The sequence below is a fragment of the Chroicocephalus ridibundus genome, chromosome 2, assembly GCF_963924245.1.
Source record: "Chroicocephalus ridibundus chromosome 2, bChrRid1.1, whole genome shotgun sequence".
NCBI classification, from domain to species: Eukaryota; Metazoa; Chordata; class Aves; order Charadriiformes; family Laridae; genus Chroicocephalus; species Chroicocephalus ridibundus.
The window spans coordinates 109,853,535-109,997,713 of record NC_086285.1 but is presented as its reverse complement, the minus strand read 5'-3'; the positions used below and the strand labels follow the sequence as shown (position 1 = coordinate 109,997,713).

Genomic DNA, 144,179 nt, shown 5'->3' with positions numbered 1-144,179 from the left:
CCCACTATAGGCATTGGAAGTCTTCTATAAGGTCTCCCCAGAGGGTTCTCCTCTCCAGGCTGAACAACCCCAACTCTCTCAGCCTGTCTTCATAGGGGAGGTGCTCCAGCCCTCTCATCATCTTCATGGCCCTCCTCTGAACCCACTCCAACAGGTCCATGTCCTTCTTGTGCTGAGGATGCCAAAGATGGACTCAGTACTCCATCTATATGTTCAGAGAAAAACTAAAAGTGTGCTGTAAGTAGTGTAACCTGCACACAGAAAACCTGAATGGTTTTGTGGCAGGTAAAGATTCGCAATTAGAATGTGATTCAAGCTCTGTTAGTTTAAAGACTTTTGGACCTAACTATACTGCTTTTTTCTCCAAAGGGAGCTCTTAAATTCTTAACTTCTTTTCAACAGTGGAGACAAGCTTTGATCTTCTATTGAAAATTCTGTAGAATTATATGGACAATATTTTCTGCTAAAGATCTGAAAAGCTCAAGAAGTGCCATAGAAAGGATGTAATTTTTCAGTACATTTTTATCATAATTGTCTACCACATTTTTTCCCTCTTTATTAACTTTTCCTAGACTTTTATAATGGAGGATAAAGTCCTTTCCCTCATGTGATTCTCTTAAGGAAAAAAAATCCCCAAATATAATTTAAATAATATACAACAATAGTAATAATATTGCTTTTATTGCTCTTCTGGGATGCTCCAAATGCTTCTCATCCCGTCAAATGAAGATCTAAACTTCCTCCATTTCTTTAGTAGAAATCTGTAACTAAATATGTATAAGGGAATATCTTAATACCCTATACTATTATAAATCTAGAATGATACTTGCCTTTCCACAGTTCTATTAATTACTAGTATTACATTTGGAATTATAAGACAAAAACACTTAAATGCATATAAATTAACTTGAGGGGTTAATATTGTTCATGGGTGAAGTCCTCAGGTTTATAAGTGCAAAAGAGAAAATTATTTTAGAAGGATTATGAAGATTAAGTCTTCGATAAAAAAAAAAATTACAAAAATCACTTTGAAAGCATAAAATGTGATCTTCACTTGGAAATCTTAATTCCTTGGACATTTCACTGGTTTTCCACATTTGAAAAATACCTCTGTAATATCTTCAAAATTCATGTTCCATTCCTAAACTCATTGCTGAATTTCCATCCTGGTGATATTCTTACTAACATCAGTCTTTTGAGTGACTCAAGAAAGCCTTTGCCTGTTCACAGTTGAACTAGACTCTACCAGCAGCATAAAGAAGCATGTGCCCTTGTGTGTCCTGAATGATGGAATGAACTTACTTCACAGACAAAAGAAAGGTGTATCACAAATGGATAAAATACCCTGGATTAGAAAGGTCAGTGATCTCCTGTGAATTCCTAATACCTAAAACCTGTTTGCTATCCATTTTCTCGTAACACGTATAGTATAAACACAGTCTTGAAAGAGTAAATCAAACTACCTGTGTCCAAGGAGTGTAGAGGAGGACTGGTTCAGCTGGTTTTGTAATTTTTTTTCAGTTAGATCCTTTTGAGCAGTGACTATTAAGGTTTTCTCTTTGTAAGATATGTCTTTAAGTAAGTAAATGGCTAAGTTAAACAAGTGTTGAGGACTCAGACTTTTCTCAGGTGTCCTCTCAGAGTGATCCTAAGCAGTATTTCCCTTTGCAAACTGAAAGAAAATTCTGAGGGGAAAAAATATCTATAATAATTTCATAATCAGATAGTATGCAAAACAACATAAGCAAGAAAAAAAGATTAAGCCTCTCTTGGAATTCCGTTTATTTTGCAAACCCTGCTGAGTTTCATGCTGGGTAGAAAGAGATGGGTAAAATAACCTAAAAGAGTCAGATGACACAATGTGGCTTAGTATTTAATGAAGATAAAAATAAAACAAATAAATATGAAAATAAAATTGGAAGATCAGTTTTCTGTGAGCAATAAATTGCAATGGTTTTCTGAAGTAGAGACTCAGAACAGAAAGAATAATAAATAACAATAGCATCTAGATTAATAAGAACAGTGATAAGCCGAGATGATTATAGTATTTTGAAAATTGGTTTCCGGCACTTTCTTCCCTTTATATGTTAGAATAAGAACCTATAATTTTTTGCCAATAGAGTAGAAAACAACAATTTTCAGGCATTTGACACTAGACTGCTTGATAAAAAGAACAAAACCATTCTAAATGAGGATGAGAAGTTACATGGCTGCTTTTTATCATTTTGGGGTCATTCAGTGAACATACGTATGTACCATATATAGTTGGGTGAAAAAAAACTCCTATGCAGACAGAGAATACAGTTAACATCTTCTTGTTATTACTGCTATTATTATTGTCCAAAGGAACTGACAAAAAGGTAGTAAATTATACAAAATGCTTTGAATAAATCTGCTGAATGTTGACTTATGCTGGATCTTTTTTTTTAATACTAGGCAATCAGACATTCCAGATACCAATGGACCTTGTTAATGAGCATCTTTCTTCTAATCTTTGTGGTAATCAGGGGCTATGGCCCTCACTTCATGAAAACTGCGAGCTTGTAATTAAATTTGTTAAAGTGGAAACTCATGGTGAAATTAAGTAAATGAATGTGAGTTCTATTAAATCATAAAAGACTGCTGAACCTCTTGTGCTAGGCTTTATCTGCACTGCCAACTATGACTGTTTTGAAGTTACCAAATCTGACTTCAACAACATCATGACTCCATATCAGCTGAGGGGATAAGTACGTATCATTCCTACATCTCTTCGCTGTTAAGTCCATTCCCACACAAATAAAACATAGTTTGGACAAGTTGTGATGATCTATCAGCTTTCTGATGAGTAAATGAAGAATTTTGGCTTTCTTGAGGTATGTGCCAAATAAAGTAGTATAGTTACAGCTGTAGAAATTCAAACAGGCAAATCATATGGAAAGAACAATCTGCCTGATCTTTCTGGGAGTAATGAACTGTTGCAAACATAATTTAATTTGAACTCGTTTGTTTCCTGTCTGGTGTTTCAGAAAGACACTAATGTGGACAATAATTCATCTTGTAGTTTTTTTATTACCCCTGTTCAGGTTGCTTTGCTCTGTGCTTTGTTACCCTATGATTATTACATATTGGCTACCTTAATCACATAGGTTAGAATTAATCTTCCTTAAATTTAGTTGCCCCAGCTTTTATTGTGATGAAGACCATAGTGAGTTGCTGAGTTGAATAAATACATTACTCTGTATTTGCATCATTCAGGATGAAAGAGACTTCTATAAAAATCTTCGAAGTTAGACCAGTTGAAGGCATAGGGTACTTTAAAAGAAATCAAACAAAATACTAAGTTTAGAGTTTTTCCAGTGTTTGAAGTGTGAAATTTGACAAAAACAAACAGTTTATTTGCTCAATTGACATACTTTTTATGAACACCTAATGATCCTGACAAATTCACAGAGTATTTGGTGAGAGGGACAGACTGCTGAGGTGACTCCTACGTTTCACACATAGGGTCCCAGGGTCTCAGATGTCTGCAGGATAGTGCAGAGGGTTCTTAAACACCTTGTACCATAGGAGAAAGACACCTGCAGCTACTGTATAAAAAGTCACTTTATAAGTTTAGAGAAAGTCTGGTTAACTTGTAAATTTTCATAGGGCGTACCCTTTACTTCATCCAGCCTTGGGGATATCACATATGACAGAATTTCCTTTTGTCAGAGCTATGACGCTCTGGGGTATTTCCCAGGTGCTAGGGTGCGGAAAAATCCCTACATTTTTATGCAGTAATGAAAGGAGTGTCATATGAAGTGGTAGGCATATTCGTAGACTGATTTTTTTTCAGGTTCAGCTGGAGAGCCAATAACTTCAAATTAGCAAACATTGTCTAAAATTTTTAGATGACAATGTCTTCTAGTTACTTCTAGGTATTGCTTCAGGACATGTGAATGGAATGGAAGATGTATCCAAGAGCCTTTGATTAGTCAAAAAATTACATGTTACTATCTTGAATTTTCGCTATCACAATGTAGATTTTAATGAAGGCGTGCAATGCACCTAAGAGGTTACTTTACAAACATCAGTATAGCATAAAAATGCAAGAACTTCAGCAAAAGCACTTTAAATAATTTTTCAGAGGTCATCTAACAAACCAGAAAGATCTAGAACCAAGAATCAAATCTGCTTACAAACCTGTGTTTCCTTCTCTAGGGGAAGGATTTTCTTCTGATGTCCTTCCCTAGGAAAGTAATATACTCCTCATTAATTTTAAATAAAAGATAAAAGATCTATGTCCCTTCACACTGTGGTACAAAAGAAAACATTAATAAAATACAATCTAGAAAGTGAACATAACATTGGAAATAATGCTTCAGCCACAGGGCCTTTCTTGAGCTGTAGCAAAATATTGAACAACATTAGATTCGTGTTCCTCCTAATCTTTTAATTTCCTTTTATATTTTCCCTGGACTTTTTTAAATTCCAAATTCAAAGGGGATGGGGACTTGGTCTCTTGAGTCCAACAAAGAGTTACAATTCCGTTAATAATACTATGCCTCCAGCCTTCTACTCAAAAACAGTTTTAGTTTACATTTAAGTGTTCCTACCAATAAATCGCATACATCTGATTTTCTCAGTTTTTATTTATTCACCTCCTAAAAAAAGAGCATGAGCATATGCTGAACTTTGAAATAACTTCAGTGTTTGTTTGCTTGTTTGGTTGTCTTTTTGCTTGCTTTTGTTTCCAGTGAAACTGATACGAAGGTGCTGTGTTGGAATACCGTCGTAGATGAACTGCTACAATCAACACAAGATTGCAGCTTCTATTAAAAAAAATGTTAAAATTTAGTTGGTTTAGGCCTAACTCTATTTGGAAAAAAAAGTCAATGAAAATTAAAACAATGGAAAACCAGAAGAGATTGCATAACTAACCTATTCAGCTGTATTTACTTACCCTATGGTGTTTTTCTTCTATAGATTTTTGAAATATTCCCATACGGATCAATATTTTGTTTCTGAAGGCCAAATCTCTGTTACCTGCAAGACTGTGTTTGAGGCCGAATTTACATTTACCCACAATGGCTGGACAGAAATAAGGCTTAAGAGGCAAATTTAGGGAAAACTTCCAGGCACAGTGTACAGAACACAGAATGATATTTTCATATAAAACCAAACACAACTTATTTTTCAGCCTGGCTAAATGAGTCATACCTCATTACCATTGTTCAGTCATTATGCACCCATTATGTCTTGTAACCTATGTTACATGGCCAGCTTCAGGCAGGAGGATCCTGTGAAATTCCAGTGTTTATGCCTCAAGACACTATAGATCATACATATGTGCAAGATATTACAGGTTATGTTCACAGGCAGCTACAGGCACCTTGATGCAGACACACAAATTGCAAGTCCCAGTGCAAGTTTTGTCCTCACTTCTTCTCTAACTCTACTCAGGCTTGGAACCTACATGCTAAAAGGCCTAGTTCCCAAATCTTATATAATTTTTGGAGACATGTGAACAGGATTTTTGTCTTAACTAACAACTGATGACAAATCACCTTTTTCCCTAAAATCTGTGTAGACAAGGTTTGATGCTTTGCCATTTTTTTATGACTTGAAGACTCTAAACAGCACAGCATTTTTATCACAACTTAAAGAATGACAAGGCGGCAAAGTAGCATCTCTACAAAGAGATGGAGTCTCTAAAATATCAAACAAAATCATGGGAGTGTTGATGCGTGATCTGATTCACAGATTAGCCTCTATCAAAGAGGCTAGATCATTTTGCCTGGCTCAAACTTTTTTTTTTCCTTGGAGACTGGAAATTGGACTAAGAAAAAAATAGGTATTAATTGTACACCATTTATTTCTCTATTGGGTTGAAAGCCTAAGTTCTCATGTCTACTAGTCATGCTGAAGGTAAAATTTTCCAAAGATTTTTTGCAAACACGGCTCATTTTCATAGAGAAATATGCACATGCTCCTCTTGGTCTCTAACAGTGCACTACTATATAAAAAAGCCAGGAAGCAAGCCCGTACTGTGAAATCATTAGCTCTCTCCTTGCCCCTGTTTTGCACCATTTCAGTTGTCCTCAAAGTAAAATCTAGGCCTGAAAGGACAAGACCACTCCTAGCAGGAAATTTCACACAAAAGATTCAAAAGATATATCCAACATTTTGTCTCCTTGTTTCCCTGAAGGCCTTGTATGTACATAGTCGATGTTTTTGGTCTTTTTTAATGCTGTTCACATATGAAATCATTAAAGTAGACACTGTCGTTTGGATCACAATTTCTTTACTAGTAAGTACATCAGGAACTCAGCCATGACTGGCCTTCTAGGTGCTACAATAATAATGAATTTAAAAGTATGTTTATAAAATGGAAATTTATGTCTGCAAATGTATCACACAAAAGCTGCTGCTGCCGAGAACACAATTGCACATGAATTGAGAGCAGAATGTTGTAAGTAATGCCAAATGCAGATTTAAACCCACAGCTCTGCAAATGCAACATATCCTTTTTTTCTTGAAAATAAAAAAGTTACTATGTGATCAAGTTTAATATAATGGTGCCCATTGATTGAGTCTGGAAATAAGAAGGTAAACAGGTTTTTTTTTTCTTCTTTTTAATGACAAATATCAGATCATCAGAATAAACACAATTTTAATAATAATAGAGAATAGAAAGGTAGAAATAGACTACCTGGGACAGGCATATAAAAAAAAAAGAGAAGCTGCTTAAGCTGTGAGTTATGGTAATATTTCTCATTCTATCATCTAGTCTTGCAAATAATATGTTTGAGGTAAATATGAACAACCAGAGAATCACAACATGAGGACTGAAAAAAAAGCGAAGTTGGAAATCGGGTTAGGGCAGCTAAAGCCCAGACAGAATTAAATCTCACCAGGGACACCAAGGGTAACAAAAAAAGCTTCTGTAGGTATGTCAGTGACAAAAGGAAGACTAGGGAAGATGTGGGCCCTGTCTGGAAGGAAACAGGAGACCTGGACACCTGGATTATGGAAAAGGCTGAGGTACTCAATGACTTTTTTGCCTCAGTCTTCACCAGCAAGTGCTCTAGCCACACCACCGAAGTTGCAGAGGCAAAGGCAGGGACTGAGAGAATGAAGAACCGCCCATTGTAGGAGAAGACCAGGTTTGAGACCATCAAAGGAACATAAAGGTGCACAAGCCCATGGGACCTGATGAGATACATACACAGGTCCTGAGGGAACAGAATGATGAAGTTGCCAAGCCACTTTCCGTCATATTTGAGCAGTTGTTGCAGTCTGGTGGAATTACCTCTGACTGGAAAAGGGTAAACATAAACCCCCATTATTAAAAAGGGGAAAAAGGAAGACTCGAGGAACTACAGACTGGTCAGTATCACTTCTGTGCTCAGCAAGATCATGGAATGGATCCTCCTGGAAGTTATGCTAAGGCACAAAGAAAATAAGGAGGTGATGGGTGACAGCCAACAGGCTTCATTAAGTGCAAATCATGCCTGACAAATTTACTGGCCTTCTACGATGGTGTTACAGCATTGGTGGATAAGGGAAGAGTGACTGGAATCATCTACCTGGACTTACCCAAGGCATTTGATACTGTCCCGCAAACAATATCCTTGTCTCTAAATTGGAGAGACATAGATTTGACAAGTGGACCATTTGGTGGATAAGGAACGGGCTGAATGGCCATGCTCAAAGAGTTGTGATCAACAGCTTGATGTCCGAGTACTAATCAGTGTTCAAGTGGAAGTCCTCAGGGGTCGGTACTGGGACTGGTGATGTTTAGCATCTTTGTCAGTGACGTGGACAGTGGGATTGAGTGCACCCTCAGCAGGTTTGCTGACAACACCAAGCTGTGTGGTGCGGTTGACACACTGGAGGGAAGGGATGCCGTCCAGAGGGACCTTGACAGGCTTGAGAGGTGGCCCTGTGCAAACCTTATGCAGTTCAACCAGGCCAAGTGCAAGGTCCTGCACATGGGTAAGGGGAATCCCAAGCACAAATACAGGTTGAGAGGAGAGTGGTTTGAGAGCAACCCTGGAGAGAAGAACTTGAGAGTGTTCATGAATGAGAAGCTCAACATGAGCCGTCAATGTAAGCTCACAGCCCAGAAGACCAACCACATCCTGGGCTGCATCAAAACAAGCATGGCCAGCAAGTCAAGGGTGGTGATTCTGCCCCTCTACTCTGCTCTCATGAGACCTCACCTGGAATACTGAGTCCAGCTCTGAGGACCTCCACATAAGAAGGAAACGGATCTGTTGGAACAAATCCAGAGGAGGGCCACAAAGATGATCAGAGGGCTGGAGCACCTCTGCTATGAGGACAGGCTGAGGGAGTGGGGGTTGTTCAGCCTGGAGAAGAGAAGGCTGCAGGGAGACCTTATAGCAGACTTCCAGTGCCTATAGTGGGCCTACAGGAAACCTGGGGAGGGACTCTTTATGAAGGAGCGTAGTGATAGGAAGAAATTCTTTACTGTGAGGTTGGTGAAACCCTGGAACAGGTTTCCCAGAGAAGTTGTGAATGCCCCATTCCTGAAAGTGTTCAAGGCCAGGCTGGATGGGGTTTTGAGCAACCTGGTCTAGTGGGAGGTGTCTCTGCCCATGGCAGGGTGTTTGTAACCAGATGATCTGTAAGATTCTTTCCAAATCTAACCATTCTATGATTCTATGAAGGAAGAAAATGTTCTTTCAATTACACTGTATTATAAAAACACGGCAAGTTGTGGAGTCCCCTTTTCTGAAGACTTTCAAGACCCGCCTGGATGCAGTCCTGAGTAATGTGCTCTAGGCAATCCTGCTTTAGCAGGGGAGTTGTACTAGATGATCTCTAGAAGTCCCTTCCAACTCTGAAAATTCCATGATTCTGTGAAAGAGCTAAATATGCTACTGAAAATGTACTAATGAGAGGAAACAAGTAGGCTTTTCACATTTTCTATAATTAGTTCTTGTATAGCTACAGTGATGGTATAGAGAGCAAATTTTGGGTGACACAGCATCTGTTGATATTAGAAGCCATTTCAGACATTCATAAAGATCTGAGTGATAAGAACACTAAACACTGACAACAAAGTTGGCATTGTTGAGTTCCACATTTATCTGTGATTTCTGTATTAGATTTCATCAGTCTCCCAGTCAGATTTTTTTTTACTGTTTTTGCCCCCTCTAACCACCAGATACATATATGCCACCAGGCATATGAAATTCAAGCTGTGTATTTTCTAACTTTTAAAAAAATTCCAAAGAACATGCAGTAAACACATAGCTGACAGTTTTGCCAACTATTATTCAAGCAGAATACAACCGTTTTTAATAGCTATGTTACTTTTTAGGTTGATGCATTAAAAAAAGCCTTTTTTGATGTAGAAAATAATGTATATACCTAAAAACTGCTTAAACTGACAAAAAATGGAGGGAAGGAGAGGAAATAATACAACAGTTTATTCCTCAAATAGTTATATTATTAGCATTACATGGTAATTTTAGAGGTGCCAATGAAGATATCTTTAGAGCAATAGCTACTACTGTTTACAAGTGTCAGATGTTATTTATTGAAAGCCAGGAGAGAAAAAAAAAAACACAAAAAACCACCCACAACCCACCCACGCCTCTAAAAAAACCTTTTTTTGCACTCATTATTTGTGATGGTGGATAGGCGAAAAAAGAAGCGCTCCAAAATAGATAATGTTAATAGAAGCCAGTATTTGATATGAAAAGTGAACACTGACAAGCCTTCCATCAAGTTAATTATAAATTGTAAATAAATTACTGGAAATTGCCCAGCTTCTCTCTATATTAGTGATGTCACTACTTGGTTCTCATGTTTAGAATTTGGTGCTAATGATTTATTGCCAACATGAATTTGGAAGCTAGTCTATGAAATCAATGCCTTTATAAATGACTTGAAAAGCATTTCAATGAATGCCAAGTTTTCTTGCCAATTATTTTCTTTCTTTGAAATCCCAGATAATTTTACAGAATTCTGTTTAAGCTTGGAATATGACACTTCTACAATCTAGCACCTACAGAAAAGTCTATTCTAAATGTACAAAATCTTTTGTATTATGCACTATTTTAAGATATTCTTGGATCAAATTAATTGTTGTAAGACTGGTAAAGCTGTTCCACTTGCCTAGATGTGACAGAAAAAAAGAAAAAAAAAGGATTTTACAGAATACTTTAAATTCAAAAACTAATTAAAAATAAACTTATTCTCTTCCATGTGAAGCAGTTCAATATTATTTAGCCTGTTTTACAGAGAGGAAAATCAATCAAGACTCTCTCAAAGTCACTAATACTCCGCTAGTGGTTTGAAAGTTGACTTGTATGAGATGTTATTGTGACACTGTCATTTAAATACAGTAGAACATAGAGCATAAATAAAAAGTAAAAACCTGGAACAACTAATCCTGTAACTCATTTCCAGGCACATGAAACCAAGAAGGTGATGGGGAGTAATCAGCAAGGATTCACAAAGCGGAAGTCAAGCTTGACCAACCTGCAAGCCTTCTACAAAGAAATGACTGGCTGGGTAGATGAGGAGAGAGCAGTGGATATTGCATACCTTGTCTTCAGGAAGACTTTTGACTCTGTCTCCTGTAAGATCCTCATAGAGAATCTGATGAAGTATGGCTGGATGAGCAGACAGTGACATGGACTGAAAACTGGCTGAGCATCTGAGCCCAGAGTGTGGTGATCAGTGACACAAAGTCTAGTTGGAGGCCAGTAACTAGTGGTGTATCCCAGGGGCCAATATTGGGTCCAGTCCTCTTCAACATCTTCATTCATAATCCATATGATGGGGCAGAGTTTACCCTCAGCAAGTTTGTGTCTGATACAAAGCTGGGAGGAGTGGCTGATATGGTAAAGGGTTGTGCTGCCATCCAGAGGGCCCTCAACATTCTGGAGAAAAGAGCTGACAGGAATCTCATGGAGTTCAACACAGGGAAGTACAAAGTTCTGCACCTGAGCAGGAACAACCTCCCCAGTACATGCTGGGGAGTGGTGCTGGCAGCACCAGTATATTCTGAAGGTCGACCAGCTGGAATGCAACTTTGCAGAAAAGAACCTGGGGCTTCTGGTGGTCACCCAGTTGAAGATGAGGCAGCAATGTGCCCTGGTGGCAAAAAAAGCCTGGGCTGCGTTAGGCGAAGTACTGCCAGCAGGTGAAGGGAGGTGATTCTTCTCCTCTGCACAGCACCGGTGAGGCCACACCTGCTGTGCTGTGTGCAGTTCTGTTCTCCCCAGTACAAAAGAGACACGGACATACTGGAAAGAGTTCAACATAGCGATGCAAAGACGATGAAGGGACTAGGGCATTTCTTCTGTTCTTCTATGAGGAAAGGCTGAGAGAGCTGTGACTAGTTAGTCTTGAAAAGAGAAGGCTCAGAGCGAGGATCTCTACCAATGGGAGGGTGTAGAGAAGGCAGAGCCAGGCCTTTTTCAGGTGCCCAGTGACAGGACTAGAAGCAATGAGCACATGTGGAAACACAGGAGGTTCCCTTTGAACATCAGGAAACACTTTTTTTCCAGTGAGGTGACTGAACACTGGCACATATTGCCCAGAGAAATTGTGGAAAATTTAAAAGCCATCTGGACATGATCCTGGGCAACCAGCTCCAGTTGTCTCTGCTTGAGCAGGGAGATTGGACCAGATAACCTCCAGAGGTCCCTTCTGACTGTGACCATTCTGTAATTCTGTGACTATTTGACAATCAATTTCAAATGTCTGTTTTGTGAAACAGAATGAGAGTGTTTTCAGCATTTCATGCAGATCTTTAAAGATGGCTTGTGGAGAGCTGGGGGGGGAGGGGGAACCTAGAAGCTTTATCTCCTACCAACACTAGATAAGGCCGTGCAGGTCAATGGCTAAATAATAGGAATCTCATAAGGAATGCTATACATAGTAATAATTCTTCTGAAAAGAATTCTTTCAAAGAAATAGTAGAAAAGTAAAAAATTCGAAGTGAAATGTAAAAACAAATGTTGCAAAATCTCAAAGTCAGAGAAACTATTACTGAACTGAAAAAAAAGTTTCAGAGGGAAAAGAATAAAGTATAAATATATGTTAGGACTTAACATGTAACCAGAAAAAAAATATGTTTTTTTCTTTTAAACTAGTATTTTCCTAGAGGATTTTTTAAATTCTAGTGATCTTTTTCCTGTTTTTATTATCAAAACGTTTTAATAAACCCAATGGAAACACAAAAAAATATTCAGTTGTGTAGTTTAAAATTTTGAAATATTTGAGCTTTCAATCATTTGTCCTTAAAAAAAAACTTTTATTTTTAAAATCTAAGTATTTAATCTATTTTTAAAAAGAAAATGAAAATACTACTTTGACAGCTGCTTCCTATGGATGGATGTTAATACATAACAGAAAAAAAAAGTATTAGCATCTTTTAAAAGCAGTATTGATTGAAATGATAAAACAGCAATCAAGGAGGGAGTTAATATTGAAGCCAACACTTGAAAGCTTAGAATGAGTGGAAGAGAAACACATCAAAACAGCCATTAACATAGGCTAAGACTCTTCTCTGGGCTCATGCTGTAATCCCATCATACCTGACAGACTCAAATGAATGTCATGTCATTGTCCCAAATTTTGATTAGGAAGACATATATAATTTTATACATATATATATATATGGAGCTTATATAATAGGTGTAAAACATCTCACCCCAGAAACCTCTACTAAGAATGACATGAATATAAAGAAGAGTCTTTTCAATGAAACTAAATGAGCGAGTGCCATCAGATGTGATAGCTGGTGATAAAAATCCTGTCACATACTGAACGACCAGAATTTGTCATTCCTACTTGGTGCCAACTATCTGCCCTGGGATATCAGCCAAGCAACCTGATGGACTCAATGGACCCTTCATGTACAATTTTGCAAAACAGGTTAAGGGGAAAAGATGCCAAAACATGGGAGCCTCTATCAGAAATGTCTTTGTGGTATTTTGGAATATTTGGGATTTTTTTTTTATTCCCCTTACACAGAGAGTACAGGCGAAGCTTATCATGCTTTAGGGCAGTTCAGTCTGGAACAATGTTCTTTCTGGCTATCAATTTTAACTTTTCAAGAACTAGGTTTGAGGTTTTTTTAGATCAATCATCAGTACTAACTTACTGTCAGCCAGGAAAACCACCATGTAGGCAGTGAGATTTATTCAGAAAACCATATAGTCTTCAGACAGACTGAAGTCACTAGGCTAAATAATGTCTGATTTTGCTCTCTAGCCTTTCTTAGTAGGCAAAACACTGTATGCAAAAAGAACAAATCTCACCCTTTGTATTTGAGAAATGGTCCAAGTTCCTGCAGTGCTAGAAAACACAAGCAAGGTTTTTCATATAGAACACATATGTAGAAACTTATCCCCGCCATGCAGAGTGGGTTTTGCCTCCCTTACCCTCCCCACAAACAAGTATCCCTAATTTATGAAGTCGATCACTTTGTAGGATGCGTCTGGTAACAAGTTGCTGCTGTGTGCCCCCTAGTGCTGTAGGAACGAGCATCTGTGCTCCCTACGGACAGCAAGGCATTCTGTGTAAGCTCTGACCTCATTACCAACAAGGAGGATGAGATGGGTTCTTCTTGCCACTCCACAGCTCTGCCTCCTTTAAAAGGAAGCTGATTATTTCATTTACAGTTCCCTTTCTCTGTCCTCTGGCTCTCCTGCAGAAAGCACGGCAGCCCCTGAAGAGCAGAACACCCACTGTGGTGGGGAAACAAAGAAAGCTCAGTCTATAACCCCTTTTATTCTTTCCTCTTTATTTATTTATTTATTTATTTATATTATAAAAGTCCATCCTTTATTCTTTTTCTTAGAGATCTTTTCAAGTAATGCTCTCAAATGTTTGATTTCTCAATTTGTGCAGTATTTCAAAGCTCTTCATTTATAGCAATAACATTTCTCCATTGGCTGTAATCACTTATTCTTCATTCTTTTTATTTATAACAATAATAATGACAAAAGAAAACAAGCATCTGCTAGACTGCAGTAAATTATTTGGCTTTCCATGCTCTGTGCAGAGTAAAAATAGCTGAAGTTTATTTCATAAAGTGAATGTTTTCAGGCTATAGCCTGCCCGACATGAGTACTGCTCAAAGGCAGAATTTAACCTTTGTTCTTTCATGACTGGTTTGAAGTGCTCAACTACTCTCCCATAATTTTCAGCAATTTCCGGCCCTGAGTTTCTATAAGACTTATATGACCAATTAATTAGAAAACAGAGCACCACTTGAAGAAACAAGTGATTTATAATGGAAGGTCCACTTCTGCAATTTGCAGTGTTATTGGATGCTGTTAGAATAGTTAACTCACAAAATACTAATGCCTGTTACCCTGAGAAGCTGCTCTTTTGAATTTGACCTCTAATAGTACAATAATCCTCACAGAATAAGTCAAGGTTAGGCTACTATTAGAGTACCTCTCTGCAGAGAGGTGCAGGCAGGCAGATGTAAATATGTCAAGGCAGCCACACGTAAGCCAGTTATGATTCTGGCACTACATACTGAAGGTGGGTGCAGTCCAAGCTATCATACTTTCTTCCTAATAAGGGTTTATTTCTGTGCTTAAATAGTAATATGGTTTCTATATCTACAGCTGGCTGGTATCTGAACGGGTCAAGGGACAGTATGAATATTCACACGATACTCTGCACCTGTCTGTTTATTCGTACATACATACACATGAACAAGGGTGACAGGTGTGGAACATCTCTTGTGCAGACTCCTACCTGTACCACATTTCTGTTGCCACCTTCCTAGTAGTGTCTCCTACAGCAGAGCATACTACATGACTCTTTATGCTGCATTGTGAATCACTTTGCACAGCATTGTTGGTGAACTCATCATAGAATCAAAGAATGTATTGGGTTGGAAGGGACCTTTAAAGGTCATCTAGTCCAACCCCCCTGCAGTAAGCAGGGACTTCTTCAACTAGATCATCAAGCCTTTCTGGTCCCTTACACAGAAGCCCTTATTGTCTATGTATGAGTAAAGTAAATAATTTTCAGTTGTTGAAGGGTGTGGATCAATATCCAGACTAACAATTTCTTTTTATAGTTAGATTTACTATGACTATATTTTTAGTAATTGGAGGTAAAGACCAGCTCATGAGACAAATAGATGTTGCACTTACCATGGGGTAGATGGGGAAAAAAAAGAGGATGCGAGTTTGAATAGCCTATAATCAAACTGAATTGATGGGCATTTCTGAGACAAAATAACACAGTTATGTGGAACAACCTTGGCTTATATAGGCCTTAAGAGCTCTACAATGGACCAATACCTGTTTCAAGAAGAGTATCACTGTAAAGTATCAAATACTTTAGCCTATCACATACATAATAATAATAAAATTCAAAAATAAAATCACGATCTCATAACCCGAGAGCAGTCACGTTTCACAGACTCAGTGTCCCAGGCTGCTGTTGTATGATGGCTGGTCAGCTTGGGATTCAGAAGTCAACCCTTAGAACTGTATAGGTGGACATTTTCTGAGCATGATTGTTATTATTTCTCTAATTTCCTGAAGTCAAGAACAGGCTTTAAGCCAACCATTTTGCAAAACTGTGACAAGACTTTCAGTAACTTTTAAGTCCTTGTTATTTACCATTTTTCTCCTCTTCTCCCCCAGATGAATCTATATAGGTAAGCCACAAACAAGCCTGATTTGTTTAACAGTGTGTGCTGCATTAGCAGTTACGTGGGATTCAACAGAAAAATCACTTGGAAAGAAAAATAACTGAAATATTAAAGTTTGAAAGCCTTGTGTGAGTCTATTTTGAAATGAATCCTTTAAGAAAGAATAAGAATTATTTGCAGAACTGGTTTATGAGAAGCTGTAGAAAAAGAAGAGGATGTGAAATAAAGACATTTCATATGAGAATAGTGTATTTCTAACCAAAGTGCTCAACTGATAACTGACATAAACTTATTAAAACCTAGAATTAAAAATCCCATCCTGCTGCCACTGAAAAGTTAATCACAGCATGAAGCTAATCCTGGATATCAGGATTTTCCCACCAATAAGCTCCGTGGTATATAAAGTAGACCCTACAGTAGCACATTTATGCTTTACATGCTAAGGCTTGAACCCATATGAAGCATCTTAAGTTAAAAAAAAAAAGAAAAAAGGAAAAAGAAAGAAAGAAAATGAAAAAGAACCACAAAAATCAGCATTTAAGTTAATATAGGAGCATGAAAGGATGTATATAATCATCTACTTAGTGGAAGCTGCTTGTGCAGTAATTCTTAGTAAGCACTGGCTCTTCAGGTTTCTTGTAAAGCAATAAAAATTCACTACTTAAATAGATGAAAAACTGTTTTCTGCAATCAGCAGAAAAATAAATACATAAATAAATAAATAAATAAATAAATAAATAAATAAAGCAGACCTAGCTATAGTTCATTAGGATTGTTTCAGCAACTTTGCAAAATAAGCCCAGTTAATGAGAGCTTTCAACACTGCAAATAGCATATTGTAACAATGAAAACATATTGGTGCAATGCTTCAAAACCCAAGAGCTTAGTCCTATCGCGTTACTCTGATGTTTTGCAATAAGGTGCAGAAACCTAATAAACAACTGATGAGGTTCTTGATAAAGTTTTTAGGCTAGTCCAGTAATGCAGAATAACACTAGTATTAAAGTGTTGGGCAAACATTTTCAGAATTGTTTCAATAGTATAACAGCCTATAAAACTGCTCAATGTTAAAGCAAAGGACATTGTCTGCCTAGACTTTCGAAAAGCATTTGACACTGTCCCCCCTTAGAATTCTCATGGAAAAACTGGCGGCTCATGGCCTGGATGAGCATACGATCTGCTGGATCAAGCACTGGCTGGATGGGCGGTCCCAAACAGTGATGGTCAATGGAGTTAAATCCAGCTGGCGACCGGTCACAAGCGGTGTCCCTCAGGGCTCGGTGTTGGGACCATTTCTGTTCAACATCTTTATTGATGACCTTGATAAGGACATAGAGTGTATCATCAGCAAGTTTACAGAGTACATGAAGCTAAGCGGGAGTGTTGATCTACGTGAGGATGGGGAGGCTCTACAGAGAGATTTGGATAGATTAGACCAATGGGCCAATGCTAACGGTATGAGCTTCAACAAGGCCAAGTGCCGGGTCCTGCACTTGGGCCACAACAACCCCATGCATCGTTACAGGCTTGGGGAAGTGTGGCTGGAGAACTGCCTGGCAGAAAAGGACCTGGGCATTCTGATTGACAAGCGGCTGACCATGAGCCAGCAGTGTGCCCAGGTGGCCAAGAGGACCAATGGCATCCTGGCTTGTATTAGAAATAGTGTGACCAGCAGAAGGAGGGAGGTGATTGTCCTCCTGTACTCAGCACTGGTGAGGCCATACCTTGAGTATTGTGTCCAGTTCTGAGCACCTCAATATGAGAGAGATATCAAGGTGCTGGAGCGAGTGCAGGGAGGGCAAGGAAGCTGGTGAAGGGCCTGGAGAATAAATCTTATGAGGAGCGATTGGAGGAGCTGGGACTGTTTAGTTTGAGGAAGAGGAGGCTGAGGGGAGACCTCATCGCTCTCTACAACTACTTGAAAGGACACTATAGAGAGGTTGGTGCTGGTCTCTTCTCACAGGTAATTAGTGATAGAACAAGAAGGAATGGGTTCAAACTGCAGCAGGGTAGGTTTAGGCTGGACATTAGGAAAAAATTCTTCACAGAAAGAGTGGTTAGACACTGGAATAGGCTGCCCAGGGAGGTGGTGGAGTCACCATCCCTGGATGTGTTTAAGACTCGTTTAGATGTGGTGTTAAGGGATATGGTGTAAGGGAGAACTTTGTAGAGTGGAGAAGATGGTTGGACTCGATGATCCCAAGGGTCTTTTCCAACCTAAATGATTCTATGATTCTATGATTCTATATCATAGAATCATAGAATCACAGAATTGTAGAATCACAGAATGTGTTGGGTTGGAAGGGACCTTTAAAGGTCATCTAGTCCAACCCCCCTGCAGTAAGCAGGGACATCTTCAACTAGATCAGGTTTCTCAGAGCCTCATCAAGCCTGGCCTTGAATGTCTCCAGGGATGGGGCCTCCACCACTTCTCTGGGCAACCTGTTCCAGTGTTTCACCACCCTCATTGTAAAGAACTTCTTCCTAATGTCTAATCTAAACCTACCCTGCTCTAGTTTAAAACCATTGCCCCTCGTCCTATCGCTTCATGCCCTTGCAAACAGCCCCTCCCCGGCTTTCTTGTAGGCCCCCTTCAGGTACTGGAAGGCTGCTATAAGGTCTTCCTGGAGCCTCCTCTTCTCCAGGCTGAACAACCCCAACTCTCTCAGCCTGTCTTCATAGCAGAGGTGCTCCAGCCCTTTGATCATCTTCATGGCCCTCCTCTGGACCCACTCCAACAGGTCCATGTCTTTCTTGTGCTGAGGGCTCCAGAGCTGGACACAGCACTCCAGGCAGGGTCTCATGAGAGCGGAGTAGAGGGGGAGAATCACCTCTGTGTATCTCCTGGCCACGGTTCTTTTGGTGCAGCCCAGGATGTGATTGGCCTTCTGGGCTGCAAGCACATATTGTTGGCTCATGTCCAGCTTTTCATCCACGAGTAACCCCAAGTCCTTTTCCGCAGGACTACTCTCTATCGTGTCATCCCCCAGCCTGTAGTGATAACGAGGATTGTCCCGACCCAAGCGTAGGACTTTGCACTTGGCCTTGTTGAACTTCATAAAGTTTGCTTGGGCCTACTTCTCTAGCTTTTCCGGGTCCCTCTGGATGACATCCCGTCCCTCTGGCACATCGACCACCCCACTCAGTGTCATTGGCAAACTTGCTGAGGGTGCACTTGATCCCACTGTATAAATCATTGATGAAGATGTTGAACGGCACCGGTCCCAGTATGGATCCCTGAGGGACACCACTTATCACCCTTCTCCATCTGGACATCGAGCCATTGACCACCCTCTGGATGCGACCATCCAGCCAGTTCCTTATACACCGAATAGTCCACCCATCAAATCCGTGTCTCTCCAACTTGGAAGGATGTTATGGGGGACCGTGTCAAAGGCCTTGCAGAAGTCCAGGTAGATGATATCCATAGCTCTCCCCTTGTCCACTGATGCAGTCACTGTGCAGTCACTCCACAAAGAATATAGTCCTAATAAGCCCATGTGCTTCTATAGACACTCTGAATTTCCAGCAGTGCAACTGTTTAGTGATTTTTTCACCACCCATTAGTCTAAGCAAACCTGCATGAAACATTACCACCAGAAAATAGCTCCATACTTTAAAAATAATCACCATAAATATCCCCACAATGACATTATTTTAAGGACTTTTTTAATATGGTTTCTCACTGTATAGATGATTGATTGCTCCAAGCTGAGAATCCTGTCGCAGGAAAAAGAAAAATACCTTCTAAGAAAATCAGTAGGCACTTTTTTATTTTCTACTTGTTTTGCGTAGTATAGGGTTAAGTATGCACTGGGGCTTCAGCATATCAGTTTCAGGTGGTAGGGATTTAGAACATGTGTTGTAGATTGGATAATTAGCTTTTTTTATGAGGAAGCATGCACAGTGAAAAAAAAAAAAAGGCATCTGAGACCATAAGAAGAAGTTTTTGAAAGCTATAATGTCAGCTTGAGTTGGATTGTTGCCTGGAATGTACTCTAAGATTAACTTAAAACCTGAAGTGTATATAACATTGAAGAAAACAGTTGTTCTATCAGAAAATGATGTTTTCCTATATTTACACTTTGCTTTACACTACACTACACGTTGCCACATATGTACTTTTGAAAGCTCAGAGGATGGATCAGAGGTATAGTGTTTCTTTAAAACAATCACAGAGAAGAGAAATTTGATGTTTGTATCTCAGATTTGTCTCTAAAGCTTACCTTTCAATTGCTTTTCAAGTTCAGTAAAAGATCTTTATGTTTGTTTCTTTGTTTTTACTTTTTGTTATCAAAGATGACTTGTGACTTAATTTCTAATTTTGATTTTGAGTTGCATGACTTTTGTTTTCTTTCTTGTCCTCCCACGTTCTTCTCTAAGGTACAGGCTGTAGGGTTTCCCTTCAGCAGCTACTATGAGAGATGGTAGTAAGGAGGTAGGAATACAAAAAGTCCTCCAGTTATGCCGGGATTCAATCTCACTTTTTTTAGGGTATGCCAACTGAAAAATGGCAGGGAATATTAAATTCCCAGGAAGTCAGGCAATTCTCATATGTTTTATTGCTTGTAACTGTGATCAAACAAAGAAATAAGCAAGATTTTTTTGGTTTAGGGTGATGTTATTTATCTAAGAAAACAGAGTTTGTATGCTTTCTCTACATACATATGCATATTACACTGTCGTCAAAAAGTTGTTTGCACCTCTTAAATCATCAAAAAAACAAACAGAAAGCCTATACTTTGAGCTCATCTGTGTACTAACAGCTTTCTAGATAAGCAGATGGTTATGCCACTTATTGTGTACCTTTCCTTTCTCCCAGATAGAATAATTCTGAATGTAACTATTAAATTTGGCTAAAATTATCCCTAAATTTAAATTGGCTAACAAGTTGCTTTCCCTTTTGAGTTAGCTAAGCAAAAGAGATGACATTCAGTATCATATTAATATGTAAAACTCCATGCTCAAACAGCTGATACATCTTCTAGTTTACTAGTGGTATTTGGACACCTCTTGTTTTGGTTGTTGGAGGTGTTTTTCAGTTGAATCTTAACAAATTCATTCTGTCATTCATACAAATAAGTGACCCTTGTCAGAGCAGGATGCCTATGAAGTCATAGAGTGATGTTTCCCTACCATTTCAGTGTATTGCTGCCTGTGCCTCTAGCTTCATCAGGTACCTTTTAAGGGCATCCCTACCCTTCAGTATATTGAATGTTCCTCCTAGTTTGGTGTTGTCCATGAACTTGCTGAAGGTGCACTCCTTACCATTGCCCTGGGAATTGCTGAAGATGATAAGCAGTATTAAGCACGGTAATAACCCCTAAGGAACACCACTAGACTGGGCACTGGTGAAGTGTAGGCTACAAGCCATTGAGCCCAGTGGCCTAGATAGTTTCTCACTCATATTGTAGTCCACCCATCCAACCATACTGACCTTTTTTTACTTTAGTTCAAGTTCTTCCTAGCAGGCCTGTGGGATTAGTCCTGTAAGCAGCCCACCCGCTTCGTACATCAAACAGCTCTCACCTGTCATTCCAGAAACTCCTGGATTGCTTGCACACTACTGTGTTGTTCTCCAAGCAGATGTTGGGGTTGTTGAGGTCTGATATGACAACCAATGGGACTTCTGTCTTCTTTTTTTCTTTCTGTGCAAATTGGCATGAAGATTTGATTATCTTTTCCTTAAACAATTCCTGTAGGCAACGAATATCTGTTCTTAAACATTTTTAAGCTGTCAGACTTCCACTGTCAAATTATTTAATATAAAAATAGCAATAATAATAAAAACCAGCAGGAATATGAGATCAGATCATCTGTATGTAACCATCCTGGTTATATCTACCTTAGAAACATCTTTCTTATTACCAACTCCCCAGTAAGGGTTACAAAATGCTTCTCAGCACACTATGTAGCTTAAGAGCTCCAGTAAAATATCTATAACATGCCACACTAAGAGAACAAGATGATGGCAAGCATCTCTGATGTCCCAAGTGCCATATATCTAACTACCTTTTCTGGCAGATATGCTCTTCATTCTTTTGCATATTTGTAACGATTTGCTGTCAGTAAAGTGTTTTAGACTGATATAAGCAGTCTCTCTGTATGTATGTTTTATTATTCTGTGCACTATAGTTAAATCTTACTGTTCCTTGGACCCTGTGTCATAAGGCTGATATAGACCCATACACAAAAAAAAAATATTTGAATAAATTTGAGAGCATTCAAATTACCGTTGTAAAATGTGTCAACATTTTTTATAAACATTAATCCACTCTATTTTTCTGTATAAAATATAGGTTTAGCAATTTTCTGGTAGAGAAATCTTACAGACTTTACTAATAGCTACTGATTTTTTTCATATAACTCCTATTCTATTTGTTCGTATTCTGGATGAAGGATAAAATGTATTCTTTGCCAGAATGTAAAATCACATAATCTCCTTCAACTTTTACTCCTCAGAGAGCATATATTAGATCTGACTTTGAAGCGTAAAATGCACACTGTCTTTTCAAAAATGTTTTACTCTCATCTGACAGGGTTACTCCGAACAGTTAAGAATGAGTGTTAAAACAACCACATTTCCAATGCAAATTTTGAAAGCAAAGCTACGAGTGTAATGACAGTATCTGTGATAAAATGCAGTAGGAAAATTATGTGAATTAAAGACTAAGATTATCCTCAGTGGCAAGCAGAACTGCTTCTCAGTGTTATGATAATAAAACCCCTACATTGTGATATACAAAATTATATACCCTTTTCCAGTCACAACAATAGGTGTGAAGCTGCAATGTGTTATCAAGTGATTTTGTTCTTTTGTTTTTTAACTTCAAACATCTGAATGTTAAGCATTTATTAATATATGCATAGTCTTCATTTCCTTAGCTTTTAAGTAATAAAACCAATAACACAACACTCTGAATCCCTATGAGCAAGGACTGAAATGGGAAACCAATCTTTTGTCAGGTACTTCACCAGTTCTTGACCTGTCTCATTATCATGTTACAGAAAAAGAAATATACAGGAACATCTCTTCAAAGCATTTATACAGAAAAGCAGTGTGTATTATCGTACTTCCTTTGACCAGTCAATAAGTCTTTCTTATATTCTCTCAGGGAGGTCATGAATAGCTGAATATGTATTTACCATCTGGTACCATACTTGCACTCTTCACTTCAGGCAATAGCATAGCTAATTCTAGCTACTAACAAATTTTAAAAAATAAAGGTAATGGAGGATTCTCTTGGGAAAATCATTCCACAGTTTAATAGATACCAGCATCAGGAACTCTGACTTATAACTTATTCTTTATTAATTTCATACTATTAATTATTGTGATACCTCTTATGTGTTTAATTTTGGCTTCCTCAGAATGTTTACTTCCCTCAAATAAGCAGACACCGCTACAAAATCTTTTTGAAGACATTTTTCAGCTAAACTAAGTACAGTATAACAAAAGAAGTGTGAAGTGACTAGGTCAGTTCAGTGATTCTTTTCTCACATGTGGAAATAAATGGACAGGTTTGATTTAGATTGAATACCAGGAATCTAATAAGATGTGTCCCAGTAACAGTTGGGAATTACTTCTTACTTCAGAGCAAAACACTCCCTTTCTCTGCTGTGCAAACACAGTTTTATGCCTTTTCAGATAAAAATCATTTAAGACCCATTGTAGACCATTATTCTCTTTAATATAGAAGTTACTGACAATGGCATACATTGGTTACAAAAATTACGTGATGGTGGTGTGCACTGGTTAAAAAAAATATATATTTATTTTTAAAGTTCCTTACAGTAAAAAGAGGAAATTATAAGTGCAAATATGGTCTAGTGTTCAAGGCTGTTTCCCCACATAAATGTACAAAATCTCTGGATCAAGAAAGGATCAGACGTTGTTATCTTTTTTGTACTAAATACAACCTGAAAGCACGAGGAATTCTATTAATGCCACTGGGACCATCTGTGGAATAAGTATTTGTTTAAGGTATAACCCAAATTAATCTATAGACCTAATCCTAAAAATATACTCTTCACCACCTTCAACAACCAGTGCATGTACAATTGTTCTCTCTTTCTCTATTACTCTCCATGGAGCAAATTAGTAATATGTACAATGTTATCTCAAATAAAAGTTATTTTGTCACATCTGTTGGAGAACCATTGAACACAAATGTTAGAGTCATTAATACAATGTTTTTTACTGGTGTATCTTTTTAAAGCTGTTTTGTAGCTGCTCATTCATACTTGTGTCTTAGCACAAGACTGGAGAGAAACAGTTTTTCCTTATGAAGCAGACGCTGCTTCATCTGCACCTGGTCAGATGAACTCCCGCCCCTGGTATTTTTCCAGCTATGAATATTATGAATAACATTTCTCCCCTTACCGGACCTCACATTGGAAATCTTTCCTGATTTTCAGACTCCTCCACGTGTTTTATTTTTAACTGACAGGAATTTAAACTCTGCATTGGCACCTTTCCGCTAAGCCTACATACCTTGATTTTCTTCAGTGAACAACAATTGTAGCAAACATTGCAGAGCTTGTATGTTACATGCTTTTTTGTTTGTTTGTTGGGGGTTTGTATGTTTGTTTTCTTCCTTGCATAAGCTTTGCCTGGCTCTCTATACTGCAGTTGCACTTACCCAAAATCTTATTTAAAAAAAAAAAAAAAAAAAAGGAGGGGTGTGGGGGAGAAGAAACATGTTGCATAATTTTCTTTATCTTGATGACAGCTTTCAGCCGTGGAATTGCATCAGTTGATAACATGATGTAATTTCTGTAAAACAAGTACCTGACGGAAAAGAGGTGAATTAAAAGCAGGCAGGTAGCTTTTTCCAGATAGACCATTTTGAACATATTTGATGACCCTCAGATCCAAAATTGCTGCCAGGCAATGGTATAAGTAAGAGTGAAGAAATATTCTGAGACAGCTTTATATTCACTATGGAATGTTTGGAAAAAATAGGGTGGGGAATTAATTTTGAAGTCTGGCTTGAGTCTTGCAGAATAGTTCAGGATCATTGTCAGAAGTGGATTAACATTAAAGCATTTTATTATCTTATTATCTAATGTTATTCATAAAGTTTTATAACCATCAGCTTAGCATTTTAAAGATTTTTAATATTGATATAATAAAACTGACTACTGCAGATAATTTTATATTTCATAATAAAAAAATAAATCTGTACTGTTAAATCAGTCATCCTTTGAACTCTCAATAAAAGGAAAATTGCCTGTATTTAGATAGCATTTTGTTCTAAGTACAGTAATATATAATGTTGCCAATTGCAGTATTTATGTTGAATATTGATTCTAACTTGAACTGATTTCCTTTTTTCTATCTTATTTGCTAAAATAGGTATTCATTTATACATTTTCCAATAGCTCCATTAAAAACTAAAATGGGAGCAAATACTTGCTGATGTTCTAATAGGTCTTTGTTTTTACGCTGGTAGGAAAAGACATTTGTTTTAGTTTTATCATTCTAAGAACAATAAATAGATGATTCTGTGAGCACTTCTGACAACTGTATTAGAATATCTAGGGTCTGTTTTTTCACACAAGTATATTTATATAAGGAAGCATTACACAAATATGCTTGTTTAACTTTGGTTAATGAATATATTCAACTGCAACAGCAAAAATCTGTCTTAACTTTGGAAACAGTTTAAAGCTTATGGATGACAGAATATGTACAATATCCTTTTATGGCTTCTACTCCTCCTTTTGTACTTGTAGGACCCAGGTGTTCATTATCCAGAAGGGGGCCTAGAGACCAAAAGCAGCAGTTTGCATTTGGGTACCTAAATAGCCACGAGATTTTCGAACAGGAGTCTCTATCCCCTCACCTCATGACACGCCTGGTGTGATTTTTCAGAAGACCTCTATATCCAAGACTTTCCAGACAAAAAGTCTCGGGCTTATATTTTTTGTGCATAAATGTGGGATGATCTCCTTTCTCAAAATCCACAGCTGTTTTTGGTTGCTGAGATTTAGGAAAACAAAACAACAAACCAAAGAGTAACTAATCCCCCGCACTTCTATGTGAAGCGTACATGCCTGCAAGCTGTTTAAAGTGAGGTCCCCAGTCTGTAAGGTACTCATAACTCTGATCCGTGTCTGACATGTTTGAATCTAAGGAGCTGAGGGATCCTGCCAAAGAGCCAGTCCCCTCAAACGCATAGGTCTGAAGTGAATCATATGGAGGAACAGTAGGATCTGTATTTGCTTCTTCAAGCTTTTCTGAAATGAATTGCCTGAAGATTGCACTGTCAGGGCCAACTTGCAGAGACTGTCTGTAGAGGCTGTGGATTTCTGTGGTGACCTTCTTTCGAGGTTTGTGCGTTCTCATGACAGTGCGGGTCCTCAGTGCTGAAATATCAAAGGCTTCTGTGTCTTCCTCACCCCCTCCTTCATCGTCATACCTGACAATGTTCTCTCTGAATTCTTCCATTTTCTCTGAAAAGAGAGACTTCTTCCTCTGCTGCCTTATTGCTACAATTGCCAAAAAGAACACTGACACACAAAAAAACAACAACAACAAAAAAAATCATCCAAGGGAAAATATAAACAGAATCAGAGACTTTGAATGTCTTTGGAAAGACTTGAAAAATGGTAACATTTCTTAATATCAATGCTATTGCAAAGTGAAGCTATCTTAACATATTTATAGAGCTGTAATTTTTATGGATTTTATGGTTTTGAGATGAGCATAGTAAGTGGTGGGAAAATGGCTACAATGGGGCTTATAAAATAGGTGAATGAAATGGAGCGGTTCTTTTGGTAGATGGGAGTTTGAAAATGACAGAAAGACAGGTTATGCTTTTTGAACTTGCCTTGATTTATCACATAATATATCAATTTCACATTCAGAATTTGAATTCTTAATCTCTCACGCTCTCTCGAATCAAAGCCCCAGGAAGATCAAATGAAAAATGAGGCAATGAGCAAGACATCTTCCTCAGTTGGTTGAATCATTCGGTTCCACAGTCTATGCAGTGTGTGGTTCAGTTATTTCTGTTATGTTGGTTTGGAAATTTTAAAATTATCACTAAATTTTATGTCATGTTGTAGCAGTACTTACTACCAAGGCCTATGAATCAGAGCAGCTTGTTTCTCTCATATATGAGAGATTTTTTAAATTTTATTTTAAAGCATTATTTCTTAATGCTACTTCATTTCATTTTTAGCTGAATGATCCCTTTGAAATAGTCTATGACTTTCACAGATATTAATGATTTCGGTTTTTAATGAAATCTTACTGCAGTTCTATTTAATAAATAAGTAGTTTGTGGACTGTAATTTTTTACTCAGGACATAACATGATGCAACTACCAACAATGGCAGGATTTTACTTCACTTAGGGATATGAGGGACTTGAAGTAGTTCTTTATTTCTACATAGTTACCGTATACTGTTTCATTTGATTGGGAGATACAGACACCAAACTTGAAAGCATTGGAAACAAGAATTTCTACAATGTTATTATAGGTTTACAGAACACAGATGGTTTCAACTCTCCAAAACCTTTGCATGGTGAACTCTTCTAATGGCACAAAACTTCAGATTTCAGATAAGTGGCAAACCTATTATGTATAGAAACTTCTGTTATTTCACTTTGAATAATAACAAAAATACATTTGAAGATTTAATGGATTTAAAATATATGTGTCTGTAAACAGTGTGGTAGATGACTTTCTCTTTCTTTCTGATTAATATATTTATCTATATCCCTGCTTTGACTTTTGTGCTGTGGAGAGGCCCAGTAGACACCAAGGGTTTATTCCGTCTGGAGAGAGGACCTTGATGAATAATTCCACTGACAGCCTGGGTAACACAGTTATATAGTTTGCCTGATCCTCAGTCCCTTAAGTGCATAACACAAAGTGATCAGATTCAAATATCCTGCAACAATCAAAGAAAAATTGAAATGCATGCTGGCCTTTCTGTAAGCTCACATTGGCTGCCAGTTCTAAGGCTGCTTTCCAGTGCCACTGCTGAAGATTGCCTGGGACAAGGAAAGTTCAGATTCAAATAAAGTGACTCTGGGAGTGCAGGCAAGTCTAGAAACCACAAATCCAATCGTGTGTTCCTGTTTTCTCTGTTGGAAAGCAGGAGATGGAAGTAGGGGAACTAGTGCATCCCTGGACTTCGTTATGGAGTCAAGAAATGGCTAGTGTCTGACCAAGGGTACTCCCATCTAGACATAACAATTGTGACATTTCCTTCCTTTGTTTTCTTCGTTGCCCTGTCTAGTCAATGTATTCACACGGATAAATAAAAACACATGTGTTTTTTTGTAGACTATTCTGTTTCTGCTGATTTCTTCATGTCACCTAATTTTAAGAGCCCAAAACCACAAGAAGATGCAGACTCATAATTAACAGGAATGCATGCTGCTTCTGGGCAACTCATTTAACTGTGGGACTAAATTACAGGGTTCTGTTTGAGGAGAAATTTCAATGAGTTCTCACCAACAGATTCAGTCAGGAGGTCAAAGGTACAACACGAAATAATTAGAGACAGTTTCTATTCTTTATGCTAAGGAAAATAAGCCATAACCTTGTGGACAGAATGCAGAATATGGGTGATTTTTAACTTGTTAAACTTCTTTTTTCACTCGTGTAAAGTCAAAATAATTCCATTAGTTTTATTGGACTTGTATTTCTTGTCTTCTGTTGCTACTATGGCAGATCAAAATAGAGCATCAGAATAGAGCTGCAAGCTATCATTTTCAAGCCTCAGCTTTCTTGTAGTTAATGATGATATGCTTAGTGTTGTATGCTGTTATTTATAAATAGATAGAGGTCATATTGTATAATGAGGGTAGAAAAAAGAATGTTCTTTACCTAGTTATCCTTCATATGGGAAAAAAGTTTCCTTAAAATTTTGTATTTCTTTCAGTGATATAGAAGTTTAACAATATTACTATTTTATTTGCTCTCATTAACAAATACATTGAGAGAATAATTTCCAGTGAACGTTTTTGTTTCTTAAGGCAATGTAATTTCGGATATTATTACTTCTTTCTTTCTGGACATTATATTTGTGTAGCTAGATATTATGCTGTGGTTTTCTTCTTTTGGTTCTGATTATATTTTTCCTTTTTTTTATGGTACGTTTGCACAATTTATAATGATGATTTGATATTACACTGCTGAGTGAAATCCTGATTCTGTCTTCATTTTCGAGTTGTTTGTTAGTAGTTTTATTAGTGGAAAAATAGTTTTACTAACATAATCCATCAGTTGTTTTGTAGTATTTTTAGATATGAGGTTTTATGAAACTGCTATATATACTGCTATATGGCATAACATGGATATGCCATGTTATTACATGGGCAACAGGGATTTGGAAGTCTTCCCCTATTGCTTTGTTGTCATCAGCTTGAATTTGGTCTTGAGGCCCATGACCACCATCAGTGACCAAGTTCTAGGGTCAATCATTTTGCCTGGAAAAGAAACCTATGCGGCTCTATCACTTCTCTCTGTTTCCTGGCCTCAGAAGCTGTCATACCTTAACCTCACTGACTCAGACAGGTACAGAGTTTCAGGATGGATATTTAGTCTTTGGGGAATGATTAGTGTGGTGTGCCTGCTGTTATAATGTGCCAGTGTCATCAAATCACTCATCGAACACTGCAGGAATATCCTTTTGCTGAAAAAAAAGGAAGGGCACTTTAGCAGTGATAGCTGCATGCTTCAGCAGGGGAAGAAGTTCTTTCCCTGAGTGCTGTCGCTCCAATATATCTTGGAGCAGCCATAGCCCCATGCAGTGCAGGAACAGCCAGCCTTGGGTGGTTGGTCTGGTTTTGAGTGCCATGCATGACCCTTTGCAGAGCTACAAGCACAACTCCTGTGCATTTAAAACAATCTCGAACCCACTTTTCACATCCACAAGCTCCCGAATGTAATGGAGGGTAATTTGGTGTCCTGTGAGAGGAAAAAAGGAGATGCACAACATTTGGAGAAAAGGCTGTCTGCAGTTGCAATCTTGTTTTTTGACAAAGAAAGATCCTGTTTGTTTGGAGTTGCTTTCTGAGACTATTGAATTCTCTTTTTCTTTTATTACTTTGTATTGATCTTAGCTCTACATCTGTCATAACTAAGGCAGATTAAGTGGGGTACTACTCCTTCTAATATATACTAGACAGTTTCCTTGTGTAATGCTGTCTTCAGCTTTACCTGGGCTCAATTCAGACTTTGGACCAATACAGACAAATAGGACCATGACTCAACTACAGCCAACTTTTAGGACGTTGTGTTAGAATTCAAATTTTACTGAAAACTAGGGGGAAGGAATTATAGTGAAGAAAACAGAAAAGAAATGAAACCTTTGCCTTATTGCATTTTTTCTTGCTAGCACAGTACTTCCAAGCTTCCAGTCAAAGGAACATCTTTGTCACTTAATCAAGATTACTGTAAAAGGAAACAAAGTAATTAATCTTGCTTATACTTACCTAGGAGTATTAGTATGCAAGCCAAAACAGCAACTAAAGCTTCTGTGCTGAGACCCATGGCATACATGAAAGCTCCGTATCGACAGTAGAAGGTGTTAACTTTGGTGTCACAGTTGCAGACAGTGATAGTGAGAGTATTTGTACTCGTCAGCGGTGGGCTTCCATTATCCAGAATTAAGATTGGCAAGTAAAAATAAAACTGGTCTTGCCTCCTGAAGCCACTTTTTGCTGTGAAAATTCCGGCTGTGTTATCTAGAAGATAAATTTTTATGCATGATAAGCATTTATCACTTTTTAACAACAATAATACAATTCCAGTGGCATCTGACCTATTTAAAAACAATGGTACTATGCAAAGCTACATATTAAGAAAGTTAAAAGGTAAAAGTAGGCACTGATGTGTGCTGGGGTTTTTGTGCCATTCGTGAAAAATTGCATTTTTTTTGACATATGTGTTCCAGGGGCAATAATAAAATTTGTCCTAGGAGCACTGTTTTTAATGTTCAGAGATAAAAAAAAAAAATTCCACCATGTTCAGTACCTGACACCTGCTCAGACTAATTAATTGGTTCTTAAGATGGTTCCATATAACCAGCTGCTACCAATCCACCAGTCCACAGATGAAATATAGACAGTTTACCAATCAAAAGGCTTCAAAAGTGTGTCTGGCAGCACACAGAGAAAGCAGGTGGCACGGGAAAGAAGAGAAAGCAAGAAAAAACTCCAATAAAATAGTCTTTTATTTCTTTCCCTGACTCAAAAACTAGAGCTAGTTGAACTTCTACTATCTAAATTAGAAAAAAGTTGCTAGAGGCTCTCACCTTGCTTTGTATTTAACTATTAGTGTTTAGAAATCAGTTCTGTGCAAAACACAGTAAGCAGCTTAAGTTCAGCTCCTGCTGCATATCAGCTAATTCAAATCTGAAACTTAGCATGTTGCAAAACAAATAATCCCTGTCTAAACCTGTGTATAAAGGAAAAGAAGAAAAATCTATAAATATTTACATGTCAGAATTTTTTATCATGGCAGGGTGAATTACTGCATGTGTGCATACATGTATGTAGGATAAAAAAGTATTTCTAATCTTACCTGTATAACGGACCTACCCAAACAGTCTGCTGAAGTTAACGCCCTCACATTTAAGTTCTTTTAGGTTTCTGTCATAGTGCAGAAAGCAACTCCGGAGAGAGTTACAACTCCAGATATAAAATGTTCCAGATATGTAGAGTCACTTTTGCCTTTGCCTGGGACTATACGAATTCACACAGCCATTCCTATGAAAGGCGGCAGAAAAGGAGGGACTGAGGGCTGGTTTTACAATATATTAGAAGACTGTTCTTTTTCCCATCTATAGCCACCAAGAGGAAATGAGTGTATTGCTTTGGGTGTGGCTCTGCTAGGGCTTTGTGCAGAATGAGCAAAGGTGGGAATTGTGTACAGCTTGTACATAATTTGACTTTACTGTAACAACTTACCTCTTCCTGGCACTGAGTGAGAGGATAATGAGGTTGGGAATTGAAATACATATTAATACATTGACTTTAACTTTGGAGATATTGAGAGAAGTAGTTTGCCGTTGAACATAGTCTGAACTTTCCAAAATTTATTTCCATTGATTCATTCATCTAGCCAGAACATTCAAATAATAAGCAAATTCAATAAGAATAATGTGTACTTTTAGCTGAGTATGAAGAAACACTTCTTTGTAGTCTCAGCAGACTGACTCTAAGCGGCCATCTTCCCTAAGTTCCATCAGATGTTGCACTTATGTTTTCACCGCAGACTGATTTTGCTTGATCTCTATATCACTCTTTTAATGAAAGTCTCAATCATTATTAGTTCTGAATAACATTAAAATACATATAGAAGACATTTGTATGATGCCATCCGTGATCAGCATATGCAGTTTAAAATGTATCAGGAAAGAAGATTATATTCCTATTTATCTATGTTTATAATTGTGGTCTTGCTGAAGTGATAAAGTAACAGACATATTAACAGCAATCTTCTCTTTCTGGTGATCTTGTTTCTTAGACAAGTAGATAATTTTAACAAGAAAGTTGGTATTTCCCACTATATCCTACATTAAGAAAATAAACATTAAGGAATACCAGTGCATTTTTATCCCAGCATTTTCTTTTTCCTTGAAATAGAACTGCTTTTTATGTTTATGTTGAAAAAGGAAAATAAACTGTTTGGTATTACTGAATTGTTGTTTTGAAATGTACCTCATAAAATGTTCATATCTTATAATGGCAATTTCTATTTAAGTGTAAATTTTTATAAAATTAGTGATGTGAGGATCACAAGAAGCATGCACCTTTCATTACGATGGTCTTAAAGAGCTACATAGATGACACTACCTTGATTATCTTTGACAGTAAAATGTGAGTTGTTTGTGGCCTCCTGAGCCAATGAGAAGTAAAAATGGTGACCTTCTGCTGAGTCATCTTGATCCACTGCACTGATGCTTTGAATTAGCTGAAAACACAGGTAAACAGAATTGTTTTTAGAATAAAATTATTTACTTGTTCTTTAAAACAATAAAAGGACACATCAGGTATGTTAAACTGTTGATGCTAGAGATGGGTTCTGTGAATAGATATTGAGTGCATTTTGTGCAGTCACAAATATACACCTTCTATACCCAAACAGGCTTATTGAGACTCATATTCTGCAAATACTCTGCTTTGATTTTTCATCTGTTTGAGAGAGGCAAGCATTAAAACCTTGAGAAAAAGTAAAAGATTTTCTGGATCAAAAGACCAGGGGTAAGTGAAGTTTCCATAAATGAAAAAAAGTAATCATATATATAGTGTTTTGTCCTTTTTTTTTTTCAAGGTGAAAAATACATCATTCTACATTTGAACAAATCCCCCTATACAAAATCCATTTCCTTCCAGCCCACAAACACATTGACATCATTCATCTGATATATTGTAGCTCCAGTAAGTGAAATATGGTGACAAGTTCATGTGCTGAATTGTTGATTCTGGATATTATAACAGTTTGATTATGGAACTTCTTGGCTGATTTTTCTCAAGAAAGCAAAATAGCCTTCATTTACAAATATGTCAAAACAGATAGTCATTGCAAGATAAAATAAAAAATAACAGTTATCATTCAAAAGAATATCTTTCATCTCTGTAAATAAACAACCACATCACAGTTAACAAAATCAGCAATATTTCTGCTTAAAAAGAGCTTATGTTTGTTACTTTATCAGTAAATATTTAATGACATGAGCATCAGCATATGTGTGTGAGTATCCTCACCTATCAGGAGGAAAGTGAACTGATGCAATCCCACCAACTTTCAGAAAAGATAGCGTCCAATTTGAACTTGGCTCTATTTTATCAGTTGTCTCATGCCTTGTAGATATTTGTACCCAAGAGACTTGAAGGCTCAACTTTCCCCAGACCTTTCAGAAAGCACCTGAATGCTCCAAGCGGTGCTTTAAAAGCGAAGCAGTAAGTCAGTGGAAGTGACTACAGCCTTCCATCTGTGCCTTTGAAAACTCTTTCCCGATTAAGACATTTTTCAGTCAAAGATCTAAGACTTCAGCACACATTCTTTTTCTTTGCAAGCAAGCTAAGTTTGATCAAATCATCACAGCAGAGTTCAAAATGTAGCTCACACCCCAGAAGCTTTGTACTCCTAGCACTCTGCCCTTTTTATATGTGAAATTTATTTCAAATCTATATTTTCACTGTATGGAAAAATGAGGAACCTTGAGTTTTTTTATTGCCACTAATGAGAGGAGTGATTGTTCAGTGATGTACCTGGTAACAGTGTACAAAGGATGAAGCTTCTTGAGGGTATTTTTCCCTTTCCTCAGAGCAAACAAGATAGCTAAGGTGATGCAAATACAGGTATAGGCATGCAGCTCAAGAAACGAGTGAAGAGCAATAACTGATCACTAATATTACCTTCATAATAAAACATAGGTTTCATTTTTATAAGGGAATACAGTTTCGAGAATATGCTCAATATGAACAGCAATAGAGAACAAAACTATATATCCAGTCTAAAACACAAGCAAAGGCACATTTTCATGATAATATTCTGCCATATACCTCAAAAACTTAAAAGTATGGAGTAGTTGACTGCCTGGTAGTATTGATGAAAATTTATTGAAAACTTATTTCTTCAATCCCAAGTGGTCTCACTGAATTGGAATTATGGAAATGTCCAGAAGGAAGAAGACAGCTTCTCTGTTGCAGTCCTTTCTGCCTCTAAGGGCTTTCTCTCTACCAAGTTCAACTTAAGGCATAGACTGTCCATCTGAACAAACATCAGTACCATTAATTTTGATGCTATAGTACTCTGAGTGTATAATTCGGAGTCCTTTGAGTGTGCTTCTATTACCATTAGACAGATGGAAGGAAGTAGGAACAGATTTGCCGCGTCTGTCTTTCTACTTCAGTTTCTTTTGTTTTCCACCCAATGTCCTTCAATAGGAGCTCTGCGGTGGTTTCTAGGATGTAAGAGATCTGATCACCCACCTGTTTTGGGAGTACAGAATTGGTTTTGTTCAAATTGGCAGAGATCTTAGAAGTAGTAAGTTTTTTTTCCCATTGCTTAATAATGTTTAATGTCCATCAGAGTTTAGTGCAGGTAAAAGATCAAAATGTTCATTACTTTAGTCCACACCTGAATTTTCCAGGTAGACCTTCTACCTCAAGAGCAAGATTCTCTTTTTGACTACTTCTCTTTCTCTTTTGAAAAGCAAAATGGCACAATAATTATCTGATTTCTCTGGGTCTACTGTAATATGTTTCTGCTCAGCTATAAACAAAATGGTGTACACCTCAGCAAAGGAATAACAATTACAAAGCTCATGCCATGACACTTAGCTGCCTTTTTGCGTTCATCTGTATATGCTGATAAACTCTTCCTACCTGTTCCATTCTGCTACGAGATAATGTTGTTGAATCATGGTCCATATAAAAAAGAAAAAGGAATTTTCCATGGGCCACTGTGCCTTCTGTTTCAAAATGTCACAAGTTACACTCACTGCATTTGCAGATGTAGCTTAGAGTAAGGGCCTGCTAGAATATATGGTGCTTTCACAGCTTCACCATGTTTTTGTACTCTAAAGGATGCTGTCATTTCTCTTTTTAACTTTTTATTTTCTTATCATTACTGCTCAGATGCTTTTTGTAAATGGTGAAGAGAACATAACAAGGTGAAATAATAAACATTGGCTAACTAACCTATTGCTTTCACTTCTCTGCTATCAAAAATCTTTTTCCATAAGGATTTGTTAGAAAGGATCTGTTTTAACAAACTGCTCATTTTTAACACGAATGATATACACCTAGAATTTGGTTAAAGATTTCCTCTCTGTTCTTCTGTCAACATTTAATTATGTAGAGAGGTAATATCAAATGAGTACTCTTCACTTTCACTGTAACTGATGATTATTTTATTACATGCTAAGTACTTAGTAAATAAATTTGGGTTTTTTTCTTATCTCTAACTCAAAGTGCTCTGCAATACATAGTCACTTCTTTGGATATAATAAAAATTACTGAGCAAGCTGCGACATCAAAGTCACTTCATACATGATCCCCAAATTACAGAAACTCAGAGTTGCCAAAATAAATATTCATTAGAGAAGACAGCATTAATTCAGAATGTAGGTGTGTTCAGTGTAGCTTGTCTTCAGCTGAAATCTGTTTCCTGCATGATATGAAGACCAATATCCACAAAACAGCTGAAATTACCTTGCATACAAATAGGTACATTCTGGATGGTCAGCTTGCTTATACATAATGTAAGACATTTGATATTAACTTATGTCAAACTTTCAAGCTCTACTTTCAGGCTGAGTTAATTTATTAATGCCTTAGAAATTAACCTTTCTGGATCAAATCCATTCTTTCTGAGATGTCTGTAGTATTATCTTTGGGACAGATTTGGTCCACTTTGTGTTCTGATTAATTTTATAGAAAATTTCCTCTAGAATTCAATAGTTTGTTGTTACCGTACATACCCATAAAGGGTAACTAAAAAAAACTAATATCCCATTGTGGTCATCATTTACCACGTCTACCTACAATTATAAAGTCAAAAGGTCCGATCAACAGGGAAACATGGGTTTGGATGCCTTATTAATATTGTTCTGTTTAATTTGATACTAATTATAGCTGTAGTAGGATAGAAGTCTATTTTATATAGCAGCTTTCATGTTGAAGACCTTTTGAAAATAATGTATTTAATATTGGTAATGCAGTGAAAGTGTTTTTTTGATGTGCAAAAGAAAACTTTAGTTGTGGTTAGTATGTGGATGACTTCTGCATTATAGGACAGTACAGAAATATAACATGAAATGGATAGTGAAAAATCCATTCAAAATGTCAAATAAATGTGATGAATGGATTTAGAATGATGCCAAAAAACACCTATCTATCTTCTTTACATGTATTTTTATTGTCAAATTTCAGATTATAGTCCCATAGACCGAAATGTAATCCTTTTGTTTGAATGTCTTTCAGAGGCTAATTTAAACATGTCTGTAACTCATAAAACCACCATACAGGGACACGAAGATCAACATTCTTTCAATAAAAGTAGACAAAGAATTTTTGATAATCTTTCAGAAAATCCAAAACTTCAATACAAGCTTTCCCTGGAAGTGTTCAAGACCAGGATGGATGCTACTTTAAGTAACCTGGTCTAGTGGGACATGACCCAGCCCATGGCAGGGGGGTTGGAACAAGATGATCTTTAAGGTCACTTCCAACCCAAACCATTTTATGATTCTATGATTCTCTAGACTGAAGCTACCATTAACTGCCTCTGAGTTTGGGTAATTAGGACAACAATTAGTTTTTCTCACAATTTGTTTCACATTCTTTATCATAACCTAGTATACTCTAAGGCTATGTAAAAACAACTTATTTCCCAAATAATTCTACTTTGCTTTTATGGTAAACCGGGCAGACACCAAGAAAAAGTCACTCAAATAAAAAAAAATATATTTTGATAGTGTCATTCCCTCTGCAGTATCTTGCCTTCCTTTCCCCCAAACACTGTAAACTGGAGGTTGCAAATATATTTTGATGTATCCCATGAAAGAAGACACAACCCAACTGAGATCAGGGAAGGAAGTGAATTCCAGAAGTGCAGAGCATCTCTGAGAATATCTCTTAGCATATAATTTCCAGCTAAATAGATAGAGATAGCTACTTTAGAAATTGAAATATGATAGAGTATCTGTATAAGCTTTGATCTCAACTCATAACATGTAGGCAGATTCCTGAGTTGTTTGGAATTGATTGCAGAAATATGGCTTAGATAAAAAGGTATGCAATGTTCTGATTAAGCCCTTTAGCTGCTTAAATGGATTCTTCTGAAATGTAAATTTTGTTATTTGGTGGACAACCAGGCCACCTATAAAATCACTTTTGAACCTTTTGGCTTCTTGCTGATGAAAATAAAGAACCTTTTTTCTGTGAGCAAAAACTGAAAAATGAAGGAGGTACATCAGCTATCAATTCTGGTTTAAATCATAAACATTGAATAAAATATTATAAACTCTATGATAATTATGAGCTTCAGTAACAATTTCCTGTTGTTCTTTCTAAGATCATTTGTTAATGAGAAAATTATTTAACATTACTGTCATGGTCTCCAAAGGCCAAACTAAAGATGCCTATGACTCTCAAAAAACTATAGCAATGAAAAAAGAAAAAAAAGAAAAAAGAAAATCTAGAGTAACATTTTGCCTGTCTGCAAAATGGTAAAAGTATCATGCTCATCAGCATCATATTACAATCAACATATTACAATGTTAAACAGGAATAATTCTGTATCCTATGCTCAAAGAGTTTATTATTATTGTCACTATTACTATTCTTCACAGTGCCATTTTCTCCAGTGATTTTCAAAATACTTTTTATATATATATATAATTGTTATTGAAAAGTAGTCATTAATTTTTTAGGATGCAGATGTAAGCAAGGAATAATAAAAACCTTGGGAAATAAATCACATGGGGTTTTATATTGCAGACAAGTCTAAAACATAGATTACAAATATCCATTTTATAAGCTTCCATATTTAATTCATGGTGTCTTGAAGACAAGGAACATGAAGTGGCATTTGCTTTAATGCCTGTACTTTGATCTGTCAATGAGTTGCCAGAAGACCAAAAGAAATAGCTTGCTCCAAGTTACCTCTGAACCATAAATAGCCTTTGCAGAGGAAAATTACCAAATGCAGAACAAAGAAACCAACTGCTGATAGAGAAACACATAAATGGATGTAAAAAGCTATCAAGAAATTACTTTAGCAACAGGGAAAGCTTTATTTAACTGCAGACTTATCAAGGTTGAAATAAAGCAAGCTGGTGTAAAAAGATAGGGTCTGTGATTCAGAAATCAGAACATAGCAAAATGTTTGAATGGAACCATCACAGATATCCCAAAGATCTTCTTTCTATGTCCGAATAATACATTAGAGTGGTGAAAAAAGGTATAGATTTTTCTGTCTATAGATTTTTGTTGTTGCTTTTTTTGTTGCTCATTTTGTACCTTTTTTCTTTTTTTGTTTTAAACCTTGAACATCCTGTTTTTCTTTTTGCAAGAGGAAAATGGAGAGTCAGCAGTGTACCTGGGAGGTTAGGTCAGATGACTGATGTTAGCCCATTCACCTGGGGAATGAGTAGGAAATGGGAAAAAACCTCCAGGGACGGATACTTAATACAAGAATCCCTTAAGCTGCCAGCCAAGGAAGGTGCTGCAAGGGCTGTGACTTAAACACCCTCAGACTTCCCCTGAACTAGACAAAGTTTGAATTCAGTTCACAATAAATGGTTTCTAACCACAGAACACAATGAATCTGGTTTGAATCTAGTCTAAATCAGGTTCTTCCAGATTATGTTATGCTGCTTCTGAAAATACCAAGTCTATGTTTTACATCTGTGACATTAACATGAAGGAAATCTATACCTTATGTTTTTTTTCAGAAGTTTCTGTCTGTACTTCTCTGTTTCCTGCTTTTGCAGACAAACAAGATGTACTGATTTTGTTTTAAAGGGGAAAAAATACATGTCAGTCTTCTCGAATTTAAATTTCAAACTATACATATAACAACAGAACTAATTTTGGAAATAGACAAAATGCAGCCTGTACTCACAGTACTGAAATAATCAATACTAAAGGGAATAGTAACATCTCAGACCAAATCTTCATTGTAATGAGAAAACTGGTGGCTAACTCCTTCGTGCTTACCTGGCCAGAAACCGCATTTTCACAAACAAATGTTTCATAATATTTAGAGAATTCTGGTGCATGATCATTAACATCGAGAACTTGGATATACACATTTGCTTCTGAAATTTTTTCAGGATTTCCTAATGGTTAAAAAAAATGACAGAAATCAAAAATTATAAATAATCTACTGCATATTTTAAAGTAATGTAGACATCAGAAAATTTTACGTGTACACTGCAGAGAAGAAAATAGTCACTGAGACCTACAGGCACATTTTATATTAAATCTTTTTAGTGCGTTTAAATATACACTATACATATAAAAAAGGGCATTCTCTTTCTTTTCTGGGGTTCTGTTTACAGAAGGTGGTGGGGTTTTTTTTGTTTGTTTTTTCACCAATCCATCATGTTAAATTATTATAGTATATCTTGAAACATATAAGGATATTTCATGCAAAATTTTGTATTTGTTCACTGTTTCATTTACCAAGCCAGAAATGTATTTAAATGTAAAAAAAAAATCTGATCTGGAGAAATTAAATGAGGTTTTGTTCATGCAGAACAATCTACTGTACTAGTCATGTGCAAGGTTGTGTGGTAGGAGAGTGTCTGGTCCTCTAAGGGTATCTGGTTAAGGACCTTATTCAATGCAACAAGAGTTAATATGAAAAGGAGGAAGCTGTAAACAAGAACATACAGGGACACAAACCTCAAGGACAAATGATAAGAGAGGGTGTCATGAGAACCAAACACTAAATAATGGGGACACGTGAGTTTGTGAGAATGTTTATTCCTGCAAGATTATCAGACTGGGGGCCTTGTCCGTTGGGAAACTGAGGAAGAAAAGGGGGAAATCAGAAACAAGGTATTCCAAGACACAGACCTGAAAAAGCAAACTTGGATACAATGAGAAGCAACACACCTCATGATAATTGATGGGCTATCCAGAACACAGGGCAAAAATTCCAGGCAGATCAACCTGGACTTTGCAGCAGATAAGACAGTAAACCAGAGGGAGTCTGGACCCAGAGAGGTATGGGAATCAGTGGTGCTGTACTGACCCATGGGCGATGCGCAGGGAGGAACAAAGAGGCGGTAGACAAAAAGGAGTATAAAAGGGGCCAGTCACGGCTGAAACGGGGCCAATCAGTATGCTTGTCTGGCTGAGCCCTGTGCCAGATCACCAGTCAGTCCTATCATCTTATATCTTCTTATTATATCTTTTTTTAGCTGTCTCTCTGCATAATCTCACTATCTATCATTGCACGTGTATGGGTGCTGCAGGGATCAAGTGCTAGCTACTGGTGAGACCTACATATGTGCGAGTGAAAATTGGTGCCATCTACTGGAGGAGGAGGAGAAGCAGGAGGAGGAGGAGGGGAATTGGCTGGCTGTACTTGTGGTTTATGTGAGTCCTGTATGTAGGTGCTGCTGAAGGCAGTGCCTTGTCTGTCCTGCCCAGGCAGGAGGGTCCTGGGCTGCAGTGGTTGGAGGAGGCGGCTGTACTTTCTTACTTAACATCACTTAATATCATGGATACCACAATGATTGGTCACAGTACTTTAAGAAATTCTGTTACTCTTCCTCTTCTTTAGTCTTTTGAAATTTTGAAGCTTTGGGAGAAAATTTCACCAAAATTCGCATGCTTAAAAATAATTCTGCCACTGCTAGACATGGAGTAATTGCAATGGACACTGATGCCCAACCCTAGTCAAGGCAGAAAGCTGAGACTTTGAATCCAAAACAACAGAGCTATTCTATCCGCTAGTCTCCAAACACATACTTACAAAGAAGTCTGGTTTTGCCCTCCCATGTCCAAGGCATTACTGCTGACAGACTTCATAAACTGATCTTATAATTTAGTTCCAAGTGTTATTTGCACAACAGGCTTAATTCTTAGGCATTTTGTACTCACAGAAGCTGTACTGCTTCTGTCATACAAGTGTACTTTATTACTGTGGCTTTAGAAATAAAAGCCATGTCAGCAGCTTACTCCCATGTGAAAAGGAAAATAAACTCTGCTAAGATAAGGCACTTTTCCCTGCATTTACTACATTTACACTAAGTTAAATTTCTGCAACTACTTCAGACAAGAAAAAGCCAGTATTTGTCTTGTCTACACAAAACTTACACACTTATGTAATAACAATGTTTATAAATCTGTCACCTGAAACCAAGGGAAGGAAGATCTGCAGGTACAGCATTCTCCTGGAGAAACTGGCTGCTCATGATTTGGACATGGCATACTTGTTGGGTAAAAAACTGGCTGGATGACCAAGCCCAAAGAGTGGTGGTGAATGGAGCTAAATCCAGTTGACGGTCAGTCACGAGTGGTGTTCCCCAGGGCTCAGTACTGGGGCCAGTTCTGTTTAATATCTTTATCAATGGTCTAGATGAGAGGATTGAATGCACCCTCAGTAAATTTGCAGATGAAGTTGGGAGGGAGTGTTGATCTGCTTTAGGATAGGAAGGCTCTACAGTGGGATCTGGACAGGCTGGATTGATGGACAAGGCTAATTGTATGAGGTTCAACAAGGCAAGTGCCGGGTCCTGCACTTGGGTCACAACAACCCCATGTAATGCTACAGGATTGGGGAAGAGTGGCTGGAAAGCTGCCTGGCAGAACAGGACCTGGGAATGTTGGTCAACGCCAGCTGAATAGGAGGTGGCAGTGTGCCCAGGTGGCCAAGAAGGCCAACAGCATCCTGGCTTGTAACAGGAACAGTGTGGCCAGCAGGACCAGGGAAGTGATTGTCCCCCTGTACTTGGCACTGGTGAGTCTGTGAATACTGAATGCTTGAATACTATGTTCAGTTTTGGGCTCCTCATGACAAGAAAGACATTGCGGTGCTGGAGTGTGTCCAGAGAGATGGCGATGAAACTGGTGAAGAGTCTAGAGCACAAGTCTTATGAGGAGCAGCTGAAGGAACTGGAATTGTTTAGTCTCGAGAAAAGGAGGCTGAGGGAAGACCTTATTGCTCTCTACAACTACCTGAAAGGACTTTGTAGTGAGGTGGGTGTCAGTCTCACAAGTATTAAGTGATAGGACAAGAGGAAATGGCTTCAGGTTGCATCAGGGAAGGTTTAGACTGGATATTAGGAAAAATTTCTTCACCAAAAGGATTATCAAACATTGGAATGTGCTGCCCAGGGAAGTGGTTGAGTCACCATACCCAGAGGGATTTCAAAGACGTGTAGAAGTGGTCCTTACAGACATGGTTTAGTGATGGGCTTGGCAGTGTTAGGTTTACGGTTGGACTCAATGATCTTAGGGGTCTTTTCCAACCTACATGATTCTATAATTCTATACTGAATGCCTCTTGGAAGTCCTTCACTATCAGCACATCAAATCCTCACTTACGTGGCACAACTCTGAGAAGTGTCTGCTTCCCCACAATGTAATTTGTTACTCTAGTAGGCAAGAAGTTTCACTGCAACAGTAATGTTCACATTAACTTGGATGTGTTGTTGGGTATGGACCATAATGAAGACATTTTTCCCATGAATAAAATAATCTTAGGATATTCCGGGAATACTAAATATCTATCAATCTACATATTTATCAGTATCTCAATCTGCTCTTTCTAAACCAGAAGTATGACAACTACAAGAATATTAATTATAGTTAAAATATGCATCATGATGGGTGCTATCGTCACCACTTTTGACCTGTCAGAAGTCCTTAAGACATTTTCTTAAATTAGTCAAATGGGCCTTTAAGAGAAAAACAAAACATACTCCTTTCTGCCTCACTTCAAACTGTATGGGTTTGGTTCATTCTTACATTGCTTTTTTAATGTGTAATTCACTAGTTGCTTAGAGCAAACATTTGTTTTCTTGTATCTTATGGAGTCTGTACTGATAGCTTTGAGACTTTTGCCAAAGGAAATGGTAGCATAAGCCACTACCACAGACATAAAGGGCTAGATACTCAGCAGTTTCACATTGCTATTCCTCCTGTGAAATCATTAGAGCCATGCTAATTTACCAAAGCTTATGATCTGTCAGAGTCATCTCAAAAATACTTCTTTGTGGGATGACATTTCTCTTGTTGAATTCCAACACCCATAATAATATAATAGTCAAACAGTGCTCAGCTTATTTTTTAAATAAACATAAAAAGTAGCACACATCCCTTAACACATCCCTTAAGACTTAACCTCTTATACTTACATAAGAATTGTATGTGTAGGGCAGAGATTTGACTGGATCGGCATTAAGAGGAAAACTGTAACACTTATTAGGAGGCAGGGAATACCTTTGGTGGCTTCAGTTGCACACAAAGTGTCATGGGAAGGACCCATCTACCTTAGCCTATTCCTAACTTGCTTGTTCATAAGATTCATGGGTGCTATATTGGCTTTAAAACCTACCCTTTGCTTGCACAAACATTTGGATAGCACCTTTCAGCCTAGAGCTGCCATTCATATCTGTTTTCTTTCACAAAATAATCCTCTCTTTTTTTTCATTGATTTTGGTAATTGTCTTGTTTCCACTTTCTTTGCTATATTTGGATTGCTGTGTTGTGGTTGTTTTGTGGTTGTTTTTTTTTCCTCAGCTTATGGGTAAATGACATTTACCCATAAATGGCATTTCTCACGTTGCTGTGAGAAGATGATAGTATGGAAGCTTTTAATTTTTCTGAAATCACAGGTGTTTGTTTTGGGAAGGAGCAACACATTACAAAACCACTCTTGGAATCAGTCTTTGGTAAATATTTAACGAAGATTTTGGGTGAAGCAAAGTGACTCCTTTGCCTGTAATTGGGGAAGATGGTAGGCGACACTTATTTTTCTCTTTTACCCCTTACACAGGAAAATAGTTGTCAGAATTTGAATACAGCTATTGTACTCATATCCTACATTAGGCTAAAGATCTTTCAATGAGCAGAACATTTATTTGTCGTAATGTCTATGAGAGAGATCAGAACTTCAAAAAGAAGGTCTGAGAGAACAGGATTAAAAGTGTAATAGGCTGTATCAGTGTGAAAATGAAGTTGATGTTTTAATTACTAGGGACCAAAGTTACCAACTTCCTCATTTTGGAGCTGTGTGAAAAGAAAACCAGTGACCATCTCTAGAGACAAAGTAGAACTCAATGCTTGCAGCGGATTAAAGAAAGCTTATCGTGGCATTGTCATTAGCCAGTAAAAGGAAACTTGTAGTAACAATAATAACTAACAATAATAATCATAATAGTTGTTATAATTTAGGCTAAAGCAAATTTCTTTACTTCCTGAAGGAAATGGACACATTGATTTTTTTTTTAAAGGACTAATCTAAAAAGTCTGTCAACAAAAATATGTATGATGAAAGTGAGGTGACAATTAAATATTGAATAAATTATATGATCCATGACTGAAACCTTCAAAGACCTGTAAGTTCTGTAGTCATGTAGTAGATCTGGAACCCACTATGGAAGGACGTCTTCAAGACCCAGTGGCAAAATGACTATTGTCTCTTGCAGGTAAGTTTGCAGGTAATGCACTTTCCCAACGGGGCATGTAGAAAAACTGGGAAGTAAGCTCAAGACAGTTGCTCTCATTGGGAATTTTTGTTGGTCATCTATAGTTCAATAGTGGGAAAGCTGAAACAGATATTTCTCTTCTAAATTAATTAATTGTCAGTCAATCATCATCTGACACAGTAAATCAGGGTTAAGGAAAGCTGGTGATTTAAGGATTTCTTGCTCTCATGTATGGCTAGAATGTTATTGTTTATGCTTCACCATTGTACTAGGTGGAAGCTGATTACAACCAAGTAAAAACTGATCAAAGAAAACATGATTTCTTTTGAGATAGAGCCATATTAGGCATAAAGTGGAATGAAACTCAACAGATTACAGGTTCTGACTGCTTGTGTTTAAGGTCCAATGAATTAGATCTACTTCTGGGTACCTTTAAAATATGCTATCTGCATGGCATGAGGATAGGATGATCCGCACCATGACTCTGCAATAAGAGAGGCAAGATCCTCTTACTAATCTCTGATCCCTGTCATTACAATAGAGGCAAAAGGCACATGTCCTGTACGAATGCCAGGACATCAGTAGGCCCATAGAGAGGTTGCTGTTGTAATGCAATTTCAATACCTGTCTCAGCTGCAATGAATATCTCGTCTGGGTGAAATCTAACGGCATTTTGATTTGGCTTCAGTGCAGCCACAATGTCATCCACCAAATGTCTCATACAGTGTATGTTATGACTATATTTCAAGGAATAAAATGCTAATAGTTCATGATATAAAGCATTTCAGGTATGTCCAGACCAAGGTGACCTAACTTCAATGCTTTTGAGTATAATGTTATAGACAGTGACCTTATCATCATTAAAGAAATAAAGAACAGGAATATGAAGATAATGAGGGCTCGGTTTCTCTACAATAACTTTCCTTGCTTTCTTTTGCTGCAGGAGACACTTATTCATTTGTAACATTTGGTTCTTTCCTATTTTATTGTTTAACTAAACAGAAAAGTCCAGACCAAAGTCATCCTGCTGTGTTTCCATAGAGCTATTCAAGGCATGACAAAAATATGCCAGAGATCAATTTTACCAACACCTGCCAGCTGCCCAACAAGATCAGAAGTAAAATACATTCATGCCTAAAAACTCACAGAGAAGTTGAAAAGGATGATAATACTATCAATTCCCAAACACAAAATAAAGACTTCATTGAAAATGGCTACTGACTATCCTATATTAAATTTCTAGCAGTAATATTCTACATATATACAGGGAATTCTCCCTTTTGGGAACAGTACAATTTATGAATATATGTTTAAAGTAGTCTTAGTAATAAATAACATTTAACTGAGATTCAGGACTAAAAAAACATGCTAAAAGTATTCGGCAAAATCTGTCTGATTTATTGATTGGACTCCAGTTTCATATGTTTTTTCTCCTTCCTGAGGATGGATGTGATTAGTTTTTAAATAATATCCCAATAATCTTGTTAAACTGTCTTATACATCAGCAGCTGGTAATTTTCTAGAGTGTTGTCCCAGAATTAGGGCAACCAGATCACCAAAAGCACAAACAGAGGCAATTTGCATTTGACTTTCAAACATAACTGACAGGTGAAATCTATATAAAGGATGCTTCACAGATTTAATTGTCACTGAAGAGAAGTCTAGCTGATTTAGGCCTTACATTCACAATTAATTTGAGCCACAAGTTTCTGACTGGTGTTAAATTAGACCCTGGCTAATTTCACACTAGTCAAAAATCTGGTGTGAAATTAACCAGGGTCTAATTTAACATAAGATCTTGCACTGCAGGAGCAATTCATATGCTTCAGTGTAACTTGAAAGCGTTACAGTCTAGATCCTATTACCATTTCCTTTCTTTTTTTCTAAGGTCATCTTTTATGAAAGAGCACAGGACCTTGGAGCTCAAATACATTCCACTTCTATTTAACTAATCATTTTAATAATGCTCCTTAATGTAGCAGGCAACAGTAATATAATGAGAAAGAGGCATGTATTCTCCACTTAAAAGAAGGCATATTCGGAAGATAATTACAGTTCACAGTATATAAAACACAGTGTTCCTTAAATTTCTTACTCACTTGTTTCTGTGGCCGTAACAGTTATGTTGTGCCAAGAAGCTATCTCTCGGTCCAGAGGTCTAGTTGTAATTATTGTTCCATTGTGTTCATTGATGCTGAACAATCCCTTTAAATGCATGCCGTGGACAATAGAGTACCTGCACCAAAAAAAAAGTAAAGAGATTCCCCAATGCTGAAATGTTCCATCAGAGGCAAGGACATGGAAAGCTATTGTCAGTTGAGAAAACAGAGCTGTGCATATATACATATAAATGTGTGCTGCAACAACTCTGAAACCATGAAAGATGTACACTTATAAACATTTAAAATTCACTGCTGCCAAGATCAAAGCTCTTCTTTTTATAAAACTAAATATGTCTCAGATCTCTATTAATATGAACTGAATCTGAAATACATTATTCATTCTCACTTCTAAGTCAGGCTCACAGCAGGTGAATGACTTCGTTGAAAAGAAACAGCAAAATTGCCACTTGTGAAATGGATAACACTAACAGCTAAGTGGAGGTAAAATGGCAAATCTGTTCTATCGTTGCTGACATGCTCTGATGCCAAGGGAATGGGCATTATAAAGACAGACAACTATCTGTAATAAGGTGACACCTAGGCGGCGTAGAAAATCCTAATGCAGGAGATGATTTCAAATGAGTCCAGTGTTCCTGAGTCTTCACTGAAAAGGCTCAGGATGCCATGTCTGTATGTGGACATGCACATGCGCACATATATACATACATACCATTCACACTGTTAAAGTCTAAACACTGGTCACAGGCCAGAGATGGACTGAAAAAGACACCAAAGGTATTGGTTCAAATAGAAAGGATATTTAATAATATTTTTCATTATGTATATATAAAAAAAGACCTTATATTTCAGTTCCTAGTAGAGTCTATTTCGTGGAAATAGAACCTTTTTGAAGGTCTGAAAGGTTCTTACCACTCCAGTTTGGAATTCCCACATGCAACTATTCCCACTTTTATTGTACCTTTAATACTCCTTAATGAAGTCTATCTCCTGTTGGCATTTAGGAGTCCAGCTCAGATTATGTGCCAGTGGTTGGATGACTTTCTAACTTGTTACTTATAGTTATATTTTGTCTGTTTTGAAAATGACTAAGAGGACAAATCAAGGAACCAGCACAACACAGTGAAAGTTCTTATAATTTGAGCCGAAGATTTGACATTTACAAACCCCTATTTTAGGGATTTACAATTCAATTTCTTCTTCCTTTTTTTTATATGTTGGTATTCCTCATCCTCCACATACAAAGCTTGTTTAGGGTTTTCTGACATAGATGTTTTGTTTTGGTTTGGGTTTTTTTTGCTTTTTTTTTGGTGGTCTGATTCTTGATAGACAATTTTCAGAAAATCTCTGTTGCAAATTTTTAGTTATTTTTTATTATTGATGTAGTGAGGTTTTGATGCATGTCATTTTTTTTTACTTTGTTTGAAAACTGGGGTTTGCAAGGTAACACAGCAAGCTTTCTGTATTATAAGCAACTGCTGTCATTTATGATAGCAATGGTTTCAAAATTAGATTCGTATGCATGGAACTTAGTCCAATAAATATATCTTTATATTAGAAGTGGCATGATTTATTTTGAAGAAACTCAGTGATGCAATATATGCATCACTGGTCTGGGACTATGCAGACATATTCACTTTGTAGCAAGTTCGATCAAAATATTTCAAATTAAGAAGTCATAGATACGCATTATGTTTAAATGTTTCACAGGAGATTGTTCAGTCATCAAAATAAACCACAAGTCCTCTCCTTTTTTTTTTTTTTTTGGAGGGGGGGAGTACATGTATATTTTTATTTATTCTTATTGAATTTAACCTATGACTAGTTTACTAAATAACAGTAAATGAATGCAAAATCATAACAAATGGCCTTGCATTGACTAAACCTCTGAAGTCGTAATTATAGGTAGCAATACACATACATATATATACATTTCTACTATTAGAAATCTACACATCATAAATTATTTTGTGTCTCATCCATTTGTCCCTGTATCCTAGCTTGTCTAAATTGCACAGTACACAATGACATCAAGTAACTCAAGATGCTATTTTAACTATAAACCCCATGTTGAAGATTAATTACCTGTTTTCTCCCTTAAGGGACAGCAAAACTATTTTGCAAAATTAAAAGCCTGGGGGACTCCTTTTATATAATATTTCTGTGGGGCAATTGTAGTAATGTATAGGGAATTGGTAAATTTTTGGTCATGCTGAGCTGAGCAGATGCCAGTAGAGCTTTTCTGTGTCTCCCTCCCAGCAATGAGTCCTTCTCTCCAGATCTCCAGAAGTTATTGGCAACAGAGTAGCACACCTCCAGGCACTTACAGGTTTGGCTGTGCTACCCTAGCTCCGCTGCTATTCAGACCCTCTTCCAGGCCACTTTTTAAAATATCAGCCAATCTCAAAGTGATTACAAAGATGCACGAACAAAGCTAATTAATTTATATTTTGGGCTAGGGGTCAGGTGTTAACCTACTGTACTGGTTTTGTCTGGGATAGAGTTAATTTTCTTCACAGTATCTTAGATGAAGCTGTAGTTTGTATTTGTGATGAAAACAGTGTTGATAGCACAGAAATGTTTTAGTTATTGCTGAGCAGTGCTTTCTCTTCTCACACTGCCCTGCCAGTGGGTGCACAAGAAATTAGGAGGGGACACAGATGGGAAAGCTGACCTCAACTGACCGAAGAGTTTTCCCATAACATAGGATGTCATGCGCCGCAATAAAACTGGGAGGGGCTGCCATTGCTCAGGGACTGGCTGAGTATTGGCCAGCTGGTGGTGAGCAAATGTTTTAAGGGTTTTTTGCATCACTTGTGTTTCTTGGGGTTTTATTGTGGTGTTTTTACCTTTGCTGTTTTCTTTGTTTCTTCTTTTTTTTTTTCTTTCTTTATTTTTTTTTTTTTAGTTAGAAAACTCTCTTTATCCCAACCCATGAGTTTTCACAGTTTTACCTTTCTGATTCTCTCTCACATCCCAATGGGCGGGGGAGTGAGGGAGTGTCTGTGTGGTCCTTAGCAGCCTAGCAGGGTTAAACCGTGACACCTAGAAAAACCTAGGCTATCCCAGTGAAAGCATGATTAACTGTAAGATAAGCAACAGAAACAGTCTTTGGAAATCCCAACTGCATTTATATTTAAGGCCTGTTAAATTTTTAAGTTAGGTACCTGACTGGAGAGTCATCATCGTCTGGATCTCTAGCAGTTACAACGCCTACCAGTGAGCCACTCATAGCCCCTTCAGCAATCTCCATCACATAGTTCTCCAAGGTGAAAACTGGAGGTTCATCAGCATCTTCCACACTGATTTTGACAACAGTTTTGTCTTCAAATGGTCCTTCTTTCAGAAAACGGTAATCGATGTACCTGTTTACAACTTTTGCTCGAATACTGTATCTCCTCTTGCTCTCATAATCCACTCTCTATTAAGAAAGAAAGAAAGTGAGCTGTGGAATATTTCTTCACATTTGAATAAATACAATTCAATAAGTAGTGCGGGATTAAAGACAAAATAGTGCTACTCTTCTTTTGGGAATGTTTCAAAAGTAGTTACTTCTAAGATTTCTTTTTTAGGTTAAAACCACTTTAAAATTAAACTTTGCTTTCACATATAGTCTGGCTTTAATGTTACAGTTAAACAACACCACCGTAAAAGTCTCCCCATAGGATGTCAGCCCTAAGAAAAACAGCTTCTTCTGTTAGTACTTGTATTTCCAACATAGGTATAACCTTAGTGAACACTATTCTTTACTCTTACATAAACAGTGTGAATCAGTAAATCTGTGGGGGTTAGTTGAGTATGTCAACATTTAGTCTCTAAAGGAAATAAATTCCAGAAGGCAACAAAGAGTGTTTAATAAACACACAGTTACATTACTATTTTAGATAGTCATGATCTTCTGTAATTAAAAAAAGAAACACTGAGTTGTAGTAAATCCAAACAAACCCACAAGCGAAAAACCCTCCAAATTTATAGCATTCAGTTCTTCAGGCTCCTGGATTTCACTGTATTATCAAACTCTATCATCATTTCAGATGATGAACAGATGACCCAGATATCTTCCTACATGATTCCAAAATAAATCATACAGTATCAAAGCCTCTTAAATATCTTTAAATTTCTTAATTAATAAACTGTCATCTTTGTGAGTATATTTAGTGTCTTTTCAAAGCTATGTCATAATAAAACTCCACTATCTATCTACTACTGTAATACATTCTGGCTTCAGTTAAGTTTAACAGGAGGTGTTGGAGGTGAGGAAATATTGTGTACAATTTATTGATAAAGATTTTACAGTGATGCACAAAAGAGATAGAACATTTTCTCACAATGGGATGCACAGCTAAACATAACATTAAGATACGTTGACTGCCACTCTTGTATTCAGCAGTGGTAGGAATGAGTCAAAAAAAGTAAGTAAACAGAAAGAAAAGCATCTTTCTTTTTATCCCCCTAATATCCCAATCAAATCACAAAGCCTGAAGAAATAATAAAATAGTAGAATCCAAAGCAATAGGCCTTTTTAAACATCCAGCTTGCTTAAGGAGGTTCTTTCCAGTATTTAGAGATTTTTTAGGAGGTTTCTGAGATCTCACCTTTTTTAATAAGATAATTCCTTCTTGAGTCTCATTGTTAGTAATGATGTCAAAAACACCTGAGCTATCTTCTTCAATGGAATAGTTCATGGCTGCATTCTCCCCTATGTCACTGTCTTCTGCGAAGACTTTGCCTATAGTAGTGCCCACAGGAGCCTCTTCAGAGACGTTCATATGGTAGAGTCCTAAAGAAACAAATGCTGGCACAGTTTAGTGATCTGTCATGGTCGATAGCTGCTGTAGCTATGATGGCCTGAGGGTCTCAGAAAGTTGGGGAAAGCCCCCAGCTTTTATTAGAGCAATGGATTTAATCCAGCAATAGATAGATCTCGGGGGCAGGGGATGACAACCTTTCCACTCATGAGTCTTCCTCTTTCAGCCCCACTTTAACAGTAAATAAAGAGCTAAGGAGAACCAACAGGGTGACAAAAAACAGTGGAAGGCAGCACTTCCCAACTGCATTTCACTAGTTCTTGCTGACAGCGCAGCTGGCAGATCCCACATCTGTTACAAACTCCCTGGACAGAGAAGGTCACACCATTTGCCAGAACCTTTACAGTATCTGTCAGCAAACAATGAAGAGAGGAAAAAAAGAAATAAGGTGAGTGAAAATGGTACTAAATATTCCATTGCCCAGATTTTAGGCTTAGGTGGAGCAAACTATATGGAAAGCAGTTTAGTAAGTCATTTGTCTCCAAAGCCTAGCAATAAAACCAGTAGGCCTGAGGCCTTTTGTAATGATAGGTTTTCTTTTCCTTTTGGTTTTTGAGCTTTTGTGCGGGATTTGTTATTATTTTACTTTTATTTAAATCTGTACTCTGGAGTCAAAGTGCAGACCTGTTCTGAAAAGACCTACCAGTGAACATAACAGAGCTACAGTGGATCTAAATTTCCTCAAGACTTCAACTACTGTAAGTAGCCTATACTTACGCTGTTGAAATTTAGGTGGATTGTCATTGATGTCGGAGAGGTTGATGGTGACAGTAGCTGTTGCTGAAAATGCCCCTGCCTGCCCAACCATATCTTTGGCTTGGATGATGACCAAATACTGATCTTTTGTTTCTCTGTCCATTTGGGAAGCCATTCTGATGACCCCTAAAAATGAAAATCATAATATAATGACATATGATAGTCACATTTTTTCCCAATGTCTAACCATATGAGTATAAAATGCATCATTGGACACAGTTATGAGTTTACATTCTAGACCGTGCACAGCACAACTGTCCTAATACTGTGAATTAGTACTCATGGCAACATCTATGCTGTAAGACAGATCCATTCTTCGTACTTAGAGTTCTGGGGAGCAGAACACACCATATATGTCCTCTACCATATATAACCATCTTTCTTCCTCAGAAATCAGGATTTTGGAGGGATGACAGATATTGGTGGTTTCTCCACCATAGAGATAGGAACATCACATAATGACTCATAGAGCTGTTCCTAGGTCTGACTATGGGGTAGTCAGAATTCAACTCTTTTCTTTAGCAAGATAATTTGCTAAATAAATTGTTGATTCTCTAGAGATAAAGAATTTCAGCTTCCTATGAGAAATAAAAAGTTTATTTCTTTTAGATCTACAGACTATACGAAGATGTACAAGTGTAGGGTGGTGTCAGTTAATTTTTGTGTTGAAATGAAGAATGACATTTTTGCTTGCATCCATTTTATGTTAGTTTATGAATGTTTTCAAGTTACAAGATCATTTGTAGTACCTGTCTTTGGCTCCACAGAGAAATAAGGCTGTCCCTGAATGAGACTGTAAAGCAGACGGGCACTATTCCCATAAGAAGGATCATCACCATCTGTAGCTGTTACCTGTGTAACCGAAGTACCTCAAGGAAAAAATAAAATAGATTATGTTTATTTTCTTCTTGTACAAATTATCTCATAATTACAAAACATGAACTTTTTAAAAAAAATGTTTAACATAGCAGTTATATTAGCAAAGAGCCTGGAAAATTTACAGAGAAAATGGCACCTTCTAAAATTTATCATTAAAAAGTGAAAATATTTCCTGGGCAACTATTCTTGTTGCATTCATATTTTCAATTAAAATAAAAAAAAAATATGACTTTTCAGCACTATATTTATGTTGCTTAAAATACTACATATCACATGCCTTTTTCCCTAATTTCTGGTATGTGAATGGAGTACAGCAGATTGTTTCTCCTCCCCTTTTATGTTGTTCAAAGTATTTTATGGAAGTTTCCCATGGGAATAAGAAAACACAGCCGCTTTATCACCAGCAGGCCCAGTGGTGATACAGAAATTAATTGTTAGCAAGCAAAGCAGACAAGAAGTATAACAAGGCTCTGATGACATATTTTATCCTTGAGTCTTTAATGAGCCTGTCCCAGTACAAGAGTGACAGCAGATTCCCCGGTGCAAAACCACATCAGAATCAGTCTGGCTGAAAGTTAGTTATATCCTAGATACAAGATTGACAGCAATCTCATGGCACCATGAGTGCTGATTTTCCTTTAAAAGAAAATATTCACAGTAGCATCATTTTGCAAGGTAATAATTATTTTTGTCTTTATTCCTCACCTAGATTCTGCTTAAGAATACAAATATCACTTCTCATAAGGAACAGCGGGAAATCAAGCTACTTTCTAAAACTTTCTGGAATATGTTCACATGGTTGCACCTGCTTACCAATATAGCTGTATAGTTATGCTGGAGGAGAAAAGAAGAAGAAATGATGGAGTGCAAAGAGTTAGACCAGGAACACCTTTTTTATGACAAACTCAAAGTTGATATTTATCCCCAATTAAACAAATACATTAATTTTAGCAGTTCAATAGTTTTATTTTCAAAAAGAAATGAAGAAGGCTTTCTCATATAAGGATATGCTGAATAAAATATTTTGATAATTTAAATTTTTTTTTTTTTTTGCATTTTCTTTTTATTTGTTCATCAGCACTTCCAGTGATTCCATAATGCATGTTAACTTCTCTCAGAGTGGAAGCACACTAAAGTGTTATTAATTGCCTCCAACTTTTGGAGTTGTATGCCCTCCAAAACATACCTGCAATACCAAACTTCTGACATTCAGGTGTATATTAGGTGTGTGCATAGATGTATACATATATATACTGCTCCTTATTGCTCCAGAGAAATGTTAAAGATAAAATGACAGATTAATACTTAATCAGTCAACATATATGCTTCAGGAAGAACAATATTTTTAATAAGACTGAAGGGAAATATTCAGCTACACAACTGTTAATGTCATATCAGCTCCGGTCTGTGGAAACTATTCTAACTAATCCAGGAAATTCATCCTCTAAGACAATTCAGCACAACTAGAATCCAGTTGCTTTGAAACAAACAAACAAAAAAATAGAGAGTGCTAGTTAGGAAGGGATCAAAAACTATGAATAATGCAATAGGTACAGTCTATTATAAATGCCATTTTCTACTAAATAAACCCAAGTGTCCACAACTACGTTTAGAGATGGACTTGTTTACAGCACTGTATTTAATAAATCAGGGATAAAATACGACATATATAGGACTGCAAAGTTATCACTACAGCATTTGTGCATCTCATTCATTTAAAGGTATTTATTTTATGTGCAGTTTCTAACCATTAGAAAGAAATATTGAATTTAAACCAGCATTTGCTGCTTCTCTTAGCCCCAGCCTACTTTTCTGCTTGCCTGTTGGCTCTTCCAGAGTATAGCAGAAGGTAGAAGCATGGAATTTGCCCAGCTGGGCTCAGGGAGATGCAACCAGTGGATATAATGGAAAGGTGAGCAGGCAAGGGGCATGTGGTAAAGAGGGAGCTGACCTGGAGGGAAGAAATAACAGATCTCCTGCACTCTCAGGAGGAAGACTATTTCTAAATTGGGGTGGCAGGATACCATGTAAAAGAGGACTATGCTTTCTCACATTTTCTTTAGGACAAAGATTTCATAATCACTATATGAACCTCTACATTAAATATAGACTATGTAGTAAGCGGAAGAAAAATGTTATCCTGGGTTTAGAATGTTTTTTCAGTTTTTAATTTTTCACTGTCATGAAGCCTGTATTTCTTTATACATTTTACCCGAGGCAAAAAAAAAGCAAGCCATTTACTGAATGGAATCATGTTTACCTCGACATTTATATTTGAGTGACAGAAATTACAATGTTAATATTATGTACTCAAAAAAACTCAAAAAAGCCATTTTGTTTTAACTCCATGGTTGGGAGAAGAATAATTGATCAGATACAAATAGTATCTTTTTTAAAAATCGATGAAGACAGAACAACCCCCCCAAAAAAGCAAAAAAAACCCCAAAACAAATCCCACTTCATGACATTGCATCCATGACATGATATCATTGACAAACAAACTATGATAGAGTTTCACAACACTTATGTGAAAATGGGTATCATGGCAGAGAAAAATTAACTGAATATGTCTGTGGGCTTTCAAACATGCATTTTTGAATATGGGAGTCTGTGTGATGTTGATATAAAATTTAGCCCCGAATATGTTTTATGTACATAGTAATGTCTTAAGCTGGATAATAAACATGCTTACACATTTTTTGCTTTTTATTACTTTATTTAAGGCAAACTGTATTTTGCTAATTGCTGTATAAGATTTTTCTTTGTATTGCTGCAGCCTTGGTTTTACCCTTCTTGGGCAAAAAATAGTAGTGCCATTTATATGTTGCAGCCCACTAGGTAAACTATAGGGTCCTCACATGGCAAATAGTTATTCATTTTTCTAACTAGAGCTTGAAATCTATAAAAACGCTAAACACTGATATATTATTACATCTGACCCTTAACCATTCCATCAGATACACTGCATTTGTACAAGTTTAACAGCTATATGGAAATGTAGAATCCATATATGGATTCTTAATGTAAAATCGTACCAAATGCCTGAGGGAAAACCAGAGTCCTGTGTTCTCAGAAGAGAGTCCGTTTGCTGACATGCTTTTCATTTACTGTGACACTTGCATAATAAAATTTAGAACTTAAGATAAAAGAGAACTAAGAAAGAAGTAAAATTTGTTCTAATTTCTTGGCACATTAGTATATACATATACTGATATTTGTACCTAACTTTAGGCAAAATTACATGTCCCTATTTTGTTTTTCTGTGGTTCTCTGAGGCAAGCGGTCAGATGTGAATTATCCTCTCCTTGTTTTCTTAGTTCCAGACAAAATGTGCAATAACAGTGAACCGCTTTCTCAAGTATAGACTACGCTTCCTGAGCATGTTTTCTGTGAGGAAATTACTAGGAGATCCCAGGTCTAGCATCAGTGAGCTGAACTGCTGCTAGAGAGCTCTGAAACAGAGCAAAGGCCAAGTCTCTCTATTGCACTGTATCATTTAAACTAATTCTGGTCTACATCCCTTATTATCCAAGGGGATGTTCTATTTTACTGGGAGAAAAACACTGCTATAATGAACCATTACAGTATCAATGCTGCAAATTTTAGTTGGCTACTGTTTCTATCTACTGAGAGGTTAGAAATTTCCTTGTAAGGATTAACGCTTTAGGATGCACACTGAAACAGGTTTCACCTCAGAATTGCAGTCCCTACCCTTTGACAAGCAGGGTAAGTGAGCCTAGAGAAGTCCTCATGGTGGACTTCAATCACCAAGTCTCACCTGTTTCACGTGTTCGGGCTGACTACTAATTAATGTATATACTATTATACATCACTCCATTTACCATTTATAAACCAGGCATACACATTAGTATGCCAGTAGTGTAGTAGTGTCTACATGGAAGAAGTAGGTGAAAGAATTATCTCTGAAATAGCTACAGTATTAGTGCTAGAGAAGTCAAACACAGAAGAAGCACTGTAGAAAATATTTCAATATTCAGATTAATGTATTTCTACTCTTTACCAGATATTTTTTTTAAATAATCTTACAGGAATATCACAAAATAAATTAAGTTTTTTACAGTTTAATTAATCTTATGGTGAAGTGATATGGTATTTTAGGAATTTAAATATATAATAGATGGCACAGGAGATTGGATAAAGACTGCTGAGCTTTTCATTTTTACGGTGTCAGTTTATAGCCAACTCAAGCCAATATAGATTGAAACTTTTAATCTGTCAATTGTTTGTTGATGGTTTCAGGTGAGAAACAGAGGTATACAGGAAAAGATTACTACTGTTGGTTTTGTCGGTAAGTACCACCCTAACTTTTTTCTTTTTTTTTTTCTTTCCCCATATCATCTCCATTAAGACAGGAGCTTATCAGTGAGATAAAACAGAAAGAATTCATAAGTTAATTCTTGATATACTTCTGTGAATGGTTACAGGTCTCTATGAGCATAAATCAAGACAGATTAAATTATCAGCTATTTTAAAGCCACTTTTTTAAGATAGCAAGTGCCTTATAAACAATGCTTTACCATGCAGGGTGGGGGGGGGGGGGGGGGGGAGAAAATGGCATTGTCAAAGTCCTAAATTTGTGTAACCACAGATAATTCTAGACAATGAACTATGCCCATTACCATTATTACTGTGAGCACACAAAAAAAAAACCCAAATGCAGACATCGTTGACAAGACACCTGTCTTCTTATCTCCAAACCTGAGTGAATTAGCAAGATGCAAAGGCTAGAGATACCCTCTGAACAAGCAACAAGTTGTGTTAGAAAAAGTTGTTTGACCAAGAGCTCAGATGCAGAAGTCTTGAGACAAATAAGCCTGTCTGTATGGAAGAAAGTGGCAGTGAAGGAACAATCATACACCCAAAAGTGATTTCCGTAGTAGAAGGTGGTATAAGCAGGGTGACTGGGAAATTAGTTGATTAAACATAAGTCGTTTGTAGCTATTGCTCGTAATGATGGTGCACTATTGCTTCCTGGCAGAAATTAGGATACTAACCCCACTTTTGATTAGACCCCAGGCATGAATATCCTTTTCCTGCAACTGCTATGCAGGCTTGCAGAAGATGATAAAGTTTACAGCTCCCTGTGAAAGATTCACTGAATCTGCTCTAAAAATCGAATGGGTAATGCTGAATGAAACATAGTTTTTATTACCTTTTATGATCACTGATACTATTAAGTTAATGACCTCATTAATTCATACAGTTTTAAGTAGCACAATATTTGAATTTCCTTTCAATATTATTTGCAATAGAAAAAACAAGACAGATACAGTTAGGAATTTAAAAGATTACTGGGATCCTTTCTGTAAAACTTAGAGAATGTAATATTCTCTTTATTTTGAAGATATTTGTTTGGATATAGCAGTATTCATAACATGCTTGTTTATGTCATCTGCATTCATACTTTGGGTTTTCTTAAGGATTTAAATTTATACGTAGACATACTACATATGCATATGTGTATGTACACATACACCTATATTTGCCAGATGTTAACTTTGTTTCATATTTGTTGTATTAAGTTTCCAGATACATGACAGATCCTATTGCATATCTGTTTGACCGTGTAGACATGGGAAAGAAGAGGTACAGGGGTTAAGTTTTTCCTCTTGACAGGAAAATTACCATTCATGTGCTTAGGAAATCGGATGTCAATCCTTCACTGCACACCATCTAATCCAAAAAAAGAGAAGCTGACTGATAGGAAAGAGGTTTCTCAGTGTAGGCATCATACATGATGTGAGGATATTCACTACATCAGCCCCAGATCAGCTTCTTACCATTCCTGTTCTGGACTCACTACTAATAGGAAGGAAACTATCCTTATGGGGAAAATCATGAGTGCCTGTGATGTGAATGTGATTCTTTTCCAGTTACAGTACAACATGAATTATACCACATAGAGAATAATAAAGACATATTATTTAATTATTAAACAGAATCAGAGTAGACTGAAGGATGCCTTTGAGTACTTTTCAGTTTAACCAAGCTTATATTTATGTTCTTAAAAGAGTTAACTGAGGTCAGAGGACTTTGACGTTTACGTGCATGCTACTTTTCTTTCAGGTTGGTAGAAGCCTGAAGAGCTGACAGGTTGTAACAACAATCATACATGGGGAAATTTTCTAGAGACTAGGGTGCTGTAGTGATCGAAAAAGTAGTAAAATCTGTCAGCCCTAAATCTTGTTTGCAGTGTCAACTGGCTATAGTACTCTGCCTATTTCAAATGGTAATGTTACATTTTTAAACAACTACCAATTTCAAGTCTGAATCACTGATGGGAAAGACAACTCTACAGTCCATCCAAGCATGTATTCAGATTCTGTAAAATGTACGTGTAGGTACCCAAATATTTAAAGGCAAGGATGTTAAGTAGAGGTACGCACGACCTTCAGTTTAAGCACATAGCTTTGCAAATTTCCAAGCTTGTAAAATAGTTTGCTTCCTTCTCACTGAAAGGCAGTCTATAAAATATGCTATTAAGATTTTATATCAACATAGATATCTACAAAATAATCAGGAAATAAAGAGTTTGGTTCACAGCATGTCGTACCTTCAGGTGACATCTCTGGAACAGTGGCCACATAAGGTCCATCCAAGAATTGTGGTTCATGATCATTGATATCTCGAACCTTGATAATAAATTCTGATTCAGGTTCAACAGGAAGCTGAGTGCTCCTGCTTATTGCTTGTGCTCTTAGAGTGTAGAAGGATTTCTTTTCTCGATCCAGCTTTTGTGTCACGTAAATTTTGCCATTATTTTCATCAATGATAAAAGTGCTTCCAGCTCCCTCCCCAGTCAAAATGTATTTTAGGTTGCCATCCTGTTTGTCTAAATCTGATTTCAGCTGCAAGTATAAAACAGAAAATAAGCCACATTTTGGGAGGAATAAAGTTTTGGAATATTCATTTTAGGCTTTGTTTTCATTTTACAGTGAACCCTGTCACTAGTGAGCCTTCTTGGATACTAATATTTAAAAGAGGGTACTGTCATATTTTCAGGCAGTCATAGCTCAATTTTAAAATATTGATATAACAGACATATACATGCATGGTAAACCTCAGAAAAAAGTTGCTTCAGCCACTTTGAAGTACAGAGAATGAATATAAGTACCTACTTTAGATCATTGCTTTATCAGCACCCATAAACTTCTGCTGAAAACAATGTAAAGGTCATTAAACATAATCTAAATTTATTATTATGAATGAAAAGTGTACTTTGCAAGTTTTTTTGGTTTTTTTTTTTTTTTTTTACTCAGCAATACTAAAAGTCAGTACCAGAGACAGTGGTGTTCTACTTCCGTTGAAATATTAAAGAGATTGAAAGCCATTCTGTGTTATAAGCCTATATTATTTGTTCTAAAATAAATTGAAAGACATTTTCCATTTCCTTCCAGGATGATCTGCATGCTTTGTTGTCTTGCTAAGATGAACTTTATGGTGATGATTCCTCTCATGAATCCGAGGTCTGGAGACCATTGCAGTCCAACTGCATTTATTCATGCCAATGGAATATTTATGTTAATGTTAACAATATGTAACAGTACTTTTTTTAATAGCAATAAATTAAGTCCTTAACATGTCAAGCACCCACAGGTGGATTTTATGGGAACAGCAATTTCTATTGTATCATTAAGTCTCTAATTTTTTTCTTTGTTTATTTTGGGTTCATAACAAAAGATGTCAAATTCTCAAAGAGCTTGGATAATCATTGAAAAATCCAGTATAAAAAAATAATAGTTTTATTTAACCTGCTTCTACTATAAAGCAGCAGGCTTTAAATGCAAATAATTTGTCTCCCCATTGACTTCAATAATCTCACTGTTTTGCTTCATGCATATTGATCCTATATCTCGATGTAGGATATGAGTCCACAGAGTGGGAAAGAACTAACTATGAGGTGTAAATGGCACACTGCCCTATACTCAACATATTTTGTAATAACTTCTGAAGTTGCAAAAATCATTTTAGCTTTTCTTTGGAACAATGCCCATGCCTTTGTAAGATTTTCATAATGCATATTTGTCTGCATGCGTCAAATGGATAGTTTATTCAGAGTGTGACTGGGACACTGCTCTGACATGAGAAACAGTTTTGAGTTCCTGTTCTGAGTTCTATCAGAATACTTAAACCCTAAAATATACAGAGTTAACTCCCCTTGCCAGTAGAAGAGAGAGAATTTTCAAGGCTAGGGAGTTCAGAGCCATTTAAAATACGAATAACTGAAAGTCAAATGTTTTCAACTTGAGTGGTTGTGTGCAAAACATGGGGCAAGTTCATCCCTTTATGAGTGGTCTGGTCGATCTCACCTTAACACCATCCAAATTTGGCATCTGGCTAAGGGGCACCACAGATTCTTTTTGATCCATAAATTATAGTTTCCTTGTCATGAACCCAAGGCCTTGTGAAAGGTGATGAATATCTAGATCTTTAACCTCAGATGAGGTTCAGATGTGGTCACAGAGTGCATCAAATCCTTAGATACCAGAAGCATGCCTTGAACTGGCTGTTTAGACATAACTGGTGTCAAAACACTTCACTCAGAATCATTTATCCCTAAAATATTTTCATGAACTTGACCGTGTTAAATGAGAGGTCTCTTATAGAGGGCATTTACTGAGAAAGCATACCAAAGGTTCTCAGCTTACCTGTTTTATTAAGCTAGACACAAAAGGATAACCTGTTCTAAATGAGAACTGGGACAAAGAATTTATGTACTTGCCTTCATATATCAGCCATTGCAGTGCTGATAGACACATCTCTTTTTCTTACACATGATAATGGAAAAGGATTCATGAGTCTATGTTAAATAAAATTTGAAGATTGAGCTCTGAATCTGACTGAGAAAAGAAGTTGATATGGAATAGTGACTTAAAAACAAAGACTTTCTACCTCTGTATTTTCATTGATGCAGCTTTCTTCAGGGCCTTGTTTACTAAAAATTTGTGTGTTGATCATAGACTGTCACTTCATTTACTGAAATCAGAGCATATTCTACTCAATAAAAAGACACAAGTAGATATGTCTGATTGACAATGTTTAAACTGCAATAAATTAACCATAACCTTCAATAAAAATTCCCCATAATTTACGAGTGAGAAATAGAAAGGCAAGATTATGAAATTTTTCTGAAGCTCTATGAAAATACATGACATTTATGAAATTTCTTTTACAGGAAACTGTTTTCCAGCTATGGGAAAAGTAATAATAACTAAAAAATGAGTATGTCTACATTTGTTCTTTCAGAAGTGAGACATCACACTTCTATAGTAGTTACTTCGAAGGGGCTGTGAAAAAGTAATTAATTAATTTTGAGCACTTCACCCTTTGGGCCCAATTAAATTTTAGTGCCACTTAATTAGCAGTTGAACTTATTTTGGTTCATTCATCTAGAAAGTGCCTTAAAGAAAAGAAAACTAGATCTCAAGATTACAATTACTTCTAGCATACAAAAATAAATAATAATAATAAATAATAATAATAAACCATAATACTAATAATAAGCAGAGAGAGAAGAAATGGGCAGATAAAGTCTCATTAAGACAATTATCTTAAAGCACATTTTTAAAGGACGGCAAAAAAAAATTGCTCGTTGTGCTAAACCTACGTTAATCTAATGAACCATGCAGATTCCTGTAGTTTCTCAGTGGTAAAAGGATTTAGTATTAATCTGCTTCATTAAAAATTAATGAGGGGTAAATCAGCTGCTACTTAGTGTAATAGAAAATCATGCTAAATACTGTTTGTAAACTACACTGCACTCAGTATGGCTGCTTTGATGCAGTGCCAAAAATAGCACAAGCAAATTGCCAGATGTTGATAAATGAGTCCCTAACTTTCATTCAGAAGACAGGAAGAAACTTTTCAGCTTGATACCTTATTTTGCTGTGTATGGAACTAGTTTTAGTAACAGAAAGAATGTGGAGTTTCCTTGACAGCCAGCTTCAGTGAAGGAAGGTCCTTGGTGCTGCCATGACCTCCAGCTCTTGGAGTTCTCTGACCCTAAGTCAGGTCACAGGAAAGGACAGATGTTGCGCTGCCTTATTGCAGCTCCCCGAGCTCCTCTTTCTACATTTCATGATATTTCCAGCTCACTGGTGATGCTTGGTCTTCCCAGTCAAGGTAGTAAGCTTCTAATCAGCACATTAAATCAAACCTTGTATGGTCCTTTAGTCATTACTTATCATACCTGTCCAACATACACAGGCACCATTGAAGTCTGCTCCTCAGTTGCAAAAAGTGGCTCCCATACCCAGCTGCGTTTCACTCTTCGGACTGCTGTGAAAGACTGATCTGTGCTTTGAGCGCTGTGGTTCTGTGTGCTCAGAGAGCAAGGCCAAAGTTGAACCAGCATCAGCACGAGAGATAGCAATGTGGAGAAATTCATGCTGAACCCTTCTTTCAATCAGTTTTCATCTGTGGAAGAGAAGAAAAAAAACCACCAAACAACTGTGACAAAGCATCACTTTTGTCTTTCCACTTTTACATATGGATTCTGTGCTAATATAAGAGCTGATTTGCAGTGTTAAAACCCCCTCCCCTCCCTAAAAGTAAAGACCTGAAACAAAGTCTGTTTCTGATTAAAATAGAGATTCTCTTAGAGACTCTGGCATGAAAGTCAAGTGTTCAACTTTTCTTTACGAATATCCTACACAGGGACTTTCTATGCAAAAAAGGCAAATCATCCTTCAATTAATTCGTCTTCCAAATTAAGCTGGGTAATTGTATTGTGTAGCCTAGGAATAATTTGATTGGAATAATTGTATGTTTCTGCTTAGACAGAGCTCATTTTGAGATGCAGTCACAGAACTGCCTGAAGGGTGAACATCTAGCCTTGGTGCCCCTGAGGATTGATAGCTGAAATAGAATAGTGCAGATATTTTTTTAACTTCTTCTTTCCCTCTTCCCCAATTCTTTTAACCTCTTCTTTCCCTCTTTCCCAACTCAGCAAAATGCCTGCAAAAATGCCGAAGGTAGTAGGGTACCATGAAAAAGCAGAAAAAAATGTGCATCTTTCTCCTTCCTGCACAATAGAAATTGTCTTAACTGATTTTACCACTTCTAACATTCTTGTCTTCAATTAAATAGACAAAGAGCAAATGCATCTTGAAAGCTGTAGGTTTCTTCAGCTTGTTTTATTGGCACAAAGTATTCATTCAGAAAATGCAAAAAAAGTTTGCAAAAACTATATGCTATTATTGCCATTCAGTGATTTTTAGTACAATAAATGAAACTGAATTTTAAATAAAGTGCAATGCTCAGTTAAGAATGGCCATCTTCTACGATGCAAAAGGGAAAATTTTGAAAATCCTTACCACACACATTTCAAGTTTTAAAACCTTACTTGGCGATAGCATTAGCCATTCTTTTTCAAGGCGTTAGCCTTGAAGAATAACATTTCCTTTGCAGGAGCAGTCTGGTTTATGAATTTACCACATGCCAGTCAGTTTGCACAGTACACTGGAAAAAATATTTGGCTGCATTTACTGTAGTCCTGAAAAATACATGAGCCTTTTACTTGCCCAGGATAAAATATTAATCTATGTATTTTAAGATCACAATTTAAATAATAATGTTATAAATAGCCATCCTTATGCAAAGGGAAATGCCTTAATTGCTTAAAATAACAGACAGGTCATATACACAACTATTTCTTTCCTTACAGCAATTTTACATGATGCTGAACATTATTCTGTTAAAATGTAATCTGCATATGTATAGTTACTGAGTAAAAGGTAAAGGAGTTTTAATAGTAAGGCATATAGAATTATAGGTGTTAAAGTGCAGTTTACAGTTTCTTAACATTTTAAGTTTTTCAACCGTAAAGCTGTAACAGTCCAAGATGAGACTGAAATGGAAGGAGTGTGACTTGGGCGCTCTCTCATTTAAGTTTTCTGTGGAAAACTGCTTATTTTCCTAAAGCTGCAAGAAGATAAGGCCAATAAAGCTCAACTGTGGTCTCAAATAAAGCATGAGTGAGGCTTAGAAGGCATAAAGGCCTTGGAGAGTCTCGCTGTCCAACGTGTGTATTTAACGCTAAGCAGTAATTTGCACAGAAACTAAACTTGAAAATGAACATTCGTTTTATTTCAGTACATAGCAAAGAACAGACACTCAAACAATGAAAGCTGAATAGCCAGAGACCTTTCTGAGGAATCATAAAGAAAATTATTTCAATCACTATTTAAATGAGGAGACAGGTGTTCAGTCTGGGCCATAGCAAATGCTTCTGGCTACCCATTAGCTGGTGCTTTGGCTGCTTGTTCTGACAATGCCCACCTTGTTCAACAGAGTATTTCAGGCTGGTGGGGCAGTATTTCATGCAGAGTGAATGCCAAACAAACACTCATTATCAAACTCATCTGACAGACACCGTGTATACATGTTAACATAGTGAGGGTACAAAATATGGCTACGCTGGTCTACTGTTGGCCAGCTTTTAGCAATGCACACAGCAGTTAGCCATCACAATGAACAGATTAAAGAGCATAATTAATATTTTGGTCCGTTTCAGTGTCTCCTCTTTACTAATTTATGTTAATAACCTATGATACATGGATTCAAGCACCACATCTTGGAAAAATTGGTGGGGGAAAAGCATTTCTAGATTTTGACATGTTTCACACTGTTACATGTATAAAAAGACTTTAATTTGAAAATACAGAAGGTAGGCAAATTATTTTAAAAAACCTATAAAGCTATGTAATGGAATTGAGAGTTATATGTATTTCTGATTTTCTTGTCTCTGCTATATCAGACACACTCAATTTGCCTTGACTTTCAGGACCTTTCAAAGCATATTTGCTTCCAATGTCTTCCTACTCATTTGGCATTGAGACACTGCCTCCAGCCTCTGGCCAGCACATGTTGCCATTCTTTATAAATCCAATAGTTCCCTTGTGAAGCAATCTCCTTCTTTCTGTTCCACAGACTGTAATTCACTCTCAGAAGCAGCTCTTGTAAAATATCCAGAAATATCGTATTCCCTCCTGTATTTCTAGTCTTTCCTTAAAAAATCTAAATTTCAGTGTTACCTACTTGAAGGGAAAAAGTGTTCACAGTGTTTAAGGTGATTCTTTGCTGAGACTGATGCCTATCACAGTAACTAGTATTGTCTCATTATTCCCTTGTACTCCTCTGTCTTTCCCTATCCATCAGTTGTCTCTTGTTTTACAGTTAATTTGTAAGGTCTTTGTAAATGGAATGACCTTGTACTCTGTGCTATAATTATAATTATAATATGTTGCAGAAAGGAGGATTAGTAAAAGCACAGAGCTTTTAGGTGCTATATATAATATGCGCAAATAGATAATTTTTTAATAGAATAATCTCTTATTGGGAAAAAAAAAGGCAAATATATTTTCAGAGATGAGCAAATGAGCTATCACTAATAATTTCCCAAGGGAACGAGAGAAATGGGTACCATTGTTCTGCTCCTGTCCTATTCTTCAGAAAGTACATCTCCACTCTCACGTGCATTGGATTGCAATAATAAAGACTGATACTTAGAACAGAGTAAAGAGAATATCAATTGCAGTTGTAATAAACAGCCTACAGCTTTTAAAGCCATATCTTCCTTTTATACACAATGAAAATCACAAATTTCCTATAGATTAGCAACAGATTTACCTTCTTGGCACAAAGTTGCAGAGTCCTTTGTTAGGTTTGTTGTAGAACCATCACCAAGTGACATCCTGTCACCATTTGAAACTAGATATTAGTACTAGGTGTGCTGGCAGCCTGCCTTCGTTCTGAATTCCCTTTGTTTTAATACTAATTTATTTTAAGTTATGATCATGTCTTTACATTACAAAATAATACCTGCTACTTCCTAGCATTGCATGAATAACCACAGTAAGAAAAAGAGTTTTAAAAAATACAGCCACTAGGATATAGTGAAATTAAATATTTGTTGGTGGAAAAAATAAAAGACTAAGGGCAGACAAAACATCAGTCTTCTGAAGTATTAAAAACCTCCAAAACAACTGATTACAGTGAAGGTAAGGATAAATTTTGTTCCAGTTCTGTTAGCTGAAGAATAAGGAAAAAACAGCTTAATTTTGTAACAAAATCCCCATAACTTGATGTAAGTAAAGCCTTTTAATTAGGAGGTTACAAAACACTGAAACATGGTAACAAGGGGTATGGTAGATACTCCTCGACTAGAAACCATTAGAACCATCTCATAGATGACCTCGGTGTTACTTTACAGCAGGATTTTTGGAACAGTGACTCCTGAGAAAAACAAATCTTTCTGTCCTTGAAAGGTTCTCCTTGAGGAGAAGCAAAAATGCCGGACTGAAAGACTGGCATTCCAATTTAGTGGATTATGATGGTGTCTTTGCTTGTTTTAATAACATCAAGCAAATAACAACAACAACAAAGTGGAAAACTTCATGTAAGCCAATCTAATTAATTAATATGCAGCTTCTGAGATACATTTCTTATCGCAGGCAGAGGACTAACATGATGTTGTTTCAGTTGCAAGTTCTCTTTTGTGCATCAGTGTTATTATGATTATAGTGAAATTTGTCTCCCTTGTATGTTGCTATCTTTAATTTTCACTTAATAGGATAAAGTAGAAAGGGTATTTGTAACTAACACCTATGGATTAGCATGTTAGTAAAAGCTTGAATGGATAGAAACCTACATAGTTTCAACTATACATTTGTTCATTTGTACTATGTCTACTGGCTTTTTGTCCTAGTTGCATTTTATATGGCTGATTACTGATAATCCTAGTGTACTATAGTGCAGCTGCTCTATTTTCCTTCTATAAAAGGCTGTATATGGACTCATTTTCATTGACCAGTTTAGATTTCACACAATATGGTAGACACCTAGGCTATATTACTGCTAGAATTCCCAAAGAATTAATCATATATATACCAACTAGTTTAATTAATGCAGATGTTTCATGGCCTTTTTTTTTTCCAATCTATGTAGAACAATGATAAAATCTTCCAGACTGTGGAAAGTAGTGGACTTTTAATCCTATTCTCGCCGCTTCTTACCATTGATAAATTTCACATAGAGGCAGATAACACTTTCTACAGGTTTGATGTGTTAGAAACTCTTCATTACCATCTTCATTGATTTTTAGCTGTGATTTGATCTTTTGTAATCAGTACAAAGATTTTTTTATATAAGTTTTCCATTCTTCATGTAATGTAAGGGTTTTATTTGGAGATGCTAGAAAAAGACATATTAAACCACTAAGGAATAAATATGGCTTATTTATCTCCAATGATACTGGATTCAGTCTCCAGTTCCGTTGATAACTACCACCACAGATTGACACAGAAGTCATTATTGTGACAGTAATGTTTAACTGAGTTGATAAAAAGCAACACTGGGAAGAAAGGACTAAAATTAGCAAGAAATTATTTTGCTATTTGAACTTCATTTTTTAATGAATTTCACAGTTTTCGTATGCCACATATAGATATTATGTGGTTGATTGGTTGATTGGTTGATTTTTGTAAATGGGTAAATTTGATAACAGTCCTGCTAAATCTCAGGTCACCTTTTCTATAATGCCTCTCAGCTTATGTTTATCTGCCTACTTTCTTTTCTTTATGATTAGCTTAACATTTAATTTTGATTTTTTTTCTTTTTATTTTTTTTTAGTTTTAGCTATTATTTGTATTGAATCTAAATATTTAATGTAGCCTTTTTTGACTTTCTGGTCTTTCACACACTTTTTTTGTTGTTTTGGGTTTTTTTTAATAAATTTGCACTGCTACGTCTAACAAGTATACTGAATTTAATTTTACTCTGGTTATCAGAAGTAACATCTAAAATGCAACGTCTTCAGTTAACATAGTACAGCTATATGTGTCTCCACTAGTCACCCAGCACTTCACTTACATGGAGAGCAATTACTAAGATGTTATGAATGTGACGTAAACTTAACTTTATTTTAATTGGTACATTATTTTCTTCATTTTGTAAATATGCTATTGTACTATTAGGGAAGGTCTTCAAAGTATTATATAGAACTGCCAGAGTAATTATCTGTCAGTTATACATGGGCAAAATAGCTTTAGAGAAATAAATTTGTTTGTTGATTAGCACCCTTAGGTTTGTGGATTTTAATCAGTGCACAGCTGACAGACAAGAAATTCTGTCATTCCTATTGTTTTATAATGGTTTACTGATTGTCCTTCCAGGTAGTATATTAATACATATTATCTGACCCCAGTATTTCACTGGAATATCTGTGACACTCTAGAAAATGTCCAGATGCCATTTCAGGTGACAAAACCCTGAGTCTTCAAAGTATGAAAAGCAGCAGCCAGAATTCTGTCCATACTCTAGTATGGATTCAAAATGTCTTTTACTGTATCATATTGTGATATTTATTTCTTCAAATGCTATGTCTCCCATTATAAACCTATAGGAACTGTAGGGAAAAGTAGGACATTTGTCTTAAATAAGGGGAAAGGGGTCAAAGTGAAGGATGAGATTTCTAGCAGTGACTGAAGAAAACAAGTGGTAGAGCTGTTCCCTGTTCAGCCCACAAGCCAAAGCGGATGATAGTATAGAGGATGGGGTGACATATTCTATGGTTTACAACCTCACACCACTGTATCTTTGGTCATTCTCATTCCCTTTGTGGAGTTATATTAATCACAAAAAGACATGAGTAAACCAACACGGCTTTTCTGAATTAAACCCAGTGACTACTGGTGCTAGGCTCTTTAGTTTGAACTTTGTCCTATAGAAATGTCTGCATGATACCTATTTCCTAATGAATGTGAGCATACAAGATGACATAGGCAATCTCTTGCCTTTTTCAACCCTGTTCCAACCGTATTTTTAGAACTGAGCAATTGGTTGCTGATCTGCAATTTGCTGGAGATATATGTAGCTGGGACCAGCCCAGTATTTCTGAGTCTGGATCAGCATTCCTATGTTTGACTTCCCTTAGGTGACGGCTGCCACTGCTGTGACTCTGTGGGCAAAGACTGTCATGATTTTGGAAACTTGAAATCATTATTTCACTCACTGTTACCAATCGTATTACACAGAGCTGGAAGTGCATCCTCAAACACTTCAGCCATGCCTAAGGCAGAAGGAGACCCATGTCTTCTTCTTGCAATTCCTTTGAGCTCCTTTAGAAACAGCCTGGTAAAGATGACCCAGCCCACAAAGAAAGAGTGACCCACACCATTTCCATCAACAGAATAGAGTGTGTGGGGAAGGGTACATTTCTGGTGGGCAGGAGTCTGCCAGACTGCTTTTGTTCTGCACCAGTGACCTTTGGGAGTGCTGGTTAAGGTAAACACTGCATATGGGTGGAGCCAAAAGCAATCCAATATCCCTTTAAACTTTCCCTGTGAGAGCTTGTGGTACTGTGTTTCAGCTGAAACCGAGATAATATTAAAATTAAATCTGAAACATCAGAAAGTGATCAAGATAAATTAAAGGTTTCTTTTGGAGTCTACTGAAATCACCCAAAAAGACCAGAAGGTGTGACCGAGAATGTCACGCTGACACACACACAGAGCTACAGCAGATTCCTCAGAGGTAATTAAACCTTTAGGATTTCTCCCAGGTTGGTGTGGCATCTTCTCTTCCTTTGGAAGCATAGCTTTTCCACATATTATTAACTGAAGAATAGAAGTTACTTCATGAGTAGTTTCATAGACAAGAGATGCAGATATTCCTACTTCACTTTCTTGTAAGGAAGAAAAAGAAAGGAATGTCCGTCTTTTGTCTGAACACTGGTAAATTAATGATTATACTTAGTTCTTTTTCACAGACTATTCTGCCACACAACTACATTCTACTTCAGTCCAGATGCTTCTTAGCTAAAGAAAAACTGAAATGCTTACATTAGGACTTAACTTCATGAAAAATTATGTTCATTTTCTGCAGTCATTCAATAGCTTCAGCAATTTTATTTTGATGAAAAAATCAATTTAGTAAACAGATGCCGAGATGCTAAAAGATCCAGTTATGCCAGTAGTTGTGGTACACTGCACTATCTACACTAAAAATACGAAAATGTTTAGTTTTAATTGTAGCTTTCCTTAACTATGACTATTATTTATTTTTAAGATAGTTTGCACTATAGAAAATTATGACTAAATCCATGTCTTTTTGCATAAATATTTTGCTGATTAAAAAGACTAACACATGCACACAGTAAAAACAGAAATTCTTGCCTTCTGGCATTTGCTTTTTATTGTAGAGAAGTAGCAAATCCAATTACAAGATGTTTGATTCACTGGGCAAATCCTACTGGAACATTTTCGGCTCTGCAGGATACCACTCAGTACTGAAGAACCACTTGTCAGCATAACGATGTAAAGGACCACATTCTGTGATTCACACTTGAATCTGTTTGCCAAATGATTTTCGGGAAGGCACTCATGAAATGCTCCAAAACTCTCTTCAGGATTCAAGTTCCTTTTTTTTGCATTCATTCATAATTATCCTTTGCATACATTAAAACTAATAGCGCAATGAATTCACCTTTCCCATGGTTTTTGAGGAGATTTAATTCCTCCAAATATGAAATGCCCAAGGAAAAAAAGAAACTTCAACATTTCAGTTAAGTAGATGTTTTTTGCTATGATTTGACTTATGTTAAACCAGTGGTTTTGGCTTTAGAGTCAATTTTCCACATAAAATGAGGTAAATCAGAAACACCCTTAAATTAAGTCATCCAGTCTATGTCAACGGGAAACTGGACTGAAATCAAATTCAAATGTTTATACTTGTGTAAGCTTACCAGGACTCATTTGTAAAGTAAATAAGTAATCATAAAAACAGTCCCTTACAAGCAGTTAAAGAAACCATACCTTCACATAAAAAAAAAGGTAAGGAAAGAAAAAAAAGATTTTTTTAATTTTCTTTAACTCACTTTGTCCTCTGTTTACTAGTAAAACACATTAAGGTAAATACAACATGGAACAATTACTTTTAACGGTATTAAGAGTTTTCATTATAAGCTAGACAATTTGCTCTGACACATAATATAGTTGAAAGATACAATTTAAATTCTTGAACAGAAAATGTCTCTTTCACACATACATACATACATGCACTCGGTGCACCACCACAGTAGAAGTCAGTTGGAAAAAGGCTGAAAGAATGTGCCTCCCTTAGAAAAGGCTGAGATAACATCAGACAGGAAAGGGTAGAATTTGCCTGCTTTTTGATAGAGACAACAAACTGAAGAGTATTTCTAGCTTTCAGAATAGTGAGAAGTAGAGACGGAAAAGACTTAATTGACAAAATTGCTAAAAATATAACATTTTTTTTTGCCTTTTTATTCCCTTAGTCTAGTTGTCAGCTCATGAATCTTCCATTATCCCTTGAATGGAGTAACTTCAGTTTCAGTTCTGCTTAGCTCTCAATAAGCAGAGGTTTGTCTCTCCCTTATTCCTTTTTTAATACCTCACTGTTCTGCTCTGCTACCAGGAATATGCCTTATCCTCTTTCTTCAATCATTTTATCAATTACATATAAGGCTAATATCCTTTTTTGCATCTCATACACCAAAGATATATTAATCCAATGTAGTTCTTATTTGATTCCATTAAGCACTTTCCAGGCACTGAGCTATTCAGAACAGGATAGGAACAGAGCATTAGGTCATCCAGGCCAAATAAAGGGTGTCGTATAATCAATTTCATGACAAAGATTTTAAAAAAAAGGATTTGCTTTCTTTTCTGTTCTGTTTATGCAGGTGTAGAATGAAATATTCTAGGTATAGTCCAACAAACCTCATTGGATTTGCAAATTGTGTGCATTTTTAATTTTTTTTTTTAATGGAATCACATTTTATGAGAGTCTTAAAAAATATCCTAAAAATAGAATGCCTTTTCTAGCTATTGGTATTGCATCCTCCAGAAATTCATGACTTTAAAGCTATTTTTAAAGGCTATGAGTTCCTTTAGACCTCTCTGATATTCCTATATTCTAACATAACATGAGAGAATAGTTTCAGGTTAAAAAAAAATAAAAATATCTAGGTTGCATAGTATTCAGGACCTAGGTCTTGACACTCTTTTTTTTTCCTATGATATCTCAGAGTATAAATGTTGTCCATTATTTTCATGCTTATCCATAAAATAAAATTCCATTTTCTTCTATCATCTTTCTACTTGGTACATACAACATATCTCTTCCTACAAAATGAGGGGAGAAAATACTGTTTGTTATCTTTCAAATTTCATTATACTTCCATTATCTTTCAATATAGTCCTTACCTCAAATCAAATTAAGATATCTTGGGACATTCTTATTAATTATAAATTCCTTTTCGACTAAAACTCCATTAATCAGAAAGTCAGGAACACCACTAGAATTTGTGTTGAAACTTGCCTTTCTAAAAGTCGTGGTTCAGCTCGTACTATGTTGTTGGGAGGTTTTTGTAATATAATATATCTATGTACGAAATAGCCTTTGAAAATTTCCTAGTTATTATTTGGTGCCTTGAACACTCACACATACTTCTGGTAAAATACTGCCTTTTTAACACACTTTTGTCTCGGGTCCTTAAAATTTGGTCAGTCTTCAAGTGTATTATATTATTTTTGAGGGGAAAAGAAACAAACAAAAAAAAAGAAGCAGTAAGAGCTTTGGAAAATTGGATTAAGAATTCAATATGGCTGAAGAATTCAAAGTAACCCCCAAAATTCAGCTGATGTTATTTCAGCTAATTGTTGATGTTAGTTGATAAGATTACTTATCTTCTGGACTAGTACTTTTGATAGAAGAAAGCCAGACACCCAGTTCTCTTAACAAAAGATAGCAAAATATTTTGTTATTTCTCCATACTTTCTGTTCTGTTTTTTATAACTTTTCATTCATTTCTCTCCTTTTGCAACCAATTTTTACTTTACTACAGTATGATTCTTACCCTACATTGAATTCTCCTTTCTCACTGAGAAGCTGAGGCACCGAGGATCCCTCCCCACTTTTTTCCCCATTACGGAATCACAGAATCACGGAATCTTCAGAGTTGGAAGGGACCTCTAGAGATCATCTAGTCCAACTCCCCTGCCAGAGCAGGATTACCTAAAGCACATCCCTCAGGGCTGCATCCAGGCGGGTCTTGAAAATCTCCAGAGAAGGGGACTCCACAACCTCCCTGGGCAGCCTGTTCCAGTGCTCTGTCACCCTCACTGTAAAGAAGTTTTTCCATGTATTTGAACGGAACTTCCTATGTTCTAGCTTGTGCCCATTGCCCCTTGTCCTGTCACTGGGAACCATTGAAAAGAGCCTGGCTCCGTCCTCCTTAAACCCACCCTTTAGATACTTGTAAACATTAATCAGGTCCCCCCCTCAACCTTCTCTTCTCCAGGCTAAAGAGTCCCAGCTCTTTCAGCCTTTCTTCATAAGGGAGGTGCTCCAGTCCCATAATCATCTTGGTTGCCCTTCGCTGGACTCGCTCCAGTAGTTCCCTGTCCCTCTTGAACTGGGGAGCCCAAAACTGGACACTACTCCAGTTGTGGCCTCACCAGTGCAGAGTAGAGGGGGAGAATGACCTCCCTCGACCTACTGGCCACAGTCTTTCCTATGCAGCCCAGGATGCCATTGGCCTTCTTGGCGACAAAGGCACATTGTTGGCTCATGGATAATTTGCTGTCTACTAGGACCCCCAGGTCCTTCTCCTCAGAGCTGCTTCCCAGCATGTCCGCCCCTAACATATACTGGTGCTTGGCATTCTTCCTTCCCAGGTGCAGGACCCTACACTTGCTTTTGTTGAACCTCATTAAGTTCTTCTCTGCCCAGCTCTCCAGCCTGTCCAGATCACGCTGGATGGCAGCACAGCCCTCTGGATTGTCGGCTGCCCCTCCCAGCTTGGTATCATCAGCAAACTTGCTGAGGATACACTCTGTCCCCTCGTCTAGGTCATTAATGAATATATTGAACAAAATTGGACCAAGTATTGACCCCTGAGGGACACCACTGGTTACAGGCCTCCAACTGGACTCTGTGCCACTGATCACAACCCTCTGAGTTCTGTCACTCAGCCAGCTCTTGATCCACCTCACTGTCACCTCATCTAGCCCATACTTCCTCAGCTTCCTAATGAGGATGTTATGGGAGACAGTGTCAAAAGCCTTGCTAAGGTCAAGGTAGATGACATCTATGGCTCTCCCCTTATCCAGCCAACCCGTTATAACATCATAGAAAGCTATCAGATTGGTCAGGCATGATTTGCCCTTGGTAAATCCATGCTGACCACTTCCAATAACTTCCTGTTCCTCTATGTGTTTGGAGACGACATCCAGAATGAGTCACTCCATTACCTTCCCAGGGACAGAGGTGAGACTAACTGGCCTGTAGTTCCCTGGGTCCTCCTTCTTGCCTTTTTTGAAGATTGGAGTGATGTCAGCCTTCCTCCAGTCCTCAGGCACCTCTCCTGTTCCCCATGACCTTGCAAAGACGATGGAGAGCGGTCTAGCGATAACATCTGCCAGCTCTCTCAGCACTCGCGGGTGCATCCCGTCAGGGCCCATGGATTTACGAATGTCCAGCTTGGCCAAGTGGTCTCTGACCCGGTCCTCCTCAACCGAGGGAAAATCGTCCTCTCTCCCGACCTTCCCCCTTGCCTCCAGGGTATGGGATTCATGAAGGACAGCTTTATCAGTGAAGACCGAAGAAAAGAAGGCATTCAGTAACTCTGCCTTCTCTGTGTCTTCCACCACTAGGGCACCCGTCTCATTCATCAGTGGACCTATATTTTCCCTAGTCTTCCTTGTTCTGTTGATATACTGGAAAAATCTCTTCTTGTTATCTTTAACTGCAGTGGCCAAGCTGAGTTCTGATTGAGCTTTGGCCCTTCTAATCTTCCCCCTGCATAGCTTTGTTATATCTTGATAATCCTCATAAGTTGCTAAGCCCCTTTTCCAGAGAATGTAAGCCTTCCTTTTTTTCCTGAGGTCCAGCCAAAGCTCTCTATTTAGCCAGGCTGGCCTTCTTCCCCATCGGCTTGTTTTTCGGGACATGGGGATGGCCTTCTCCTGTGCTTCTAAGAGCACCTGCTTGAAGTATCACCAGCCTTCCTGGGCACCTTTGCTCTTCAAAACTGCCTCCCAAGGGACACTCTCAACCATGCTCCTAAACAGGTTAAGGTCTGCCCTTCGGAAATCCAAGGTGGCAGTTCTGCTGGCTCCCCGCCTCGCTTCACCAAGAATTGAAAACTCTATCATTTCATGGTCACTCTGCCCAAGACGACCTCCAACCTTTACATCCCCCACAAGACCTTCTCTGTTAACAAACAGTAGGTCCAGTAGGACACTTCCCCTAGTTGGTTCCTTCACCAGCTGTGTTAGGAAGTTGTCTTCCACACACCCCAGGAACCTCCAGGACTGTTCCCTCTCTGCTGTGTGGTATTCCCTGCGGACATCTGGGAAGTTGAAATCCCCCACAAGAACAAGGGCAGATGATCGCGAGACCTCTGCCAGCGGCTTATAGAATACTTCATCGGTTTCTACATCCTGATTAGGGGGTCTATAACAAACTTCATTTAAAACTTAATTCTTCATTTAAAAACTATTTCTCTGTTTGCACCTAAGATTGATGAACCACCTACTCACCCGTCGGTTCTGTTCCCACCACTGTAACTCATCTGCAATAACAGTTAGTTTATTGCATCCTTATCTAAGTTTTTTCTTTAATCTTTGTGTGTCATTATCCCCTCAATACCTGTGTGAGCCTCTGTTGCTTCTCTGTTCAATGCTATCCCTCAAACAGACCTCTCTGTACAGATTTCTTTTGATATTTTACTTCATAGAAACCTATTGTAAAAAATAAATTGTACTGTATTATATTGTTGAGCCAGAGTCCCCGTGAGTCATTCAGAGGGTAATTTTGCCTATTTCAAGAGCATTTATGTACTTTGTAGCCTTAGCTTTTGTATCTCAAACTGTGCAGGCATCCTCAGTACTTTATGTATTACTAGAGCGTTAAAATGCACGATCAAACTCAACATTTTTAAATTTCATCACCCTCTTTTCTTTCACTCGAAGAAGCTTCTTAAGCTAAGAAAAAAGTGGAGGAATGAGGCAGAAACAGGAGTAGTTCACACTAAAACTAAATCCTGGCTAGGGTGACTATACCAGGGTAGGAATCATGCCGAGTGGTAAGTGACAAGACGTGAGACTAGAAGAGCCTGGTGTTTAAAATCCAAAACTTGATTTTCACACAGTGTTTAGGAAAGAAGCTAGACATGGAGTCAGACCTGCATCAGAAACGAGCACCAAGTATGCTGGGCCAGGGGCCTTTCAGTCCAGGGAAGACATTCACATGACTTGCCTCCTATGCTGTGCACACTGCAGTAGAGCAGGGCTGTGGAGAGCAGCAGGCAGGTCCTTTGCATGTTTCAATTTTCTCCTCAGCTTTAAAAGTCAGTCTTAGCTAAAATTTACAGATATGTCCAGATTAGCTCAAATGGAGTTATTCAGAAATATTACTTCTGTAATGGTTTTGTGTCCTCTCAACTGAAATCTGTAGGAGTTGCAGAAATTCAGTGCAACTCCTTTCTACCATGTCTTGTAGAAAGCAGTAGAGCACTCTGTTAAGTATTCTCCCAGTTGTTTCAAAAGAATATTAAAAACACCAAAGGCTGGTGTTGGTGCTGTGGTATTAATGTGGTGCATTGCATAGTCAAAGTAGTTTCTCCAGAACAAAGGAGGTAAGAGAATGGATTAAGAAAATTATAGAAGTTATTGTTATCAGACCTTAATGATGAAGTGGCATAACATGCACTACCAAAAGAAGTTTTGTCATCAAGAAACAAAGAGAGGTTATGGAAGATAGAAGTAGTCTGAGAAGATTTCAGAGATCCGTGAAGAACTGTGTTGAAAAGCAGGAGACAGAAGTCTTGGAAGTTGAACTAATGAAGAAACATGAGACCTTTGCAAATAGCAAATTTATCCAAAGATGATGCACGTTTGACCTTGTGTGCTGTTTTTGGCTGGGACAGAGTTAATTTTCTTCATAGTGGCTAGTACGGGGCTATGTTTTGGATCTGTGCTGGAAACAGTGCTGCTAATACAGGGATATTTTAGTTATTACTGAGCAGTTACTATGTGAGAGGCATGAGGGGAGTTTCCTCTAGGAGATAAAATTTTAAGAAAAACCCAGGATAGGAGACGAGACCACTTCATGGAGATAGGCATATTTTTTGTGAAATTGATGCCTAAGACTTTGGGTACTTCTCTCAAACTTCATACCTTCACAGTGGCTAACGAAAATTTGTAGTGAAGAATTAGCACTTCAAAGTCCATTGAAATGAGTGGATACTTTTCAAGCCACTTCTTGGCCTTGGACCTGGGCATCAATAGGCCTCCTTTGTAGGCATTTCCTTTCCCTCATCAGGCGCGAGAGCATTCTCAGGTTCTTATGCGGCCGAGTGGATAACTTCAATGCATATAAACATGTGAATATGCATGAGCTCCCAAAGATACCATAATTCACTAAATCAAATTGTTTAAATTTGTCCCCAAAATAAGTTCTTACAAAAGAAGTTGCTGAAATAGGTTTCTATGGATATCTCACTTCTTTAAAGCTGGTTTCATCCACATAATTCCCCTTCTTTCAGGAGTCTGTCAGAGTTTCTGACTGTTTAATTCATTGCAAGCCAGCTGAAACTGGGAAGTCCATAAAGTTGCCATAGTAACTGAATGGACAAAGACTTAATTCACTAGTTTATATAAGCCAGAACTCATATCCTGCAGATAGTAATGGTCTTAAATTATTTAGGTCTATAAAGTTCACTGTTAATGTATTATATATATATATTTCATAAATAAGTGTCAGTTCCTTAGTTAGTGAAAAATAGGCTTTGATTGCCCCGTGATATCTCAAAAGTAGTTGTATGTTGGATAGTAAGACAATCAAAAAGTCAAGGGGAATGAAAAGGAACTAGAAACCAGGGCATGGTAACAGCAGTGCTTTCCGTATTAAGAGAGGCTATGAATTATATTATCCATTTATTTAGAGTTTATTTTGAAAAAATTTCCCAAACTGGTCTGTTAAACTCTGTAAAACCCATGTGAATTTAACAGTAACAGAGGACAACACACTTTGAATTTTGCAGTCTAGTGAAAACAAAGGGACCACAGTCAATTCTTATTGTTCCCAGTCCACAGATATAATTTGCAGTGATGCTGCTCATGACACAAGATGTGGAAGAGCAAGACTGAAGGAGACGTCTCTTGAAAAATGTGTTATGAATCACATCATTTTGTCATGGGCAGCGTGATCTATTTAGGGGCACTGCATTCTGTTGGCTTAAAATAAGAGTGTGGCATAGTCAACTGTTATGCTGATGGTGTCAAGATGGATGTGACAAAATTAAGTAAAAAAAAAAAATTACATATTTACTTAGTTCAGAGACTTCCCTGCTTCTCAGCTTTTTGATCATGAACTGAAAGTCTTTTGCTTTGAATTGATTTGAGATCAACCACTAACTCTGAGAACAATAACAATTTTCTTTTTCTGTCTGCTTAATTTTGACCTTCTTTCCCACACCTTCTGCTTTATGCAACATTTAGCAATTGGGCAGATTAAAATCGTAAACCAGGCCTGCTGCACTGCACCTTTCCTAAACAGCATTGGTAAATATTATAAATGTCATAAACATTCTTTGGGAACTTTGCACCAGTAAATGGATAGGGATATTTTAATCATTGAGTATACCTATAATTTGGGACGTTTTAATCATCGAATCTACCTATAACTTCAATGTCTTAGAGAATCAATTCTACATAATTTAATTCCCTAGATTAATGAATTCTGTGGCTCTTTTTCATGACATTTCTGAGTACATCAGTTATTCATTTTAATCCTGCAAGTTTGAAAAAACAGCCGAGATGGGAATTGTCACTGCAGCTTTATTGTATTTTATGTTGCTTTATTTCATTCTTTTCTTGCATTTTAATTTTAGTGCCAGCTTTCAGCAGGATGTTGAACCTGAAAGATTCACCTGCACATTTAATTCTGAGAGCAGACTGACACCTATATTTCTCCCTGGGTGGAATTCCATTGCTCACCATGGTATCAGAGTTTATCACTAGATTTACATTTTGTGTCATGCCGGCTATCTCCTATCATTTCAGGAGGTTTGGATCCTTTCATAGATTCTTGCCCAGGACTTGTAAATAGTGGATAAATGGCATGAGAGGTAACAGGATGTGGAAAAATATTCAGAGAAATGAAAAGATTGTTAACAAAAGTGAAAGAAAACAGGGAACAGTTAGATACACCACTACTGTGAATTTCTTTCATTGTCCCATACAATAATAGAAGAGTTGGGGTGCTTTTTTTTTTAGGTAAGTTTGGCTTTGTCCAGGAAGCTCTCATGAGCTGTGAGATAACATAGGCAGTTACCTTAATGATAGGTTTCCTCTCATCTCCCTTCTCCAACGTCCACTACTGTTCAGCACATTTTAACTTTTTAGAAGTCTCCTATTAAAAATGTTTTTATTAGAAAATGCCCTATAATTCAGGAGTTCTGATATAAAACTAGATTTTGTGGGGTTTTTTTTTGGTTAGGTTTCCTCCCCGCCCCCCAAAGGCTGTTACAGGGCATACGAATTTTGTACTGTGCATGCTACAGCCTATGTAGCTTTCAACACTAAGCATTAATTTTAAGGAAAACTTATGTTCTCTGGACATGCAGAATTAAAATATGACTCTGAAAATCAGTGCCTAAATTCCAGAAATATATTTAACTGCTTTCACAAAAGACATCATATGCCAGTATAATGAATGGCAGGGTATTTTCCTGTGCAGTGTATTTGCAAAATACAGAGATGTTCTCAGTTACCTTGGGTTGAAACTTCATTCAGTAATGCATCATCATTTCACTAGTGCGTTGTTTAAAAATACCTAAGATTAAAGTATTTAGGCAACTGTCTGAAAAGCTGTGTAGAGATAAACTGGGATTACACCCTCTTCTCACAGTTTTGCTGTAGAGAATGATGAATAAGAGAGCACTAAAAATATTTTAGTCTTGAGTTCTTGCTGTTATTACCAACAAGTATCAGCTACAAAAGTAAATTCTCTACATTTCGCCTCTCATTTTCGTTCAAATTACTTTTGTGACCTGCTTGCCCTAAACTGTAATATGACTCAAAATGTACGTCGCTAATGCTGATTATGTTATTGTACTATTTCACCCTCGCAGCTGTGCGGTAACAAAGGTGTAGAAACAGGGGCAGGATATTGGCATGGTGCTCTGGAATCTTAAGCATTGTGCGGAAATCTCCCTCTCTGGGGGGCCAGGGCTGTTATCCATGCTAAGAACGCTAGCATAGCAATGCGGAAACAAAACAAAAAATCCCCACTGGATAAAAAGTATAATTTTTTTAACAAATAAATATAAATTTCAAGCTTCCTCAGTGGAACGTGAAAATAAGCTCTACTCAGTAGAGTAACCAATAAATCTAATGTATTAACTCATTGCTGAAATAGTGTCAAGAAGGATTAAGTAAAACTTAAAGAAACAAATGTCTGAAACATTCACACAAAACCTCCAAAAGAAAAAAGGTAACATGCCAGCTAGAACAGGGAATAATTAAGGGATTTTAGATGTTCTGAATTTGCCTTTTGGGATATCGTGCCATTTTCTTTACTTCATATCAGATGAGTTTTACAGAAAACACAGAGCAATATTTAAAATAAATGAATAGAACAGTACTACTGCTTAAAATTGTAATTTGCTTGAAAAAAATATTTTACCTTGAGGAAATGGTTGAACTCTGAGCTATTTCAAAGTGGAAAAATTCCAAGCTGATCAAATTCTCTGAAATGATTCAAAGGAATATTTTTCTCTGTTAAAGAGAATCAGAAAAAAATAAATTATTGTCTCATACAAATCTAGTTGGTTCATATAAACAGGAAAAGAGGACATATTTATCCATGGATCACACAACTTGATTTTTTTTTTTTTCTGCAAATTTTGATATCAAACTGGATGCTGAACTATTTTCAGCTAAGATCAAATAGACACCAAACAGGGTTTGTGAAAAGGCAATGTTAGAGCAAATTACGATCTGCTATCAGGATTCTTACAATTAAGTCTATTTGGATTTACAACACCATCTTTGTGGAAATAGTGACTGATTCAGTATACAGGCCACATAATACATCTGCAATGAAAGCACTTCACCTTGAAGAGCACTTCCTCCACGAGCTCTCAGTATAACATTCTTCTGTATCAAAAATTCAGTTCTTTTTGTGCTAAATGGTAAATGAATTGTAAGAAGTCTCCTTTTTACACTCTCAGAGGACTACCTTGCTCTTCTGCAATCCCCTTAAAGAATATTTTATAGTTTATAGCTTATAGTTTAACAAAAGTTTCTTCAGTAGCATCATGACTTCAGTGTACCTTTTCCCTCTCTTCTAACACCAGCCACTTTTGTTGTCCCTGGTCAGACCCTCTTGTTGTTTGTTGTTTGAACAAAGAAATCACCTGCTATGAATTGAAAAAAATATAAACAAAAGAAAACAAACAAATAAAACCAAAACCAAACCAACCCAACCAAAAAAAAAACAAACAAAAGAAAAATCTCCACAAGAATCAGTTTTTTCCTGTGTAGGAAGTAGAGGGATGAAAAGAATGGAAAGCAGATTAATATTTTAAGATAATAGCTTTTGATAAGATTTTAGCACAATTTTCTAACCGATAAATAATCAACACATAAAGATTGGCTCAATACAAGAACAAATGCAAAACAGAAAGCACTTGGAGCATAATCCCTTTACCCATCTGATAATCAAGATTCTTCCTGGCTTTCTCATTCTTTATAGAAAGAGGTCTTTGACTGGTTGAGTTTAATGGAGTAAATTCAACTCTATAGGTTTTGCTTAAGGTTATAGGCAAATGGCAAATTAATCTTAAATTGTGGTAAAAGATTCCCCTGCTATAATTGTGGCCTGAATGAAGGTTACAAGAGAAAGACATTATAAGTCATTGTGACTTCAGTGAAAGATAAGTGAATGATTTTTTTTTTAAACAAAAAAATGTTTCCATGGTATTTTATGACCATTGTTTATAAATACATCGGTGTTTAAAAATGGGTTTTATATGTGAAATCCACACAGTTTAACAATTTAGTTTTTCAAAACTTGAAGAGGGTTGTTTTCTTTGAATTTATTTCCTGTCTTAAGAGAGGGAGGTGAGAATATATAACTTTAAATTTGATTTTTTGAACTGATTTTTAACTGATTGTGAACTAATTTTGAACTGTTAACTTCATGAAGCAATATAAAGCAAGATGGAGAAGGCTGTGACTAATAAACCTCTTGCGATTTGTCAGTAGTAGCCTGAATGCCTGAGCTTGGTGGTGTGACTGGCAGCAGGATTGGTCTGGCTCAGCATCCCCTGGTTATCTCCTTCCTCCAGCTGCGGGAGGCAGCAAGCCATCAGCAGCTGCTGAGGTTGTCACCTATGGTTCTCCCTTGCATCAAGCAATCGATGTGTCTGATGGGCAAATACCTTACATTGTCTTTTACACAGATGAACTTGCCGCCACTTGACAGAGTTCCAACCTTTTACACCTATTAAGGAAGGAAACAGTAATGCTGTTCTCTTCTCTCTAGGGTTTTCTATATGCTACCTCTGACTGTGTCCTAAATGAATCAAGAAATCAATTTGCAGCCTCTCTGCCTCAGTTAAATCAAACTTATTCACAGTTTCTGCTGAGTAAAAAACATCCAGTGCTTCTCTACAGGTACCCACTGTCACTTTGACAAGATATATCAGAACCTTGGCCAAGTTACACTGTCCAAAAAGTTTAATTTTCCTTTTATTTTTTAGCTTTACTTGTTACATTTTTACTATTTTATTATCTTACCTTTATTAGTACTATTTGTGTGAATTAATTGTACTCCTAGAATCATTGCCTGCTAAATACAACTGCTAAATGAGGTAGAAAAATTAATTTTATTACCAGAAGAACAGAACATAAGATGGAATAAAGTTCCTTTTTATTGAAAAATTGTGACTACAGGATGAAATATTCTGGTGGTTTTTGTGGACTCATATGTATTATAGGCCTGCTAATAATCTAAGGGTTTATCTAATTTTTTTCGATGCCTGTGAATGGTTATTCTTTATAGCATAGATAGCATTTTTGGTTTTAATAGGCTCCCATGTTTTTTTTAGATTGTGTTTATTAATTTAAGCACCTGAAATTTAAAGACCTAGTGCAATGTACCTATAGAGGTTCCCTCAATAGTCAATGGAAAAAGAAAGGCATCTTTATTTTCCTGCATTGTAAGAAAGGTAACTAAGATATGAAGTCTAAATAACTCTTTTTCTGTCTAGGGAGGATCTTGACAATTAACCTAAGCTAATAAATTACCTAAAAGACATCTACAAACAGGTCAGTGGAACTGCATTCTTAATCTAATTGCCATCCCTAAAGAAATATTCTATTTTTGAGCAAGTTCTTTCACTTCTGAGTTCATGTTAATATTAGTGAAGATCAAGGTACATCTTGTTAAATAAGTTAGTACTAATTTACATTTAGGAGTATAGCTCACAGTTCCTCTGATAAGAATGTTTTGCAATTTTAGGTAGAGACAAATGATTCCGGTAAAGGAAATTAGACCAGAACAAATATTTTTTGTTGATTAACTATCTTAAAACCATGTTTGAATTTCTTATAAAACAGGCTATTTATCTTCTTGGTACAAGTTACCTTGAATTAAAATGTAAGCACTTTTTAGACACCTTTTGTCTCTAGATTGAACAAGAAGAAGAATGTTATATTCTCACACATTTTGAATCCCTACTTAACACAGATTGTTACCAAAATGCTTTTCTTCCATATGATTACTATGATTTATGATCAATATGATTACTATCATAATATCATACTACTACAGTATCATACTTTCATATGTAAATCATAAATACTATGTCGTACTGTAGAAAGAAAATAAACATGTTTCTTTTGGATGTGAAAAAAACATCAAAGAAAAACTAAGTTTCCTTTATTTCCTCACTTCATAGTTTTCTGTGATTTTGTCACATATACATTACAACTTTCACATTTTTCATGCATTACAGGTGAATATGATTTCAATCCTTTACTGACATCAATTTCTTCTCCAATAGGTTCTGCTACGTGACTGCGTAGGCTCATCTCAATTCCTCGGTTTAGGTAATAGTGAGCATTGCTCCAACATACCCAGACTAAAAAAAGAAAGTCTATACACGACAATTGCAAACTGAAATCTAAAGTTGCTGTCTGTAAAAGGCTACTGAATTTGTTACAACAGGGTTTATCTTCAGATATCCTACTGAAATAGTATACTTTTTACTCTCCCTGACATTTATGATTAGTAATACTGAGGAATACAGTCTATCATTTTTATGATACAACACTCTGCTGTGCTGCCTTGTTTTCATTTGAAACAAAATGGACTCAATCAGATTGTAGTAGCTCAGACTTAAACAGTATTTCTCCACTTGGAAATCAGCTATTATTCTGGAGAGGCTATCTATCAGAAAAAGAGATTTAAAAAAAAAAAAAAAGAAAAAAGAAAAAAGGCAAACCATGCAACAAAAAAAACATGGACAGAAAAGCAAAAATCCATGATTTACAACAACTTACCAGTTATTCACATCTTTGAATTATTTATGTTTCCAGTTTATATAATATATCTGGAAATTATGATTATAAATTTATATTTCAGAGTTTCTTTGAATGCAAAATGCAACAAACCCATGTTTGCAGACCCATATTTGGGGGTAAATTCTTGCTTTAAATTTATTTTTCCTCTGAGAGAATAGTTTAATTTGTGGGAAATAAACAATATTATTTACAGAAAAAAATGTTCTTCTAATGTAACTTAATTCTTAGGTTTGGTTTTAAGGACTCAGTGTAACAGGAAATTTTTGTTTTGTTTTGTTTTGTTAATGCTGGGTCGCTAAGAGCATGCAGTTACTTGTCTGGGTCATTCAGATGGCAGTGGTGGAACTAACTAGCTCTGCCCATCAAGACAGGATGCTTCAGGATCTGGCTTTGGGTTAGCATCTGGGGGAGGCTCAGGCTCCCATTGCATGCAGTTTGCAGTGCTGCTCTGTTTTAGCTGCTCCTACTGATCTATCTCGTGAAATTTGCTACTTGTCTGTATATGTGTATGGCTGGGCCTGGAAGCACTAGGATGTGAAGTCCACTGCGCAGGGGAGCAGACCTGTCACCAGAACAGTGAAGCACCTTGGGTGCAGTCAGCCTCCCCATGGTTGTGGGATCAGCCAGCAGAGGACAAAAGCCCAGAAGGGCCCAGCAACAGCTATGTCCATGGGCTGGTGCAGGGTGCTGAGTGAACTTGAACAGGGAATCCTGGTCATATATTGCCTGTGGAACCAGCAACTGATGGGGGTTAGTGTTGTTCAGGGAGACACCGCGGAGGTACATGAGGGAGGGGCCCCTGGAGTATGTGAGTGGAGAAACTATTTGGGTACACGTGGGAGGACTCTAAGAGGGAACCAGAGAGACCCCAGGGACACCGACAGCCCCATCTCAGACTGCCCCACATGGTGGGGACTGCTGTGCTGACCTGCCTGATCTTCCTCTTGGAGGGCACCATCTTCTCCTGCAGGTCAGGGGAGTCATGTCACTTGTAAAAAAACTCATATAGCTGTGGTTAAAATGTTAGGGTAACCGCGCCCATTTAGTCTCCACACTGTCAAATTGGTCTTAACCTGTGACAGTCTTTGAGTCTAGGCTCTGTTTTCCCATAATCTTTAAGTGGGAAAAAATCTTTTCATAAGATGATCACTTAAAAAAATAGCTGAGATAGATAGATAAAGAATTGAGTAGAATAATATTACATGTAAGGCACCAGAAAATGGGTCTAATTTTATAACATTTGCACACTCCTGAAAGCGCCCATATGAAAAGATGAGCAATCAGCACAGTTTATCTCTATGTGACATTTCCAAATGCTATTTATACATTTCATGGGTCAGTCTTCTATGAAAATAGCTGTGTACGCCAGCTATCTAATGATCTGGCATTTGAAACCGATTCAATTTATATGTTAAATTTGATGTTAGGGGAAAACCAATACACTTACCACATTTTCTTTCTGTAAGTCTGGTTGTCATCTTAATTTGTCTGGAAATGTCTTTTTATTTTCCGGGGGTACCTCATGGGATATAAAGTAGCATAAATCATTCTAGCTCATCTACCATTGGGAATCACCGTTAAGGGTAAATTTTGGCTGAGCCAATATATATCACAGTGATACATAAAAAGAGCACCAGCAATGCCCTTAATCTTCTTCAACAGCTGTCTGCATCTCATGAGGAAAGACAGAGTGAGACATCAGCTGTTTGAAGATGAACAGGGCAGTAATTGAAACCAGCACTGTTTTCCAATTTGTTAACAAAGATGGGGGTTTTATAGTTTGCACGGTATTGGCACACATCCTTGTCTCCCTTCATTTTTTCCCTCAAGTTTTCTGTGGCTCCATGGGAAGCTGAGGCGCCTGGGAAGGGCATCATAAGCGTGACCCATTGTTGTGGCTCATGGACCCTTGGACAATGGTCTCTTTTTGTGTTCTTCATCTGAGGGATGGAAGAGAGAAGGAATTTGCAGCATTTAGAAAAAAAAAAATCCTGTTTCATATCACCTCAAATGTCATGGATAAGTCAAAAGTTAAGATGACTACTAGTCTGTGTCCACCTTCTCAAAAATCCATGCAATTGCATCAGGGCACTAGAGAGCTTCTGTAGCAGTTTGCACATTCATACTTCTCATGCCAACACGTAACATTAAGCATGGTTTTGTGTATGAGGATGTGTGCTTCTATGACTGTTTTCAGTAAAGTTCAAAAAATATGCAGAGAACATTTAGAGTTTTTTGGATTATATAAATTCTTACATGATGCTGTGTTATGACTTTCTCAGCTTTATTTATGAAGTTTGTTGGCAGTTTTCTTGAAATTTTCAGAGTGCTTGTAATCATCCAGAAATCACAGGTTAATGATTTAATAAAGTTTCACGTCTTTTCAGTTTTTGCTTCCTCTACTTAGTCACCATGGGTAAAACTCCTAAGAAGTAAGCTCTGTTTACTTTTGACCACATCCAGCGAGTGACAAGCTGTTTACAAAGCAATATAAAACATAGCTCCTTGTTCCATCTCCTGATAAATTTTTGTTTGGGTATCTAGATCTCATTTAACAACTTCAAATTATTAAAAAGACTCTAAATAAATACAGTTTTCTTTGCGAAGTCTTTTGATCCTGTTTTTTTCCAACCAGTTTTGACAGATGGCATTACCCCACTTCAATTTATGAACCGTGAGAGGGAAAAATTGACCATGTTGCCATGTAAATTGTTCCCCATGTATTCTACATATCCTTTTCAACATTCTGAAAAGGTTCTCTACAGGCAAAAGTGTGTTTAACTTTAGTGTCTTTATCGTTTGCCAAGCATTGTCTCTGTAAATACTTTTTAATTTTTGCAATCTTTTTATTTAAGGGAACTCATCAGTTTAGTTATACCATCTGAATGCTAACAATGAAGAGCTGCAAACCTTCTTTATGCTGCATGAGAATGAGGGCAGAGTATTTAAAATATTTTTAATATAATAACAGTATATAATATTGCTTAATATAGTTATAAAAACAGCTTTAAAAAGAAAATTGTCCAGCAAAATAAAACTTCAAGAACTTTAAATTGCTATTTTATTTAGCCATATTATTCACCACTGACGGTCTTAAAGATCTGTAAATTACTGAAAAAGAGTTTATTTTGCAGAAAGATTCTATCCTGGCTAGATTCAAAACAAAATGAATACATAAAGACAGTGCTCAGTCACATCGATTTCAGTTATTCTTTTGTTATTTATATTTTATAATTTGCTCTACTAGGATGTGTTTTGGCTTCCAGTGTGTAATAATTCCACGTAAAAAGTAAAACAGGAAAATGTTAGGTGACAGCTTACGCTTCCTCTAGTGTTTAGTTAGCAATTTTAAGGTTGCAACAACTGTCACTCATAAATTGGAAAAAAAAAAAAAAATAGTGCCAAAGCAAAAAAGAGTTTGTCCTCTATAAATTCAACACTGCAGCAAATAATATAAACCCTAGAGTTCTCCCTTAAGATAGTTTTATTAATCTTATTTCAGATATTATCATATTTTTAGTTCCAGTACTATACTGTCCAGTTCTAATCTATATTTAGTTCCAGTAATGTACTGTCTGTCCAGTACAAAGTCTTTTACTAAGGTTTTATGTCTTTTTTTCTTTTTTTTTTTTCCCAATTGAATATCCCTTATGCTATTGTTTATTTGAATGTTTCTAATTTTGTTGTCTCAAAAGAGTTTGATTTAACAGTTAGGTCAGTGGCCTGAGAATGAGGGATTCAAATTTAATATCACCTTCCATTTAAAAGGTCTTCATTATGTTTGTGTCCCTGATAGAAAGCCTGCGAGTAATGTCCTTTTGAAAACTGCTGCCAGTTGCAGCTTGTTAACAGCAGCGATTGCAATTCCTTTTATGCTACAGGCAATGCGGCTGCGGAGGGAAGACCTGGATCTGTGTATCCAATATCCCATGCGATCTTGTTGACATTGCTCCATTCTCAACAACTCTGTAATGGGTATGTACCTTGTCTATTTAGCAAGGTCTGGAATGAAACCTCCCACAACACTCAGGATAGCCAGGACAGCTGAGGCTACCATACACATTCTCTGGCCTCTCAAGTCATTCATCTTCAGAAAAAAGTATTTTGCTGGGTTAAGAAGATTGAAAGGATGGATAAGGAAGACATTCTGTTACATCTTTCTTCTTTTAGCATCATGTAGATTCAAAAGGTCTTGGTAACATAGTTGAAATACAGAAAAAAATAAGGGACCATGATGGAACACATTTCTACTGCCTATGGCAGAAATCAAAACTTTCTGTGACTTGCAAAGCAAAATGTGAATAATGGTTTCCACCTACAAAAGAACTAATACTTTAATTCAGTATTACCTATTGTATTGTTAGATCTGTTGGAAAATTACCTGTTTTAAATTAAATTGATCTAAGAAATAGACAAATCTTTCTGATTAAGCAAAACAAGACTTTTCCAACTATATAAATAGTGAATGTAGTGCAAAGACTACAATGCAAATTTCATCCCAAAGAGTATCAAAGCAAATAAAACAAAGGAAAATGATGAAAAGCAACAAGTAGCTTAAACTATGGGCATCCTTAAAATCTGCCTGTATAGCATATCACATATTACTTTCTTATTTCAATATCAAAATGTGATGATATTATCTGATCTTTACTTCAGGTTAGTAATCGTAAAACATTCTGAAACAGAGAGGCAGCAAACTGAGTTCTTTTTTAAAATATTCTACATTTTAGCAGTTCTGAATGTAAAATGTGCATTACAATTTCAATTACCTAACACTAGGTTAAAATAGTTATATTTTGGTTCTAAAAATGCATGACTTTCCATAGTAGATTTGTAATTTTATTCTTCAATTTTAAGCTACTTTTCATATTTTGTGGGCAAGTCTCTCTTTCTTCCCCACTCCTTTACCTAAAAATAATTCCAAGAAGGGATTTTAATTGTCTGGTAGCTCTTACACCAATGCATTTTTTAGTCTGTAAAAACGCAGAAAGTCTCAACTTCAGGCACAAACCTGTATTCATTTTATGTGAGCGCTTGGTTTAACAGTTATAACAGAAAAATGCTGAACATTTAAATGTAACATTATAACTCCTAAAATTGAGTCCAAAGATCAATTTTTGCACCTTAGAGCAAATTTATCCTGCTATAAATTAAAAGTAGTTTATCTGGAGTGTTTTTGCAACCACAACTGATTCTAAATTACAACCTATTAAAAATAATGATATAATCCAAAAGCCATGCAATTCCCACCATTTTCATACCAAAATTATTTGTAGAAATGAATGAGCTGACAGACAGCATTTTAATAACCAATCAACAGCTATTAAATATCTCTGGGCTATATTCTACTGTCTGTTTCTTGACTAGAGTCTAATCAGAAAGTAGGAACATGAAAACTAAATTGCAGCTAAACTTCCTAATAGAAGGTTTATGAAAGAAACATGCAATACAAATATTTTGCTAGTATGAATACTGCACTGCTCTTTGAATATCTTATTTGTTAATGAATTGCCATTTTACACTTGAGATCCAACAAAAGTAGGGACATCCCTTTTTTGTGGTTTGAAAGACTTTGCAGTTGCTAGGTGTGGAAGTATAAAGAGAGATGTGAACAGAAATGTGAATGTAAAGCTAAGACAAAAAAAAAAAAAGATATTATTATTGCTACAGTCGAACGGAGAGTAGCAAACCAGGGAGATTTCTAAGTGTTCCTGTAAACCAAGAGACTTTTCACTCTTCTTGATGTCACCCTCAGAAATTGTAAGCACATTTTAGTGACAATCACTTGCATAAGCGTAGATGAAGCAATCGCAAGCAGTCTGTAGAGGTGGGGGTCTTGCAAAAACAGATTGATAATCAGCATGAAAATTTTAATGTGCAAGTTGAACATAAAACAGGCTTAGTAAGTATTTCCTCTGGTAAATCCAACTTAGACAGTTGGATTTCCACAGCTATAGAAGTTATTTGGTGGACTCTGAGGAAACAAAAGCAGATTACTCTTTCTAGAGGTTTTGAGCGGCTTCTGGTTTTGTCTTTGCCTGTTGTGATTTTTGCACTTGAGACACATAGCTGAAGGTTTTTAATTTGATTTTTGAAGATAATAAAGTAAAAAAATAGAGATCTTACCTGTGTAACCTCAGGGCCTCCTAGGTTTAAAAAAAGAAGTATTGTGAAAGTTGAATTAAACATCTGATGCAGAGAAGTAAGCAGTTCTCTTTTACTTCACAGTCCTCGGAAAGCTTTAGGAGTTACAGCTTCCTGCCAGTATAAGTCACTTCTGCTTTTAGTTTTGAAAACTCTCAGTATGACACTGCTTACTGCATGCTATTTTGGGTGCCCTGAGTAAAACTATGAACACAGGCACTTTTGTGCAAAACATCATAAGGCCTCTCTGATGTTCATTCAGAGTTCAGAATTAAAATGCAGAAGGCTCTAGCAAGCAAAATACAAGCTGATTTTCTTTTTCCTAGTGGAAAAATAAAGTACTCCCTGGCAAGTAACCAAGGTGGTGGGAAGGTAATTCATTTTGTGTGAGAGTATTTTGCAAGTGAAAGGGATATGCCCTCTGTTTAGAGATTAGTCAGGGAAACAAGTGATCAATTTAGAGTAGTCACAAAAGTTAGCCAAAGAAGAGAGTTTCTACAGTCTGGGTTTTGCCCTTCAGCCTTTTTTTGCCCCAAATTAATTGGTTTCAAGAATCATAAAATCTTCACTCTGAGAAGAAAACACATGCCCAACGTATTAGTTTATGTCCTTACATATTTTGAGAGACATATGATATAAATCCTTTTACTTTTCTTGCAACTGTCTAAAAAAGTTATTTTTTGTCTACTAGCTAGTGTTGGGCTTTTATAGTCAGCTGAAAAAATACAATAAAAAGCAATATAAATTAAAAAGTCATTAGAAAGAAAGATAAAGACCCTCAAAATCTTGTGGAATAATTATACGACAAGTTATAATTTTTTCATAGAAATTAAGATTTATATTAAGTCAATTCAGGAAATTTTGAACAATAATTCAAATATTCATTGTGCATTCCTTGTGCTCTAAAGAAGAAATAAGTATATTTGGGGGATAAACAAGAACTGTGGATTACAGTAACACTTCTGTAACGATTATAGAAGGAATATTTATGGTGAGATAATTTAGTTTAGTACTACATCAGTATTAGCTTCAGGCCAAGAAGATTTCTGAGAAGTCCTAAATGGTAAAACAACAAGCATGACATTTTGTCAGATTTATTGTATCCTGTTAATGATAAAACTAAAAAAAACCCAAAAAAACAACCAACCAACCAACCAAAAAAAAAAAAACCCAAGCAGAAAAAAAAAAAACCCAAGCAGAAAAAAAAAAAAAAAACCACCCCAAAAACTTTTAAAGCAATGTAAACAATTTTATATTTTCCAGCATGAAATTAGTAGCTTAAGGAATACATATGCCTTCAGTGGACATAGTATTTTTTTTCTCCTGAAATTTCCTCCTTTAAACAGAAAATTTTGACACCTCAAGAAACATTGCGTCTCCCTCTTCTTCCTTATACAGTCTAAGAAAATTTAGCAACTATTCCTATGTGGATATTGAAAAACTCTCGTCTGTACTTTTGTCACTTATTTTTAACATATTTTTTTCTGGAAAGGAAGGAAAGTAAATCCTGACCAGCCTTGCAGATCTTACTCAGACATTCAGGTATCTCATGGCCAGAACACAAAAGATGGTGAATGAGGAAATATGATTCTTCAGCATACATAATACTATGTTGCCAGGTCAGAGAACAACAGCAGAGCAGAACATGGTCTGCACAGGGAAAAGTTCTCGTTGATACATGTGTGAGCTCTGGTACTTTGGCTAACACTGAATCACCGTTTACTGTATTTATGTCTAGATGTTAGGAGCAAATAAGTTGTTTCCAAAGAAATACAAACCCCCTTAGTATCACAGAGCTTAAAACTTGAAATGAATGGTCCTGAAGTAACATAGGAAAACTGTCCATCCAGTATGTCCATCTTGACACAGTCAGAAAGCTGTATACTCTGCAGAAAAGAATCGTGTACACTATCTGAGCAGCTGAATTACTTCTCAGTCTTTTGAGGATGATCTCCTGATACCTTCTTGAGGATTATCTCCTCCTAACTACTTCAGTATAAGTCATATAGCTTCTGTATCAGAGTGGAAATGAACACACAATTTATTAAATTATATACGGTTTCAGCTTTAAGTAGATAGATTGGCTAATATTTTTTTTTTTTTCTCAAATCAGAGAAAACATGGTAATACTATACAGCTTAATGTTCTTTGATAAAACTGGGTTCTTATTAATGGTTATTTAATTATTTATGAAATCAGTTATCTAAACAAACTGACAAAGATTTCTTTCTGGTGCTCTTACCTCAAGCATTTTTGTTAGGCAAAACTTGATTTCTTTGTCTAAAACTTGATGTTAGATGTGAGTGAGGGAGTCAACATAAACTAAGATCACATTTTCATAATTTCTGCACTTTATTTCATGCTTTTTTGTTGGTTTGTTTGTTTAAGAAACAGGAATGTTTGGGGAGAGCTGCTATATAGTAAGAATGGTTGCATTGTGCTTTTGGTTTGTGGTGTGACATCAGCTTTGCACAGGGTGAGGTATAGCGGATGCAAAATAGAAAAATGGGAAAAGGAGAAGGATGCTTTCCTAAGATCTGTGGAAACTGAGGAAGTGTAATTGGAATTCAGTGATATGTTACTATTTGTCACCTGGAAAAAAACAGTTTTTTTAGTGACACTGCTTCTCACTGACTTTCTAGCAGTACAGAAAAGGTGATGTTTCATTTGTTAAGTCAGAATTAACTAGACATAGGTTGGCAAACAATATATGCTCATTTACTGAGAACGCTGAATGTTGTCACAGGATGTAATATAAGTAAGATGTGCCATTTGAAGAGAATAGAAACGAGCAGAAGGAAGCAAACAAAAATGGAAGTTACTGGGAAATGTTAGTTGAAGAACTGGTGGGGCGAACTGTCCAGAATAGGAGGGACTTTTGACAAGGTACAGATAGTATACAACAATAAGGAAAAGAAGAAATTATTTGGATAGACTGCATCTTAAACAAAGAAATCAAATAAGAAGGCTAATTCACAAAAGAAGGGGGGCAAGAACTTGATAATAAAATTGGAATTAAAATACCTATACAATTTAAAACTTGCTTACTGATCAGTCAATTGTAATATGATATCTATTAATTTCTTTTAAAATTAAATTTCTCCTCAAATATAATGGCCAATCATACCTATATATATCTATGTATGTGGTATAATGATTTGAAGAAAGACAGTCTTAAGAATTCAGTAAAGTTAATTATAAATTTTAAGGAAAATCTATTCCATTTTTCCAGAAATTAAAGAAAAAATAAAGATGGGAAATCCTAAGACTACTGTTTATTTTTAAACAGAATAACAAACACTGAAAAAAAAAAAAAAGAAAAGATTAAAAAGGGGTCAGTTCTCATTCAGAGAGATGAATGAGATTGCATCCTCATCTTTGACACTTGCCTAATTGGACTGATCTCAGAAGATTTTAGTCTCTTGGGTTCACTCAGTAGGTCTAGAGGTAGACAGTTCTTCTCTTAATCACTTTCCAGTATGAGGAGAATTCCAAATACAGACAGATCCTCTGGCAAGGGCAAAAAGTTTTCCTGAAAAATCTTGGAAAATCAAAAGGGGAGAAAAAGAAAACAAACAAACAAACAAAAAAAGAAACAAAAAAAAGAAAAGAGAAAAAAATGAACATATTTCTTTTTGTCTTATTTAATTTATTTATTGTTTAATTATTCTACCGTGTTTATGTGCTGTATTTACCCAAGGCAGGAGTTTAAAGGAAATTCAATGGTGGCATTTCATTTCTATCCACCTGAGGGAGAATTTCTCTCATAAAACACAGGGAAGGAAAAATAGACTTTATACTCAAAGAAAAACTAATTTTTTTCTTTGAAGATCTTTGTCTCTAGAAGGTGAAAAACAGATGAATAAATTGCAGGTATATTAGTTTGCAGAGAATAAGAAGCCATGGGTTTATTTCCAAATAAAGGTGAGTTTAAGAGATTCATATTTTGCAAAAAAGTTAAATGAAGTTAGTCAAACATTTGCTGAGTTTTATGGTAAGCTGCCGTATATATAACAGACACATATGTAAAGACTTATCTAGTAAGTCCTGTCCTTGGTTTTGCACAGGAATACATTGCTCCTGTGAACTAAAATTGGAGGGAAGGGGAGGTATTAATCTCCGTATTTGGTCTCAGAATATCATGCAGGTTATGATATTCTTACACCTTTATAGATCATTGGCATGAAATATGGGAAGAGTGAAGTTGTTTTCTTCAATTATTTTTATTTTATAGATGGTATTTCCAACTTCAAGTAACAGCTTATAACCTTTGCAAATATATCATGGAGAAAATAAGGTAGGTTATTCAAATATTGATCTGATATCAGAGTAAGTTGAATTTACTCACTGAAGAACAGGGAAGGAGAGGGACAAAACTCAAGGTTTCAAGGGAGATGAAAGTCATCCCAAGTCACCTATACCCAAATCATGGGTCTTGTGTTTGGAATAGGCATTTGGAATTTACATCAAGCAAAGCAGAATAATTCCAGGCTAGGTAAGCAGCCAGTACAACACTGCTAAGAGGTGGAGAAGATGCTGTGAAAACAGCAGCAGTGAGGTATGAACAAGACCAACAAGAGCATTCATAATATCTTCATCTCTGGGGACTCAATACTGAATTTTTGGGGATTTGTGTTGGGCAGGTTTTTTTATATGTATAGTTGGGATCTTTGCCATTTCTAGACAGACTTTTTGTGGGGATCCAGTTGTGCAGCTTTTCCCAAAGCAAGTCTTACCTATTACCACTTATGGGAGGCACAGCTCTGAGAGCAACCAAGTGGAACCAAGAGAAGAAGCAGAAGTGGGGCTTGGAGGCCTGCATAGGCTGAAATGCAATAATTTTTTTGCATTGCTTAGTAATACCTTGTCAGTATACAGAATAAATATGCTACACTAAATGAAACCATTTTGTCGAATAAATGTGGTGGGTTTTTTGTCTTCCACTTCTTTAATAACTCCACTTCAACTAAAATTCAGCTTCCACTAAAATATGTTATGAATCACAGCTTCTGGAACAGTAGTTAGAAGCTACACATGGGGCAGTGTAAACGCAAAAATGCGTAGATTAATCTACAATACCAGTGAGACTCTTTTTCATGGAATTATTTTAAATCAGTTTCAAAATCTGTTTGTGTCTTATTTATTTCAATATTTAATGATCAACTTGTGTACTTTTGCAATTTTTCCCACATGATTCTCTGCTCTCTGTGTTATGGAATCCTCTTTTCGTTCTTTTTTTTTTTCCTGTCCTTTTTTTTTCCCCTCCCCCGGAGGGGAAAGAAGTTTAATGAATTGCAACAAAGTATAATTACTTAAGTGTATACTTAGTACTATGTATGAAAAGTCAGTGGAAATGGTGCATAAACTTCTCAATTAAAAGAATCTGAATATCACACTGTAATCAGACCTTTCCAAAGATGACTCCTTTCTCCTTTACCTTGCTTTTTTTTATCAGTGAATATTATTATGATAGAATACATTACGTTTGGAAATTAATATGCAGACAACTTATTATCTTTTGCTGTTTATATTCCCATCACAAGATACAATCAATACAAGCAAATTCAGAGGAGGAAAATCTTCAAGATGATCCCCTGAAGGAATGGAACTCCCTTATTCTCTTACTGTTACACACTGTTTAGATATAGATTGAGTGAAACTGGGAATGTGGTCTCACCTCTGTCTTTAGCCAAAGGTCTCATGCTGATGATCACATTATAAGAAGGGCCTGAATTCAGCTGATTTCTGTAAGTAACTAGTTCATATTCTCCAACCTGGGTCCTGCAGAGAAGACAGCAGCTGCCACCAGATACCGGTTGTATACAGTGTAAGTCAGAATTCAGTCATGAATTGTTATAAAATATGTTGAAGAATAACAAAATTTTTATTTATTTTTTTTTTTCATTTGGTTAGCTATGTAACCCTCATACAATTTTTCACATACATGAACAGTCTGGTAGAAATGTTAGAAGGCTATTCTACCTCTATTGTAGGTAGCAAAGTGAGTATTAGGATACCCATTTACCTGTAGAAAACAATGAAGCGTGAAGGCAGAAGAAATATTAGAAATACTAAATGCAATTTCATGAAGATCAAATCTATACCTGTGACTGGTCTGCTGCATTATAAGCTCTCAGTATAAAAACTAGTGTAGAGATTAGTATGAGAACTGGTACAACGATTACATGGTCAGGTCAGCCTAATTTGGAAAAGACCTTTATGCACAAATTTCAGTGGCAGAAAAATAACCCTGTTGGATTTGTTCAACAAAACTAAATGAAATATTCCAATTTCAGAAATGTCAACATGCTTTGATTTTTTTTCTTTTAATTAATCCCCATGACATTTCCATTCCAAAAATGAATGAAATTAAAAAGAACGATAAAACAAAATGAACGATTCCTGTCTGAAGAATTTCATAATGTCAACATTTCATTCCATGTCCCACCAGCAAAGCCTAAGTGATAGCTTGAAAGACAATTGTGAAAAGTGAAAAACCTTTGACATGAGGTGCTGGCTAAGGAAAAGATTCATATCTCATCCCTCTTATCAAGAGGAAGAGGAAAGCAGAAGGCCAAACTTTTTTGGTTTTGTTAATGGGTGCTAAGAAGATGACATGGGTGCTAAGAAGATGGGTACCATGGCACACCCTTAATCTCTACATTTTTTTGTTTTCCAGGCACGGGATAGGGGAAAGCAGTAAGGCATTTTTTTTTTTGTTTTCTGGCATTATAGAATGAAAAGATTGGCCTTTTCAGTTGCACCCTGAGAAAAAGACTTTCAGTCAGCAAAAAGGAAAACAGAAGAACCTTGCTTTGTACGACACCAATTCCCCACCCCTCTATTTTTTTAAGGAATTTCCCCCTCTTTTTATTTGTTGTTCGAATTCGCACGGAAAAAAGTTGGGGGGAAAAAAGTTTTCTTTTTTTTTTTTTGTTTTACAAATTGTGCTTTGCATTGAGGTTCAGAGGTAGACTTTTGATGCAAGAGAATTTAATATGAAGTTTACAGTTGCATTCTAGGCAAAACAATTTAACCTCAACTGTCATAATAATGACACTAATTCTAACTTGTTTCCTTTTTTTTTTTAACCTAGAGGATATGTGATGGATTGCACCATAATTATACCTATCACAGACTGAAAGAATTGCTGGTTTAGTTAAAAAAAATAATTATTTTTAAAAAGAAAGAAAAAAAATCTGAGCTCAAAGCATTTTACCCTATCAGAAATAGGGCAAAATTAATAACTTCAGCTCAAATAAATCACTCTACCTTCTGTAAAATATCCGAAATCAAGTTTATAGTGGGATTTATTTTTCTGTATTTCTCACTGTAATATCCACAGTGAGATTCTCCTATTTCATATCTACGTACAACTCTAAGTATTAATAGCATTTTCTGTAATAAAACAGTTTGAAGTTATACTAAAATCAATGGAAACCCTAAAGCAACCAGCAGGTCAGTTTATGTGGGCTAAACATCAGAATCCTGACTTGTTCATAAACAATATCAGATTTTACATTTGTTTGTTTAGGGTTTTTTTGCTTGGTTGGTTTCATTTTTTTTAAAAAATGTTACCATAGTTGTTATTCAAGAGTTAACACAGCATTGCCTAACACAGATTTATAGCTGGTATAACGTTAAATCCGTTCTATTTCTAAATGTCAAAGACAGGTCAGATAGTACTGAGTAACTGCTGCTTGTAAATGTTCCTATTTGATCTGTGAGCAGGATGGGCAGATGTAAACTTATCTAGCTTCATTGACTGCTGTGTAGTCTACGCCAATTAGACCAGCTGAAGACCCTGACATGAATGCTACATGAGTAACAGCATGGAAATGCATTGACCTCTAGGAGTCAGAGGCACAGTCCACCAACAAACAAGACCTTGTGTGATAAAATCTGAGGAGAAAAATCAGCCTAGTTACACTGAGGTATTTCGTAGTAAACTAAAAGTATTCACAGAGGCTCTCCCTTTTAAAGCTATCATCTGTTTATGCATTTTAACATTTGGTACCAAGGATATAAGATGTTTATATGGAATTAATTTTTATGAATGTGTGCTGTTAAAGGGTTTACCCACCAGAGAGTGAGGAAGGGATATATATGTGTGTAGTTGATAGTGGTGTATCAAAAGGACAAAGAAAATACAGTAAAAATATAAACTAAACATGTTAAGCTGTTCTATTTTTTGAGGGGGGAATTGTTTTTAAAAAACAGCAGAGAATAAACAGGAAAGTTGTGTAAAAATGGACAAGTGATCTTGTGAGTGACAATTTCACAGTTTTTAGGAAACTTTCTGCCAGGTTATGGAGAATAGAAAAGAAGCAAAGGACAAAAAAAAAAAAAAAAAAAAAAAAGAGAGAGAGAGAGTTTGAGAGAGAGGGAAACAGCCAGATCTTTTCTCCACAATTATGCAGAAATATAGCCAAAATTAAATATCTTGTAGATGCAGTAAGTAGGCTGGGGAGAGAGGATAGGGAGAGACTGACTATTCTAAATTAAGAACATCCAGTTCATCTTTCCAAGAATAAACCAGATGGAGAAACTGTGACTGGATTGGCTTGGACACTAGCCAGATGGAGGACCGTTTTTTTCTGGCAGTCAGGAGAAAGGGGAGAGCAACCTGTGAGAAGCACAGCAAGGTCCCAGACAGATGAAGATGTGGGTAGCCCAGGAGCAAGGTCAGCCCTGCCTTGGGTGATGGCCAGCTCACCCGCAGCCAGATGGACAACAGCTCGTGCAGCAGACAGGGCCCTGCCTTCAGGAGCCATCCCACCTCCCATGCAAACAGCAAGGCTGTGGGGTTTCACAGAGGCAAGGAGGCTGATAGGAGAAGGAACTATCATTGCCACTGGGTGACTCCATGCTTTGGAAAGGGTTTAGGGATTTAAAAAGTTAAATCTACCAAGGATGCAATAGAGGCATTTGAATTCTGCTGTTTGGTACAAAACACTGAAGCTTTCTGTTTTTGACCTTGGCCAAATACCTTGCCTCCTGAAATGCAAAAGTACAATATTATATACTCAAATTACTGGTAACATTTATTATAGGCCCAGTCTCTTCCACTCCTTACAGAACTTAAAAGTAGCATTTATATTATTATTTCTATTAAACTAACTGAAAAGTTTGATTTTTATTTCACTGGGAAAAAAATGAAACGTTTTTCAGTGTTCACTTAAGATAAAAAGTCTGGCACACTATCATTAGTATGCTACTGCAATTTATTGGTGTTACTGTTGTTTTAATTCCAATATAACAAATTGAAATAATGTTTAAATTGCAGCCCCAAAATAGTATATCTGACCATTAGGCCTAACCTTTTTCGTGCCTTGTTTTTTTGTATGTGAATATTTTATAAACTGTAAAGGTTAAATCTTCCTTCCTCTTCAACAGAAATGGCATGCCTGTATCCAAATCCAGATTTGAAATCTGAATGTTTACATCATAAAACTGTGTATGAGACAGTGGAAACTTGGGTTAATAAGTCTAGAAACTAAGATCCAGAGGTGATACATATGTAGCTTCTTTCACAGCTACCAATATACCAAAGGTACCAAAAGGCAGGGTTTATCTGCCTGGTTACGCTTCCAAACTTATGTGATTGTATGTACCCTTATAGAATTGATCTACTTTGCAATAAAATGACAGAATTTGGAGTAGTAATAAGTATAGCTCTTTATCTTATCCCTCATCTTAATCCCAGTGACAAGTGGTGTATGTGCTACAAAGCTAAACGTGTCCTGGTATGCAAGGCCCCTGTATACTGTGGAGGATTTTCTAGTGATGGAGCTTATGGTTGGAGTATGGAAGATCCATGAAAATGTTATGAAGAGGAATATCAGAGCTAAACTTAATAAAAAGTATACTCATAGCTGTATAGTTCTACACTACAATATATGGGCTTGACAGCTTGGTTTCTTCCAGCATTGCTTCATTTTACCACCTCTATAGAATCAGTTTCCCAGTGAAGTAAATTCTTAAATCCAAATATTGCTTCAGATCTCTGCTACAATTAGTGTAGACTGCATTTGTTATGAAGAAAGAAGCAAATTCAAGATTTACAGATCATTAGTTTAAACTGTTACAGAAGAAAAAAAAAATCAAATGGCATATGCCATTGTGAATTCTGTCTTACAAATATGCTCCAGGCCTGACCTGAAGAGAATAATTTCTGCTTAGTCCCCCACATGGCTCTATATTCATTGAAAAAATGTCTACTATGCTGGAGTCTACCATGACAATCAGTTAATCAGAGTTCTGTTGTCAATAACCTATTGTCTGACTTTGGAAAAATTAGTCAGTCAGTCTGTGATCCTATAAATTGACTTAAAACTTCTTCTTACAACCATCTTATTCAAGAAAGCAAGCACAAACTTCTAACTCAGTAGAATGACCACCTGAGGAACCTGAACGTATACAAGTCTATGGGACCTGATGAGATGCAGCCCAGAGTCCTGAGGGAACTGGCTGATGTAGTTGCCAAGCCACTCTCCATGATATTTGAAAAGTTGTGGCAGTCAAGTGAAGTCCCTGGTGACTGGAAAAAGAGAAACATCACACCCATTTTTAAAAAGGGTAGAAAGGAGAACCCTGGGAACTACCACCCGGTCAGCCTCACGTCTGTACCTGGGAAGATCATGGAACAGATCCTCCTTGAAGCTATGCTAAAGCACGTGGAGGACAGGGAGGCAATTACAGACAGACAGCATGGCTTCACCAGGGGCAAGTCCTGCCTGACCAACCTAGTGGCTTTCTACAATGGAGTGACTGCATCAGTGGATAAGAGGAGAGCTACGGATATCATCTACCTGGACTTCTGTAAGGTCTTTGACATGGTCCCCCACAACATCCTTCTCTCTAAGTTAGAGAGATACGGATTTGATGGGTGGACTGTTCAGTGGATAAGGAACTGGCTGGATGGTCGCATCCAGAGGGTAGTGATCAATGGCTCGATATCCAGATGGAGAAGGGTGATAAGTGGTGTCCCTCAGGGATCCATACTGGGACCGGTGCCGTTCAACATCTTCATCAATGATTTATACAGTGGGATTAAGTGCACCCTCAGCAAGTTTGCCGATGACACTAAGCTGAGTGTTGTGGTTGACAGGCCAGAGGGATGAGGTGTCATCCAGAGGGACCTGGACGAGCTAGAGAAGTAGGCCCGAGCAAACTTTATGAAGTTCAACGAGGCCAAATGCAAAGTCCTACACTTGGGTCGGGACAATCCTCGTTATCACTACAGGCTGGGGGATGACATGATAGAGAGTAGTCCTGCGGAAAAGGACTTGGGGTTACTCGTGGATGAAAAGCTGGACATGAGCCAACAATGTGTGCTTGCAGCCCAGAAGGCCAATTGCATCCTGAGCTGCACCAAAAGAACCGTGGCCAGGAGATACACAGAGGTGATTCTCCCCCTCTACTCCGCTCTCATGAGACCCTGCCTGGAGTGCTGTGTCCAGCTCTGGAGCCCTCAGCACAAGAAAGACATGGACCTGTTGGAGTGGGTCCAGAGGAGGGCCATGAAGATGATCAAAGGGCTGGAGCACCTCTGCTATGAAGACAGGCTGAGAGAGTTGGGGTTGTTCAGCCTGGAGAAGAGAAGCCTCCAGGGAGACCTTATAGCGGCCTTCCAGTACCTGAAGGGGGCCTACAAGAAAGCCGGGGAGGGGCTGTTTGCGAGGGCATGTAGCGATAGGACGAGGGGCAATGGTTTTAAACTAGAGCAGGGTAGGTTTAGATTAGACATTAGGAAGAAGTTCTTTACAATGAGGGTGGTGAAACACTGGAACAGGTTGCCCAGAGAAGTGGTGGAAGCCCCATCCCTGGAGACATTCAAGACCAGGCTTGATGAGGCACTGAAGCCTCACAAGCTACTAACCTCAGCACCCAGCAGGACACTGGAGGGGGTGAACACTTCACCAAAGGAAAGGTGAGCATAGTAGGAAAGTTCAGCGTATTAATTTTAATTGTGTATATTTTGAGCTACAACTTATTGAGATGGTAATTAGACTAATAATAATTATTATTTCATTAGACTCTTGAGACTTTAACTACAGTAACAAATTCTTGATTTTGAAGACATTGTGCGTTTGTTGTCCTTTGTTCATAAGAACATTTGGGAGCAATTAATTCAGAGGAATCCAAGCAACCTACTTTACAACTTGGATGCACCAAACTGGTAACACAAATATGCATGGACCACAGTGGTTCAGAATTTGAGATTCTTTGTTCATCAGATGAGTTAATGTTTGCCCTATAGCATGGAGCTTTTGAGATTTTCAAGCGAAAAAGTAAATGCTTACGAGCAGTTATTTATATGGCTTTGTTCAACATTCTGAACAAAGCAAAAAATTATTTAGTATACACACAGACACATAATATAGATAATAAATGAAAAAGACAATGTTGCCTTCTCATTTCAGTTAAAAGATTCAAGAGGAAAATGTAAGAAGCTTCAGTTTTGCAGTTTCTTCCTAGGTCAAAGCATATAATCTGCATGTTCAATTATTAGAAGAAAAAAGTAAGCTTCATTAATTTAGTAAGCTTAAATTTTATTATAAGCAATAAACTAAGTTCTCTAAAAAATGGGATGCAAACAATGTATCATGTCAATTGACTGAAGTAAAAATTATTGTTTTCTACTATTTCATAAAACTTTCTGGAACCTATGTGGTAGGAACATTAAAATTCAAATATCTCTTCTTTAATACAGTAAAAAAATTCAGCTCATTCTCTAGTTATGATATTTCCAATGAAAGTTAGACAATTTTGTTCCTATGCCCAAAGAATCTCTGATGCAAACATCACAGATTAATTTTTCTCAATTAATTTATCTGACTAACCACCTACAGTGGGTATATAAATTATTGTATGCCAGTAGGACTATTTCAAAAAGCTCATCTTCAGCAAAAGCAGAAAAAAAGTGTTCAGAATAATATCCTAAGATTCATCAAACAAGGTAGTAAGGCTTCCTCATCTTTGGTTTGTAATGTCACATATCACAAAATTTACATATTGTAGCTTAGTACTTTTTCAACCTAAAATTTTACAATCATTCTTAAAATAAGCAATATAGAAAGGGAATGTAGTACTGTTCAAAACATGATTTGTAAGTAATAAAATTAACATTTCCTATTACAAGGAATATTATTCATTCTCTAGAGGTCAATGATATGACATTTCATTTTTAGTTGTATTTGACTTTCTGCCCTTTTTACTTCTAAGGCCAATACATTGTCAACTCACTCTTTCATATTACATCTTTACTGCTTGATTTTATTTCATAAATCCTTCAAACTACTAGAAATGTAATTCTGTAAAAATTAAGAGCATAGCTCAAGAAAGAAATTTATTTTTAAGTGCTACTGCACTAGTTTAATAATACTGTTAGTTTTTCCTATTATGTGCAGTAAAATCCAGGAGACACTAAGAAATAGCATTTTCATTGTGTTAGGTGCTGTACATGCAGAGAAAAGAGTAAGTTCCTTGATCCAAAAAATTATGTAATCTAAATATTTCAATGAAAAATGAGAGGTTCTGCTGCTCTTTTTAAAGGTTAAGTCTGATGTTCATAAATTAAAAAAAATAATAATTCATCATCTGTATATGATCTGTTCATTTTAAGCATAATCAGGAAAATATCAGAAAATGGATTTTGCTATTGACAGTAAAAATAAAGTTTGCAAAAGTTTATATGTTCAGACCAGAGCACTCCCAGTGCAATGAACTTGTCATCTTTGAATTTTCCAACATCTGTAAGTCTGAAAAGTTGGAGATTTTCCAAGAGCATATGTTTGTATAAGAATATTTTTGAATAGTTTTGAATATTCTAGCAGATCAGAAACAGGAAAAAAAATGGTGGTAATACGGCACATTGGCCTGAATAACTGCAGCCTTTCCACAGAATAAGTAAGTTGAAAGTATGTGTTATGGTACCCATTGCAGGGGGAGGGAGGGTGCTTGGACACAAGGACTAGTTAGGCTGCACTTCTTGAAGAAACGGAGACTAAGTTAAGATCTAAAGAAACAACTACAGCAAAGTTCTAATATGTAAAAAAATAATAACTCAAAATTTACTATCTGGGTCATAACATTCAGGATTTGCATTCAGAATTGTTCTATTTCTTGTTTTCGGAGCAGGTGCATTAGCAGTTGGGGGGCTGGAGGGATTTCCAAACACGATATAAAGAAAGTATCATAAAGGTGCCTTGCCTTATACTACAAATATCTTTACAGTAAAGTCTAAAACACATAGTTTTCCAAAGTACATCTACGCCCCCCAACACCCCCCCCCAAAAAAAAAAAAAATAAAGGAATACTCAGCTCTATGTGGAAGAGTAGTTACTAAGAAAGAGCAACACCATTAGGTATCTCCAAATTCCAGTACATCCAAATTCCTGCTCAGGATAACATGGTAAAATGTCATGATTGTTTCTTTTTTGCCAGGCTTGGAAAAAAGTTGTCAGTGGAAGCAGATAAGAGTACTATTCACTCCATCAGATTTATCCAAGGTGAAAGAAATAGTAACCTGTTATAAGGTGAGAATCAACTATACAATAAAAGAAATAAAATCAGCTATCTAGTAAAATACAATGATATGAAATATAATGATATTAAATTGGAAGACTGAAAGAGGGTAATTATTTTTAAATATGGCACCAAATTAAGGAACAGTTGGTATTTGCAAAGAACAGATGTTAAAGATCATTATTATAACCACTGGCAATATTCTATCTTATAATGAGCAATATATTAGCACAAAACAGTGTGAGAGCAAAAGGAAAACTATGCTGAAAATACTCACAGATTAAAGGGCAAAAAACCGTCTTGATTAATGTTAATTGAGATCTTAAAAATATAGTACATACCTTAAATAATCTAACAAAGTCATGCTTTGCTCATAAAAAGAGAAAATAGAAATAAAGTTCACCAAACTCTCTGAATAAAGAAAGTGTAAGGAACTGTGAGAATGACACCTTATTATGTAGCGCTAAGTGGGAAAGAGCTTCTCTCAGCTGCAATGGAGCAGATGGCAAACATTATTATTGTGAACATCAATATCAGCATCTAAGTTATACGCACATTTTAACAGTGCAAAGGTACTACTCCCAATGGGAGATGTCACTACCTGCTGCTAGCCAACCAAGGAAAAGAACAATGTTTCCTGTACCCTGTTATAAATATACTGTTTTGGAATCAATGGGCCATTCAATGGAGATGTTAAAGAAAAGATATGAAAATTTAAACCAGTGAAGTATCTAACCCACAACAAAGGTAGCTAATATATAAACCAGGAGAAATTACTTCCTAGAAAACAAATACACAAACAAAACCTCCAGCAAAGTTTCCAGGAAAAAAAAAAAATCGCACTCTTTAAAGATAGAATGTGTCCTAGCCTCAGTAACTCTGCGGTAGATCCAAGGGTGGGAGAGTTGTTGTTTAGGTTTGGTCCTTTGTTTTTTCACTTTTTTTCCTGGAGTTAAGGACTGCCAGAAGCTGGAAGACAAGATGAGCTTTGAGAAAGAAGTTCTGACAATAGTCTGCCTTGATCCTCCCTCCTCCTTCTACTTTTTTTTCTTTTCCCTCCTACCACTGGTGTACAAGGAAGACATTATCTTAAGAAGGTATGCACCTTCTTTTCGTTGAAGTTCTGACTAATGTCTGACTAATCTGATAGCCTTCTATGATGGCATGAGTGGATGGATAGATGAGGGGAGGCCAGTGGATGTTGTCTACCTTGACGTCAGCAAGGTGTTCGACACGGTCTCCTACAGCATCCTCATAGGGAAGCTTAGGAAGAGTGGGCCAGATGAATGGACAGTGGGGTGGATTGAAAACTGGCTGAAAGACAGAGCTCAGAGGGTCATGATTAGGGGCCAGAGTCTAGTTGGAAGTCAGTGAAAAGTGGTGTTCCCCAGGGGTCAGTACTGGGTCTAGTCTTCCTCAATATATTCATCAATGACCTGGATGAGGGGATAGAGTGCACCCTCAGCAAGTTTGCTGATGACACAAAACCGGGAGGGGTAGCTGACACTGCAGAAGGCTGTGCCGCCATACAGCAAGACCTGGACAGGGTGGAGAGTTGGGTGGAGAGAAACCTTATGAAATTCAACGAGGGCAAGTGTAGGGTGCTGCACCTGGGGAGGAATAACCCCATGCACCACTACAGGTTGGGGGATGACCTGCTGGAGAGCAGCTCGGTGGAAAGAGACCTGGGAGTCCCGGTGGACAACAGGATGACCATGAGTCAGCAATGTGCCCTTGTGGCCAAGAAAGCCAATGGCATCCTGGGGTGCATCAAGAAGAGTGTGGCAAGCAGGTCGAGGGAGGTTATCTGCCCCCTCTACTCTGCCTCGGTGAGGCCGCACCTGGAGTACTGTGTCCAGTTCTGGGCTCCTCAGTTCAAGAGAACAGGGAACTGCTGGAGAGGGTGCAGCAAAGGGCTACCAAGATGATTAGGGGACTAGAATATCTCTCTTATGAAGAAAGGCTGGGCGGCTTGGATCTTTTTAGTCTGCAAAAAAGACGACTGAGTAGGGATCTTATCAATGCTTATAAATACTTAAAGGGTGGGTGTCAGGAGGATGAGGCCAAGCTCTTTTCAGTGGTGCCCAGTGACAAGACAAGAGGCAATGGGCACAAACTTGAGCATAGGAAGTTCCACCTAAACATGAGGAGGAACTTCTTTCCTTTGAGGGTGGCAGAGCACTGGAACAGGCTGCCCAGAGAGGTGGTGGAGTCTCCAACTCTGGAGACATTCAAAACCCACCTGGATGCGTTCCTGTGCAACCTGCTCTAGGTGACCCTGCTCTGGCAGGGGGATTGGACTGGATGATCTCCAGAGGTACCTTCCCACCCTGTCATTCTGTGATTCTGTGATGCTAGTAGCAGTCACTTATGTACACAGATTAGGAAGGCAGATAAATAAAAGCTCTGGGATCACAATTTTCAGAACTATAGGATACTGTTTGAAAAAAAAAAAACACATATCCATGTAAATTAGAATAAAGGCATTGGAGTTTTCCCAGTTTACATGGAAGAACCTCACTTATTGCAGCTTTGTGCAAGGTTTTGGATCTTTTTCTTCAGGCACTTAAAATATCTTCTGCAGCTTGAACTTGACTTGGTAGTCCCGTTTGTGTTTTAATATTGCTGTTTATTATACTTATATTTTATTTGTTCCTTTCGTACTTTCTAATAAAGAAATTGAATCTGCAGGGATAAAATAGAAGGGGAAAGACTTACATAATGTAATTCATACAAAAGTGCTGTAGAGTGGCTCATTTAGATATAGTTTTGACATATGGGCTAAATTAAGACTTTAAATAGTGCAATACATCTTTTAATGCAAAAGAAAGAGTATAAATGGGACTCAATTAATGAGCGGAAAATGTAAAAGACATTCTGGAAAAGCTATAAATTGCTTACTAAAATAAACCAGCAAAATTAATAGATAATGACTCTTGCAGCTCACTGTCATGTCCTCTTAACCACAACATCCATCAGGAAAAAAAAACGCTTGCACCCAGTTATTTTACTTATTGAAACTGCATGGTTGAACACTCTGATGAGGATAATTGAAAGTCTCTTAAATTGCCAACATGTAAAGCAGGACTTTGGATTAAAAAAAAGTTAATCCTTCCAGCCCTATGCGTTCACGTGTGGCTTTCTGCTTCTGAAGTAACAGAGAGGCATCTATCAGCAAGCTATTGAATCGTCAAGGTGAGGGGATGGCTTCTGGTCCCTCCTCCTGCTCCAGGGAGGGTCCGCCTGCCTCCCAGGTTGCTCCTCCTGCAAGAGGAGATGGCCTGCAGACGGATGCCGGAGCACTGCCACAGCAGGCAGCCCCGCAGTAAGGGGAAAAGCGCAGAGAGAGGTGGGGAAGGGGCAGGTCTCTGCCACAATTCACTGGCACTGGTGTGACAGTTTTTCTTCCCTAGAGCTAGGGAGGAGGGGCACAAGGCAGCAGGACACATCGCTGTGTGTTTAGCCACAAAGTGATTAAGACAACAGGTTTTATTTTGTTTCCTGTAACTGTTGATGCTACCACTATTACCATCTTCTGAGATAAATAACTCACTTCAGGCTTCAGCAATTTTATTTCATGCTTACAGAAGAAAAACTGATGAAGTCTTGTGATTATTTATATTACTGCTGTGAGTGGTGTCTTTAGCATTAACATCCCAAAGCAATGTATAGTTCTCCTTTACATGATACAAAAGCTACCTGTGATAGTTACTATCTAATCTCTTATTAGTGAACTGCCATTTAGCTCCTCAAAGGACAGCAGATTTCTTCTTTTTAATTTTTCTTTTTTCTTTTTTCTTTTTTTTTCTTTCTTTTTTTTTAAACCTATTTTCCTTCTTGATGCTTATCACACACATGGTACTCTGATTATTCTTTTATATGTCATTTACTATAACACTGTTTCCAAGGTTGCTAGAATGCTCTCATTTATTGTCTACAGAGTAGCTTCTCTGTGTCTTCAAACATTTTTGACTTCTTTTCCCCATTAATTATTTTTCTAGTTCTGTTTTACAAACTGTTGGAAATGGTGATGCACTGATATTTGAAAGAGGGACAGGAGAAGATAGAAATTACATCAATAGAAGTAAAACAGGCATAATATACCCTACCTTCAGATTGCAAATTGCGATCCCCACCACCATACCTATTTGTCCAGAGGAAAGACTGAGAAACCTGGACACTTAAGTATATTTGCTTTCTTATAACTGCACACATTCACAGGCCTGAACCTTTCTACTGTGGTTTATCATAACCTGTTTAATTGTGTTACTTTGCTTTGGTTACCATTTAATAATTTTACATACAAAGCAAAGATGCATTTCTCTGTTTGTTCTGTGAGCTTCACGCAACTAAATAATAGAAGTATTAGGTTCAGTCATTCACACAATCCCAGGGATAAACAGCGAAATGATTTAGATATAAGTTGACAGTGTAGCAAAATGTAATTGAAAGCAAATATTGGAATCAGACTCTTGAATGTTGAGGAAAAGCAAGCTGTTTTAAAGGAAATTAAAACATCACAATGAGGGTAACATTTCAAGCAAATGGATAGAAATAGATAAAGAACATTACGTCTGAACATTGTTGAGCCATCCAGGCAATAAGATCATGTCATAGATAGAACAATTGTTCCACAGGACTGAGGAAAAGCTCATCACACAGAGTATTTTGAAAGACCAACCCAGTTATTGCGGTGTTTAATAAAGAACAGCCTAATCGTGATAGGGCAGTATATTACAGTATACGACTTTTTTTGATATGCTGAATTTTTCTAGGAACATAGGAGAAAGGAAAAGAAAAATGTGGAGGAATAGGATAAAGTATTCACCGTGGTCATCACAGGTAAGACAAAAAAAAGAAAAAAATTATCCTAAGCAAGAGAGCATGAGGATAGATATCAGGAGGAAAAATCTAACAGTGAGAATAAGTGTTATTTCTTAGTTATAATATAAAAGATATTGAGATAGGAGTGATATATACAGAAGTCTACAATGTAATGTAGCAAGAAAAAGTTTGAGGGTGATGGAGGTCTAGATGTAGGAGTGAATTTGTGTAATAATATTTGGCTTTTAGATCAGACTATTCAAACATCTGTCAGCAATGTTTTACGTTCGGCTGATTCTGCCTTTCGGTAAAGGAGTGATCTAATGATGCTTTAAGGTCCATCCTAGTTTTATTTCCTATGATTCCAGGGTTCTGGGATATGAGGTCATCTTAACATTAACGTCTTTTAATATCAGAAGGTTGCCAGAACAATTTGTTCCAAAAGTCAGTTTTCAACAATGTAGTAATTGTCCTTAGACAATCCTTCTACCTATTATCCGTCACTTAGAGATTGATTTATACTGCATGGATGAAGACATTTTCAGTCTTCAGTAGCTTTTACACCCATTGAATGAAATGTGGAAGCAAATACCGTTTTTTTTTAAAACTTTATTTCTGTATAGTCCTCTGAAATCTTTTAAATCTTATACCATTGGCCTCAGAATGTGGTTTTTTTCCATTCCTATTCTAATACCTTTGTAAGCTCTCATCAACGTCAGATAGCCTGGCATCAAAACTAGTAGTGACAGTGATTTTTATTTGCACTAGTGACTAGAGCAGCTGTATCTCAATTGAAACTCTGTCCCCATTCTGAGTTGATTATAAGATCTGTAAAAACATAATGCTTTCTGTCCTTTCTAGATCATGAAGACAGTCTAGCAAGGGCTGACCTCAACTTTTATGTTTACATCCAATCTTTGCTTTGAAAATCAGTGAAATAGAACAATCAATAGTTTTTCTTCCTTCAGAGAAGTTATTTCACTTCTGGATTAGTATTAATTTAAAAACATTTCTGAGGCTTCAGACCCTGGTCAGATAGAAATTACAGTTTTAGGAGCCTGTCAATGAATGTGCCATTCACTCCTACACAGAATTAAATAACTATGTCAAGTCAGCCAAACAAAAGAACAAGTTGGGAAGTTTGTTTCACATATTCACATAAATACATGTATTTTTACATTAAATATTCGACAGTGAAATACTGATGCCAGAGCGTAAGGCGTATTTTTAATATGCAGGTTTATCCATTTTAAATAAAAGACCTTGCACAACTCCCAAATGTTTTTTTTTTTGCTTGAAGATAAATAGCCTAGTGACACTCATGGAATATCCTAAAGTGTTTTACATCAACAAAAGTTACTATCATAGGTATTTGAGTGAATTTTTACTTCACATTGGATTATTATTTATGTCATCCCTGCAGATATATGACTCCTCTACAACATATTTTCATTAAGATTTAATAGGTTATTCCTAATGAGTTGGCTTCTTTCTTTCTTTGCAATTTTTTCACATAGTAGCACTTCTTACTAGATAAAATCATATTTTTAAAATAGTGTGCTTCAGTGATGTTTTGTAGCGGAGAGTGAGTTTCTGAACTGTTAGAAGAGCAATACTTAGAAGGTATTATCTTATAAAGGTTGGAGTACTCCCTACTTTTCATGTGGTAGTATAATAAGAAAAAAATGACAGGCTGGGAGGAAGAACCTTGAAGTGGTAGCTGCCTGCATAGAAATGAAAAATGGAGGGAAAGAAGTTGAGTGACCTTGCTCTGTCATATGTGTGTCATACTCCCAGATCAATGATCAATTCTAGCAGGCCACAGGCACTTGCCTTAGTGAACTCAAATTGTTGTTGCTAGTGGGTGTTAGTTACTGCTGTAAAGAATAAAAAGAAGAGGTAGACTGATGATAAAGAGAAGAGAATGGAGGGGAGAAAAAAGGAAGACAGTTGGATAGAAATCTCTAGATAGTATGAATCCTTGGAGAAGGACTGTTGGCCTGCAAGTGCCATATTTGCTGATATGTGCAATTTCATGAAGCTTTGTTCTTATGCTGAAAACTACATTTCGCATTTATGTACAACCTACTACGCTTTATGAAATGTAAAAGTAAGAATGATTCTGATGAAAGAATAATTGAATTCATCACTTACATGTCTCTAGTACAGAAGTCAAACAAAGAAATAGCTTAGCAATGCACAGAAATGCTCTGCAAAGAAAAGGAAACTTGCTTTGCTAATTGACTGAAGATCACATCAGAAGAAAGGTTTTGTTCTAGGTTTCATTAGACTGGGTTTTTTTGAACACCAGTATTGTCAGGGAGATAAGCTAATAACTAGCTTTGTTCCAAGTTCCTTCATTGTCTAATGTACCAGTTGCGGTTTTGATCCAAGGCAGAAACCCCATAATTGACATATTTTTATCTGAATTCCATTTAAAAAACAGAACAGTGACCAAAGAACAACTAAAGATGTGAATATTTAATTGCTTCTTCTGTGTAAATTGAAAGCAACCCAAAAATGAGTGATCTAGCTTAATGAAGTATACAGTGATGATAAAATGTGGTAAAAAGATGCAATGATACAGACACAAAGATTAAACATATGAAGATCAATATAAAGATAAAGATATAGGTACAGAAGGTATCTATCTTCTATAAAGATAGATACAAAGACAAAAGTATAAAATAAACTCCACATTTCTTCTATAGTAGAGAATTTTCACCTCTGATGTTTACCTAAAGGAGATCTCATAGGGCAGATCAGAAGAACTGAACAGTCACAGCTGAACCATATTTTAATGTCCAAGACAGGTTCTAATGTTAAGATTCTTGCTTTTCTGTCTCTTGAACATGATGCACAAAAAGAATACTTTATTTCAGCATAAAGAAAAGCTTTCCACTTGAACGCTTTATATCGAACAAAATGCCTACCCATGTAATTCTGCTTGCTGAATATACTCATAAAGCACTGTACAAGCTTGTTGGGTTTCTCTAGTTGAGCAAATACGAATTAGCATGAGCAAGGGCTATAGACTGGTTCTAAAATGTTCTTATGGGTGATTTGCCCATTATATCTTTGACTGTCCCTTGCTCTTCTCTCTAATGGCTATTCGTTCTATTTCTGCACTCACTGGATACAGGCAGCCTCATGTAGCACTGGGAGATTATGCTCTCTGCCAAGCAGCATGTCTCTGCCCTGGAGGATGCTGAATAGTACATCTGAACCAGTTAGGAGGACAGATCAAAATCTACGCTCTCGCTGGGTTGCCAAGGGTTCTTACACCCTCACCAAGTAGAAAAAGGTTTTGAATCTTTTCTCCTATTTTCTTTTAATGACCCTTTCTCTGCTTGTGAAAGCTACAACTATATCTTGTTCTGTATTCAGTTTTGTGGCAGACCCACGTTTAGGCTTATATAAATAAGAGTTATGGAAAAAAAAGTAAGTGCCAAGACCTTGGAAATATATAGACACATGTATATACACATGTGTATAGACATACCAATACACACCCATGTACATACACATGCACACTTATTTGCATCCAAAATCAATACTGCCAAGCTCTGTTACTTCTTCCTGCAAACCAGAAAACAGAATTTCACACAGATTATCTTGAACATTGCAAAGATCAGTTAACCAAAAACATGGTTTAAAGGCTAAGACACATGAATTGTGTAGAAGCTGACTGCCTTTATCATGAAAGTGGATTGTTATCAATGCAAGCAGGCAGCTGGCTGTATTCACTTTGATTTACTATGCAGAGCTTTTTGACAGATGTAAAACCACTTTACCAAGACAAATGGAGGGGTATATATAATAAACTAAATGCTTATTGTATGTGAAAAGAAATGGTGTCAGGATCTTGCTGAAGAAGTAAAAGCGCCATGAGATATAGCTTTCATCTCTCCTAAAAGATAGACTCCAACCACCAAAGAAAAAATAAAAGCCTTTCCAGATAAAAAGAAACAGTGACAAAGGTGCAGGGATGGGGGAGAGGGCCAGCCCTGCTGGGGTGAAGGTTCATTTTCCCCCCCACAAGAAGCAGCTCAGCAAACGGTGGCAGATGTCACCCTGACAGGGAAAGTGGCAAGCGGCCATCTCAGCTCTGCTTGTAACTTCTTTCACAAGAGTCAAGCTGCTTTTTCCACTCCATTCAGTGTGTTTGTGAGTGCTGGGTTTGTTCAGGAAACAAAAAAGGGCAAGAGCTCTAGAATTCAATAGAAGGTCAGATTGGCAATCTTTTTTGCCGGGTCGGGCTTCCTTTTATGCTGTGACATCTGGTGCCATTACCAGAACAAATTAGAGCAATTCAAACCACCAGCAGGGGAAAGTGGGTTTTCTGTTTTTCGTACAGCAGAGCTACAAATTTGAGAACAGGAACTGGGGCTCCCAACGAGTCAGCGTAGCAATAGATTTGCTACACTTGTTTTACAGATTCATACGGCAACAAATGTAATCAGTGATTAAGTTAAAGATGTCCATCCTTCAGCACAGCCTCCACAAAAGGGAGAGACGAAATAATTACACTGATGAGTTTGCACTTCATTTTCAGCCTGTTACAGCATGAAGCACTAACAGTTCCAAGGAGGCACGCTGCAGAATACATAGCACACCTCCCGGTCCCCCGTCTGGCATTTTAGTATCTGTGGCTAATGTAATTGCCTTTTATTCTGTATTCCAGTAAATAATAATGCATATTTTATTTATAGATAATTTGGAACATTAAGTCAGTTACTGATATTAAACATTTTTGAATACTTGGCCATTCTTAAGCTTTAGTGTTCAGAGTTTTCTGAATTTCTCCTATACTTAGAAAGAACCAAATTATTTCTACTGCCTGCAAACAGGAGAGCTGCACAGTTAATACATCTTCTAGGTACATTCGCTGCAGGCAAAACCAGGTCTTACACATGTAATCTATACGTGTTAGTGGGACTCTGCTTAATGTTAAAACAATTTATTGTGCCAAATTGGACTGAATCTCACTTTCGGGGGACTTTTACAGCTTTTATTGTTAAACTCTTTCCTCTGTAAGAGTTCAATTTTCATTCTGATTGTATAAACTTTCTTTATAGAATATACCTTGCTGTGATCTTTCATTCAAGCAGAAAAAGCATGTCTTGATGAGATGGAGCAGAATTGTATGTGCAATACCAAGGTTCCTGTTCCATTAATAGGAAATATCATCTTTTTAATATCAGAGACATTATGCTGCCCTCTGTTAACTCAACATTTGTAAAAACATCCCTTTCAGGCATAAATCTCACCTTCAGCTTGCAACCCTATTCTGACATGTCTCTGATACCTTGCTATTGGGCTGAAGGCCGGAAGATGATGCTTTTCACTTGTAGTGCTGAGTTACGGGGACTTCATATCCATTGTTTGACTGACTGCTGTACACTTATAGAGGGCTCCTGAATAGATTCAAAGTATAAAAAATAAGCTCTTGAAAATAGACCTTTAAGAATACAACATGAGATATACCATAAGAATACCACAAATGGCATGAGCCATTTGTTCATGCTTAGATATGGAAAAACAGGACTCATTGCATATCGAGTAGGACTGAAAGACCTAAAAGTTGAGTTCCGATGACAATGTAATATTAATCCATCACTTATCACAGAGTAACTGTCCCAACTCTACCAATAATAGCAACTTTTTTTTTCTTTCTTTTATATCCTCAATTGCAATTTTTAACTTTCCAGAATTGTGATCTCATAAAAATAACACGTTATGGACTCAGTTCATAGGGCCATGGTGCAAAGTTTTCACCCCGCTGTGTGTTAGCTCTTGTCTGACAGTGTTTTTTCATTACATCATCTGCAAGCATGTAATTCTCAACACAACCCTTGATACTGAAGGACATCAGTCATCAAACAGATCAACAGCATTTTAAAAAGCTGTTGGGAGACTGGTATATGATTCCCCATCATCTAGATTGTTAGAAAGAAACCATATTTCATTCTGGTTATCCAGAAGACTTCAAACACCCCTTGAAATTGAGGACCTCATTATGGAGAGATAATTGCTTGTTGAATTCAACCTGCAAGTTGAATGACTCTAATGAGGTTGGGGTTTTTTTGTTTATTTTTTTGTGGAGCTGGGCACAATCTCTAGAAAGATGAACGCAAGCCTGTTCTGGCGGATTTCTTACAGTAAATCCACCCACTTTCTACCACTATTTTAGGTGCTAAGAAAAATTGCCAGAAAACTGCCAGAGATGATATATGAGACCTAGCTAACAGATATTACATCACTTCTTTTCTCACAAAAATAATAGCAGTAAAGATAAACCAAGACTTCCACCATTAAGTATAATCTAATATTTTCTTGCCAGAATAAGGCAGGCTGAGCATACACTTGCAAATACAGAGAACAAAACTGAATTTATCCAGACATGATTTGTTTATCCATTCGTCTGATGCAAAGGGTTGTGCTACCAAGAGTAATTTAGCAGCTGATATATGGCTGCATTTGGACCTTGCCAACACGTGGGTTTAGTATAATGAACCACCTGAATTATCAAAAAATGTCTATGAATATTGTTTATTCAGAATTTGGCAAGCACTGATGGATTAATGGATATTAAAAGGGCACTATGACTTCAGCTAGGTAAAACAGTTACCAAGTTGAGGAGTTTACATTTTATTTAGTGTAAGCTGTACCATAACTTCTTTATAATAACCAAAAGTCTTAATTTCAAATGACATCTAAAAGTAAATTCTATGTCCTCAAATGTTCAGCTCAATCTAAGAAAAAACATCTTAACATAGTGGATATGCTGTATTCATTTATTAACATGTATCTTACCTCTTTGGAAGTAGTATGTAACCTCAGTTTAGGATCAATGTCAGCACAAGCATATATAGAGCTTGAAGAGATTTGCATTTCACAGAGCACATTTTTACCTGGAGGCATTTACTTAATGGAACTATTTATTTCAGAGTCAATATTCCTCGTCTCTATTGTTTCATTGGAATATACAGATTCCTGAAAATAATTAATACCGGTGAGCCCTGAGGAGAGGAGTAAAACTATCTGGGGTATCCTTTATGATAAACCATTTTATGACTTTTGACAGCAACAACTTCCTTAGAGAAATTATGTTTTAGGATACTTGTTTTGCGTATTTATTTCATATTCAAAATGACATTCATTTTACTTTTGCTGCAAAGAAAGCTACCACTTTCTGAACATGCTGACAGAATGTGAATCATATTCAAGGTTGATAACACACTTTACTGTTCAAAATGCATGTCAACCAAGCACTTTATTAAGTTCTTTCATCTAGCCTTCCTCCCAGCTATTCCCCTTTAAACAGATGCCTCTTAAATGTTCTGTAATAATTGTTAAACTGGTTTGGTTAGAGTAGAGGAAAAGATCCTGACATGATCAATATCACAACACTCTTTTCTCCAAAGCTGAATCAAATGATCTGTGAAAAGAACTTTCTGTTATTTTTATAGCCTTGCACCTTCAGATCTGAAGACAGTGAGCAGCAAGTGTAACCTGGACCTAAAACAAAATGACCTGTCCATCAATATTCAAAACTAAGATTACCAACCTGAATAGTTATTACAACCAGTAAAGCAGAAATACAGTTCAACAGATGAATTGCACGCAAGTGCTAATGCTAAAATGCAGGAATTGAATGGAATACATTTAATGTATTAAAATAAATTCATTTTGAATTGTTTTACATTAATCTCTTACTCTTTCTTACTAGAACACTGTACTGCAGAGCTTACCAAGACATAGGATCATAAGACGTCTTCAGATGTATAATTGCTCTCATTGTTTATTCCTAGATATATTTCTAAAAAAGTTTTCCTTTTTCCCCCCTTGTATACTCAGAGTGCATTGGTTTTCTCAGGTAAAACCAAAGCTATGTGTCTTCACATGCAGAAACATTTTTCTTATTCACTAGCTAGGATTATTTTGCAGGTAAAGGTAAAGGTAAAGGTGGGTGGAGAGCCAATGCAGAAAATCTCAGCTCAGATGTCCAGGGGCAGGTCACCTTTCTAAGGGTAGGAATAAGTGTCCTCTCACCCTCAGGACACAGACAGTCAAGGTTTCCTTTTTCTAGCGCATGAGAAACGCATCTGCCTGAACACAAGGTTTTTCTACTCATTCGTTGTAGAAAATTACAATCATGGTTATTAAGCTGACTTTCAAAGAGAAGGAAAAAAAATATCTGTAATTCTTTGTTCTGTACGTGCAGAGTAGCAGTCATACACTGTCCTCATAACAGTAGTCTGGCACAAAAACAGCCTAGTTTTGCTGTGGGCTTACAGCCAAACATTTTGTGCAGGCTAACAATAGAAAATGATTTCATAGGCACAGGGTCTGCCCTGAGCTCACCCAGAGGCTTGAAGTCATTCATGCAAGCTCCCTGTTCCACTCCGTCCTTTCCCCCTTGTGCCCTTCATTGACATCCAGAACACAAACCTTCTTGACTAAAGTCGATATTTACACGAAGTTCTCTCTTGCCTGCAACTGGCAGTTTTCCAGTGTCTTTAAGTACTTAGCTAAAACCTTAGTAAGAAAAATTGGAATTCTGAGACCTGACATAACAAACATACCGTGCATTTACCAAATGGCATAAAAATATGTTAGCGTCTTCAAAACATACATTTCAGGTGAATGTATCAAAGGTCTTGGATGCCATGAAAAACCGCCCTAAAATTCTAGTTCTCACCTGACAACACACAAACATGGATGCAGTGGTGGGTCACACAGGTCGAGTTTCTCAGACCTGACTGAGGGGTGTTACTGAAAGAGAACTACTTTCCTCACTCCAAGAAAAGTAACATGGAAAGTGGGATTTCCCAGCTGTTACAGTACTAACCAAGGACTCGGGCACTTGATAGTAAAATGTGATACCTGATAGATACTTCTTCTTTCCTGTGTCATGTAGCCCGTCTTTCACCGCTCCCTAACTCTCCAGAAGCTCTGCATTGCCCAGCTGGACTCATGGCTCTGAGGGAAACTTCTCATGGATATCTTTGGGATCCAGCCAGCCACTTGCTATGTGTAGCGGTTTCAGACCTCTAAAGGAAAAGGCAAATCCTGTTCCATCATGGTTCTTTGCAAATTCACTTACCTGTTTGAATTTTAAAAATCAGGAGTGGAGAAATAGCGCATGATGTATGTTTTACACAGCAAATGGTAAAGTGAAAATTTCAAATGCTTAAAAAAAGGGCAAAGCAAACTATTTCAAGATTGTCTATCAGATCCAAGGGTAACCTAAAAAAGCTTTTCTTCAAAGCTTCGTGTTGTTGGGGGTTTGTTTGCTTGATTTGGGTCATTTTAGTTTGGTTTTGTTTTAAATCTCCCTGTTGCAACGAACCTGGAAAATCCTGAAGTATGACAGCTTCCCCTTTAAGGAACAACTTCAGCCTCCCAAAATAGTTCTGTTTCTAGCAGATAAGGGTATCATTTTTATAATAATATTTCATAGATATTATTTTCTTCCCAATGCAATTTCTTTGGCTAAATCTATAAAAGCAAGGAACTGTTAGCAATGAACAGCATGTCAAAGCTAAATTGTTTCCTACCTGGTTTGGTGACAAAGACAGACTGAAACCATGACTAGATATCTTAAATATATTCCTAACACAGATTTTAATTTAGTCTTAAGAAGTGGGTATGTTTTATCTCCCTAGATTTTTATAAGTAACCTGTATGGCTTAGTTGAAGAGTTTTGTGTTCTCTCCCTTCCCTTTTTCCTTATCTTTCAGTTAAAGGAAGGAAAAAGTAAACATCCATAGCACATTAGCTTTTCCTTTGTGTGTTTTCCTTTTAGCGTGCTGCTTGTTTTTCTCTCATCACTATTTCTACTATTTATATAGCTTCATCTCAATGAGAAGATCTTAACTTCAAAGGGCAGAAATGGATGGGTGAACTAGTGATTGTTCTGCATCCCACAAGTTTTCCTCTGTTTTGAACTATCCAGTATGTTTTTTGCATATTCATATCGCCTTTTACACAGCACTGGTACAGTAATTCAAACACATTTGTAACACACTCCACAGCATTTTCAGTAACCACTGCTATTTATAGCAACAGTTCATGCTGAGCCTTTGGAATTAGTGTGAAACAAAAAGGTTGTGTTTTTTCAAATGTTACTTGGAAAGATGGTTATTTTCCACTGAAACTAGAACATCTAAATGTGTTTTCAGATATGATGTCCCAGTTTCCTCATTCATATTGAACACTTATCAGGAGGAATCAGTGATGAACATATAGAGTGGAAGGCCAAAACTGTGCTAATTTGCTCTATGGACTGAGAAACGCTTCTTAAAATTGTAGAAACATGCCTGTGGTGTATCTCAGAGGGAAAAAAGATTCCAAGGAAAATGAAAAAGGAGAGATACGTGTAAGTGTTCCTTTTTACACCTGTATGATACATACGGTGAAAAAATAAAGAATGCGTATGTTTTAATTATATTTACGAACAGAACATAAATTCGATTTGAATGCATTTTATCTGAAAGTTTTGTTCAAATTAGGCTAAATTCTCAGCTGTGAATGTGATAAACTTGGCACAGGAAGGAAAACAAAATATGTCATAAATTTAATTGAGCACCCTTGCTTGAACACTGCAGGACTGCTGTGAGAGCTTTTATAGACTTTGTATCCCGTAAGTCATGAGTTCTCTGGTGGTTCTCTGGTCTCTAAGGTACGTAGTTCTCAGGCTACGTACCTTACGCCTGAGGTACGTAAGATATGAACTTCCCCCTGTGACTCTGATAATCCTTTGGCACCAAGGTGCTCAGACCCACTAGGTCTTGGAAATAAGGTTTGCCTTCCCCAGGCATCTCCAGCAGCAGCAGCTGAAGATGAAATTCTTTTAGCTTTACATTTAATGAATTTCAGAATTTGCGGCAGGTATGAGTATTACATATATGGGCACTTTGCTCAGACTTGAAAGCAAATTGCTGTCAGACTACATGCCAGACTACGTGAGAGGTGTCGGACAAAACCAATAAGCAACAAAAACACCCTTCCCTGCCCTAGTGGTCTCATTGCTCTGAAGTGTTCTGGAATACTTCTGGGAGCATAGTCTTATGTGTCCTCTGCATTTCAAGGGTTCTGTAAAATATAATATCTTCTGTACGTGTACGTTTTCTCTCATCATGTCTGGTCTCATAATTAAGCCAGAATAGCATTCTAACTCCTCTCTACCTCAAGATCATAATTTCCCAAATGCATCAAATAATATTTCTTTCTTTTACAAAGCTTTCTATCAGCATTTGTAGATTTTACCCATTTTGTCTTATTTCCCAAACATTTTTGCCTCTCTGTGTCTCACAAATTTTCACTGCTCAAGTTCTAACCCCACAAAAGTTATATTTCCACTGAGACAGACATTGTAGAAATCCCTTTGAGAGCATATTGACTCCCAAGGGCATCACCATTGCCTGATGAGAACACAGACATGATGATCTCTTTGTTCCTGGCCCAACAAAGATTTGTTTCAGCTTCTCTTTGCCAACAGGAGCTTCCACATTTGCCGAAACATTCAGTGACACAACAGGTAAAAAGAAAATGAAAGGAACTTCAGAGCCTGTATCTGACCTCATAAACAGTGCTGGCATATTGGTTTTGTTTGAGTTGCTGGGGTAGTGGGGGGTGAACTGAAGTTTTGATCAGTTGGTGCTTCATCCTCTTAGATGTTTGTGTTGCATGGAATTCAATGTTTTAAAGTATGCTCTCCTGGCACATCTCATTCCTGGCCATTCATGAACAAAGTATGCAACTAGATTTGCTTTGTTTAAGGGAGTTTCAATATTTTCCTGCTTATCACAAAATCCACTATCCATAAGAAGAAACTTTATGCTAGAAATCAGTCTCTTTTTTCACACTGACAATAATTAAGCACTGAAATCCTATAATCAATGTGCTCTTCAACTCTGTCTCTGCAAATCTTTAAATAAAGACTAAGAACATTTCTAAAAGAAATATTATAACTTCACTATATGTTATCTATGCTCACATACTACAACACTAAGTAAGAATGTGAAGCCTTAGGATAGACATAATTACGGGAGAAAATCTGTCCCCTTTGCAATTCAAAGGTTAGACTAAGTGACCAAAAAGTCTAATCTAGTGGCTCAAAATTGGTTACAGAATAAAGATGCCTTGTCACCTCTTTTTAACCTGGTCGCACTTACCTTTAAAGAGAGCTGTAAAAGGGACTGCACACCATAAAAATAAGCCTTTATTTGGAGAGGATTTGAGCTGCTACTGAGATTGATCTTAAAGTTGCTTTTCAGCAAGAGTGAATAACTGCAATGCTGAGATATCATTACTGAACATATAAGTAAGAAGGAACATTTTAAATTCATCCAACTTTCTTCTTCTCACTATTGATTTTAGCTAGTCACTTTTTTTAGTTGTATAAACTTATTTTAGTCCTGCCTAACTTACATAAGTATCGATTTTTAAGTTCCTGAATAGTTATTTCATCTTTCAAGAAAGCATCAGTCTTCTTTGTGTGTGAGTATGTGTGTGTTTGTGCCTATCAGAGGTCTCGTGCAGAATATCTATGAAATTCCTTTCCAAAGTCAAAACTGTATGCAAGAGAAAATACATTTGCAATGGAAGAAAAGATCGAAATTGTACTCAGCTCTCCTGTCACTGCTTTTGCTGTTCATTTTGGTAATGGGGGAACCTTGGCTTTTCTCTACATGAAGGATATAGTACCCCAGAAGGATTCCAAGCAATCATTTAACTGCAGCAGACCTCTTAGGAACCCAGGCATCTCAAAACTTGAGGAAAGTAATTGTTAAGGTGAATGCTGCCCTTCAGGAGAGTCAAAGAGAAATGATTGGATGTACACGATCCGTATGTTATGAATGGTTAGCCTTTAGGAACAACATGGTACCTGGCAAATCTGTATCACAATGTTTGAGAAATGCTGTTTAGAGAGTGGAACATAGTTGGTTTGAAATCCAATTCCTGATTCTGAAATTGTTTCCTATCATTCATCTGCTGCTGCTTCAATACAAAATCCAAACACTGCAGCTCAAATAATGACACAAAGTATATTAGGACAATACTGTACACTCATGTACTTTAAAAAATGCAAGATGTCCCTGTGCTGAGTTAGTACTATTATCAAGATTGAACAAATAAAAGGGAAAAATGAGAGAGCAGCAGATGCAGTTGCAACACTGTCAAAGGAGAATGCAAATCTGCTTCTTGTGTTACTAATTTATTTTGTACTCAGGATTTAGAATTTACTGATGAATCTTTTTGTCACATCATCCATCACAGCCTGGCACTAGAGAGAAGGAAGATAGAAAAATTAAAAACCTGCTTGTTACTGTAAACTAAAGAGCATGAACAACATCCATCAAAGACAGACAGATGGAAGAGAAAAAACTGTTAGCAAGAGCCAAGTGATCTATGCTGATTTTCTTTTAAACATTTATTAAAATACTCTAAATGCAGATTCAGCTTCTTTTGCTAAATATTTATTGTTATTTCTTTTGCTGCGGACTGGAAACTGCAAACAGTGATAAAGTAATTATAAAGGTCTGTAATTTTACTCTTGCTTTTATAAATACATCTACATCTCCTGCTGAAGTGCTATTTTTTGACTCTGAATTAGCAGAGGTGCATCCTATATCAGCTGTTAAGAAAGATGCTCTTTCCTTCTCTTTGCTGAGAGAGTCACAGGACAAGGCGTCTGTCATTAGTGGAGGACAGATGCTGCACAAGGGAGCTGAAACAAAGCTAGCTGCTGCCAGTGGAAGTCTTTTCATTGATTCAGTAGGCTTTAGATCAAGCTAGAGAACACCTCCTGTGTACTCTCAAACCATAAATATCTGAGCTTTTACTTACAAAGAAATACAGCTATTTACTTCTTAAGAGGTAGTCTGAATGCCAGTCTATTTCCAAATTGGAGCTAATGCAACCATACCCTCAGATTATGCAGGATCAAAATACATAGCAGAATGACTTTGTAGATAAAATTGCAAGATGTAACATTTATGATAGAAGTGCTACTGGGCCTTAGATGGCAAGTGCAAGGAAGGGGTACGAGTGTAAAGACTGTGCTGTGACACATAATGTGCAGTGGGAAACCTATAATAAAGGAAACCCAAGTGCGCACAAAACAAAATTCAAAGAGCCTTGCTGGGAGGCAACTCAATTAGCTCTACCCAGCAATTGCACCAACAAAGCTGAAGGGAATGCAGAGGACCTCTTTTGGCTACAGGGGTGTGTGAGCTGATGCAGGCAGGACGCAGGAGCAACCACACACCACGGATGAAAGGCGAAGAACAAATTTAATCTCGATACCTCGCAGACCAGGGAATCTCTGAAGCAACACCCAGGCAGAGGCATGCAAGCAGGGACCATGGGCACCGCGGCATGAGAGAGAGTTCTTATTAGCAAGAGTCCTTGGCAGCAAGAGAGTCCTTGTTAGCAAGAGAGGGCATGGACTCCCTGTTCTCTCTGGTATTTAAAAGGGTTCAAACAGGCATAGTTTTCCCACCGTGTTTTGATCTTCTTCAACAACAGGCCAGGATTCTCAAGCTGCTAGACAAGGTGCCTCTGAATCCATCACAGACTTATGTTATCTAAGTGCAAGTGTTTTTCTTGCCAGCACCCAAGACTGAATAACAGTGTCATATATGTGTTTTCCAGTACTCCAGGTGTGAGTCACTTGAGCGTATTTACAATCCTCCTCGCCGATCTTCCGTTGCTTCCCCACAAGGGGAAAGAAGAAAGAAGTGTTTTTGAGGAACTTCACAATTAAAACAGAGAAGAAAAAAAGTTAGGAGGTTTGAGGAGGGTGAATTCAAGTCAAAGAAAGTGTCACAAGCTTGACACGTGTGCATGTAAATGAAAGTCAGGGGACTACATAAAAAAAAATAATGAAGAAACATGCCAGGAAATTACATTCATTGTAGTCTAGAGCAAAGTGATACACTTAGCAAGGAGGAAGACAAATCCATATAAAGTAATAGATTTAGAGTTAGTTTTAACCTATCAGGGAAAAGATCTATGTATCAACACAGGCAGCACATTGAACTTAGCATCTCAATGCAAGGAAGTGGTCAGAAAAGCTAATAATTTTTCTATTCCATTACAATAGGGTAGAGAATAATATCAGAAAGTGTGTTAGTATAAGTTGACCCTAATTTTCAGTACAGGACAGATTTGTACTACTTTATTCCAGTTTTGTGTCAGGAAAGCTCCATTAAAATCCTGTACTATTACAGAGTACAGATAGGCAGCTGGCTGCATTACAATTTGTTTGCAAGAAAAGAGTTCATCTCTCAGCAAAAGCAAATTGGTTCCTGGCATAGCATTTTGTGTAAGAGACTCCTACCTCTGCAGTTGTCTGTTCTGCAAGGTCAGAAATAATCCCTTCAGCTTCTTCATAGACTACAAAACATAGGTCCTATGAGAAACTTCAAGATCCTTGTTTCTACAGCAGTTCCTCAGGGCTGTGCTAAAATGAATATTCATGTATTAACCCCATTTAACTTTGGTTATTGGATTTAGAAGTTGGTAAGCTCTTAGGTTCTTTACTGAGTGCTGAATCATTCTCTGAGAAATCTGTTTACATATTTAGAGGCAAAGTTTAATTTTCAGAAATTTGGATGAATAAAGTTAGACCTTAAGTTAGGTCTGTATGTGGTACTGCTACATCAAATTTCCCCATTATCCTTTCCAGATTTACATATCCTAGTGCTTCAGTTACACAAGAAACTGAGATGACTTAATAGCCTGCTGTCTCCAAAAGGGAGATAGCAATATCCTACTGCCCTACCTCTGCTGCTTCCACACTTCTCTCTGTACAACCCTTCCCAACCTTGAGCCAATAAACTAAATCTGTCAGAAGAAAAGAAAATATAAAAGAGAAGCAAGTAATCTTCTGCTGTTATGGCAAGCCAAATGGGTTTATTGACCCTTTTCTTTCACAGGCTCTGACGTGCGTTTGCCTTCTAGAGTTGATGTGTCAGAGCACACACAAAAGAAGTGGGATTGCTGCACAGAGACAGAGCAGGTATGGAGTGGGAAGAGACAAGTTGGAGAGGAGAGAGGGAAGATTAGGGGAGGAAGAAGAGGGAGATATGTCAACCCCTTGCAGAAGCAAAGAGCAGTTAGATTGTATCTGTTGTCTAATTGAGCTGCATCCAGAGAAGGGATTAACTCTTTTCTTTTTGTCATGGCCAATGACTATTTTATCCCACTTACAGTTTATAATATGGGGCAATTTTGGTTAAATGACCACAAAGGTAACGCATCCTATTTAGTATGTAAGTTCCCATTTCTCAATTTTTAAAACACTTCTCTACCAATAGAAAGAAGTCTGAATTGTGCTTATGTTTAGTCACTAATTCCAAACAACACAACTTTAGTATCTCCACTGCCTCCCAAAATGAATAGCATTTGCTATTTTTCTTGAGAACTGAGATTTATTTTAGTTGTGCTGCTGGGGTCAGAGGAACCGTACTGCAGTAACAGATACTGAACCCAAGACTGACACAGATAGAAGCCTGTAGCAAACATATTCATATACCAATAAAGTAGAAGAAATATGCTGCTTTTCTCTGCCTAAATATGCTTCCTTTCTCTGCATGAGATTCGTTTTGTTCATTTTCCCTTGTGAATCTAAAAGATAAACAGAAAAAAATTCTGAATGCGTCTTTTTCTACTGCAGTATGAACTTAGGCTTTAACTTTCATTTTGATCTTAACTTCATGCATATTCACACCTGAGACTTCTCACTAGAGTTAACAAGCACCTTCAGTTTGAGCCAGCTGGCCCATGTGATGTTCTGGGTTCGAAACCTAGAAGCTTAGTTGTTGTGTGCCACTATTGAGATCACTCTGTCCAGTGACTTTGCAAAGGAGTTCACTTAAGTGTTGGAAACTTTAGTTAACACCACTTGAAAACGAACCAAGAGCTTGGATAAAGGACTAATCTTGAGACTGCCCTAAACCATACCAGCTGCTGTGGGCCTCAGCAGAGCATTGCAACAGCCAAATATCAGTAGAGATCTTCACCAAAACACTTTAATTCAGACCTAAGTCTAACCCCAGAAGAAAATTGTCTTTCTGAAAGTATTTAATTCTCAGTCCCTTTGATGAAGTTCCCAAACAATGCTAGTTCTGGTGATGGATTTCCTGATGGAAACCTGCCTCCCACGAAATGGGCTGTTACAGTCACTGCACTCATTTTACACATGCTATGGAGGAGACACTGGACTTTGAATAGTGTAAGTGTCTCTTGATCTGAGTTAGACAGGGATCAATGAACTACAGATTAAAATCTTTCTGCATACTGGAGCCAAGTGGAGTTTTCAGTCAAAGAAAATTAAGGGTTGGGTTTTTTTGGTTTTGTTTTTGGTTTTGTTTGTGTGGGGTTTTTTTGGGGTCTTTTTGTTTTGTGTTTTTTTTTTTTTTTTAAATTGCTAGCATATTTAGAGCATGGTTTATTCTACAAATGCATTTCAAAAGACCAGATAATGAGTTCCTATATTGCATACAACTAGTAGACTCTTATATTGGATTGAGAAATTGAAGGATAAAAATCTATGTACAATGGGAACCGGATATCAGGCAGTTCAGTTTATGGTTTTAACTGACTTGATGATGCAGTTAGAAAAGTAGATCTGTGTGAATATAGTTGAGAAAACACATTCCTGCTTTAAAATATTGTTATGAATATTTGATGAAAACATAAAATATACCTGCATGACTACAGACCATTCTTCAAATTTCAAGAGATGAATCAAAATCGAGCTTTCCAGTTTATGAAAGGAACTGATACATGTTGGTGACCGATATAGAATCTGAAGAACATTTTATAGCATTAAGGATCTAGGAGTAAATAGAAAATTGGAGCATGGCTCATATAAAAGATAATAAAACCATAGAACAAGGTTCAAGGAAATGAGAATAAAGGAAAGAGTATAAATGAGTTCAAGAGATTCCTAGGTTACAATTGTTTCTCAACAAGGAAGAGATTGATGGATACGATGAAAAGGTGAGAAGTTGAATTGTGGGAATAAGATAAACCTAGGAGGGGGAAAAAAAAGTACACATGCTGAGCTGCTTGGGCACTTTGTATTTCAAAAGTGTCTCATGTTCACTAACCTCTGATAGAATTCTTTATCAGTTTGATTTGATCGTACTGCAGGGTGCACTGTGGCAGACTTCTACCAGAGATGCCCATTGCTTCAATGAGAGCTGTTAGCTACAAAGTGCGATGATGTCTTTAATTATTTCCCTTGAAATATGGAGCCCTATTGTGTGTGTTGCGTATTATTTTTAAATAAGATTCAAGCCTTCGAGAAAGCCACAGGTGGCCAAGTTGTGCTGAGGCAGTTCTAGGGGTTTGGATGCTATTTTAGGGCACGTTTTCTCTGTTCTTTTTACAGGAAGCCTAATGTGGTTTGATTTTCATTTCAGCAGTCAAGATGCCCAGGATATAGCAACCGTTACATGTTTGTTCAAGTCATATCATCACCCTGGCACAACAGTGTTGCACAGCCCCTTTTCACCATCTGTGTATAGTTGTGACAGCTACTGTGTGAAGACAAGCTTGCAAGTTTGACATTAGCCCAATGAGTGGGCAACCTGGCATAAAAATGATAAATAAGAAAAGAAAAATGAGTGCAAAACATTTCTTGCTGACCATCAAGAATAGGTGAGTCATGAAAGTGTACACATGATTTGTTCTTTCTCTTCTCTCTTCCTTCACTTTTTGGAGGACAAGTATGGTTCCCTGTCTTTCTTCATCAGGCTCCAGTGCTCTAACGAGGTCTTCTTTACACTGGTGGGAGCCAAAGAAAGTTCAAAACTTGCATGTCAAATGACAGTGTTAGTAGTCTTAAAATACAATGCTGAAAAGCACAGCCTTGCTTTTGCTTTTTGAAATACTCTTGTTTTTCCCTAACCTCACTTTGCTGTTGTTTACAACCGGAACATCACCAGGCCCATAAGAACGACACTTATGTCTAATTATATAGACTGTCTTGTCTGGTTTCAGTTGACACAGATTCTGTGAGGGTGTTCCTACACTTTGAAACTTAGAGACTTCTTGCTCTTTCTATTGCAAAGTAACACAGGTCACAGCTAAAATCAGGGGACAAATTTGGCAAAGGAAAATAGGGAACACTCTTTGCCTGTGTCTCTTTCACTTGGTTTCTTCTGCTTTATCTATATCCCTGTCCATTGTTATTGATAAATGAATTGTCATTGTTAAATGAATAAATGAATGGCTGAACCTGGTAAAGTCAAAGAGCATTGTCTGTTTGGTTTTTATTTAGTTTGTCTGGACATATACAAATGTATACGTCATCCCACCCTTCTGAACTATCCAGTCCAGCTATCACATGAACTCTCTTTCCTGAAGGGAACTTTGTATGTATTTTGTGAGCTCTCTCTGGAAACATAGAGAGGAAAATGCTCCTCTCGGGTTAGATTTGCATTGACCCAGTGCTGAGCACTGTGGCTGTGATCCAGCAAAGCATTTAAGGTTAGTTTATCTTTAAACATAATCCCATTGAAGTTAGTGGCATGCTCCTTGTACTTAAATTTAAACTCACAGTTGAGTGCTTTCCTGGATCACAGCCAGAGTACTCAGTACCTTCCAGGATTGAACTCCTCTCTTCTTTGACACTGGCCTAAGGCAAGATATAGAGATGTGTGAATATACATTCTTTATACTATAGAGGTTAAATACAATATTATTCTTAGGATTACTTCATATTCCGTTCAATACAAGACATTCTTAAAATTCTTGCCAGTTGTTCTGAAAGTGAGGACATTACAATTCCAAGAGTCTAACCTAGCCTGTCACTCCTTTCTTTTTTGATCATGCTGAATTTTATAACTCAGGAGATTCAGGTCAAGTTGGTATTCTGAATGAAGGTAATTTGTGAACACATGTTTAAATCCCTGCAATGTTCTGCTGACAAAGGCTAACTTAATAGGCAACAGATTCAACACATCTCCAGCACTGGTATACATTTTAAATTAAAGTGGATTTTACAGTTTGTACTAACTTGAGCCATTTGGGTCTGATTGAATGTCAAATGCTTCAGGCAGCCAAAGTTAAATATTTCTGTACCTGTACTAGTCTAAAGCTGGTTTGGATAGTGACCCCTACTGTTCCTCTTGAAATATAGACGTCTTGAACACCTCTACATCAGAAAATACAGATTCCACTATAGAAACAGCAGTCAACATCTGCTGAGGTGTATTATCAATTTGTTGAGGTATTTAGTATGTGGAATATTCATAGCTGTCAGAGTTATGAAATTAGTTCAATTAGAAAACTGCCCAGAGTTTGTGCAAAATCTGGAGGGCGTGATTTTTTGTTGTTGTGTTTTGGTTTGGGATTTTTATGTTTGTGTTTGTTGTGTTTTGATTTTGTTTTTTTTTTTAATTTCAAATATATGTCAAAGGTACCCAGTGCACTATCTCCATCAGATCAAATCAACTATAATGTCTGTAAATGAAACAAATGTATTACTGAAAATATTTTTTTTATTGACTGTATCATAGAATATTTAAAGGTGATCTCAAATCAGTCTAATGTAAGTTTGACTATAAATGTGGAATCACTTGAGAGGTGTTTTTCTCCTCCTTCTCCTTTGTTTTCTTTTTTTCTCTCCTTTTTTTCCCTCCTTTTTTTCCCCCTCTTAAGTATCCTTTTCAAATTAAAAGTCCATATTCCTTATCTAAATATCAACCAATCAGACTTTTTACCCCAACAGACTAATCATACATTCCAAGTATTATTTACTTGATTATAAAGCCTGCTTTGATGGGATACAATCACTTTTCTGTTCTCAATGACCCACTGAATTATGACATTACTCAGAATTCCATTTAGATGATGCAAATGACCTAATCGGCTTGTCTTCTGCCATGGTAATAACTGAACTTAAATGTCAAAGCAAACTTAGTAAACAAAATCTCCCTTTCATGTAACAGAAATTATGCTATGGGAAGCTTAGGAATATTAGCTATGGAAACTTTTGTTTCTTTCACTTACACAACATAGGTATACACATACACACTCATTTTATATACTGGCATTTCAGGATTTTGTATTCTTAGCAAAGAAGGAGGAAAAACTACACAACAAATAAGTAAAATGACACTAAATTAAAGCCACAGCACAGTTATTTTGTTTTGATTTCTATAATAATTTATGACTTTATCCAAAGTTTGGTCACAGTTTTCAATGAAGCAAATTATTTCTCTTCTCCTTATTCAAGTGGTGATTATAGTTGCGCTGTTTCTTCTATTTCTTTTTTTTTACCTTTATAAAAAGCCTGAATCAAGCAAGCTATGAATTAGCATCAGTATAGCATTAGTAAAAATATGAGCCACACAGCTAGATCAAAATTAACATTAAACTGGATGGCTTGGTAGCAGTTTAGTTTTGACAGCACTGAGATTCCTGAGAAACAGCTACCTACTTCTGTTTATGAGGCTTATGCAGCTATCACAGCTTGCTGTTTTAGGTACTTTACCCAATGTTCAAGATATCTAGTGAAAAATAGACAAATAATAACTACATATCCCACTCTCATATCTTGGTTACTATACAGGCTTCCACAAAATTATCACCTAAAAAGATGGGCATAGTCTTCTAGATTTTCTCAGAAACACAGAGGTGCTTTTCCAAAGCAAATGTTTGAAACTCCAACCCAGTCCTTGCTTGCACACCTATTTGGTGGCATCATGGCAAAAAAAAAGTCTTGATAAGTAGTGGTGAAATGCTGCCAACTAGACTTTCCAACTATTTTAATTTTTTATCAGTATCATTCTTAGTTAACTGATCACTGGAACAGGCTGCCCAGGGAGGTCGAGGTTGTGGAGTCCCCTTCTCTGGAGACTTTCAAGACTCGCCTGGATGCAGTCCTGAGTAATGTGCTCTAGGCAATCCGGCTTTAGCAGGGGAGTTGGACTAGATTTTCTCTAGGGCTCCCTTCCAACTCTGAAAAATTCCATGATTCCATGATTCTGTAAATGAAATTTGATTGTTTTGAGGAAGTCCTTACGCTGAGGCAATGCTAACTACTGTATTTCTGCAAGAGTGAGAAGTTAAATTAACTCTCAGTGTTAGTAATGATTCATCCCAAGTGACCCAACCTTCCAGGTGGTCTGTACTTTTGATTTTAGGCAGATTCACATCTGCCAGAAGACATAATGCACTTTTTACAATACGATTATATTTCTGACATAGTGCATATCTTCTTTTTAACCTGAAAATCAAGACTGAAGTTTGGTGACCTGTAATAGAAATCATACTTGAGATTCCCTGAGGGAAATCAAGAGTACTTTCTCCATTACATGTAGGCAATGCCTACCAACAGGGAGATTCTTATAGACATCATATTATCTACTATACCAAGCATATTAATCTAACGTGGACATAGAAGTTTCAAATTTGAATTCATATTCTTTCTTCATTTAGTTCAATGAACTGGTTAGGGACAGGTGTGAGAGTCTGATTTCCAAATTCAACAAAGTTTGGGATTTTCTTCGAAAATGAAGATAACAGCAATTAAAGAGGAATAAATAGTGAAAATAGGGAACCCAAATAAAATTTGGAGAAGAACTATGTTGTCTTTGGCTTTGTTTACATCACAGCAATGATGTCAAAACTCTATTTTTCATATAGTTATAAAAATCAAATATTAAATATTAAAGGGTTAATATTTTATTTTGCTATAAAAGCTATCCCCCAAAAGTATATGAAAAATATTTTCTATACTGTTGAATTATTGCATAATTTTCAAAGTTGTATACTAACTTAAGCACTGTATCTATACCTGGGATCTGACCATATCTTCCAGTTACAGTTGTCAGTCCAGTTTATAAATTTCTACTTACAGTCAACAGCCCAAGTTCATAAAGCATATTTAGTTGTTGTGTATATATGTATTTATGTACACACATATATATGAAATAATATTATCTTTAGAATAAAAAGACACCCAGAAACATTCTGAAACATTCAAATTACTAAATACCATTCACTAAAAATGCATTGTACAACTTAAAGATGAGTATCAGTCTCATAATTGTTTATTGCATCTGTGGTCTTCTAACATATTTTTATTATTTCCTGCCCCTTTTTTTCTCACAAGTTTATCTGAAATAGGAGTAATTCATTTTAAGATCCCAGTGAGTCTACGACAACAGTCTTCGGAATCAGATAATAAATGTCCTACAACAGCCAAGCCATATCATTAACATTATTTTACTGCAGCTTGATGCTCTTTTTACCATTAATATCACTGTGTTTCACACACACAAAACCACACTGACAATCAGTCCAACATCTTCCAATTTTTTTACCCTGCTTTTTCCTCCTTCTGTAATACTGCTTGCCTTCAAACAGATATTCTATGGTTCCTTGGTGTTAAGTTTTTAAAGGAGTAGTAAAATTTTCAAAGCCTTAATCACAGAAAGAAGAAATCAGTTAGCTTTTGTCTATTCACAGGAAATTGTTGTTGTATTTTCAACAGCTTTAATAATAACATGAAGAATGTTTGGATTCCATCTGTCACCACTTTTGGTTATTCATTTCATATTTGAGACTTAAAAGGAGAGGACACTGGGAGTATAAAGAACCTCTTTTCATTACTGAAATAGTTACATATAAGTATCCTCAGGACTATTCTGTTCCCTGGTTTTGGTAAGTAAGTGGCATGTGACAAATTAAATCATAACACAATTTGTCCACCCAATGTAGCAGAGACCACACAACTGAAGAGCAGCTTTGAAACACAGAACCTAAGAAGGATTCCAGTCGTTAGTCTGGTAAATCTGAATAAACTCAAACGGAATAGTTATCACTGCAAATTGCTTTATTCATTATCATCTTGTCTATACCTGTGCTGTATATTCAAAGGCTCAACATCTCACTTTTTATTTTAACTTAGTGATTTTGCTTTCGTGTTTTCTGACACAAAGTTCATTAATGATTTATGAATTATGAAATTCATACAAGAATTATGAATTCATGTGGAATTCATATGTGAAATTCAAAATTATGAAAAAACAAATCCCATGTTGATTATACTACTTTTGCTTGTATGCTACTAAGACCGGTGCTTAGACAAAATTGGTGACTCAAAAATGAAAACTTGAAAGAATCAAACAAGTTAGGAGAGGTGCCACAGTCCCTTTCTTTCCCTTGCAACATCATGAATCCAAACAGTACTGCTCTATGAGTTAAATACTGCTCAAATTAGGTGACATATGCATGCATACTCACATGTATTTACACTTACTATTTAGAAAAATAAAACAAAACCAATATTGTCTCAATATTACTTCATGTAACACAATGAAAGTACTGTTCATTAAGTAAGTAATAAGTATTACAAGCAAATAAAGGAGATCTTTTAAACAATTTGATACTTTGCTAGGGCTGCTTGTTTCCTCGGAAAAGGTACTTAGTTCTGTTACATCAAAATCTTTTGGGTCTTCTGTGATTTTTGATGGCTCTGTCACATTATTTCTACAGTTTATGTGGATTAAGAATGAACCAGCAAGGTCTGAATAAGACACATATCAGGACGGGGAATATGCAAACTTTCTCGCTGCAAAGCAAGGCACATACAGAAATGTGATTTCACGGTAAGCTTAAATTGACTACTAGAAAAGTTAACAGAGTCAAAAATAGGAAACTGTATCAGTTAAAACTTGCTGTTATTGTATAAAAGGTCAATGATCTTGTGTTATTATGTTTAAATGTGGAAAAATATTATCACACAAGGCCTATAGACTGTGTTTGTATAAACAGTTTTGTCATTTCTCTTTTGCAACACGCAAGCAGGGTTATAGCTGTGGAAGAATAGAAGAAGGACAATATTGCATTGGAAATAGCAAAGGCCTGATTATTTTTTCTTTCTGTTTGAATAATTTTTTATATAATTCTACTTCTGAGGTAGTTATCATTAATATTTCAATCAAAATCCCCCAACAAGAATCTGTGTTCCTTGTTATCTACCACTGATATGGACATATTCATAAACTTTTGTAAATGTAACAAATTACACTAAGAAAATACCAAACTTCACTTTACTGACTTTTCCTATTAGGAATTGACCTTCAGGGTTCCAGATCTGTTATTGCATAGCAGAATGACAGCCACAGGTGGATTTAAGGAAAGACAGTCTTATCTTACCAGGGAGTTTTCCTCTTGTTTAATCTCATTTGGTTATCCTCAGCTATACTCAGATAAAATATGTTGTGCCAGTATAAGATCTGAATGCAGTAAATCACTGAAATAAATTTAATAGAAAATTGGTAAAATATATTTAATATTTAAAATATTGTATACATTTGACATACATCAATAACTCTGTTAGAGCTGCACTGGTATATTAATTCTGTGTTTGCATTTATGAACATTTTGAAAAAAATGATTTATTACCAGAAAAAAAGCAAAACAAATCAAAACAAGAAACCCAATCCATGCACAGATTTCCATAATGGGCTCCATTTTTCAAGTACACTGAAGACAAAAGAAACAGATCTCCGATCTATTCTAATTCTTGGCATGAATGCTCCTTTATTTGTAGATCGTTGGCCTGACAGACTGGAAAGGCGACAACTTCTATTTCTTTTGGTGGCTCGCATCAATCTATTGCTAGGAAAATAGATGAAAGGTTCAGATTTGTATACACAGGCATCAGATTGAACTCTGCTGACGGCTATATTTTGCTTCTGTGGGATTATATCATATTCACTGTGTGCACTGTTGCTGAATGTCTTGCTCATAAATGTCCTTGTAGGATCAGTTGTACAATTTTTGTGTACTGTAATATACTGAAGCTTCTAGACAGATGAGCTTATAGAGGTGCAACAGAGCCATCCTGTACTTTAACAAATTGTTAAAGGGATGTGTCTGTCTTTCTTTACATCCCTGAAGGGAAGCAAAGAAAGAATAGTTGTGGATAGTATATATTTCATGAGCAAGTAAATCGAGTAATCCAACTGAATCCAACTGAAGACTAAGCACAGCTAGGCAGGTAGTGTGAAGAAAACCACTTTTGCAACTCAATTTGCTTCCATAAGAGGAATAACACTGGATTCAGGATGTGCAAAACCAACTACTAGACTGTGAATCACAACTTTTTGTTGCTTACTCTGTGACCTTTACAATTTCATAACATAGTCCATAGGAAAACATGCAAACAGCCCTCCCCACCCAACATCTGTCTGCACAGAAATGCTTCATGATTCACAGAGGTCATAAAGCTTTCATCCGTTGTTGTTGCTTAATTCTCTTGAGGAAATCATGAATAATTTTTGTGGTGAGCTGGACGTTGTACCACCATTGGGGAAAGAAAGAGTTAAATGCTTCCCAGACTTACAAAATTCTGCAAATTTCTAAGCTCTGTGTGATGCAAGGATAAAAATGTGATTCCACAGCAAGGAAGACAGAGAACAGACATGGATACTAATTACTCTTCCCAGTCTTGCCTTCATGATCCTTTTCTGGGGAAAAGAACTAAGAGGATTTTTCACTCCTGTCTTTTACATTTCAAAACATCACCCTTCTTGCAGCAGGCCAGGATAGGAGAGGTAATTGGACGAGGCTGTTTGCCATGCTGAAACTACTGAAGGGAAAGGAGTGAATGGGTAAATACTTAAGCCTCTTCTTCCATTCAACAAGCGTTAGAAGAGCAAAAAGTGTCAATTATGACAAAACTAGTGTGACATTTTTCACAGAGGCCTATAATTATAGGTAGAAGTTGAACAGAAGAATCATACTTCTATTTCTGTCTTCTTGGGACAGAGAGAAAATACATGAATCATTGAGTACCATAGTCTGCTGTTATATCATGACTTTCATTGATCAAATGGATCAATGAAAAATTGGGTTAATTGACTTTGTGGCTCAAAGCAGGACTATCTCGGCCATAGAATAATTCTAAGCTCTAGAAGTAATTCTGAAGCAATGAATCGGGGTAAAAGAATATACTGTTTTCAAATGATTAGTATTGTTCCAGTGTCCAGCCAAATTTTTTTCTGACCAGTTTGTACCTATCTAATTTTCTTTTAAATCAAACATAGTGACAATGATCGTGGGAGGCTTGAGATGAGCTGTAACATTTTCTGGTTTTATATTATAAAGTCCAACTGAAAAATAAAGGAAGTCTATGAAAATAAAGAGGAAATATCTTGTTTAATTTATTCACTTTTATATTCTGTATATATTTATATAAAAGCTGTGAATTTTTTATATATATATACATATATATATATAGTTCCCCTGGTCCAGAAGAATCCTGAATTCTATGAAATAAAAATTAAACATAAAAAGAATTCATGAGTAGGTAATCTCTAACATTTTTTATCTGGTCAATTAATAATTAACTTTAAAATGTGTATTTTTTTTCTTTTTTTTCCTAAATGAAATAAATTCCCAAGTGGAAGGTCATTTCAATCAAATAAATAAAACTTCAACAAGTAACTAAAACTTGAAAATGTTAAAGCATCACATTTTAATAATACTTGTCTTTCTTTTCCTTCCTGTTTAAGACAGACATTTGTCAATACTTACTTTTCTCCATCTATTCATATTGCTTTCAATAAAACTTTTTTCAAAAAAAAAACCAAACCCATTAGAAAAATCCCAGCTAGTTGGAAGCATTTGCATAAATATAAATATTTTTGAAGAAAAACACTTTCACACTGACAGTAAGAATGTTAAAACAAGCAATTTTTGAAGGTTTTGGAATCTGTATATTCTCATGGCTGCTGAAGGCTAGTACTTCTGATAAAGTGGATCAACTACATACTGTATTGAAGAGAGTTTAAAATGTCCTCAGTGACTTCTGGATCAATGTCAGTGAGTGACACTTTAATACTTACTCAACACTGTTTGGTTCAGAACCTGAGAACAGGACTGATAACAGTCTATGATTTCCTTTAGTAACTCTCCTATTTTTGCAGGGGCTAGTTCAGAGCCTGATACAAGATATTGCAAACTTTTTGATTCCTGCTTTCACACTCTGGTGCTTCTGAGATTATTATGCCTATTCTAATTAAATGCTTGCTATACTGTAGTCAGTGTAGACTATAATATTTATGTGTCCCCATAATTAAGATCTGACATAATTCAGAGCCAAAATTCAAAGTTTTCTTCATCTTCCAGATATTATACAAGATACTGAGCTTCTCAGCCAGGGTTTGAAGGTAGTTTCAAAACCAGGTATTGTAGAAAGAGGGAGCCAGGCTTCATAATTGAAAGATGACTGAGGCATTCATCTGTGAAGTTTATGCATGTTTTCAATTAGTTGCAAATGTTCTTTACAAAGTTCAATATATAAGACAGGTTATTTTGGAAAACCCACACACCCTTTCAATCAACAGAGATGCTCTTTGGGACAAGTGTAGACAATTTGAAACTGGGGAAAATACATGAACAGGTAAAAGTGAAAGGAAGAAAATTAGGAATATGCCAACTATTATGATGGAGTAACAATAAGGCATAATGAACCACAGATCCCCTTCTGATTATCCAACCTCTGAATGTGCACAGCACTTTCTCAAAAGTGCAAGATACCTTTACTTGCTTTTGATCACCATCTATACCTCTATAACCCCATCCTAGACACAAGGAAATTAGGGATTTGCTGCTGTCGTGACCAAGACTCTGTCTTGAAACAGAACAACCTGAGGGAGTCAAAAACAAGTCCCAAAGTTTAGAGAGTAGGAAGACAGATGAGCAAGACAAAAATAAACACCATACCTGCTTTCTTCATAAAATCAGTTGTCTCTTGCTGTCAAGGAATTCCTCTTAGATTCCCTTTTCTATGTGTGGCTGAGTCTCAGCATTCAGTGATATTGTACGTCATTTATCACTACCAGCACTGGGAGCTACACCAGCATCTGTGGGATATGTAGTATGTTTTGGATGAAAGCTCTCCCTGTCACCTTCAACAATGCCAATTGTTCTACATCCCCAGTGTTCTGCACTTGTCTTTGGTGGTTAGAAACCGCTGTCGCAGCTGCAGTGGGAAAGGGTTTTGAATAAATATTAGGCAGACAGCAAACATACTATATATAAGCTTTACATGAAATTCTGTTCTAAACTATAAGTAATGTGGTAAGTTTTAACATTCTTTATGAATGTCTAAATTAGAAGCCTACTTTATTAATTGTCAGAAGGTGTCTAAGGAAAGACTATTATTGTCCTAAACTTTCCAGTCAATAAAAAGAGTCAGGCATTTCTGATTCAAGATACGGCTGCATTAAGTGGTCAAGTTTGAATTCAGGCTTGAGATCTCAGACCCAGGAATCTCTGGCACTGTAGATACATTGCTGACAGCAATTCCATCCATGCTGCACTTCGGTAAAAGTAATTTTTTCCTTCAAAAGCTATCTACATAGTTTTGTATTGCAATATGATAACTCCTCTGGTACAAACTACCCTATCTGCACCATTCAGTCTTCATAAGCGTTGAGCATGAGGAAACTTCCTCATGAATAGAGAGGTCTGACTCATCTCACACCATGCTGTCCAAACAAACTTTCTGTAGCTGCTGTGACAGCAAGAAAAACAGATGAATCTGGAAGAAGGAGACTGCCTCAGCATCTCTGTGTTCTCTGTTTGGGAGCCACATGTACCCAAAGCTAAGAAGGTAAAGTAATTCCTCAATTTCTGTTCTGCCCTTGACATTGGGAGTTTCTGAAGGTATCCTACATGGGAAACTACAAATACATGTTTTGGCAGACAAGATCACAGAGGCATTGTGTTCCCCTTTACCTTTTCAGTGACAGTTGCAGAGGACAGAGAGCACCACTTGGTGATGGGATCCCATGACTCTTCAAATATGCATGCTTACTTGAACGATTTTGATAAGAAAACTAAAGTCTTAGAACGAAAATCAAGCCAGGAAGATATCAGAAAAAATGTGCTGAAGCACCTAATTTAAGGGCATATGCTCTGACTCGTTCTTTTGAGCAACTTGCCTTTTCTCATTGATGCTGTGGAGCTTATTATCTTCATGAATGAGATGACTAGGACCTGACATAGTGCTTGGGTGTACAGTTGCTCAAAGGCATTTCCACTGCAGAAGAATCTGTCAAAAAATGGGGATTGAATCTTTCTGTTAAAGTCTGAAGGTTGATGACAAGACACTTAATACCAACTGTTGCATGTCCTTTTTCCTGTGTTTGTTTCCAGTCTCATTATGTCAAAAAAATGCTTGCTAAGAACTTTGTTCTTATGAAATGATTTTATTGCCTTGGATTTCAATAGCTATTCTGCAATCACCAAAAGAGAGGTTGCCACAGAGAACTGATCTTCCGCTTAATTGCAGGTTGTTTCTCATCCTTGTATTGTATCTGTGCACATTTGCTGAGACGTAGGTCCCTGACACATCTACCATGTGCCAGTTTGATGCTATATCTGAATTGATCCCCTTTATTTTGTTGGCAGGGCATGTAGATGAAAGGCTATGGCAGTATACACTTTAGTCTTACTGTGAGGTACTGCCAGGGCACAACTGAGAAGTGATACCAAGTTCTGCAATCCAGTGCAGTTTCCATGTCCCCCACATTTGAGCTACATGCTTTGTCTAAATTCTTGGCAAGTTAGTTAAGGTTTCAGGTCTGTTTATCATCTGATTTATTTCAGACATTGTCAAGCAGGTTTATTAATGCTAAGTGCAGTGGGAAGCCTTGTGATTATCATTTATATGATAAAATGAGACAGATAATAAGATGGACAAATAGATAAGGATTTATGCAGGGATAGGAGGAACTATTCCTGAAACAGAATGCTTACAATCACACTGTTATTGTAGGCATTAGGAAGCGATTCCCATCTAGAACATTTCAAACCCACTGCACAGAAGTGGATTTTGGTGACCAGCAGTACAATTAAGATGTAGAATTTAAATCTAATTTTGAAAATGGCTATACCCTTTCCCCTTTGTGTATTATTAATATGTTTTTCTTGCATTTATCTATTTCATTTAATGCTGTGTGGCCTTAATACTACTTCATATGACACTGACTTTTGCATAGTAAAATAACTTCTCTGACTTGATGGGTATTGATAGTAATGGAGAGAATAGATGAGCTTCAAGTTCCCAGTGTATTGTCAGATATTACTATAATTCATGATAGAAACACGTTTTTTGGAGTGGTTGTGTTTTCTCACAAAAATGCTCTTTGGTGTTTCAACATCTAGCAAATGTTGTGACTAGAAATTTTTACAATTCATTATTTCCAAATGAAATACACATTGAATGCTTACTAGGTTTTAGTTTATACTTGTGTTCGATATTCCACAAGATTCATTTATGAAAAAAAAAAAGGAAAGAATAAAAAAAGATTTAATTAAGTTGAAAATACTGGTTTTATTGCCAGTGAAGAATAATCATTTAATTTCAGCAGTTCTTTCATGAGTCTATGGGCTTTTAGAATCATTACAATGGTAGCAGAGATTGAGAACATCTGGTGGAGATATTTTGTATTACCTGAATGTGGAAAATACAAAAATGTTGTATGGTTCAGTTCAGGTACAGTTTGGTCATATGAGCATTTACCACGCAATATCAATCTTCAGCCATTAGTGTTAATGAAAACACGGAAAAAGTCTTTTGAGATATGGTAGTTAAAATAATTGTTTATCCACATTTGTCATCTTTAATAAAATCGTTTACAGATTACTCGGCTTTATTGCATATTCACAATTCAGTTTGCTTTTAAAACTTACTGCCTTTGGCTATGGCTCATAAAGAATAGGGAACCTGGATTCACTCCTTAAGAAAATTCTCTTGGATACTTTTCCTGGAATAATGGTTTTGGGACTACACTTTTTTTTCTGAAGACTAATAGAGATGACTGTCATCCTTTCTAACCTACAAGTTTTGTTTCTTTTAAACTGCAATTTGTGTGTGTGTGAATGATATATACATACTTCACATTTATATTATTCAGTAGTCACCATTTATTAAGCATTTTTTTCTACTGATATTATTCACCAGTACTCCAAAACATGGTTATATAATAGTAAATAAACCAATATAACAGCATTCCTATTACAATGAAGAATGCTCATACACACAGGAAGACATGTCCTAGCCTTTGGAAGTTTTCAGGAAAAATGGACAAGACAACACAGGTCCCTTAAATGTTCATCTAGTGCCTCGTCCTTTCTGTTATACAGTTTTGATTTTGCCGAACGATTTGAATATGTATTCATAGGAATACCTAAAAAGTCAAAAAACTCCAGGCTGCAGTATTTTAAATTTGGTTTGGAAATAACATTCCTAAGCCATAAGGTGTTACCAACTCTGAAAGTAATTTTGAGTCCTTGAGCCTAGAGTGGAAACCTGGCTTTTATTGCTAATCTCTAGTTGACTCATAAGCAAAACAAAATGTTTGAGAGACTTTTCTATGAACACAGAGCACCCACGTAAACTTTCTGCAGATATAAAACCATCAACTCGCACATCCTATAATCCTATAATTCCTCATTCTTAGAGCAATAGAAATATGTTTGAACATTGTCTGCTTGCCTGACTTTACCGGCATTGGTGCTTAAGTCCTGAATCAGTTCGGAAGTGCATCATGACTATATATAAATGTGTCCAAATTACGTGGCTTCAGATAGGCAGTCTAATCAGACCAACAGTTTTACTGTTCCTCAAATTGTAAACCATGAGTGCTCACTC

The 144,179-nt window shown here is 36.8% G+C and overlaps 1 protein-coding gene across 13 annotated transcripts; it reads right to left on the bottom strand.

Annotated features, from left to right (window-relative positions):
• Positions 1-22,984: 22,984 nt before the first annotated feature.
• Positions 22,985-140,380, bottom strand: CDH19 (cadherin 19). 13 transcript variants are annotated; one of them, XM_063326450.1, is made up of 15 exons: positions 140,243-140,368; positions 131,058-131,135; positions 97,800-97,903; positions 82,074-82,165; positions 63,550-63,776; positions 59,914-60,208; positions 53,210-53,329; positions 52,422-52,586; positions 51,492-51,676; positions 50,064-50,317; positions 46,876-47,012; positions 39,330-39,451; positions 32,454-32,571; positions 30,090-30,341; positions 22,985-26,146 (listed from the first exon to the last, which is right to left on the bottom strand). In XM_063326450.1, the coding sequence occupies exons 5-15, from the start codon at positions 63,745-63,747 to the stop codon at positions 25,656-25,658; spliced, it is 2,337 nt and encodes a 778-aa protein (XP_063182520.1). In that variant the 5' UTR covers positions 63,748-63,776; positions 82,074-82,165; positions 97,800-97,903; positions 131,058-131,135; positions 140,243-140,368; the 3' UTR covers positions 22,985-25,655. The 13 variants fall into 13 exon arrangements, with proteins under 13 accessions (XP_063182520.1, XP_063182521.1, XP_063182519.1 ...); XM_063326451.1 differs by lacking the exon at positions 97,800-97,903; XM_063326449.1 differs by lacking the exons at positions 97,800-97,903; positions 131,058-131,135 and adding an exon at positions 136,667-136,763 and having other exon boundaries at positions 140,243-140,364.
• Between the last annotated feature and the right edge of the window lie 3,799 nt (positions 140,381-144,179).

Coding starts and splice junctions, on each gene's coding strand:
- CDH19 (XM_063326448.1), bottom strand. CDS start 63,747: ATGAATTTCTCCACATTGCTATCTCTCGTGCTGATGCTGGTTCAACTT. Junction 50,318..51,491: donor GAATTATCTTATTAAAAAAG/GTGAGATCTCAG, acceptor CTTTCTTAATAG/AGAGTGGATTATGAGAGCAA. Junction 32,572..39,329: donor AAAATGCGGTTTCTGGCCAG/GTAAGCACGAAG, acceptor CTGTGTTTTCAG/CTAATTCAAAGCATCAGTGC.